At 38.6% G+C, this 134450-nt stretch overlaps 2 protein-coding genes and 1 non-coding gene across 4 annotated transcripts; 2 read left to right on the plus strand and 1 right to left on the minus strand.

Moving 5' to 3' along the window:
- The first annotated feature begins 28257 nt into the window (after positions 1 to 28257).
- LOC149842588 (agamous-like MADS-box protein MADS3) lies at positions 28258 to 72961 on the plus strand. Its single transcript, XM_090001499.1, has 8 exons — positions 28258 to 28439; positions 67914 to 67990; positions 68957 to 69020; positions 69102 to 69201; positions 71408 to 71449; positions 72033 to 72074; positions 72193 to 72332; positions 72836 to 72961. Exons 1-8 carry the CDS (start codon positions 28258 to 28260, stop codon positions 72924 to 72926), a joined length of 738 nt encoding a protein of 245 aa, XP_089857625.1. The 3' UTR covers positions 72927 to 72961.
- Positions 72962 to 96740: 23779 nt separating this feature from the next.
- Positions 96741 to 96834, minus strand: LOC149842589 (small nucleolar RNA Z43). The gene has a single exon (XR_016431225.1). It is a non-coding gene; the product is annotated as a small nucleolar RNA Z43 (small nucleolar RNA).
- Positions 96835 to 98523: 1689 nt separating this feature from the next.
- On the plus strand, positions 98524 to 126411 carry LOC149842590 (glycosylinositol phosphorylceramide mannosyl transferase 1-like). 2 transcript variants are annotated; one of them, XM_090001500.1, is made up of 5 exons: positions 98524 to 98840; positions 99871 to 100267; positions 124633 to 124796; positions 124883 to 124953; positions 125934 to 126411. In XM_090001500.1, exons 1-5 carry the CDS (start codon positions 98536 to 98538, stop codon positions 126092 to 126094), a joined length of 1098 nt encoding a protein of 365 aa, XP_089857626.1. In that variant the 5' UTR covers positions 98524 to 98535; the 3' UTR covers positions 126095 to 126411. The 2 variants fall into 2 exon arrangements, with proteins under 2 accessions (XP_089857626.1, XP_089857627.1); XM_090001501.1 differs by having other exon boundaries at positions 125910 to 126033.
- The last annotated feature ends 8039 nt before the right edge of the window (positions 126412 to 134450 follow it).

The raw sequence follows: 134450 nt of genomic DNA on the forward strand, positions 1-134450 counted from the left end.
AAGTTCTGACCGTACAGATGATCAGCTCTTGAGGTGTTCCATTCGGACACATGTAGGTGGGTTTTTATAAGGTTTGATAAATCATCGGTCCAAAATCTTTGTAAAATTTTGAGGCTCCAAACATCATTATTTTCATCAAAAACACATGATCCAGGTGTGGATTTTCGATAAATGAACATTGCCCAACACATTTATAGGGCCAGAATCACGTAAAAGCCTAAAAACCCATCAAACATGTTCATCAAGCACCTACCCATTACTCATATATATATAGAGTAGTGAGTAGGTGCTTGATGGGTTTTTCAGCCTATTTTTTATTTTATTTTTTTATTCTAACTGTAGAGATGTGATCTATTTACTTGATTTTACACCGATCAGCTCTTGATGTGTTCGATTCGGATACATGGGTGGGTTTTTATACGGTTCAAAAAATCAACGGTCTAAAATCTTTATAAATTTTTGAAGCTCCAAACATCATTTTTTTCATGGAAAACACATGATCCAGGTGTGGATTCTTAGTAAATCCACCATACCCAACACATTTATAGGGCTGAAACTAGGTAAAATGTACCAAAGAAGCCGAAAAATCCATCAAGCGCCGAAAAATCCATCAAGCACCTAACGTTCAACCACCTACTCATTACTCTCTCTCTCTCTCTCTCTCTCTCTCTCTCTCTCTCTATATATATATATATATATATATATATATATATATATATATATATATATATATATATGAGAAATGTGTTGGACCAGTCCCCATTTTTGGACAAACCAATCTCATAGTGACCCTCCATCTCTCTGATTGAACGGTCACATTTAATATATTTTCAAATCTCTAAAATTTAAAACTTAAAAGAGCTAACTTTGAATTTTTTATTTCAAACGCCCCCACCCTCTCTCTCACAGGATGACTATTTGATTGCCGCCCCGCTCTCTCTCTTATTTTTTTCTTTTTCCCTTTTCTTCCTCTTTCCCCTATCTTCATCCCTTCTTGCTGCCACCATCGACATCTTGCTCTCTCTGTGCATAATCATTTATTTAGACAACTCGCTTTATAGTTTTCCCATGCCTCCTTCAGCCAAATTCTATCTTCGCGTGGAGTTTAGACATGATAGTTCATGTCTGGAAACTCATATGTCGAATATACACCATTGCACATGCCAAGCATCTTACTTGAGACGTTTTAGTTTGTCAAGAGCTTACGGGTTTGTTTCTTCAGGTAGTTGTTCTTTGATTGCAACATATATAAACTTGATAATCCATCTCAATTGTTGTATTATCCATCTCAGTGGAGGATGGGTTCCACTTCAACACATATATATATCAAACTCCGTGCATGACATGTCGATGTTCCATCGAATAAAAAGATGGCTAAGGTCATCAGTCTTTATGGCTATCCGCTTAGAGTACTTCATTACACATTGTTTATGCATTTGTAAAAGCCAATTAGGTATTGTAGGAGTAGAGTTTAGGTTAAGTTTTAGCTTGGTCTGGGAATTATGAGATATCCTGGAAGTCTGTATTCAAAGTTTGGACAGGTTTGCATGAGTTTAAGGAGTTGCAAATGGGAACTGGTCAGGTCTATCAGATTCAGGTTTTCCTAGTCTTGAAATCAAGATATTTTATTTCAAAATTTGTATCTCGAAATACAATACACTAGAAATTATGAAATTTGGTGAGTAGCTGGCTAACATATATACGAGTTATAGACCAAAATGCAGTCTTAAACTCAAGGACTAGGGTATTATAATTTTTTGATAATGATCATTTCTCAGGGTGATGTGCATGCAGCTCTAGGAGGTAGTCCCCAACCCCATAGTGTTCCATCCGGAAACACCTGCACCCTCGATGGACAAAGGGACTTGTAGCAAGATGCTACAGAGAATCGATCATCCCTGGCCAACCTCCAACAGAGCTTGTCCTCCTTCTGCACAAACACTACCTTAGTCGACATGGACAATAGTTAAATCCACTCCTGCGCTACCTGCTCTTATGGATCCGTTATCAAAAACATTTTGCCATCCAGACATATTGGGCCCCATTTTTGCGAAATACAGATTAGTTCCTTTAGCTTAATGAAAGAGTGTTGAATACTCCTCCCTCAGCATCCTTTCTTGCAGCCAAATATCCCACCAAAATTTCGTTTAAACCCCGTTCCCCACCTTTACGGTGATATTTTGCCAAAAAATGATTGATGACCTTGATCCATTTCTTCCAGATTTTGGATCCTTTGAGCCATTTGGAGTTGTGGCACCACTACCATGGCCAACCTTTTAGCCTTGTATTTTTCCTTCATGACCTTCACCAAGAAGATCCCATCTTCTGTGCACACTATACACAACCACTGGATCAGTAGAGCAACGTTAAAAGTGTTGAAAATCCCTGACGCTTAATCCACCCATCTCCAATGGAAGCACTATAGAATCTCACTTAGCTAGGGTCTTAGAAGGTCATTTTCCGCACCCGCCCAGAGGAATTTCTACACCACCACCACCAATCTCCCACACACCACACCGTTTTCGGCATACAAAATATCAACATTAGATTTTGCACAACCGAAACCAATACATACCTTACTAGCACCAGCATGCTTGTGGCCGACAACAAGCGGGGTGCCCATGAATCTAGCTTCGTCTGAATACGATCCTTAATGGGGGCTCAATGAGGCAACTTGTAAACTCACATGTGCAGTGGGAGGCCCAAATATTTAAGTGGCAGCTTGCCTTGCTTGCAACCAAAGATGTTTATTGCAGATGGCTGCAGGTTCCATTCCCTATACCATTAAAGATTATCACTTGGCTCTTGTCCCCATTAATATGCAATCCTCAGATTGTCGAGAAGCACGACAGAATAAGCGCAAGGTCATTCATATTCTCCATTGATGCTTCCCCGAAGATTAATACATCATCCATGAAAAGCAGGTGGGTGAAATCTTGAAAGCCCAGTAGCGACACCCCTTTGAATACACCTTGAGTGGTTGCCCAATTGAGCATCACTAAGACTTTCTTTTCCTGCAATAAAAAGTAAGGGGAAGATCGGGTCCACCTGCCTGAGTCCTCGACCCAGTTTGAATGATGCACCTCTCTCGTTGTTGATACTCATGAAGAGGAATGAAGCAATGTCTTTGTCTAATAAATGCACTTATGACTTACTTGTTGGAGATAACAGATTTGGGTTCAACTCATTGGGTGACCCGGTTTGACACCATTAGTGGGCCACGTAATGGAGTAGTAGTGGGTGAGAGTTGACCACATTCACGTAACTGCTTTTTCTTCCCATTACATAAGGGGTAGGCTATCATGAAAATGATGAGAGATTCATAGCATATTAGCCTACCCTATATAGCACATAAAGTTTATGTGGTAGGGCTCATCGTGGGAGTCGACCGGCTGAGAAGAACGCCAAACACCTGCACTCACATGCCATGGCGATTACAGGTATGCTTTTTGTATTTGATTTTACAGGAAACACCAAGATTGGGTCATTCCAGCAGTCTATGGCAAATAGCTACAGATGATGGCGATACCAAATTCTCGGCAAACTGTCGTCGTGGGGCGACAAAAAAAAATATTCTGTTTGTCGGGATTGTAGTAGTGGCCATCGAGGGAAGGGATCGCCGCTGTGTTTGGCCAGAAAGAAGGCAGCCATTGGGTCGCCGCTTCACCGGCGAAGTCCCTTGACAGCATGGGTCATCGTCGGTGATTCGGGAGGGCGGATGTAGGTATAAAATGGCCCCGAATCGATCATCAAAGGGTCCAACCTTGGTTCAGTTCAGACCGGGTCAGACCTGGGTCCAGTTTGAACCGGGTCGAACCCATGCTTCAGCAGGGTTCGGATCATGATTGGACCAGATTGGATCGATTCAAGGTTCAAACACTACAAGAAAAATGTGAATTAGCGACGGAAAGCGTCAATCGCATAATCTTGGTCGCTAAAATGCGACAAAATTTATCTGTCGCCAATCCGTCTTTAATTTGAGACGAATCATGTCCGTCGTTAATTCGTAGCTAAATAAAAACTGATTTGGTTTTGCAAAGTAATATATTCCGTCGCTAAAATTTAATGACGAATATGTATCCATCATTAATGTCTCTCGTCAATTTAGCAAGGGATTAGCGATGGAGTAAATTCCATCGCAAAACATCAACTGATTAAATTGGCGATGAATATTAACGATGGATAATATCCGTCGCTAATCCATCGCAAATTTTTTAAAAAATATTTTTTTTTTGAAATATGAATATCGAGAAAAATTTCAGACGACCAAGTCTCTTATGCCAAACTTTAATACTTTTGACATTTACAAAATTACAAAATGACTTGGATGAAAGAGTCAAAAAATCCATAAAATAAAGATCGCCCCTCCTATGGCCTTGCCCAATCAGCTTCCCTGACTGGAGATCCTGCAAAGTGTAATCTTTAGCTGAGAAAGAGACTTAGCAACCATGATCGGTAATTTGATAGACCGAAAAAAAATTTAAGTTAACTTTTGGAATAACTCTTACTTAGGGGACAAAAAAGTTTTGAGAGGATTTCAAGTCAAGTGTTACTTTCAATTTTTAAAGATGTCTCATCGGTCGTTAAAACATACAAAGATATAGGGTTAGAAAAAACATTCGAAAGAAAAATTTTATGAGATGTCATATGAAAAGAAGCACCAGAGTCTAGTATCCACATGCCCGAAGGTGATGATGAATAGGTTATGGCAGCTCCAGAAGTTGATGTTGAAGAAGTCTTGAGAAGATGTTGAAGGACTTCAAAAATTTGGCAAAGAGTTTCTTTGATATCTCCTCCATTGATATTTTCTTCTTCCTTCATTGGACTGTTTTCTACAACCGTAGCTACATTTCCTTTAAGCTTTGGAAAAACCGACTTAATATGTCCTGATTCATTACAATCGTAGCCACCTTTTCTTTAACTTGCAATGCACATTACTCTTGCCGACCAAAGACAAAGACACAGGGAGAAGCAGAAGAAAACATGCGGAGCCCCCTGCCGGAAAGTACCAGCGGCAAGGGGGTGGGACCCTCTGCCGGCCGAGCAAACACAACGGCACGGGGGGCCAATCCCCCTGCCGTTATTGCTTAAACAAGGGTAGGGGGCGGAGCCCCCTGCCGAAAAGTACCAGTGGCAGGGGTGCGCCCCCCTTGCCGGCCAAGCAAACACAACGGCAGGAGGGGGAGGATCCTCTGTCGTTGTTGCTTAAACAAGGGAAGGAGGGCCCGCCCCTGCCGAAAAATACTAGCGGCAAGGGGGCTCCACCCCCTGCTGGTCGAGCAAACACAACGGCAGGTGGGGGCGGATCCCCTTGCCGCAGTTGCTTAAACAAGGGCAGGGAGGCTTCGCCCCCTTGCCAGAAAATACCAGTGGCAGGGGGGCTCCGCCCCATGTCGACCGATCAAACACAATGGCAAAGGGGGCGAATTCCCCCTACCGGAAAATACCAGCGGCATGGGGGGCGGTTCCCCTACCGACAAGTTGGAAAGAGGGACTGGGGGGAGGCACGAGGGTACGGGAGGCGAGCTCACTGGCGTGGTCACTGGTGGACTTCGATCGAGTTGCCAGAGCCGGAGGAACAGGTGGTGGGTCGTTGAGGGAAGAAGGCGAGATGGCGTTGGTCGGTGTGGCCGGAGAGGGATGGGCGTCGGTTGGTGTGGCCGGAGAGGGATGGGCATCGGTCAGTGTGGTCGAAGAGGGAGGCGATCGTCGGAAGGAGGAGAAGGGAAGAGAGGAGGTCGCCGAAGAGGGAGGCAGTCGCCGAAGAGGGAGGCGGTCGCCGAAAGGGGGAGAAGGGAAGGGAGGAGGTCGCTGGAAGGGGGAGAAGGGAGGGCGAGAGAAAGGAAAAGAAAGGGACTCACATTAGAGATTTACGAAAAATTTAGCAACGTATTCGCGACGACAAAATTCTATCTTAAACGCCATCGCAAATTTGCGACGAAGTAGTGACAAAATTTTTTTACCGTTGATCCGTCATGAAGTTGCGACGGCATTTGAGACCAAATTTTCCTATCGCGAATCTATCGCTAATTAGCGACAGAATTTTTTTCATCACTAATTCTGCAAATAATTTGAATGTTAGTGATAGATAGTTTTTTCTAGCTAATCTGTCACAAATTTACGACAGAAAAAATCTGTCGCAAATTGCTTTCGCTAATTAGAGTTTTTCTTGTAATGAAATACTATTTGAACCTAAACCGAATCAAGGACTGATATGGCCTTTTTTGAGACTGGTTCAGAGTCATTTTTGTTCGATTCCTTTCAATTTTTCATCTGTTCTGAGATGTTAAGACCCTGTTTTTCATAAATATATGAAGATACAGGGATTCTGGCATAAAGTTATAGGGTTTTATGAACTTTTGTTCATACTTGGCATCAGTTAATATGGTTCAGAATCGGTTTGGACCCTTTGATGACCGGTTCAGGGTGTTTTCAGACCAGTTCTAACTTGTAGACCCCGAGTTTTACCCATATGAGTTTGCTTTTGTTATTTTTTATGCTTTATAAAGTGTTTATTCTAAAGAATGCATGACTTATGCATGTTGATTGTGTTTCATATTGGTTAAGTTATGCATGATGGTTTTAGGCATGAATTATGACTAAATTAATGACAATTAGTTTATGCATATAAGTTGAAGCATGAACTTATATTTTTTCATGAATATACACGCATTAAAATGTGTGCATGGGCATGCTCCATAATACGAATATGTTTTCGGTAAAAGATCTTGATTGACCAATTCATGTAATCACCAAAGTAATCTGAGTTGTATTGATTAAGGATATTTTAGATCGTATTAAGATTCATTATTATGATTGTGTGTGAGTTTATGAAACATCGATTCTACCCAAAGGTAGCTCATTGTGTTTCAAATTCACACAAGGTGTAATAGTAGATGTGTACTCCAGCCCATGAAGCATGTTCGTACCCAAAGGTACAATGCTTAATTACCTCTGGTTACATGATCTGTTAGTTTCACCAACTAAAGTCAATTTCTTGAAAATTGAAGAGATGAAGCGACTATGAGTATTGTCGTTTCCACCAAAGTGAAACGATAATGACTCAACTATGCTTGTCTCAAAAAAGGTGAATAATAAGGGGTCTCATATTTACCTTTTCAATATAAATCTCGTATAGAGCGATTTATCTTTCACTCATACAGAGAATAGAACAGTTATTCTGTAGGCTGTCTATGAGAAGTTGGAGCACTTAAAATGATGTTCATGAGAAGTGAGAGTGTTCGAATATCTTAGCCTGTTGCTTTTGCAATCATGAGTGACTAAGAATATTTGAGGTGACATCTCTCATTGCAGGACAGTAAAGAAAATTTTGAAATCCATTGGGACAAAAATTATTGATTTTATACGAGATTTTATCTCAGGCCATTTGGATAAGAAACTTCATTATAGGTCTTGGTATTGTGGACTCTATTAAGAGACCACTAAAAATCTTTTGTGATAATGAAGCAGCCATGTCATTTTCAAATAACAACAAGAGCTCAACCTCGTGTCGACACATGGAGTTAAAATACTTTGTTGCTAAAGAAAGGATTGAGAATCATCTGGTATGTATTGATACAATCGGGATCAAAGAAATGACTGTGAATCCCCTTACTAAAGGGCTAGCATCGGGACTGTATTCCCAACATGTAAAGAGGATGGGTCTTTTTTATTCTTTTTGATGTATGACAATACATTATGTGATCACATTTATGTATATGAATTTGATTCTCTATGACTTTGTATATTATTGATTTTGCATAAAGAATCTCTCATTTAGGTTAGAGAGAATAGCAGAATAACAATATTAAAGAACTAATAGAATAAGTAAGAGACCAACCTATTCGTAAAGATAATTTCAACATGCTAAAGCACTGAAGGTGAATTATAGTATAGTACAAGAAAATATGACATTTCATAAAAGAGTGTTCATCTCCATGACTCATATGATTCATTCTTATGATAAAGGATAGCATATGAACCCACATAAAGAATTAAATCGAGATAACGATATAAACCTCGATTTAGTGCACTTTTGGTGTCAATGAGTCAAGTGAGAGAATGTTGGACATAACGGATTTGGGTCAAACCCATTGGGTGACCCGGTTTAACACCATTAGTGGGTCATATAATGGGGTGGTAGTGGGTGGGAGTTACGTGAACGTGGAGAGACCACATTCACGTAATTGCTTCTTCTCCCCATTATATAAGGGGGGTAGGCTGCTATGAAAATGATGAGAGATTCATAGCATATTAGCTTACCCCATATACCACATAAAGTTTATGTGATACAAGAGCTCATCATGGGCGTCGACCGACTGAGGAGAACATCGAACACCTGCACTCGCACACCATGGCGACTACAGGTATGCTTTTTGTGTTTGATTTTACAGGAAACACCAACACTAGTCCCATCACTTGAAGATATTGAATGATATAGGGCCACTGAATGAAATCAAATGCTCTCTCAAGATCTATCTTAAGCATGAAGGCCTTGTTCTTCACTGAATGGATTGAATATAATGCTTTGTATGCAAGCAACCCACAATCATATAACCTCCTACCCAGCAAAAAAAGTTGTTTGCATAGGCGAAATAATGTTTTTCATTCTCTTTTTTAACATGTTTGTGAGCGCCTTCAAAACTATCTTGTAGGATGTGTTCAACAAACAAATAGGCTTGAATTTGTTAATGTCTTCACAGGTTGTATCCTTATGAATAAGGATTAACAAAGACTCCCTCTATCTAGCAAGTATACATTTGTTTTGGTGGAACTCTCACAAGACTTTGAGGTCAGACTTGTAGTTGTCCCAATTTTCACGAAAAAATTCAGGTGTAAAACTGTCCATCCCCAGCGTCTTGCCACTGGACAAACTCCAAATCACCTCCCTTCTTGATCTCCTCAAGGGTGGACTGCACTGTCTGGAGTGTCTTGGTCACTTCATTCAGGGATGTAAAGCTTATCTGCCACATATCGAACTCTGAAGTCTTTGGTGCAACATAGACTGCAAATCGTTATTTAAAGAATTATGCCTTTATGACAACTTCATCACCTGCGTGTCCAATGCCATACATGAGCATTGATGGGAAGTGGTTTATCTACCTTATGGATGATGCATAGATATGGAAATACTTGGTATTTGCATCACCATCATGTAACCAATGCATTTGAGCCCTTTGTTTCCACCTAACTTGCTCCTAAATTTAACATTAGTTAATGTTATTAATTGAATCCTGTTGTTGCTGCAAGCATGATCCCAATGCTTCATCATCCAGGCCCTCAAGATCGAAATATTGCAAGTTAAGCAACTTGTCTCTTCAGGTATTAATAAGGGAGAACTTACCATGCCCATTAATCCTGGACCATTGGATGAATCCTTGACAGACTTGATCCATCTTCTTAGAAACATGCCATGCAGCCCACTTGGCTTGAGTGGGTGATAACCACCAGCTACTCATGTTTTTGGTAAGATCCTCGACCATTATCATGTCCCTCCTTATTTCCATGCATCCCCCCACTACAATTATAGTTTAGTATGAGATTGTCCTTGGACCAATAATAGCACACATGTCATGGTGTTTTTGAAGCAACTCTTTAGCAACAAAAAACCGGTCCAACTTTCTCAAAAATGGAGTTTCTCGCTTATTGGACCAAGTAAATTGTCTCCTGACCAAATGCATATCATCTAGCTCCCATCGTTTAATAAATTCCAGAACCTGTGCATGTTTCTGGTGAGAGTCTGAGGGGTACTAGAGTCTTCCAGATGCAGTATCATATTAAAATAACCACTAATGGACTATCCCATCAATTGCATGTCGCCCAGCTCATGCAACTCCCTCCAAAAAAGTTTCTTTAATACATTGGTTGTGGGTCGTAAAATGATGTTAAAGTGAAAGGCGAGGGAACATTGTCCCCGTCGAATATTATAGTGATGGAGAACCTAACCACAATCGTGTTAGAGGCAATAATACCCTCCTTTCATGCTACCAGCATTTCCCCAGCTCAAGCAATGGATGTAAACCATTCAAAACAACAACCTCCAAACCTTATTCATGATGGCTCTGTCGATGGTCATTAGCTTAGTCTCTGAAATCCCAATGATGTCTAGTTTTCTCTACCTCAAGCAGTTAGATAGAATACTCTTGTTTGGTTTGGCTTCCCAAGCCCCAAATATTTCATAGGACTAGTTTCATGGCAAGGGTTATACATATCCCATAAAGCAAAGCCAGCCACTTCTTGACACTTCCCTCAATCAACAAAACTCAAATTCAACTTGACCCATTGACACGAAAAGACACATAATTAAGGTTCTTTACTGTTATCTTGATTCAACTTCCATATGGATTCACATGCTATATTGTATCACAAGAATAAATCATAGAGATGAACACCTGTATATGAGATGTCATATTTACATGCACTACAATATTATTCATTTTTTGTAGGCATGTTAAGATTATCTTTATGAATAGGTTAGTCTCTAACCCATTATATTGGTCTTTTAATATTGTTATTCTGTTATTCTCTCTACCCAAATGAGATATTCTTTATAAAGAATCAACAATACACAAAACCATAGATAATCAATTTAGCTTCATAATGTTATCACATATAACCATAATGTATTGTCATACATCAAAAGGAATCAAACAGACCCATCCCCATTACATGTTGAAAATATAATTTCAATGTTAGTCCTTTGGTATAGTGATCCACAATTATTTCTTTTGTACCCATTGTATCAATACACACTAAATGATTCTTGGTCCAACAAAGTACTTTAACTCTATGTGTTGACATGAGGTGCAACTCTTATTGTTATTCGAGAAAAAACACAACAACTTCATTATCAGATAAGATCTTTAATGACCTTCCAATAGAGTCTACTATATCAAGACCCATAATGAAGCTTCTAATCCATATGGTCTAAGATGAAATCTTGTTTAAATCAATAATTTCTGCCTTAATGGCTTTCAAAAAAAATTTCACTGTCCTACAATGAGAGATAACACGTCGAATATTCTTAGTCATTCGTGATTGCAAAAGCAACATGTTAAGATTATTTGAGCACTCCCACTTCTCATAGACCTAAGCACTTCCACTTCTCATAGACAACTTTCTGTTCGACTGTGCTATTATCTATATGAGTGAGAGATTAACCGCTCTATACGATATTCATATAAAAAAGGTAAATATAAGACCCATTATTATTTACCTTTTTTAAGGCAAGCATAATAGAGCCATTATCGTTTCGCTTTGGTGAAAACATTAATACTCTAAGCTGCTTTTCCTCCTCAATTCTCAAGGAATTGACTTCAATTGATGAAACTAGTAGATCATGTAACTAGAAACAATTTGGCATTGTATCTTTGGGTACGAACATACTTCATGGGTGGGTGTACACATCTACTATTACACCCTGTGCAAATTTGAAATACAATGACCTACCTTTGGGTAGAATCATTGTTTCATAAAGTCACACACAATCTCAATATCGGATTTTAATCTTAACACGGTCCAAAAAACCCTCAATCAACAAAACTCGAATCACTTTGATAAACTAGAGTGAGTTGATCAAAATCTTCTACCATAAATTTATGTAAAGCATGTCATAACACAAATAAAGTGCATACATTCATAATCTCATGCTTAAATAATCATGGATAACTCAAACAACAATATGAAATACACCTTATATCATGTTAAAGTTACCAAAAAGTATAAGATCAATAACAAAGACATGCATTTACGAGCCATATTTAGGATCGAGATCTTAAAACAACTTAAATGGGTCCTTAAAGATCCTAAATCAATCACAAAAAGCCTTGAACCGATCACAAAAATCTTGAACGGATCCAGAAAACCACTGAATCAGTTAAGAAAACCCTTGAATCAGTCACAGGAGGCCCAAACTAGTCTTATAAACCACTGAACCGGTTAGGGAAACCCCTAAACCAGTCATAGGAGGCCCAAACCGGTCCCTAAGAAACCAGAACCGGTCTCAAAATGCATAAACCAATCTCATAAACCACTGAAACAATTTTCAGGATAACTGAATCAGTTTCAGAATGTTTGAATCAGTTTCAAAAACCCCATAACTAGTCATAGGAGATCCAAAATGGTCTCTAAAAAGACAGAACTTGTCTTAAAATGCATGAACCGGTCTCAGAAACCACTGAATTGATTTTCAGGATACCTGAATGATTCTAGAATGTTTGAACTGGTTCCGGAAACCCCAGAACCAGTCTTAGAAACCATTGAACTGTTCTTAGAAGGACCGTATTGGTTCCTGGACCTGTTCTGTCCTTAATGGGTTAAATGGCTTGGTTTTGGACCTGATCTGACCCAGTCCACCCATGAACAATAATGAGTCCTAGATCGGGTCTAAATTGGTCGGGATCAGACTCGATCTACTAAGAACCCCAATGAGTCCAGGTCCTAGACTGGGTTCGACAGGGTCAGACTTAGACCCGATCAACCCAGACCAGGTTTAACAGAGTCAGACTTAGACCCGGTCAACCCAAAACCCAACGGGTTCGGGTCCCGAGCCCGACCAAGTTCGTCAACGGGTTCGAGTCTCAGATTAGGTTCGACCAGGTCAAACTCAGACCTGATCCACCCAGAGACGACAACTGGTCCGGGTCCTGGATCAGATCCAACATGGTCAGACTCAGACCCAGTCCACCCGGAATCCACAATGGGTCTGGGTCGTGGATTGGGTCCGACCTGGTTGGTCATGGATCTGGTCCACCTGGAACCCATAATGAGTTTGGGTCATGGACTGGATCGGACCTGGTCGGTCATGGATCCGATCCACAGGGAACCCCTAATGGGTTCGGGTCCTGGACCAGATCCCACTGGATCGAGCAGAGACCTAATCCATTGGTCCCTCAAATGGGTATGGGTCTGGATCGGGTCCCACTGGGTTGGGTGCAGACCCAATCCACCCGGACCCATCAATGGGTCTCAAAATACTCTTTCTTAAATACAGTCTGTTGGGGATCTCAAATGCTGATGAGATCTGAATAGAAGTTGCTTGTAATTTAGTTACGAACAACTTTTGTTTTGATACCATTGTCGAATTCCAAGCCGGTTCACCAAAAAATACAAATCAAGGCATCAAACTGTGCATAGACACATTTTTGCCGAAATTCTGTAAAGCCACCGAAAAACATGCTGAAATCCCTCCACACAACTTCGATGATGCTCAAATCACTCGAACAAGATCCTCACACATCAATGAACTCGGATCCACTGGTGGATCGTCGATCCTTGGTCGGATATGATCATAATTTAAAGATGTCCAGTAAAGGTCGCCTCAACAGTCATTGAGGAACAACCAACCGAATGACTGGCTAAAACGACTATGGCAGGTGGTGGGTCGCTTGTCAATGCTTCATTCATCATCGTCTGACATCTCAAAACCAAACAGGAGTTCGGCGAGGAAGAACAACAAAAAAAAAAATCGGCAAGCATCACTTGGACGCCGACACACCCACACCCCGAATATGCGCAGCGAAAGCATCGTGAGCCCATAACCTAATCTTAGCATAAAATAAATCAAAGAAGAGCCACTTACCAGATGCGACCTTGGATGATTCAAACGATGCTTCGGTGGATGCGGTGGTCGGCATTCTCATTAGTCAATCGACATCGTCAATGAGCCTAAGACAGAATGTCGAGAGAGAGAAAGAGAGTACCTTGGTTGCACTCATCAAGCAACCATGTCCCTCTTTATGGTGGGAAGAGAGTGGGGGTTACATGTATGACCTTTATGTATGTGAACCATGTTGAACACATAACCCCCTCCCCACTAACGCTTCATTAAAAGTGCCTTGTGTCAAACTGGGTCACACATAGTAGGACCCGATAGGAAATATCCAACAATCTCAGGAAGTCTTCAATCTTTCAACAGAAAAGGGAGCCTTGCATTAAGAAATTCCTGAACATATCTGAAAGCTCAGTGAAGAAGAATGGAGTGAGTAGCGATCCCTTTCCTCTAACAAAATCCATTCCTCTTCTTGCTGGGAAGGCTTGCATGTATTTCAGATATACTATGTTGAAAAACTCCTTGAATTCCATACGTTAATTCCCCAAAACTTTTTATGCCTCGGCTTGAGCCACTCTGTTTCATCTACCTCGAACGTGTCGTGTTCCCTGAGAAGGATATACTGCCCTCTTTGAGATGAATGATTTCCATCACCTCTATGTGAATGAGCATTCTTCCATGATCTATGATTCTCCTTCTCCCTAACACAATATCCCCCACGTTTCCTCTCTAGCCATCTCATCCCAGCAATCCCTGCGATGCTGCTTCTCCCTAAAACAATATCCCCATGTAGATTGCTCGTCCTTGCTGTTGTTACTGCTTCTCCTTCTTCACACACACAGAGACCAGTGGCCAATGGCTCTGACAATTTTTGTGGGGCCCATTTTGATAGAATATGATGCAAAAGGGGGTTACGTGAATGGGTAACCATAAGTCATGGGTTAGTGGGTATGCGTTAGAGACGTTTTAGAATCCACGATTGTGTTGTGGTTCTTAAACTTAAGGAGTAAGTTATGTAATTCATAAGTTATAAATGGGTCATGAGTAGTGGCTATTAATGAGGAAGTGACAGTTATAGGTTTACCTTTTTAGCTATAAATAGAGGTCTTGGAGGTTGTATGAGATGTGTAATCTCTCTCCTTTTGTTTTTACTTTGTGTTAAAGATTTTCAATATTTTACTCCATTGTTAAGTTAATATTTTATAGTGTTGCTGCATATATCTTTACTTTATTCCAACAAGTTTGGTATCAAAGCCCCAGGTTCGATTAAGCTGGGTGTGTTTGAGCATTGCGAAGATCATTGTCGAAGCTGGATCTTCAAGTTGGTTGGTAATTACGTGGTGTAATTCACGATGTCTAACAGTACAAATCTGAACTCTATAAATCTCTCACATGCCTTGGTACCCATTTTTAATGGAGAAAATTATGAATTTTGGAGTATTAAGATGAAGACGTTTTTCATTTCTCAAGATCTTTGGGATCTAGTTGAAAATAGTTTTGTAGAGACACAAAGCTCAAAAGCAACAGAAAAGGCAGCAAGTGAAGTAAAGGAGTTGCGTAAGAGAGATGCCAAGGCTCTTCTCGTTTTGCAGCAAGCCGTGACTGAAAGTATTTTTCCTCGAATTGCGGCAGCCACCAAGTCGAATGAAGCATGGACTATTTTGAAGGAAGCCTATCATGGAGATAGTAAGGTAACTATTGTAAAACTCCAAACACTTCGTAGAGATTTTGAGACCCTGCTAATGAAAGAAAATGAGCCTGTGCAAGATTTCTTTTCTAGAATGTCTACTACTGTAAATCAAATGAGAACATTCGGAGAAATAATTGATGATAAAAAGGTAGTAGAAAAAATCCTACGAAGCATGCCACCAAAGTTTGATCATGTCGTCACAGCTATAGAGGAATCTAAGGACATGAATAATTATTCGATTAACGAATTAATGGGTTCTCTTTTGGCACATGAAGCTAGATTGAACAGGTCAACCGAAAAAAGCATTGTACATGCATTTCAGGCCAAGGTAGAAATTTCCAACAAGCAAACAAGTGGCGAAGGTACCTTAGAGAATAAATATCCAGGAAGAGGAAGAGGTAGAGGAGGATATCGTGACCGTGGTCGTGGTCGTGGAAGATTTGAAATGGGTCGGCACAATGGAAGCAATCAAAGGCCAAATTATAAAGACAAACAATGTCATTATTGCAAGAAGTATGGGCACGTGGAAGCAAGGTGTTGGGAGAAATCAAAAAAGCAGGTTAATGTTGCTGAAGAACAAGAACAAGGTAATCTTTTCCTTGCACAATTTGAAACCAAGGTTAATAATATGTGGTTTCTAGATAGTGGGTGTAGTAACCACATGACAGGTGAAAACAGACTTTTTCACAATATTGATGAGTCCATGAGAATGAATGTTCGTCTTGGAAACAACAAAGAGGTACAAAGTGAAGGCAAGGGAACTATTGAAGTTGATGTTAAATCAGGTAATAAAAGAATGATTCATGATGTTTATTATATACCTGGTTTATCATACAATTTATTGAGTGTTGGACAATTAATTGAGAATGGGTATGCACTTAACTTTTATGATAGAATATGTGAAATTAGAAAAAGGAGAATGGACATTGAACCTCTTATAAGAGTCAAGATGGCACCTAATAGAATGTTCCCTCTTGAATTTACACACGTGAATGATGTTGCCTTAATTGGTAAAGAGGATGAGCCATCACATCTTTGGCATTTACGATATGGCCATTTACATTATAATGGGCTAAAAATACTAAGAACCAAAAACATGGTTTTGGGATTGCCTAGTATAACGTGTAATGATGGAATTTGTGAAGGGTGCATATATGGGAAGCAACATCGTTTATCATTTCTCATCGGAAAGGCATGAAGAGCTAGAAAGCCTCTTGAGTTAGTTCATGCAGATCTTTGTGGTCCCATGAATACTCCATCCTTAAATAATAGTAGATATTTTTTATTGCTTACTGATGACTTTACTCGCATGAGTTGGGTGTTTTTTTCTCTCTAAAAAATCAGAAGCATTTAAAAAATTTCAAGAGTTCAAGGCTTTTGCAGAAAAGGATAGTGAGCATGTCATAAAGTGTCTACGCACAGATAGAGGGGGAGAATTTTTGTCTAATGATTTTGAAGAGTTTTGCAAAAGGAATGGAATTCGCAGGCAGCTAACAGTAAGAAAAACACCAGAACAAAACGATGTAGCTGAGCGGAAAAACCGTACAGTTGTAGAAATGGCAAGGAGCATGTTGACTGAAAAACAACTCCCGAATGAATTTTGGGTTGAAGCCGTGAACACAGCAGTATACTTACTCAATATATCTCCAACAAAAGTTGTGCGTAACATGACTCCATATGAGGCGTGGTGGCAGCGGAAGCCAAATGTAAGTAATTTAAGAATTTTTGGTTGTGTTGCTTATTCCTTGATCGATTATAGTGATCGTAGCAAGATGGATAAGAAAAGTGAAAAATGCACTTTTGTTGGTTATAGTGACACAACAAAGGGGTATCGATTATATAATCCAACATCTAAGAGTTTAATCATTCGTCGTGATGTTATTTTTGATGAATTAAGCTCTTGGACTTGGAATCAAGATGCAGATAAGTCAAAAATGGAGGTCATTCCCCTTGCATCTGATAAGACATTGGAAGCTTCAACAAGTATGTCTCAAAACAATGGTGATAATGAGGACATAGACTCACCACCTAAAAAGGTAAGATCCATAAAAGAGATTTATGAATCGTGTACTTTTGCCTTGTTGGTTGAAGAACCTATGTGCTACGAGGATGCTAGTGAGAAACAAGAATGAGTAAAATCCATGGAAGAAGAAATGGTAGCCATTCAGAAAAATGATACCTGGGAACTTGTAGATTTACCCACAGGTCAAAATGCTATTGGTGTGAAATGGGTTTACAAGGTTAAATATAATGCAGATAGGAGCGTGCAAAAATATAAAGCAAGGTTAGTCGTTAAGGGGTATGCTCAAGAATTTGGAGTAGATTTTTCAGAAACTTTTTCTCCTGTTGCACGTTTTGAAACTGTTAGAATTATTTTGGCATTAGCAGCTCATATGAAATGGTCAGTTTTTCAATTTGATGTAAAATCAGCATTTTTGAATGGGTTCTTGGAAGAAGAGGTATATGTTTGCCAGCCTCAAGGATTTATTGTTAAAGAGAAAGAAGAGAAGGTGTACATGTTGAAAAAGGCGCTTTATGGCCTTAAACAGGCACCACGAGCCTGGTATGGGAGATTGGACTCATATCTAATGCAAAGAGGATTTCACAGAAGTGAGAGTGAGCACACTTTATATGTAAAAGGATCAGGTACTGACTTTCTTATTGTCTGCGTTTATGTAGATGACATAATTTATACATGCTCGTCAAGTACACTTTTTGAAGAATTTAAAGAGGACATAATGCATGAATTTGAAATGTCAGATTTAGGGTTGTTACACTATTTTCTTGGACTTCAAGTTCAACAAAGTGTTGATGGTATTTTTATTTCTCAAGAAAAATATGCTTTAGACTTACTTGAGAAGTTTAACATGGTGTCATGCAAGCCGTGTTCCACTCCCATGAATACTAATGAGAAATTATCAGTACATGATGGTACTATGAAGGCTGATGAACGGTTGTATAGAAGTTTGGTTGGAAGGCTAATGTATCTTACACAGACTCATCCAGATATCGTATTTCCTGTTGGCCTAATTTCAAGGTTTATGCAGTGTCCAACGATACATCAACTTGGAGCAGCAAAACAGATCCTTCGTTATATTCGAGCTACCACTAATTATGGGATTTGGTACAAATCAAATCCTGAGTTTAAATTAACTGGCTTTACTGACAGTGATGGGGCTGGTTTTGTAGATGACGGGAAAAGCACAAGTGGATTCATCTTTAATCTTGGATCAGGAGTCGTGTCATGGATGTCAAAGAAGCAAGCAACAGTGGCACTTTCATCTTCAGAAGCAGAATATGTTGCTGCAAATGCAACTGTATGTCAAGCTATTTGGATAAGAAGAATTTTGGCGGACTTGCATCAAGAACAAGCGAATGCAACAGAACTCTATTGTGACAATCAAGCAACCATTGCCATGACAAAGAATCCTGTGTTTCATGGACGAACCAAGCATATTGAGTTACGTCATCATTTTATCAGAGAAGCTGTTGCAGATGGAGCTGTAACAATGAAATATTGCTCTACAAATGACCAAATTGCAGATGGATTTACAAAAGCACTTAGCTATTCAAAGTTTGTGAAATTCAGATCCACTTTAGGTGTATCGAGTTTTGCATCAAGGGGGAGTGATAGAATATGATGCAAAAGGGGGTTACGTGAATGGGTAACCATAAGTCATGGGTTAGTGGGTATGCGTTAGAGACGTTTTAGAATCCACAATTGTGTTGTGGTTCTTAAACTTAAGGAGTAAGTTATGTAATTTATAAGTTATAAATGGGTTATGAGTAGTGGCTATTAATGAGGAAGTGACAGTTATAGGTTTACCTTTTTAGCTATAAATAGAGGTCTTGGAGGTTGTACGAGATGTGTAATCTCTCTCCTTTTGTTTTTACTTTGTGTTAAAGATTTTCAATATTTTACTCTATTGTTAAGTTAATATTTTATAGTGTTGCTGCATATATCTTTACTTTATTCCAACATGTTTAAGACAGTAAAACTATCAGGTATCAACGTTCAATATGCTGTTTTATATATCACAGGATGACATGAAAGAGACACCATCATGGGTATCCCTGACCTGATTCTCAGTGCACTCCCCCACAATTTATGCTTCATGATACTTGCAAAGAAACCCATTAGTTTGTACCATAGTTGTCAGGAGCATGAACGTCAAATCAAAAACAATCTGAACAGCTTCATTCTAGAATCTCAAGGTTTTGAAGATGAACAAGCTAACAGCTAAATCGCAGGCCTTTACATGCTATTTTAACCCGTCTTAACCCCTCAGGGAAGATGGTGGTGGACATTGAGCTGGGAAAAAAAATCTTATGTTATTTTCTTTTAAGAAATAAAAAGAAGGGTTGTGTACATTTAGGCACCTAATTTATGATGAATTTAAGTATAGCTCCTCAGTTTTAGGATATTTAAGATAAATGCTTACTTTCTTATAAATTATTTAGATGACTACCTCGTTTACCCTTAACTGTAACTAAAAAAATGAGGAACTATAAAAGTGACATTAAATAATTTAAAGAAAGAAAATGGTTAAGTGTGTTATTTTAATGAGTTAACTACAATTACAATTTGATGATATACAAAGTAAGCCAACCTTTTTCTTTCTTTAAATTATTCAATGTCAGTTTTATAGTTTCTCATTTTTTGTAGTTACAGTTAAGGGTAAACAAACAATTTCAGAGGGTAAAAGCAACGAGGTAGTCATCTAAGTAATTTCTTAAAAAGCTAAACATTTATCTTAAATATCCGAAAACTGAGGAGCTATACCTAAATTCATCATTTAGGTATAAGGAACTATATAAGTGACATTGCATAATTTAAAGAAAGAGAAAGGTTAAGTGTGTCATTTTAAAGAGTTAACTACAGTTTGATGATATAATAAAAGTAACTCAAGCTGTCATTTGAGCACTTTCTTGAAAGGGTAGGTATTTTTCTTAAATATTTGAAAATTGATATGGCTAAAAATAGCATAGCCAGGTGCTTAAAACAACCGCATGTCTGTCCTTCCTGTGTTTGTGAAGATCTGGTCAAGTTAAGAATAATGAGGTTGTAGGGTTTAACATGCGATGCTGATGACAGACTGAGAACATTGGTGGCAGGTTTCACTGGCCATTTGTAGGAGGACAGGCCTTCCACTCGGAGTGGCTTCAAACTTTTTATCGGTGCAGCAGCATTCTCGTTTATACAAGCTAGTTCTGAACAACAGGATGTTATACATTGCTAGGGATGTCAATGGGTCGGGTTTGGTTCCATCCCAAGTAGGATCAAACCCATATTTGATTTGAGAAGCTGGTTTGGGTCTGGATCTGGGTTCAATCAGACTCATCATAAGGAAAACCATACCCCGGATCCTATGAAGATTACATGAACCAGACCCTGGATCATACCCGATAAAATAATATTTTTTCTTTTCTACATTGAAAAATTATGGATATTGGTTCGAACTCAGCTCGGGCCTGTGTCTGGTATGAAATTTCTCAAACCATTCTCGGCTCCATATATTAATCGGACCTCCTTGTTTATCACCTACCCTAACCCTATAGGGTTTGGTACAGATCGTGGCCAAATCTGACCCATTGATACCCCTTACATATTACTATACTACCTGCACCCATTGTTGTTTAAACCAATATATATATATATATATATATATATATATATATATATATATATATATATATATATATATATATATAACATTTGTCACCCATGTGTAGTAAAATCACAGCTGCTGCCAGTTAGGGATCCACACCGAACCGAACCGCTCAGGCTCACCCGCTTTGTAAATGAGCCGAGCTTGAACCGACTTATGAAGCTTGGATGAGCTACCGAGCCGAGCTTGAACGACCTGTCAAGACCGATAAGGTTCAGTTTGTTGTGAACCCAATGTATATATATATAATATGTTTGCAAATAAAACCAAGCATTAGACATTTCTTTAGAAGGTGTTGGTTTGAATCTCTTGTTTTGCTCCTGGACATTAATTTAGACAATCTTTAGTATGTATACATTTTGTTCAGTGACAATAGTCAAAAAACGTGCTCTGGCTTAGTGGCGGGTCACTTAGTTAACGTTTAAGAGGTTCGGGGATTGAATCCCACCTTTGCAGATTTTTTTTACAAGATTCTTTACAGAATACCATTGAAGCTCGGCTCGAGCTCAAAACCAGAGCTGAGCTTGGACAATGACATTTAAAACTCAGCTTCGAGCTGAGCTTGGACAATGACATTTTGAATAAGGCCGAGTTTGAACAGCCTAGGCTCGGCTCGTGTGCATCCCTACTGCTAGTTATCTAGACCTGCCACATGCAACAACGGTAATGATGGGATGAGCCTAGGCTATTCGAACTCGGCTCGGTTCAAAATGTCTTTGTCCAAGCTCAGCTCGAAGCCAAGTTTGTATGGCATTGTCGAGACTCAGCTTGAGCTGAGCTTCAATGGTATTACGTAAAGAATCTTGTAAATTTTTTTTTGCAGAGGTGGGATTCAATCCCCGAACATCTTTAACGTTAACCAAGTGACCCACCACTAAGCTAGAGCACGTTTTTTGACTATTGTCACTGAACAAAATGTATACATACTAAAGATTGTCTAAATTAATGTCCAGGAGCAAAAGAAGAGATTCAAACCAACACCTTCTAAAGAAATGTCTAATGCTTGGTTTTATTTGCAAACATATTATATATATTGGGTTCACAACAAACTGAGTCTTATCAGACTTGACAGGTCGTTCAAGCTCAGTTCGATAGCGCATCCGAGCTTCATACGCCAGTTCAAGCTCGACTCATTTACAAAGCGGGTGAGCCTGAGCGACTCGGTTCGGTGTGCATCCCTAACTGGTAGCAGTTGTGATTTTACTACACATGGGTGACAAATATGTTATATATATATATATATATATATATATATATATATATATATTCTATTCAAAAAGATTATAATTATTTATGATATTAAGTGTTCTTCTGCCTTTTTCTTTTCTTTCAAAAAAAATGTCCCTCTGCCAATCTTTTTCAGCTTCAGTTTTGTTGATTTATGGGGTGGGGCCATAGTGACATATATTGCAAGATTTATGAAAATCTCACGATAATATCGCAAGAAATTGCCTGAAAGTTTAAAACGGAAATTTCTCATGAGAATTTCAAAATATCGCGAGATTTATGAAAAACACAAGTACCGTGATTTAAACACGATATTTACCTTTTAAACGGCTATTTATTGTTCATGTATTTTTATTTTTAAATAATTTTTATTAATATTTTCTTATAAAAATTAATTTTTTTGTTTTTAAATTTTTTTATTGTGGAGATATTGCTGAAAAAAAAGTGATATTTATGAAAAAATTTCATTTTCTAGAGAGTTTTTTAAAAAATGAGATTTTGCCATTTTCAACGTTTGTCACTATGGGTGGGATCCGTCAATCTACCAACGATTTGCTTAAAAGAATTATGATCTTAATGCACACAAAACAAACTTTGCCTTGTCCTTTATAATATAGATTAATTTTGCATGCTTTCTTCCCCTAAACAACAAGGTTAGAATATAATAATACACGTAAAGCTAACAATAGCATTGGAGCCACCCATCGGCGGTCCATCTCAAAGTGTTATCGTAAACTTTCCCCTTCTCATGTTATGCTGTAGAAAGAAAAATACAGACACAAGTTTTGGGGTAGCATGCTACGTGTTCCAGACCACCACGTTTTTCACCTTTTTGCTCTAATGTATATACCTCTTTGGCACTTTAGAGTGCCCCCACAAGGCCTTACGGCTTAAGAACCCCATGTATTTGGACCCCCTCTTCCCCTCTTGATGTACTTTGCTTTCAAGTATCTATAAAGAAGCTTTTTGCATCATTGTCTCTTTGCTCTCTTTGTGTTTTTGCATGCGCATACTCTTGCTTTCACTTATGCGTGTGTGCTATGCATTGTTTGTGCGCTTAAAAGGCCTCCTTTCGGTGTTTGCAAATTCTCAAAGCTACGTCACGGGGGCATTCGCTTCTAAGCCCGTGACAAGTTGGTACCAGAGCCTTGTCGACATTGGGAGTGACAATGGCACCAAAGAGGAATGCCATGACCCCTTCAGGCAGTATGGTTCCTGCTGAAGAAGATTTCATAGCCGATGATCGAGTGTCAGCCATCTCGCGCGATGTTGCGGAGCTGACTGGGACAGTGACTAACATGGAGAAGTTGGTTAATGGAACTTGTGTCGCTTTTAATGATCTCAATGTAGAGATCAAGACAACAATAGAGGGAGTAAAAGACTCAGTGAAAAGTCTTGTCACTAAACTTAACTACTCGGTGGAGGACTTTTCCACCAGATTTAATGATATGTTGGGTTGGTTCAATATCATGGCTGCTGAATTGGATGTTGTCCGACGAAAGAATGAACAATTAGAGCGGCAGTTGAGGACTGCCCCGGCTGGCAGCGTTGCGACATACATGGATAGACCACGTTACAGGCTACATGAGCCCGCAAAGTATAAAGGCACACGGGACTCAAAGGATCTCAAGAATTTTATCTACGAGATGGACCAATTTTTAGAAGCTGCGAGGATAGAGGAGGGTGCAGATATGCTGCGGACCGCAATAATGTACTTTGCGGATGAAGTGACTCTTTGATGGAGACGTCGCTTGGGTGATGTTTGACAGTGATTGGTTGCTATAGTCTCATGGGAGGATCTCCAAAAGGAATTGCGAGACTACTTTCTACCTAAAAATCAAGAGAAAATGACCCGCAAAAGGTTGCTGGCGTTGAAACAGACAGGGTCAGTGCATGACTATGTAAAGGCATTCTCTTCGATAATGCTGAAAGTTGAGAGAATGGATGATCAGGATCGGTTGTTCTATTTTGGGAACAGGTTGCAAGGATGAGCAAACCAAGAACTCATTCGGCACGACCCTGCAACGCTAGCTGAGGCGCTGGTGGTTGCAGAAAAACTTATCGAGCTTGATAAGAATGACCCTACATTTCAAGGCAGACAACAGGGAAATGATCACAACAATCGAAGGGACAACCGAAGGAATGACCAAGGATAGAATGCTAGCCAGGGGAACCAGCAGAATCATGGTCGACAAGATGGCCAAAACAATAACTAAAATTGGAATAACTTTCAGGGTGACAATTATTGTCGTCGTAACTGCCGTATCTGCCACGGGGATCATTGGCAGGATACATGTCCCACAGAAATTGCGATCAAGGGAATGGAGATAACTGCGCACCCCAAGCTGCGAATGTTGTTCAGAGTGAGGAAGAAGATCAACCTGCAGAGACACCAACAGTTGACGCAATGCAGATGATGAATGCAGTAAAGGTCGCAACTGTTGCAGAACCGACAATATGCAAAGAGTTGATGTACTTAGAACTTTTGCTCAACGGAAGGCTTACCAAGGCATTGGTAGACATTAGCGCCACGCATAACTTCATCTCGCGTGAAAAAGCAAAACGGTTGGGATTACAGTAGAAACGAAAAGAGAGATGCATGAAAGCGGTTAATTTAGAGGCTGAGGCCATTTACGACGTTGCTCGTGATGCACCAGTGCAAATCCATAACTGGTCGGGAAGGATCACGTTATCAGTCACAGCTATGAATGATTTTAAAGTCATCCTCAGGATGAAATTCTTGAGAAGCAACACAACAGTGCCGATGCCCCACCTCAACGTTGTCAGCTTTGAGAGTGAGAATCAACCTTGCATGGTTACTGCAATAGCAGGGAAGCCCTGTGAGTGCTTGGTGTTTGTGCTTTAGTTGAAGAGAGGCATGAAAAGCGGTGACAAGACTTTTCTTGTCACAATCCGCGCTACGGATGAGGCAGAAGAAGTCGTGGATGTCCCAGAGGCTTTAGCGCTAGTATTGAAGGAGTTTGGCGATGTTATATCCGTTGAGATGTCGAAGAAGCTACCTCTATGGTGTGAGGTAGACCATCAGATTGAACTAGTACCAGGTGCACGACCACCCGCAATGGATCTTTATCGCATGGCAATTCCTGAGCTGCAGGAATTATGCAAACAATTAGATGATATGCTCGAAGTAGGAATCATCCAACCATCCAAAGCTCCCTTTGGAGCACCCGTGTTGTTTCAAGCAAAGCATGATGGGTCGAAGCGGTTGTGCGCCGACTATAGGGCACTGAACAAAATGACAGTGAAGAAAAAGTATTTGCTTCCTTTAATCGCATACTTGTTTGATCAACTTAGAAAGGCAAAGGTCTTCTCTAAGTTGGATTTGAAATCTGGCTACTGGCAAGATCAGACAGAGTTGGCGAAGGCATACCTAAACAAGGTGGCCAAGCGCATGAAGAAATAGGCAGATGAGAAGTGTCGTCCAGCAGAATTTCGTGTTGGAGACAAAGTGTTGGCCAAGCTCTTTCTCGACCACACAACTATATGTCGGGGCCACCACCGAGGCCTTATTCGCAAGTATGATGGTCTCTTCACCATTATCAAACGTGTGAAAAACTTGGCATACCGATGGGACTTGCCAACAAACTTTCAAGTGCATCCGGTATTCCACATAGCCGTTCCACGAAGATGAAGGAGATCTTCAACGATGCATGCCTCAACGTGCTCTGATCCCACAACGGGCTCCCTCAACAGTCAGTGTACCAGGCAGAGAGCTAGAGCTCATCCTCAACCATTCCAACAACTATCTAGCGGAAGTCAAAAAGTACTTAGTACAGTGGAAGGGATTGCCAGAATGTGAAGCCACCTGGGAGAAGGCCAGCAGCATGTTTCAGCATTGACAACTTGTAGAAGGCTACCATGAACAATTGGTGTCGAGGACGACGCCAACTTAGGCGGGAGAGCATGTTCCAGACCGCCACGTTTTTCACCTTTTTGCTTTGATGTATATACCTCTTTGGCACTCTAGAGTGCCCCCACAAGGCCTTACGGCTTAAGAACCCCGTATATTCGGACCCTCTCTTCCCCTCTTGATGTACTTTGCTTTCAAGTATCTATAAAAAAGCTTTTTGCATCCTTGTCTCTTTGCTCTCTTTGTGTTTGTGCATGCACGTATTCTTGCTTCCGCTCGTGCGCGTGTGCTATGCATTGCTTGTGCGCTTAAAAGGTCTGCTTTCGGTGTTTGCAAATTCTCGAAGCTATGTAGCGGGGGCCTTCGCTTCTAAGCTCGTGACACTAAGTTTCCATGGCACTGATCGAGCTTGTGTTATGTGTGACCATTAATAGTAGGCAACAATTCAATTTGTTCTTTCACTAAAACATATTTCTGGTTGTCACCCATTTACCCACATACCTTCTCTAACCTTTCATTAGTACCATATTAGTATAGCTCCAAAAGGATCAGAATCATGCAGCATAGATTTGATGAAACATGAAGAAAAAACTAATTTCTAATCCAAAATCACAGCCTCTTGTCACTTTCCTCTTCGAAAGACGTGCAGAATTTTTCCCAAAACTGGGCATGTGCTGAAGGACAGCATCTTTGAGATATCTCCTTGATGTATATGTTTCTCATTCATGTTGGTAAGCTAGCAGTCATCATCCTTTAGTTTGTCCATGGATCAATTTAATACAGCCACAAATATAGTATCCAAATTCAATCGTATATTAGATGGTTAAAGTTGATGGTTTCTGCAATGTCACGTCTTTTCCTATTCCTTGTGGCAAGTTGTCCATCCATCCTTAGGAATATAAAGAAAAGTGTGAAAGAGAAGGAAAAAGAAAGACCTCAGGTTACCCCATCATCCAGCAAGAGAATGTAAAAGGAATCCTACGAGAATATATGGGAAATCCTACTAATATCTCGATAAAAAACTTAGATTCTTCAAATTATAAATTATCCCAACTGCCTCTTTATTATAATCATTGGTATTATTATTTTTTACTGTCTGAGGTTTCCCTAGTGGTAATACAGGGTAACCTGTTCTGTCTATCTGTGGTCCATTGATAGCGACTCTTCTCTCTGCATGGTAACCATTTTCACAGTGGGAAACTGTAACAAGTCAGAAGCAGAGGGCATCATGTTCATCATGAAAACGTATATAAAAGCCATATAGGTATTATAGCCAACTACAGGGCAGTGCAAACCATTTCCTCCCCATGATAAATTTCCACAAGTACCCGTACTCCCCTTCTCAAGAGGCAATAGCACCCTCTATTGACACCGTTGGGGGATTCAGTAATAGCTTCTTTCTAAAATGGGGTTGTGATGTGTGTTACTCGAGTGTGTGGGTTCAATTGTTCTTGCAGTCTAAGGCTTAAACAGAGACACGTTCACGTGACCTTTTCCTGATATTTAATAAAAGGAATGCATTTTTTTTCTTAGTTTGTGTTGAGACCACAACTTTCCTTTTTCTTCTTTACTTCTTTCCCTAAAAAAGGAAACGAAAAAGGAAGCGGTTTGTCATTGCTGATCAAATAGGGGGGTGCAAGAGGAAAATTAGAGGTTACCTGACCGAGAAAAAGAAGGGGGAGGGAGTTGGTGTCTACGGATGGAATGGCAAAGAGGGGAAACGTGAAATGGACGGATGGATATATCATTAGGGAAGGGAAGGGTGTGTACGATGGTCGACACTTAGCCCTGGCTTATTTCTTTATGAACAGTACTTGAGGTAGAAAGGAGGGTAGGGGAGCCATCAAATCGACGAGGCTAGAAAAATGGGAAAAGAAGCAAAAAAGGTGAAACCCCAGCAATTATATTAAACAAGCATCTCATTTCACATTTGGCAAGGAGAAAGGAGGTGTCTGCAAGTAAGGAATAGATGGAAAAAATGAGCAAACAAAATGGCGATGGCCACAGAATAAACAATTTAGGACGTATTAGCCTTGTTCCTTTTTTAGTAGAGAGAATTATTAGATGCACCATCTAGTGAGTCCCTATTGTTCTCTAGGCTTCAGGGTTAAAAGGAAAAGGGTTCAGAGAATGTACTTCTAAATCTTCCCCACTATAGAGCTTTTCCTTTCCTTCTTTAAATCCGAGGATATCGAGGGAGTAGTAAGAAGAAGAGGAGGAGGAGGGAGGTTGGTTATTGGTTGTTTTTGAAATGGGGAGAGGAAGAGTGGAGTTGAAGATGATAGAGAACAAGATAAATAGGCAGGTGACGTTCTCGAAGAGAAGGAAAGGGTTGCTGAAGAAGGCGTACGAGCTGTCTGTGCTGTGTGATGCGGAGGTTGCACTCATCGTCTTCTCAAGCCGTGGGAAGCTCTATGAGTTCGGGAGTGCTGGGTGAGTTTTTCTTTTTGCTTTCTCCTGCTCTCCATCTCTTTTAATACACTTGATCTATGTGGTGGAGAGCCTCCATTGCTTTTCTCCTTCCTGGTGATGGTAGTAACTCTCATATGAGAGAGAGAGAGAGCTAAATTGATGATCATGGTGATGATGGTAACTCTCATATGACAGTTCTTTAAAAAAAACCTCTCATACGAGAGAGAGAGAGATGACCATGGGGGATTATGGTAAATTAGGCAAACAACAAGACTCTAACCAAAAGATCTTAAAAGACCTGAATATGTGGCTGCACCGTCGGTTTGTTGGGTTGAGTCTATGAAGTGACGCCTCTCGAGGTAGGACTGGTGACTCGTTTTCTTAAAGCAGTTAGGAGCCAATAGGAACTCGACGCGATAGCGTACCAGCTCGCTGAAGAACTCCTCGATTGTTGGTGTAAAACATATAAAAAATGACCCAAATCTATCTGTATATTTGGAATAGTGTTTGACGCTTATGACCCCTTAAAAGGAAACAAAGATTATAAAAGATACTTGGTCCAAGCTCACACCTTTTCGGTCTATTCTCTCCACATAGAAAGAGTAATATGCTTCATTATCATCTTATTTCTTCGGCTGTATACGGAAATAGTTTTTTTTTACGTATATGGGAAGATTAAATATAACCCTAGTTTGATGCATTTCATGAAGGACTATATATAACCCCTTTTTTAACGAAATTTAGTCTTCTATTTTTTTTGCCTCGGGGATGGCTGTATGGCTAAACTGGAAAACAAAAGTAGCATGTTTAACAATAATCCGAAAGAAAAAGGCTTAAAAAGAATAAAGTTAAAAGAAAGATTATTGTGAACGTAGTGCTTGTGTGTGTTTAGTCTTGCTTTTCCACTATAAATGAAGAGGACACCAATTTGTTTAGGTTGAGAGGGATGATAAGGTAAGGGTACTCGAAGATGAGTGTGTGGAATGAGTCGTTGAAAAAATGATATATCGTTTGTTTACTGCAATATTTGAGACTGGGTGAGGGTGAAAAATGAAGAGGGTCAGACCCATCTTGGGTGGCTATTAAATGGAATATGTCAAGGTAACTCAGGATTGTCTGTGTTTTTCCTATTCTTACTGTTTGAATGCATGGCAGGTTTGCTGTTCTTATTGCTTGTTTCTTTACTTTTTTTCATACCTATTTCATGCATTGTTCTGCTTTGATTTACTTCACTGATCCTCTGCTATTCAGAAAAACTTCTTGTGCTATCGTCTACTTTTGTAAACCACTATTATCTATTTGATGATGAACATGTGCATGTGATTAGGCCATTCTTATTCATTTCAGAAAGTGATGGTCTAAAATGAGGAGCAAGTTTTTGTTTTGATTCACGGCACATGCCATTTTCTGTTCTACTCGAGCTTTTATTTTATACCAAGTTGCATAGTGTTTTCTTTTTCTGTATTTATTTGTTTTTTTTTTCTTTTTGGATAATCAACCTCGTATATGCTAGAATAGATCATATTCACTATAGGAAGTATTTAAGATTTTCATTATCAGGTAACAAAATATTTCAGTTCCATGTTGCGCTATCTCCTTATTTCCGCATTTGGGATAAAAACACTCCATATGTTGATCTGCTATTCAAGTTTTTTCCTGGTTGTGGTGTCCTATTATACTGTATAGTGTGCTGCTTTTCAGGGTGACGAGACATCACCCGTTTCTCTCTTGTACTTCTATATTTGTTACTAATGATATTGCTTCCATTTCTTTCAAAAAAAGAGGACTCAAACTGCAACAATATCACTAAAACTTTTTTTTTTCTATGGGCAATATCACTAAGCCTATTGCTTAATTGTGGATGAATTATCGCAGCTGAAACCGTTAAACTATGGACTACACACCTAAGTATATATAAATTCTACATCTTTCTTGTCAGCTCATGTTCCAGACTCTCTGCTCAGCTTCTGATTTTCTTTTTTTGGCAGAAAAGAAAAAACTTGCAATTCCTCTTTCTTCTTTTTTGCTCTTTATGACAATTTCTGAGTTTCAGGACATCTATCTTATGTATGGGAGAAAACTGTAGTGCGTGCAGCACCATGTGACTTGCATAAGCCCCTCATATGGAACGTCTCCCACCAACATAATCAATCAATATTTCCGGTGAAGCCTGTGTTTAATAATAAAATATGGCCCACAGAGATCTAGTTATCATGAACCGCTTGATATTGAAGAATCGATGGCACATCCCTATCGAAGCAGGTTATATGTCCCCCCCCCCCCGAACAGGGCATCTCATGCTCGGGGGTCCCAAAAAGCACCACGTATTTAAGCATGTGCGTCTCGTATCCCCATGTTTGTCAACATTAATTAGCATTGGAATTTGATGTGATTGCAAAGACTTAAGTACCCTCTCCTCCATTGGTACCAAAAAAAATGACGATTCTAGAAAAGGAATGGTTATAAAGACTTAAGTGCCCCGAAGATGATTATTTAAGACCCAGTCTCTGCACTGCAGGATTATCCGAGAAAGAAATCTCCCCTGGAGGAGGCCATGAACATCAACCCTCTCACTCTCTCTCTCCCTTCTCTTTCTACTTCTGTGCACATCTAGCAGAAGATCCTACATTGCTCTATCAAACACCGATTGACCTGCACATTGACTGTTGTGGAGCCTGATTCAGAGTTTTTACCCTTACAGGAGGAGGGTTTGGGGGCTCCTCCCAACGTGGGTAGCATCATTCAAATGAGTTGTGGATCCTGATTCAGAGTTTTTACCCTTACAGGAGAGGGGTCTGGGGGCTCCTTCCAGCGTGGGTAGCATCATTCAACTTAAAGAGTTGTGGAGCCTGATTCAGAGTTTTTACCCTTACAGAAGGGGGGTCTGAGGGCTCCTCCCAGCATGGGTAGCATCATTCAACTTGATGAGTTGTAGAGCTTGATTCAGAGTTTTTGCCCTTACAGAATGAGGGTTTGGGGGCTCCTCCCAGCGTGGATAGCATCATTCAACTTGATGAGTTGTGGAGCCTGATTTAGAGTTTTTGCCCTTACAAGAGGGGGGTTTGGGGGCTCCTCCCAGCATGGGTAGCATCGTTCAACTTGATGAGTTGTGAAGCCTGATTCATAGTTTTTGCCCTTACAGGAGGAGGGCTCCCCCCGACGCGGGTCCCACTGTGCGGTCAGTGGGCGGGGGTCTAGGGGGGGCGCCCCTGGTGGGGGGCTTGGGGGGGCAGCGCCCCCCGGACCAATTTTTTTTTGGGGCCTTGTATAATTTTTTTATTTTATTTCCCTCTTTTAACTATTGAAAAAGAGCAATAAAGCGTTTTGTTTAATCGTGGGGCTCATGTTTCCTTCGGTTGTTTCTTGATCGAGGTTTTCGTAACACCCCTTCCCACGATTTTTCTATTTTTTTTCTGTTTCTTTCCCACGATTTTTTTCAATAACTCTCCTACAACGATTTTTAGTGTTGTCGGGTCTCCAACGAGCCTCATAGCGATTTATAGTGTTGTCCGGTCTTCCAACAACGATTTGTAGTATTGTCGAGCATTCGTATAGTGATTTGTAGTGTTTTTGGGTCTTCAACAAGCCCCACAACAATTTATAGTGTTATTCAGACTTCCAACAACGATTTGTAGTATTGTCGGACTTTTCTACAGCGATTTGTAGTGTTTTCGGGTCTCCAATGAGTCTCACAATGATTTATAGTGTTATCCGGCCTTTCAACAACAATTTGTAGTATTGTCGGGCCTTCCTACATCGATTTGTAGTATTTTCGGGTCTCCAACGAGCCCCACAATGATTTATAGTGTTATCTGGCCTTCCAACAACAATTTGTAGTATTGTCGGGCCTTCCTACAACGATTTGTAGTATTTTCGGGACCCGCACCAAGGGGGAGCCCCCGGACTCTCCTCCTGTAAGGGCAAAAACTCTAAATCAGGCTCCACAACTCATCAAGTTGAATGATGCTACCCACGTTGGGAGGAGCCCCCAAACCCCCTTCTGTAAGGGCAAAAACTATGAATAAGGCTCCACAACTCATCAAGTTGAACGATGCTACAATCAGTGTGCAGGTCAGTTGGTGTTTGATGGAGCAATGTAGGATCGTCTGCTAGATGCGCACAGAAGTAGAAAGAGAAGGGAAAGAGAGTGAGAGGGTTGATGTTCATGGCCTTCTCCAGGGAGAACTCTTTGCCTCCCTTGATTTCTTCTCTAGAGAGAGAGAGAGAGAGGGCTTTACAGTGTTTTACAGAGAAGGAAGAAGAAGAAGATGACGATAAAAAGTTCAAACAGACATTTTTGATGGCTCAGGTTCGTTTCGTAGGATGACCATTGAATCGTCGACTCACCATCGTTTCGTCGGATCACCAACGGATCGTCGACTAAGGTTCATTTCGCTGTGTAGACTTTGAAGAGTCAACATCATCCTCGACTTTCTGAATGAAGGACATGTTTGTCCTTTTTTTAACCGTTTGTTTTCCTTTTTTGAATGAAGGACATTTTTGTCATTTTCTCAAATTGTCGTTTTATGGCAAGAATAGCAAGAAAGGATACTTAAGTCTTTGCAACCGCACCAGACTTCTCTCTCTAGGGCTCAGTTCATCTTCTACATGGTATCAGAGCTTAGCCGATCGTGGGAGCGTGATCGACTGTGACGTGGGAGCGTGATCAAGTGTGATCAAAGCACAGTCGATCGTGGAGGCTTTCTTGATCGTGATCAAACTTCGATCCAATGAGTAATTTTTTCTAATCAGGTCAGCGATTTAAAATTTTTTTAAGATCTGATGACAGATCTGGGCATGCTGCTGGTCGTGGATGCTTGCTGTGCGTTTCGTAGCTCCTCGTTTTTTTATTCTCGTGACTACCCACTGCCTCGGTGGTAGTTTCTGCCATGATTCTCGTGACTACCTATGCTGGGAGTTTGATTGTTGTTGGGAGTTTGATTGCTGTTGGTGATTCTGCATATGGTTGGGGCCCTGTTTTTTTTTTTTGTGAGATCTTGATATCGTTGCTGTTGGGAGTTTGATTGCTGTTGGTGATTCTGCATATGGTTGGGGCCCTGTTTTTTTTTTGTGAGATCTTGATATCGTGGACATCGGTATAGTTTGCACTGAACCACGTTAGTTTCAGTGGGTTACTATCTTTGCTTTCTAATCTGCAGTGAATGTTTGAAAGAGATCAATGCTTCTATTTCAGCCGTGATACCCTGATTTTTGGGCCCTGAGTTGTTTTTATCGTGATTTTATGTCGTGACTTCCTATTTTTTTTTGGAAACAGCAATCCAACACGTAGTGGTGTTGCTCGTGAATGAAAAATGACTCATTGTCGAGCTGTATATGTCTGGGGAGCTGCCCCTGTTATGAAACAGGTTCTGCGTATGCAGAAGTTATGTTAGTCGTGATTCACTGACGTGCTGAATTTTTTTTTGTTTGTGGGAGGCTGCTCACTACTGTCGTGGGGTTTTTTTTCTGTTCGTGTGTGAACAGCTGCTGATTGTAATATCAGTTGGTGTGTGAGTGTAACACACGGTTTTCCCTGTTTTGATTGGAGGCTGTCCAGTTTTTTTTTAAATCAGAAGTATGGCTGAAACTTCGAAATGTGATTCAAAATTGGAAAATATTGGAGAATATAAGGCATTTGCCAATCCATTTTCGTACGGCTCGTCTGTAAGGTTGAATGAAACTAACTATGTCAGGTGGTCCAGAACATTTATGATGTCGGTATCTGGATATCGTAGAAAAATATCTTGTTGGAAGACGAACCCACTAAAAAGGTGGGAAAATATGTTACCTGGGATGAAGATAATGACATAGTTATGTCATGGATTATGAATAGTGTCGAACCCCATATTGCAGATGGTTTAATTTACTATAATACAGCCAAACAGATGTGGGACAATCTTCGAGATACATACTCACAAGAGACTAATGTGAGTCGTATCCTACAAGTCGAACAGGAAATATATAATTTACAGCAGGGAGATCAAACCTTGGCCTAGTACTATGCCTCCGTAAAAGCTGCGTTTGAAAGACTTAATGCTCACAGACCCCTCTGTTGTTCGAAACAAAAGAATCATCAAGAACAAACTATGGTTGCTAGGTTTCTTACCGGTTTATCTTCAGAATTTTCTGTTGCAAAAGTCCAAATGTTGACTGGTTTGGATGTACCTACTCTTGCTGAGGCATATAATTGTCTGAGCAGACTTGCGATATCTCTTCCACATTCTCAGCCTGTGACTCAGTCATCTGCCTTAGTTGTCTCATCTGGTTATGGACGTGGAAATCTTCAGAACATCAGAGGACGAGGTCGCGGACGAGGTGTGGGAGGCAGAGGAAAGCTTCAATGTACATTCTGTGGAAAATCTGGACATTTAGAAGATCGTTGCTGGGATAAGCATGGCCGACCAACCTCCTCTTCATCAAAGCCATATGCTCCCAAAGCAAATGTTACTACTCTCGAGGCAACAAAGGCACAGGAAAATATCTCTGCAAGTGACAGTAGTATCACCCTCAGTCGTGCTGAATATGATGAGCTGATAGCTCTTCGTCCTTTGAGTTCTACCTCTCCTGTAGCTGGTGTTGCCTATTCAACCGGAAATCTTCTTCATCCGACTGATAGTAAGTGGATTATTGATTCTGGTGCATCCAGACATTTGTGTGGAAATTCACTTGTTTTTTCAGATCTAAAGGATATTAAGGCTCAGCTTGGAGTCTCATTAGCCGATGGAAGCACCTCCCCGGTTGTTGGTCAGGGAAATATTTCTATATCCTCCTCATTACAGTTGAAAAATGCTCTTCATGCTCCAAAATTTTCTCAAAGTTTACTTTCTGTTAGTTGCCTTGTAAAAGAACAAAACTATAGAGTAATATTTGATCCAATGGGTTGTCATTTTCAGGATTTGCTGACGGTGAAGAAGATTGGTGGAGGCTATGAAGAAAATGGAATTTACTACCTACATCATCCAATGGGTACTGTTCATGCTGCAGTGGAACATTCATTCAGTCCTGCTTAGTGGCATCGTCGTCTTGGTCATCCTTCATTGTCAAAGCTCCGTTCGGTCTTTCCTCAGATTCCTTCCACCACATTATTTCAGTGTGAAGCATGTCAGCTGGGCAAGCATCATCGAAGTTCGTTTCCTTCGAGTCAAAGTCAGTCTAGTAATAAAGTCTTTGAACTTCTTCATGCAGATGTATGGGGTCCTAGTAAGATTTCTACTAGGACTCAGTGTCGATACTATTTAGTTATTGTTGATGATTTCTCTAAGTTGTCATGGGTGTTTTTAATAAAGGAACGATCTGACGTTCCAAGTATTATCAAATCTTTAATTCTTGAAATAAAAACTCAGTTTGAATCTAGTGTCAAGATTGTTCGCACTGATAATGCTCTCGAGTTTAAATCAAAAAGTCTGTTACAGTTTTACCAAGATAATGACATCCAACCCCAAACTTCTTGTGCCTATTCATCTCAACAAAATGGGGTGGCTGAGCGAAAACATCGTCACCTACTTGATGTTGCCAGGACCATTATGATTCAATCCAATGTTCTTGCGTTATACTGGGGAGATGCAATTACAACTGCTTGCTATCTGATCAACCGCATGCCTTCCTCTTCTGTGGGTGATCAAATTCCAATTCATATCCTAAAACCCAATACCCCCCTCTTCTCCCTCTCGCCCAAAGTATTTGGATGTGTTTGTTTTGTACACAAACTTGGCCCTGACCGTGATAAATTAGCTGCTCAAGCTACAAAATGCATATTTATAGGTTATCCCAAAAATCAAAAGGGATATCGATGTTATGATCCTACTTCTCGCCGAGAGTATGTCAGTGCGGATGTATCTTTCTTGGAATCCACTCCATATTACTCTAGTACCGGTTCCCTGCTGCAGGTTGATCCAGCTGAGTCTTGTCCATTACCTATACCTCCTTTTCCTTTGGAATCCGTGCCCTCATTCCCGAACCACACTTCATCCTCTTCCAGATTTCATAATCCTCCATTGGTATATGTGCGTAGAGATCCACCTCCGCAAGTGCCTTCATCTTCTTCTTCCTCTGAGGTAAGTTCTACTGACAATAGTGATCTTCATGATGATGATAACAGGCTGATTGCTCTACGAAAGGGGACACGAGAATGTACCTTATATCCCATATCTCATTTTGTCTCCGAAGCCAGAATTGGAAATCAGATGAAATCTTTTATTTCAGCTTTATCTGCTGAAACTATTCCTCTGAACTATCAGCAGGCAGAGCTTGATACTCGCTGGAAGCTGACTATGCAAGAAGAAATGGATGCCTTAATATCTCAGCATACATGGGATCTAGTTGATTTCCGAGCAGATGCTGACATTGTTGGATGTAAATGGGTATATACTATAAAGTACAAATCTGATGGTTCAATTGAAAGGTACAAGGCCAGATTAGTAGCCAAAGGGTATACTCAGACATATGGTATTGATTTCTTTGAAACTTTTTCTCCTGTTGCACGGATGGGTACCATTCGTCTTGTTCTCTCAGTAGTTGTTCAGCATGGTTGGAGCTTGTACCAATTAGATGTGAAAAATGCATTTCTATATGGGGACTTATCTGAGACTGTTTACATGCAACAACCTCCAGGATTCGAGGTTGAGGGGGAGTGTCAGAAGGTGTGTAGATTGAAAAAGGCGATTTATGGCTTGAAACAAAGTCCTCGTGCATGTTGCATGGTTTCAAAAGTTGTTTGAAGTGATGTGACGTTTTGGCTTTAATAGGTCAGCAGCAGATCATACACTATTTATAAAGAAAACTAGCTCTGGCATAGTTGTTATGGTGGTATATGTGGATGACATCATTCTTACAGGCTGATGTGAAAGCTATTGAAGCCACAAAGGCTCATCTTCAAAAACACTTTGTTACAAAAGACCTTGGTTCACTCAGGTATTTTCTGGGTATAGAAGTTGCCAGGAGCCGTGAAGGGATGGTTTTGTCTCAACGGAAGTATGTTCTTGACTTATTAAAGGAAACAAGAATGTTGGGAGCTAAACCAGCAAATATTCCCATGGACCATAAAGTTCAGTTGTTTGAAGAAGGGTCAAAACTGGTTGATAGCAAAAGCTATCGCTCCCTAATAGGGAAACTATTGTATATAACTGTGACCAGGCCGGATATTGCTTTAGCAGTAAGTAAAGTTAGTCAGTTTATGGACAAACCAACTAAGGTACACTGGAATGCAGCTATTATGATTCTCAGATATCTAAAATCTTCTCCTAGAAAGGGGTTATTGTTCAGGAAAGGTGGAACTCTGGAGATAGTGGCCTATTCTGATGCTGACTATGCAGGATCTATAGTGGATAGAAAATCTACCACAGGATTTTGTGTGTTCCTGGGAGACAACTTGATCTCTTGGAGAAGTAAGAAACAAAATGTGGTTTCTAGGTCGAGTGCAGAATCAGAATATCGGGCTATGGCCCAAACAACTGCTGAATTGATGTGGGTTCGTACTGTTCTGCTTGATCTTCAGGTGAAGGTTTCCTCTCCCATGACCATGATGTGCGATAACAAAGCTGCAACATATATAGCGAACAATCCTGTATTTCATGAGAGAACAAAGCACATTGAGGTTGATTGCCACTATGTAAGGGATATGGTTCAAGCTGGTCATATCACTACCAAATATCTAAAGTCGGAAGACCAAGTTGTAGATATGTTCACAAAACCTCTTGCCAGACCAAATTTCTCAAAATGTTGTGACAAGCTGAGCATGATTGATATCTATGCTCCAGCTTGAGGGGGAGTGTTGAGAATAGGTGGTTTTAAGTAAAGTCATTTTATATTAAGATGCTATTTGTATTTTTGCTTTTATAATGGGGCTTTATTGTAATTATGCTTTTAAGCCTCTCTCTATTTAACATAGAGAGAGGCCCTAATAACAGATCGAGTTCTCTCTCTCTCTCTTTCTCTCTCTCTCTCTCTTCTCTTCTCTCTCTAGGGCTCGGTTCAGCTTCTACAGAAAGCAACCAAGCACATATCGATTCCATGATCTTAACAACAATTGCATAAGCATATCACTATATATTCCCATCATGTGCACACGTACTTGTAAATACATATTTTTCATTGAAATAAACGTCAAATGCACATATTCTTTCAAATGTGTGTAACTATCAAGGCATTGGTTCGGTTTGGAAATGTCATATGCCCATCACCACAAATTTATATCAAGCTCCACCTGATTGTCAACTCAAATTTTTTTTATTAAGTGCATGCCTATCTTCTGTATAATTTGGTCAAGTACAGACAACATGCAATTATCGATTCTTAACACATATATTTATATATTTACGAATGTATTTAAAGTACAAAGGTCTCTCTTCATCAAGAGGTTCACATCCGGCCGACCCAGTCGACTGAGGTCCCAACCAGGCTCAGCCGACACCAGTCAGCTGGGTCGAGTCAATGTACACTACATCCATGGCCCATAAATCTTTTGACTTGCGAGAGGTTTGTATGGGTTCTTTCAATGAAAAAGAACAAATTTCATTGGAAGGGCCGTTCGTGGTGGATGAGATCAAGCAAGCGATTTGGGAACTTTCAAATAACAAGGTTACGGGGGTAGATGAATTCCCGATTGAACTCTTTAAAGCAGCATGACCAACATGCAGGGAAGAATTTCTAGCAGTTTTTAACAAATTTCATAACAATGCAAGGTTGCCGGGTAGGTGGGGGGAGTCTATGTCCTAGTTCCTAAAGAGCAAGGGGCAAGCGAAATAGAGAAGTTCAGATCTGTGTCTTTGTTGGGTACCCCACTTAAGGTGATTATGGGAGTGTTGTCATGCGTCTTAAACTAGTGATCCACCAAGTGGTGAGCCTATTTCAGTGCAATGTTGTGACCAAGAGAAGAATTCATGAGGGATGTCTTCTGGCACATGAGGTAGTTCATAATATGCACAATTTGCTTATTTTCTTCTTGAATCTCTCACTCTCTCTTTCAGTAGTGTTTATTCGGTTGTGCAACTTTCCAACAGACTCCATGCCTTTTCTGTGACTCCAAAGTTTGATTTCATCAAGATGTTGGTAACCACTAAAAATTCCAGAAAATTCTTGCACAATTAGTTGAGAGGTTCTTGCACAAGCTTAGTGCTCCTATTGCTTTGATGAAACCATAGGGATGGAGAGGGTGGTGTATGTTCACCCCCGATGATTCACTGAATCCCACGTCTATGTTCGGGGGTCCCAAAAAGCACCACGTATATAAGCACATGGGGCTGATGCATACAAGTGAAATTTTTTTGTATTTTTGTTCCCATGTTTCATCCAGTGAACTTTTGATCTTTGCTTATACCGAACTTCATCTCTCATTCTATATTCCGAGATGTTATCAATCAACATGTTATACCTCTCATTACCCTCCTCTCCCCCTAATATTCTCCCCATTAATAGCTATGTTGTTTTGTAGTGATTTTTAGTTCTTCTCAAACTTCTATTTGTTGGAACCTTGTTGCCTTATTATTGCCCAATTTTTTCATTAAGGCTTTGGTCGCGCAACCACCAAAGCTCAATTATAAATAAGTGGCTTTTCTTTCATTAGACACCCCCACTCAAGCATAATGGGTGCGTGATCCGAAATTTTATCTGGCCCGATGACTGCCCGGCCATCATGCCTTCTTTCCCACGACTAAAGTTATATACTATTCATTTTTTATTTAAAAAAAAAAATACTATTTGAGCAGTATATGACTAATTATTGTTCAAATGGTTTCCATCTTATACCTCAGTTAAACCAATTATCTGGAGCAACCTCTAAGAGGACGCATGTCTTACCTTCTTTCCATACGTGAATTCCTGATATACATATGCAAGGACATGAGAAAACATAATGAAATATTAGGAAAATATACAGTGTCGTTTTTTAATAACTTTTTAAAACAATCTAAGGCTTGTGGCAGTGTCATGATGATTTTGCAAAAAATATTGTAAAATTGAATTTTATATTCATCAAATTAGCTCTTTGATGTTTGCTAACTTCGTATTATGTAAGAAGAATTCTGAAGCATGATGTTTGTGTAGAGAGAGACAGGTCTGAAAGTCCAAAACTTCTAAAGCAAACGCAAAACAATTATTCATGAATTTGTTTAGCATGAAGATTTGAAAAGGAGGGAAACCCGAGCTCAAACTGTATCAAGAAAACTCAAATGCTACGATTAGGAAAGTCTTCACTGAAGAAAATTCTGGGATAAAGTGTTGTAAAATGGAAAAGTAGATGAATTGATTGCAAAAGAATTTCTATAATTAGCACCATTTTATTGAAAAGTGAAAAGCTGTAGTGTTTCATTAATAAAATAATTTGTGTTCAACGGATAAGTGCTATAGAAGATGTTTAGCTTGTATAGTGAGAAGGAAAACCCTTCTTCAGTGAACCGTATTACATACTAGAAGTCCAAACTCAATGAAAGTGCACCTGTGTAATAACTGTAGTTTCAGCCATGCATTAAGATAGATAAATTTGGCATTAACAAAAAGTTTTGTAAGGTTGCAGCCAAACTAATCAAAAAGAAAAAAAAGGTTGCAACCGAACTTGATATTATTAATAGATCAAGACTACTTCTCATGTATTTCACAAAAAGTTCAATTCAAAATATGTCAAAAATCATGTTTTCTCCTGGTATTAGTAATTTCGGAGATCACTATAAGAAATTATGCATGTAGATGTTTTAAGTACCTAATTCAAATTTTATATATTCCATGTGTATGTCATGCATATCAACACATATGGTAAATTTAGTACAAAATTTTAGCCATCATATATATTTTGATATATCTATAGGTGCCTATTGAAGTTTTATATATGAAATATCGAAAAAAATGAAATACATTTGTTTCTTTGATAAATTTATTTCATTTGGAATGGGGATATGTGTTAATATATATATATATTGTTTTATCCAAAATACCTGATAGGGGTATTTTGGTCTTTTCATAGTGTAATATAAGTTGTGTACAATTTATTTAGGTTTTTTTTTTTCTTAATTTTTAATTTCTTCTTTTTATTTTCCCCTTTATTGGGACCATTGGGGGGGGGGGGGGGACTTCTATAGACATTGGGGTCCCCAACGGTCATTAACATGACCGTTGGGGGTCCCCAACGTCTATCTATTGGGAGGCCCAATGGCCCCCTCTTACTCTCTCTTTCATTATGTATATAAAGGGGGTTTTCCCTGTCATTCATAGAGAGTTTTTCTTACACTCTTAATAAATTTTTTTTTTTTTTTGCCTTTTGGCATTACCCCTTTGTGGTTTTATATATTTGCACTTTATGTGCTTGTGATTTTCCCTTAGTGAGTTTATGTATTTGCACTTTATGTGCTTATGATTTCTTGTACACTATTGGATATTCAAGTGTTATCACTTGTTATTTGTATTTTCACCTATTTTTTTACAAGATGTTGAAAATGGCACCTAATTTTTTTCATAATATAAAAATACACCAAACATGGAAAATTTAAAAATAACACCAAAGTTAGGTTTATGTAGATAAAAAATGAACCTTTTAAAATTAAAAAGTAGTTACTAACCTATCTGTAGCTAGTATGAAGGTATTACTCTTTTGTCCTCCAACTATTATATGCCAAAGCTGGGTCTGCAAGGTTTAAGAATTAGTTGATTTTTTATTTGACATATTCCTACCTTAATTACATTTTTGTTTTATCATTTTTTGTCTTTAAGAGGTATCAATATTTAGATTGTGATTGTCTTCATGCCACAACAAGTTTATTCAACTTATAGAAAAGAGAGATCAAAGTTTGAAGGAGAAGAGATAAGAAGTGATTAATAAAAATTTAAAGGTCATATTTGAGATTTCACTAAATTTAATGCCAATACCATCCATAGATTTTGTTTCATTAACCATAAATGAGGTTCAGGTGTAATTGTGTTTTTTAATTATGTTGAAAACTTAAGCACCAATTTCTCCTTTGCTTAATGAACTTTTTAATTTTTTCTTATTTTCTTTCAAATAAAAAAAAAACTTAGGAGCCAATATGGAAATTACCCATTACATGGTTAGTTAAAAATTTCACCAGCAAAAAACTACAAAAAATTACAATCTTGCTCTAACTCATCTATAATTGCTCACTTATGATATTTAGCATCACTTTTTCATGTACAAGGCTACACTACTAACGTTGTAACACTCCGATCTGAGACCTCGTGAGTCCGAGTCTGGTTGGTATTACTTCCTAGGGGAAAAGCATACATAGTTCACACAGAGAAAACATGAATGACTTTTTTTTCATTCTTTTTCAATAACTCACTTTCTTTTACACAGTTCATTATTCGTAAAATAGAAATAACAAATACATAAAGGTTCAATGATAAGAAAATTAAAAATTATCAAGTGCTTTGTTGAAGTAGAAGTAGTTGATCACGTCCTGCCTGTAACAGTGGGCCTCGAACCTACAGTTGTAATTATACAAGGGGTGAGTCTACAACCCAGTAAGAAATAGTTATAAGCAAATAAAAACTTTAACTTATTACTGTAGTGGGCTTTAAGCCCCTACTCTGAGTTTAGTTTTCAATACACTACACAAGTTTGTATGTTTTAATTATCTCTTTTTAACTCTCTCAAATACTCTGTCACTCAAAATTAATATTAGGTCAGCTATACCAGTTATTGTCGTTTATAGGCATAGCAACCCGCGTAGAACATTCTAATTCTACATGTTAGCCAGACAATGAACCATACACTCTCAGTGATCCTCGAACTATCAGGCACTACAGTGAAACAAAAAGATGACTTCATCGATAGCTAGTCAAGAGGTCAAGCTCAATCTTATTCTCGGCATGGTTCATGCTACATCCTAACTATGATGGGTTTTAACCATCCATGGTCATCTAGAGTCTCAAACACTGTATGAGTATAACTCTAAGTCATAAATTAAGTTCATCATATTGAACCACATTCTCAAGCTCGTATTTCACTCATTCTTTCATGAGTGATATCGTGAAATGATCACGACGGATCTCACTCTTTAATCTCAAAATAACATTAGGCTTCACACTTATTTCATATAAAGCATGCAACAACATAGAGTTTCTACATCGTTAAATCATCAATGACCCACTCTCTATAGTGGCAGCACTCTGGTCGTAAACCAGGTAGCTATTTTCATAGGTTGCCACTTCTGGGAGTTAAAGGGTTATGCATGCTAATCTCAATATAACCATTCATATGACATGAATAGAATAAAGTGACTCAAGTCCAATCACAATCTCATCATCATGCAAGTTATTAATAATTTATTACAAAGATATGCTATCACAAAATAATCTCTTTTAAATATGCATGACATATCACAACTAACATGTGTATGTAATCTTCTCATAATTTTATGCATGATCATTTTATGCACATTATGTTTACACTCAAGCGCTATCTTTCTAATCATGCTAATTCACAATATTACAATAACATGCAACACAAAAATATTTATTCACAACTAAAATTACTTATAATATCTCTTACCTTGAATAAAACTAGTGGTCTCTGATCCAAATCAAGTTTAAAGATGCTCTAATAGTAGGATCTAATCATTACATAAGCATTTTTATATTAATACACATAACCTCTTATATTTTAATAAAATTATCGAAATACCCTTCCTAAATTGACTTGTCAAACCTTAATTTTTGTGCCCCTAATTTGACCAAAACCAGAGGACACAGAGATTTCCCTCTATGATATGAGTCCAATGTTCCAAACCTTGCTAAATTCTGAGTTCGGGGTACAAAGTTATGCCCATTTTACCAAAACGGATCTTGGGTACTTTGGTTATTTCGATAATTATCTCAAAATTCAAAAATTATTCACAACCTCGATCCAGATCCATTTTTTATCTAAATTCATATTCATTTATGCTATAGATCCAAAATCGTCTAACTAGATCCGGACCCATTTCTGATCTGGATCCAAAATCCAAACAACAGCTTTTCAACATAGCAACCTTTTCACCTTCATATTAAAAGTCAAATCCAAACAACAGCTTTTTGCAAAGCATTATATATAATATAAGGTATATGTAGCTTGTTTCGAACATATACTAACCACATTAGATTTCTTTGTACATAGTAGCCATAGCAGCCGTTATTATCATTCTATCGTTGGTCATGTTTTAAGTAGAACACCTTTACAACAGTAAAAATATCTAATCAACCAAGAAAATGTCTTCTTATTTTCTGGGTAACATTTGGTAATGGAACCATTACTCACAAATGCCTCTGGATCTCTATGGCACAAGTTGTTTGGATCCAATCCAACCTCATGGATGAATTCAGCATGTTCAAAATAGTAGGAACTGGCTTTTGCATCACGTTTTTTTATGAAAAAACATGATTTTATGACTCGAGAAAGTATCACACGTTGTAGGCCATTGATTTTTGAAGCCTTATAAAAACCTACTTACCTGACGTAATAGGACAATCTAAGAGCCAATTCTTACTAAGAAAAACATGTAGATCACATCTGTAAGTTTAGTTTTATGAAAAACAACCAAAAATAATGAAAAAAATGCATTTATACCTCATATTGTAATTACCTAATGTTACCTCCTTATTTTCAGCCTTTTTTTTCTTTCTTTGCTTTTATTTTCCTTCCATTTATGACCTTCCAAATATCTGCATTATGGCCAAGAACCCCATATCATGTTTATGCACTCTTTTTATTTTTTACCTACACATGGCTTTCTAGGAGGGCTTGATTTTATGATATGCAATTTGAACCCCATGTTTGTTTATTGTTACCATAGTTACAACTTACAATTCTCTTTCTTGGACGGTTTTTGGCAATGAAAAATCTCACATGATTTTGGATAATGCTTTTCAAAGAAATTACAAAATCACAATAAATGTAAATATAAATATGGAAAATGGATAATTAAAAATATATATCAAGTTAAAATTGTAATGGATATACAACATGTCAAAATGAGATATTAGTTGAATTTATAGCAAAATTTGAAAGTTGACGGCATGTTTGCAACACCCCGTGAAAGTGAGATTTTTTCAAGTTCTTATGATTATAAATCGCAATCACACAACTCACAGGGCAACACAAACATGTGAAAGTTGAATAACAGGCTAAAGATTGCCATTTGTGATTTTGCACACCTTTTAACCTATGAAAGTTGGTCACAATTGTACCTGTGACCAGGAATCACAGCTAAGAATTACAATCACAGTTGTGACCGAGACAAACGTACTCTTAAAGTTAAGATGCATTAAACATGGGTTTGCAAAATTGCATGCATGTATACTTTTTACGAAGGCATGAATTAAAAAGATGAGAACAAGTTGAAAAAGTGAACAAACAGTAAAAGGTCTCTTGACAATGGAAAAAGATTTTTAAAATTATGCAAAGATCAAATGCAGACCTAAAGATGTTAAGGATGAGAAGTATGTAGAGGATATTGAGGAAAAAAAATCATATGGGATCTTGATCCTTTATTGAGGATTTGCAATTGGGATTTTGATTTCATTGAGCGTAGATCAGAAATATGAGTTCAATCCCATAAGTTGACTATAAAATAATTCAAAGATGGATGAAGTCAACACAGTAGGGTGGTTATTTGCTACTGGGTTGATCAATGAAGAAGGCTAAGCCACTAATCCTGACTCCCTGGAAGCCAATGCCCTAATACCATAAAAAAGCAAAGAAGATAGTCATACAAAGCATTGCACATGATATTACATGGTTTGGATGTCCACGATCAAAGGTCTCTCACTTTCTCTCTTAAGAGACTGGCATCTCTATTATGAATATCAATTGAGGGAGTTGTGCAAATCTCAAAGAGAATGGCACTCTGTTGTAACAAATAAATGAACTAGAAGGAAACTCTATCTACAAGTCTTATTTTTGGACTGACGAGTTGTCTTTGAGTGCTTGACATATGAGGTCCAACTCCTTTGACTCTATGAATGGTATTACATTTTATATTACCTTTCTACATTCCTTTTTAAAATATGATTTGATTTATTTGTTTAAATAGAAGTATGATGTGTGGCATGTATTTTAAATATTCAAGACTTGTATCAAAGATATTACTAGGTAGAAAATTATGTATCTCCATCCAACTTGAGGTGGTGAATACCAACTAGTATCATGATTGAGTGTGGAATTGGGCATTGAATTTTGTGGGACACACGCATGAACTAAGTGGTATTATTGAATGCAATCACCAACATATCGCAGATATGAGTTTACCTCTAACAGCTAAAGCCTATGTTCTTTCGAAGTTTTGATCATCTGCCTTCAATGCCATGGTTTACTTGATCGATTGGGCACCGTCCAAGATGCTTAAAAATAAATTATCATTAGAGGTTTTGTTCAAGGTTCAATTAGATTATAAGTTTTCTATGGATGTGCCTGTTTTGCCTGCCTACATGCATATAGGCAGCATAAACTTGAATTCTAAAATGATCGATGTGCATTTTTGAGATATATACTCCTCAACCAGATGTTACTGCCTTAATCTAAAGGCAGAAAAATGTTCATCTCTTGCCTTTCTTCAGCAAAAAATACTTTCCTTGTAAAGATCAAGCTCAATCTTTTTCAGACTTGGTCTTCACCAAGCCACAAAATCCTATGGACATCGCTTCACCACATATAGTTTCTTAAACCACACAAGCAGTGTTGTTAAAAGTGCACCATGAGACTTACCTCGCCTTGAGGGGAGGCTCTCTGCGCCTCAAGGCACCAGGGTAAGGCGTGAAGAAAAAGAAGAAGACATGATTTTTTCAAAGATACATAGTTATATAATTAGTTTCTTAGTTTCTCAATTATATAATCAGTTTTTACTTACTTTTTAATAGTTTTTTTAATTCTCAATTATATAATTAGTTTTCTTAGTTTCTCAGTTGTATATAATTAGTTTCTTAGTTTCTCAATTATATAATCAAATTTTTAGTACTTTTTAATAGTTTTTTAATTCTCAATTATATAATTAGTTTTTTTAGTTTCTCAGTTATATAATCAGTTTTTTAGTTACTTTTTTATAGTTTTTTTAATTCTCAATTATTAATTAGTTTCTCAGTTATATAATCAGTTTTTTGTTTACTTTTTTATAGTTTTTTTAATCCTGTTATGTTGTGTAGTTTTTTCACAGCTACATAATTTGTTTTTAAGTTATATAATTACTTTTTCAATTATATAATGAGTTTCTCAGTTATATAATATGTTTCTCAACTACTTTTACATGTTACTCTCATATTTTTTAGTATTTATTTGAGATTTTCTATTTCTTATTGGTTGTTGCTTCATCAATAAAATATTTTTTTGTTTTTTTAGATATTTTTTATAAATTTTTTAAGTTTAAAAAAAAAATTGAGACTTATACTTTACGCTTCACCTTAGTTTTTGGTGGAACACCTCGCTACGCCTCAACGCTTTTCACAACATTGCACACAAGTAAGAAATATGTTGAACGAACAACCAGTCCTTGTTCCTATCCAAGAATATGCTTTTGGCTCAATCTATAATTAGATAAAGTAAGATCCCCCCATGGCTGTTTTCAATGGATTCCTTAAACTCACCTGCAACCTCAGATTTTTTCAACATTTATAAGGGCCTTGGACAAGGAGACCCCTTATCTCCATTGTTGTTCAGTATAGTCATGGAGGCTTTTGCCAAGATTCTGCCAGCTACTAGATCCGATTTCTTCAAAGGTATAAATATCCCCGGCATGTCTTCCTTCTCACATGTTTTCTTTGCATATGACATCCTCATCTTTAGTGAGGTTACTGAACATAATCTTTGGAATTTGTAGTTATTTGTGTGATGTTTTTCTAACTGCAGTAAGAGTCATATTATTGTCTTTAATGACGATCAAGGTCTAGATAACAAGGGGATCATAATATGATTGCCATGTAGGCTACTTACCTTTCACCTACCTTGGGTTGCCTATTCATTATGGAATCTCAAGGGATATATATTGGGGAGTCCTTGAAGACAAAATTAGAAAATAGGATTCATGCACTTTTAGCTACATCGATCGCTATCCTTTGTTTCTTGGGTAACTCTTGTGAAACACACCCTATCTTGCGTTGCAATGCATTTCATTCAGATTTTTCTCATTGTAATGAAAATTGAAACTGGCTAATGTCTTTATCAAGAAGTACGATCTACAAGGATGGCCTTGGTGCTGGATGAGGAATCACAAATGACATAGTGGCTCCGATATTTAGAAGGGCTGGACAAAAATATTACATCAGTTCCTGAATGCAGTTTGCATCAAAGTTGGGTAAAGGGAGGTCCACTCATGTTTGGAAGGACCCATGGCTAGGCAATTCAGTGCTATAAGGATGATCTATATGAGATATGCTATGTTGCTTATAACAAAGAATGCTTGGCAAGTTACGCATAGTCCCCCTCTACGGGTTGGGACATTCAACTTAGAAGAAATTCCAACATTGTAGTTTTTGATCAATGGATATATCTCATGCAGAAAATCCAGACTAGTTTAAGTGTGCATAACCATATATTGCTCTTGAAGCACGAAGTTCATGGGGAATTTTCTCTAGAACCATGTTACAGTATGCTTTGCCCACCCTTTGCTGATTGGTTGCCTGAAGGGACACTTTGGGACTCGAGATTCCCTATCCAAACTTCATTCACAGGATGGTTCATTCTGTTGGACAGGCTGCTCACTGAAGTCGTCCTTAAGAGAAGGGGTGTTCAGCTGACTAGCAGATGCATCTTATGCTTTAAGCACGAAGGATCTGTGCAACATATTTTTTGGAATTGTGAGTTTATGCAGGGCTTGGTCAATGGTTTATGGCATGCTTTTGGCTTTTGGCTTTTGGTGGGATGTCCAACTCAGTCTTAGGGACATTTTGATTTCCAAAGAAGTGAGTGAAAAAGGTCCCAAGTTTTTTTTTCATGGAGATGTTGGCTTTTTATTGCTTGGAGACTCATTTGGTTAGAGAGCAACAAAAGAAATTTTTTCTAAGAATTTGCTCTTCAATCTTCAATCAAATGCAAAGCATTCTGGGAACTGATGGCTAGAATCAAACACAAGTGGACTGATTAGACTCTTCCCTATTCTAGATTGTAATCAATTTGTATCTGCAATTTTAGGAGTCCTTTAGGGTTTGTTTGGTGCCCGTCCCTAGGGTGATTTGGAACTGTGCAGCAACAAATCACGGTGGGGCCACCAAACATTTGATGCAGAGGATCCACCGCATTTATGGGACAATGTTTCACTGTTTCATCTCCCTTGTTACGTGAGCTCTCTCTCTCTCTCTCTCTCTCTCTCTCTCTCTCTCTCTCTCTCTCTCTCTCTTATATATCTATATATATATATATATATATATATATATTGTACAACGGTAGTGAGCTTTCTCTCTCCTGCACAGCTGTCAGTGGTGAGCTCTCTCTCCCATTTCTCTCTCTCTCTCTCTCTCTCTCTCTTTTTCATTTTTCTTCTTCTTATTCTTTTTAAGGCTTTTTTTATTTTCTTTGAATAGGGCTTTGATCTTAGTTTTTTTTTAAATAATTAAGGTTTTTTCTTTAATTTTTATTGATTAGGGGGTTTTTCTTTAATTTTCATTGACTAGTTTTTTTCTTTGATTAGGGTTTTGATTTTTTTTATCTTTTTAGGATTTTTTTTTATTTTCATTGATTAGGTTTTTTTTTTATTGATTATGGTTTTTTTCTTTTATTGTCATTGATTAGGGTTTTCTTTCTTTGATTTGTTCTTTGATTTTCTTTGATTTTTATTAATTAGGGGTTTTTTCTTTTATTGTCACTGATTAGATTTTAGATCCAAAATAAACATTTTTAAACACCCAAATTTTTTGTTTTAAATATTTTTTAGTTTTAAGATCCAATTTGATATCAATATCCAAAGTTAAAATTCGTAATAAACATGTTAAAACACTTATATGGTTGCGCGGATCAAGTTGTACGATCCAAAACAAAGTTATCTGACCCATTATCCATATGTGTTCAAGTTGTTCGCACAACATAAAAACCAAACATTGGATACAATGAATACTTTTTGCCTAGTTGAAACTAACATTGGATATAGCACAATTGTTATAGTTATGTCTGTTATGTTTTGTTGTTCTGTCCAATCTTGGATGAGCCACCAAAGATATCCTTAGGTTCATGGATGATGTCCCTTCTTTGGGAGTGATATCTCATCACTTTCCTACTATTATGTAATAATTATTCTCATACATATGAATGAATGAATGAATTTTATTTTTCTCTAAAAAAAAGCATCATGAAACTAGGAGAAAATGTGCACTCAAAAGATCTAAGTTGCCCAATTTTCTCATGGGCATTAAAGCAAACTTTACAAAACAAAGAGTCATTCTTTCTTAGCAAAAATATAATTTAGAGTTGCTAATGCAAGCCTTTATAGATACGTCACTCCTATGGCCCTTAGCCCCAATTCTATCAATACATTCAGGATCAACCTTTGATGTCTCGATACTCTTTATAGTGTAGGTCATTGCAATATGCAACTATGACTAGGCCAGTTATAATTTTTAACGTAGACAAAGTATGTTAGTATATGTATGTACCAACTAATGTCCATGAAATTGCTATAAAATGGATTTTCCATTATCTTAAAATCATATTGCATTGTGGACTTCTTCTCAAAACCACTTGGTTGTCTAAGTGCAGTACCTTAAACTATAATAGAATTTGGAAAGACAAACCGAGTGGTTTCTACGTCCTAGTTGTTTGCAAGGCTTTAATAATGTATCTGATGGTCAATCAGGCATCTGCCTGACCTAGCTTGCTAATTAAAAATGAACAAAAAAATTTGTTGCTAATTAGAAAAATAAAAACATTGCAATTTTAAACATTAGCAATGAGATTATGCATGTATGTCCATGATTCATGTGTTATTTGCATGTCTAGACGGATATTTTATCTTGTTTAAATTTGGTAAGGGAGTCGAATCATGTATGACATTCTTATCAATAAGTTGTCCGATATTTCGGATAAGGTCCAATCCTATGTGTGACCCGGTTTAACACTAATGAAAAAATTAATAAAGGGTTTACATTCAATATAGCATACAAAGGATTCACATACATGAATGCTATATATATAACCCCTTACTTTCCTCCCACTATAAATTGAGGCATGGATGCTTGATGAGAGATATCGAGGTGTCCTCGTTTTTTATTGGGTTCAGGGTCATGCTTACCATCGAATTAAAGGCCTGGGCTCATCATGGGCATTGATAGGCTGAGGAGAATAACGAGCACCCACACATCATTTCATCCATGGCGTCTACTAGTACGTATTGTTGCTTTCACATTCCGGTTATGTTTTTTAAGAACGCCAACATTGGGTTAGGTACCCACACCTCACATTCCACTACGCGTGTAAGTTCTTTTTTTTCTCTATTTGGTTTCTAGGTCTTCTTCTTTTTCGCCATTGGATGGTGGTGGATGATGGATGTCACCGGTACCATCACCGACTCTCGTTGGCCGAGTAGCGACGACAGGCTGCTGGTGGTAACAGTAGCCCTTACGGCAGTTGTATATCAAAATAATAATAATAATATATATGTCAAACCCTTACCTACAGTGATCTAATTGCTATCGTCAGGGAGGAGAGGGGAGTTGATCGTCGTCGTGGCTGAGGCCTAGCCGGTCATCGTCGGTGGTGGCCTCGTAGGTGCCATCTTTTGTAAAGGGGGCGACAACTGTCGTTTGCGAAAATTGGGTGAGGGGCAAGGGCCATGGCTATCTGGCATCGTCGGGTGCCCTTCGGAGTAATCGGCATACACCGGGGAGCTGAGGGGACAACCGATCATCGTTTTGCCAATGGCCTCGCCGGTGTTGTCCTGAAACTGGAGGGTGGTGGTGTCACCTTCAACAAAGGGGGGAGGGTGAGGGGTTTTGACCTTTCTGTTTTTGAGAAACTGAAACTCTCATTTATTTAAATGTTGGCTTTGGTTCGGTGCGGGTCGGTCTAGACCCGAACACGACATCTAGACCCGATCCCAGAGACCAAACCGGACCTGAACCTTTGGATTTGACCAGACCTGAATCCATATGGGGTTCCAGGTCTCGGTCAGACCCAACCCTGGATCATACCATTTTTTATTCCAGGTTGGGACTGATTCAGACAAACTGAGTCAATGACCAGATCTGACCTGGATCTATCATGGATTGGGTTTGGGTCTCATCCAGACTAACCAGACTCAAATCCATTTATGGTTTCAGGTCTGACCCAAGTCCTATTTGGAATGGGTCCAGGTTTAGACTGGGTCGGCTTTCTGGATTCGATCTGGGTCTTATTATGGATTGGATCTATATTCATATCAGTTTTGGATCATGTGATCCAACGTGATACTCGATCATTATAGGGTTGATTCGAGATTGGATCTAGACTCAGGGATCCAACCCGGGATCCATTGGAACTAGATCTAGATCTAGATTGGATCAGATCAGATTCAAAAATGGGTCTATGCACTATTTATAACTGAAGCAGTTCTATGACCGATACAGTGCATTCTGGGACCAGTTCAGAGTCATTTTTTATTGGTTCCTATCAAATTTTCACTAGTTTCAGGATATAGAAACCCTATTTTCATGAATCAGTAAAAGAACATGGACTTTCTCATTCAGTTTTAGGGTTTTATGAGCTTTTATTCATGTTTAGGATGTGTTCATAAGTTTCAGGACCAGTTCAGACCCTTACATGATCGGTTCAAAGCCATTTTAGATTGGTTCAAAGCATTGGAAGACTGGTTCCAGCATAAAGACCCTTGGTTTTACCCTAAAGAACATGTTTTTGTTATTTTTTATTCTTTATAAGTGTTTATTATCATGAAAGCATGACTTTTTATATACATTTGATGTTATTTAAGTTATGCATGATATTTAAGCATGAATGACTAAATTTATGACATTTGTGATGTATTTCCATAAAAAAAAATTTGTGCATATAAGTTGAAGCATGAATTAGTATTTTTGATGATATAATACATGTTTCATCATGAATATACATGCATTATTGTGTGTGCATGAACATGCTCCATAATACGAATATGTTTGTGGTAAAAGATCTTGATTAACTAACTCATGCTATCAGAAAAGTAATCTAAGTTGTATTGATTGAGGATTCTTTGAATCGTGCTAAGATTCAGTATTATGATTGTGTGTAACTTTATGAAACAATGATTTTACTCAAAGGTAGGTTATTGCGTTTCAAATTCATATAGGGTGTAATAGTAGATGTATAAACTAACTCATGAAGCATGTTCATATCCAAAGATACAATATTAAATTGCTTCTAGTTACATAATCTGCTAGTTTTACTAATTGAAGTCAATTCTTTGTGAATTAAGGAGATGAAACAACTATGAGTATTATCGTTTTCACCAAAGTGAAACGATAATGACCCAATTATGCTTATCTTGAAAAAGATGAATAATAATGAGTCTCACATTTACCTTTTTAATGTAAATCTTGTATTGAGTGATTAATCTCCTACTCATATGGAGAATAGAATAACCGCTCTGAACGTTGTTTAAGAGAAGTGAGAGCACCTAAAAGAATGTCTATGAGAAGAATAATCTTAGCTTGTTTTTGTAATCGCGAGTGACTAAGAATATTTGAGGTGTTATCACTCTCTGCAAGATAGTGAAGGAATTTTTGAAAGCCATTAGGGTAAGAAATTATTGATTTTATATGAGATTTTATCTTAAACCATATAGATTAAAAGTTTCATTATGCATCTTAGTATAGTGGACTATATTGGTTGATTGCTGAAGATCTTATGTGATAATGAAGTTATTGTGTGCTTCTTGAATGATAAAAAGAGCTCAACCTTATGTCGACACATAGAGTTAAAGTACTTTGTTATTAAAGGAAGGACTAAGAATCATCTAATATGTATTGATATAATCTATACGAAGGAAATTATTGTGATTCTCCTTACTAGATGGCTAGCACCGGAATTAGATTCTCAACATGTAAAAGGGATGGGTCTATTTTATTCCTTCTAATATATGACAATGCATTATGATTATATGTGATCACATTTGTGAAACTGAATTGATTCTCTATGACTTTGTGTATTGTTGATTATGTATAAAGGATCTCCCATTTGGTTAGAGAGAATAATAGAATAACAATATTAAATGACCAATAAAATGGGTTAGAGACCAACCTATTCATAAAAGTAATCTTAACATGTTAACTCCGCCTGTGTATAATTGTTTAGTTATACATTTTCGGTCCCAAGCCCGAATAAAGGAGGAGGGTTGCAGTAGGCCAGTGACAGCCAACATAAAAACTTAGTCACACCCTATGAATATGAACCAATATGAGAATTTCGTTGGGGCATTCCCTACTGAGCGGCACACTGTACTCTATAGGCCCGAAGGCAGTGATAAATGGGCAAGGGTTGTTGGGTTGTCGCCCAGAAGCGACGTGTTACACTAGCGCTCGGGTGTGGTCTCAAATAGGCAAGGGTTCCCTCACTTTGTTGAACGGGTGGGGGTAAAGAAGATAGTTCAAGACCATAAAATTAGGTTAGCCACTTGGAACATAGGGTCTTTAACTGGTAAGTTGATAGAGTTAGTAGATGTTATGTGTAGGAGAAAGATGGATATTTTATGTCTACAAGAGACCAAATGGGTAGGTGAGAAAGAAAAAGTGATAGAACCTTAGGGATATAAGATTTGTTATACAAGAATAAATAGGAATAGGAATGGAGTAGGGATTGTTATTAGTCGTGAGTTTATAGATAATGTAGTTGAGGTCCGTAGGAAGGGTGATAGGATTTTACTTATTAAATTAGTATTAGGTATGGATATTATTAATATTATTAGTGTTTATGCACCTCAAGTAGGTTCAGATGATTCCATTAAGCGTCAATTTTGAAAAGATTTAGATGGAGTAGTACAAGGGATATCTTGTGGAAAAAAGCTTTTCATCGGCGATGACCTTAATGGACATGTAGGCATTAGTAGGGATGGATTTGAGAGTATCCATAGAGGCTATGGTATAAGAGAAAAAAACAAAAGTGGAGAAAGGATTTTAGATTTTGGTTTGTCCTATGATATGATCTTAGCAAACACTTGGTTTAGGAAGAGGGAGTCTCACCTAGTAACATTTAAAATTGAGGTTAATAAGAGTCAGATAGATTTTTTCCTACTTAGAAAGAGAGATAGGGGTTGTTGCATCAATTGTAAGGTTATACCGGGAGAAAGTGTAGCTACACAACATAGAGTCTTAATTTTAGATCTTAGAATTAGAAAATGCTGCAAAAGGGATAGTCATAAGATATATCCTAGAATTAAGTGGTGGGCACTGAAAGGAGCTAAACAAGGAATGTTTGTAGAGCAGGTAGTTAAGGAAGTTGATTGGTGTCTCGAAGAGGATTTAGAATCAATGTGGAATAAGATAGCAGGTGGCATCAGAAAGGTGGCTAAGGAGGTATTGGGTGAGTCTAAAAGTGGTGCACCACTAGGTAAGGATACATCATGGTGGAACAAGGATGTTAAATTAGCTGTTAAGGTTAAAAGAGAGTGGTATATAAATCTAAGTAAGAGTCATGATAATGAGAATTTTGAGAAGTATATGATAGCAAAGAAAGAAGCTAAAAAAGTAGTGTGAAACGTGAGGGATAAGGTATATAAGGAGGTTTATGACAAGTTGGATATCAAAGAGGGCGAGAAGGATATTTATAAGCTTGCAAAGATGAGAGATAGGAAATCTAGGGATCTGGGTATGGTTAAATGTATTAAAGATGAAACGCAAAGGGTTTTAGTCAAAGATGAGGAGATTAAGGAGAGATGACAAGATTATTTTGATAAGCTATTTAATGAAAGGTCATGCTCAGGATCTTGGAGACTTCTCCATTCCTTTTTATGAGATGAATTATGACTTCATGCGCAAGATTCAAAAAAAAATTGCAGAGGCTTTGAAGAAAATGAAATCAAGAAGGGCAGTTGGCCCAGATGGTATACCTATCGCGGCTTAGAAATGCTTGGGTGAGAAATGTTTAGAATGATTGACAAATCTTTTTAACAAGATTTAACGGACAAATAAGATGCTTAATGAGTGGAGGAAGAGTACTTTAGTGCCTCTATATAAGAATAAGGGTGATATACAAGATTGCACAAACTATCGTGGTATAAAACTTTGGGAGAGGGTGATTGAGTATAGGTTGAGGAAGGTTGTCATGATATCGGAGAATCAATTTGGTTTTATGCCTGAAAGATCAACTATGGAAGCTATACATCTTCTTAGACAACTTATTGAGAGATATATAGAGAGGAACAAAGATTTGCATATGGTTTTTATTGATTTGGAGAAGGCATACGATAGAGTACATAGGGATGTTCTCTGGTGGACAAAGATGAAGAAATGTGTTTCTCTCAAGTACATTAGTATAATTAAAGATATGTACGAAGGAGTAGGAACCAATGTCCGCACTTGTGAAGGGGTGACAACCAATTTTCCTATAACAGTTGGGCTACATCAAGGATCTGCATTTAGCCCTTTCCTATTTGCTATAGTGATGGATGAGCTTACGAGATCAATTCAAGAAAATGTGTCGTGGTGTATGTTGTTTGCTGATGATATTGTTTTGATTGATGAGTCTAGAGCCGGGGTTAATGCTAAGTTAGAATTATGGAGACAGACATTAGAAGCAAGAGGTTTTAAGTTGAGTAAGAGTACGACAAAATATATGGAATGTCGGTTTAGTAAGCAACAAAGTAGTGATGGGAGTGTAGTGAAGCTTGGTGAGCAAAAAATACCGGTGGATGACTGTTTTAAATATTTGGGATCTATCATTCAAAAGTATGGAGAAATTGATGGAGATGTAAATCATAGGATAAAGGTTGGGTGGATGAAATGAAAAAGTGCAACTAGAGTGTTGTGCGATCATAGAATGTCATTCTGGTTGAAGGGAAAGTTTTATAGGACGATAATTAGGCCCGCTTTACTATATGGTATGGAATATTGGGCTGCCAAGAGACATCATATTCAAAAAATGAGTGCAGCTAAGATGTGTATGCTTAGATGGATGCGTGAAAATACAATAAAAGATAAGATTCAAAACGGGGAGATAGGTAAGAAGGTAGGTGTTGCATCAATTGAAAATAAGATGAGAGAGACTCATTTACGGTGGTTTGGACATATTCGGCCAAGGCCTAATGATGCTCCAGTTAGAAGGATGGAGAAATGGGTAAATATATTAGTTAAAAGAGGTTGGGGTAGGCCTAAGAAGACTTGGATGGAGATGATAGGAAAGGATATGAATGCTTTGAACCTCACCGAGGACATGGCATTGGATAGAAATGATTGGAGGAGAAGGATTCATGTGGAAGACCCAGAATGATTTTGTTTTTTGGTTCATATCGCTGACCCCAATTGTTTTGGGATGAAGACGTAGTTGTTGTTGTTGTTGTATATGAAAATATAACATTTCATAAAGAGGTGTTCATCTCCATGACTCATATGATTCATTATTGTGATACCTGATAACATGTGAACTCACATGAAGAATTAAGTCGAGATAATGGTATGAACCTCAATTTTGTGCCTTTTAGTGTCAATGAGTTAAGTGAGAGAATGTTTGATATTTCGAATCGGGTCCAAGCCTATGTGTGACCTGATTTGATACTAATGCAGGTATTAGTGGAAATTAGTGGGGAAGGGGTTACGTGAATGTGAAAGGGTTCACATTCAATATGGCATGTGAAAGGTTTACATACATGAATGCCATATAGGTAACCCCTCACTTTCCTCTCACTATAAATTGAGGCATGACTGCTTGATGAGAGCAACCAAGGTGTCCTCATTTCTCATTGGGTTCAGGGCCCTGCACACCATCAACTTAAAGGCCTAGGCTTATCATGGGAGTCAATAGGTTGAGAAGAACACCGAGCACCCACACATCATTTCATCCAGGGCATCTACCATTATATATTGTTCCTTTCACGTTCTTGTCCTATTTTTTAAGAATGTCAACATAAGCTTGTAATTTGGAGGATCCAACCAACTGATCCGATTACTCATGTTGTCATCTTTGCTTATCCTACAATAGAGGACATTAACTCTCGGTGATTGTCGTTCGTCATGGGAGACGAAAACCAACAGCTCCCACCAAGATGGTGGTACAGGAACAAAACCCAACATTGAAGATAACCACAATGTTGTCTATCCTGATCTAAGGCAGCCACACTATTTCTGAGAAACAAGTCGAAGCTCGGTTTTTTCAATAGAAAGATCACACCTCCGAAGAAGAATGTTCCCTGATACAAAGAATGAGAATCCAGAAATCACTTTGTGATGTCATGGCTTCTGAAGTCCATGGAGTTGAATTATTCTTGGAGATGACCAAAGATATGTATGACACCCTGAAGGAGGTTTAATGAGTATCAGAATAACCTTGCAGGGGTCTATCAGCTGCAACAAGATATAGCAATTTCAAGACGGACGATGAGCCCTTTCACGTCTATCTCAGCACGTTACACGATATGTGGGACAAACTTGGCCAATATCATCCCATGACCACAGATCCTAACACCATCAAGACGAGAATCGAGGAAGAAAAGGTGTTCAAAGTACTCACTAGACTCGGTCAAGATTATGACACCCTAAGGACTTGGTGCTTGACGCTGCGGCCGCGTTGTTGCCATCAAACTAAGGACACAGAAGGCACTTGCGCCATGTCTCAGGAATGACTTTTCAATAAGAACAAGGATGAAGAGAATGCTCATTAAAAAAAAAAAACTGAGGGAGGGGGTCCCCCAACTCTCTCTTGCAACAGCTGGGCGGTGAGGCACCCTGGTTTCTCTCTCTCTCCTGTGCAGCGATCGGGAAGTGAGACCAAGGTATCATCGCCTCGCTGCCAACAATAGCACCTTGGTCCCTCTTTCTTTTGTTCTTGTTCTTCTCTTTGATTAGGCTTTAGGGCTCTGATTAGAGCTTTGATTACTGAATAAGAAATTTCTTTCATAGGACTTTGATTAGGGATTTTTTATTTGATTAGGATTTTCCTTGATTTTCTAGTTAATTTGACTAGGAATTTTCTTTGATTTTATTTGATTCAGGTTTTGAATCAAATTTCTTAAATTAGTGTTTTTTATAGTTAATTTGATTAGAGCTTTTTATTTGATTTTCTTTTATTAGGCTTTGAATCAATTTTTTTAAATTAGAGTTTTTTATAGTTAATTTAATTAAGGGTTTTTATTTGATTTTCTTTGATTAGGGATTTGAATCAAATTTCTTAAATTAGTGTTTTTTTATAGTTAATTTGGTTTTCTTTTATTAGGCTTTGAATCAAAAATTTTAAATTAGAGTTTTGTATAGTTCATCTAATTAAGGTTTTTTATTTGATTTTCTTTGATTAGGGCTTTGAATCAAATTTTTTAAATTGTGGATTTTTATAATTAATTTGATTAGGTTGTTTTCTTTGATTAGGGTTTTGAATCATTTTTTTATAATTAAGGCTTTTTATAGTTAATTTGATTAGGGCTTTTCTTGTATCTAATTAGGATTGTTTTTTTTATTTTCTTTTATTAGGGTTTAAATTAAATCTTTTTTATTTAATTTTATGATTTATTTTTCTTGTATTTTAGGGTTTTTTGGTTTATTTATGATTTATTTTCTTGCATTTTAAAGTTTTATTATGGTGTTTACATTTGTAAATAAAAAGTTATGAATTCTTTTTTTAAATTACCTAAAATTTAGACATTTTTTGGTACTTGGATCCAGTTTGAGATCCATATTTTAGGCTAAAATCTATAATTTTTTGATAAACTTTCATAGTTAGATCTAATATGATATTGATTAAAGCATTTATATATAAAAAGTATCAATTATTATTTTTTCTCAAATTTCTCAATTTTTAAAATAAAATTGATATTTAGATATAATCAGAGATCGATATCCAAAGCTAAAATCCTTAATAAATATGTTAAAACACTCATTGAGTAGATCAAGTTGTACAAACCAAAACAAAGTTATCCGACCCATTATCTATGTGTGTCCATGTTGTCCGCACAGCGGATCTAACAAACATTAGACTTTGGAACACAACTTTCATTTACAGTAGAAACAAATGTTATATGGAGTACAATTATTACAGAGTTCTATCTATTTTGTTCTTTTGTTTCATCTAATCTTGGACAAGTCATCAAACAAGCCCTAAGGGGCCATCTCCTAATGTCTCAACCCCTACCTACCTTCAACATTGACTGCTCGACCATCCAACGATAAGAGATGCAAAGGTAGGTCATGAATCCATAACCAAAACAAGCTGCAGAAAAGTGGCTTTCAATACCAATGCCAAGAAGGAATCTTGCAATATGGCTCTTCTTACATAATCCAAAGAGGGAATCGACTTTGACTAAAGTCAGGGTTGCGGCGGGCCTCAATGCTCTCACTGCAGGAAGTTGAGGCATCTCAAAGAAAAGTGCTGGGAGATATACAAGCATCCCAACAATGACAAAAATCAAGGAGCTCGCAAGGAGAACAAACCCATCACCATTGATTACTTGGCCAACCTTCTATAACAAAACAACCGATTTGAATTTAGATTTAATTTAAAAGTTAAGTTGGATTTGGATTGGATGCAGATTTATTTAAATAAATTTGGATCTAAATTGGATTTAAATCCAATATAGATATCAATTAGAATTTAATTAGGAATTCAATTAGCATAGAAATAAGAAATTAAATTTTATTTAATGAAGCAAGTAGGATCCCAAGAGGGGGACACATCCTACTTGGCAAAATTAAAGTATCCCCTGCATTCTTATTTTTTTTTTTTTAGAAACCTATACTTTGGATTAAAGTCACCGCCAATCATCAATTTGGATCCACACCAAGCATTACATCAACTAACGACCTTGCCATCACAACTAGTTCTATTGGAAAACAGTGGATTGTTGGGCCATCAATCACATGACAAGACACCACGAGTAGCTATCTAATGTTAAGCATGCCGATAAAAAAAACTCGTTCATATAGCTAATTAATCTCTTATCCCAGTGCAAGGAATTGGTGACATCACATTCTTGAACCAAGATAAAATGTTAGAAGTTCTTTACATTCCTCATTTTCCCACTTGCTTATTGTCTCTCAAGAGAATCACCAAGAGCCACAACTACATTGCTGTTTTTTTTCCTGACAATGTTGTGTTTTAGGACTTAAGCACGAAAAAAATGATTGGTAAAGGATACAAATCCAACAACTTCTACTTTTTAGATGCTGAGACTCAAGCTCACTTGGCTCGAGGAAACAATGATCTCAACTGACTCAGGCATCCCTCGAATCATAATTTAAGATCATTATTTCATGATATTATTGCATGTCTTGACACTAGTGATGCATGTCAATATGCTAAACAATCTAGGGCTCCCTTTAAAAACTTTAATGATAGATGTGAGAGCATTTCACTACAAGAAAAATGCTAATTAGCGACGGAAATTTGCGACTGATTTTTTTCGTCGCAAATTTGCGATGGATTAGCGAGCGAATACTATTTGTGGCTAACATTTGAAATATTTGCAAAATTAGCGACGGAAATATTTTCATCGCTAATTAGCGATGGATTAGCGACAATGTTTTTTCGTCGCCAAAACACTACAAAAAATGATAATTAGCGACAAAATTAGAGAGGGAATTTTTCCGTCCCTAATCCATTGCTAATTAGCGACGGATTAGGGACGAAAAAAATCCCTCGCTAATTCCCTCGCTAATTTTCGATTTAAAACTGTCTCGCCTGAGGCGCGAAATTTTCCCTCCCCCCCGTTCGAAATTTTTCTTCCCTCTATTTTTCCACCATAGAATATTAAACTGATTCAGAGAGATTTTCAATAAATGGGTGAAGTGCCACCAATTCAGGCCGACCAACGTCTTCTCGCCTTCTCTCCTAGAAGGCCATCTTGGTTTTAGATTATCAGAAAAAACGGCAAGAGGAAGAAAAAGAGAAGGGACTCACAGGAGAACCTATTCTGGTCGGGATCTGGTCAACGGCCTTCGTCCCTCGCAATGACGGTCTCTCCATCTCCGGCGTGAACTCCATCGTTCTTGGGAACGCGAGCCTCTCCGCGACCGTCCGATTTGAGCTTCTCCGGCAAGAAGACCGCTCCGAGATTGACAGTGCACCTCAGAGATTCCTTCAAAAACAGCCAGATCACGTGCATCGTTTCCATCTCCCTCTCCTCCCGGACAACCCTAGTTCTCATCCAAACATAAACTTGTCCCACTTGTTCTTCCTTCGAGTGCTTCCTCGACGGGAAATCGAGAACTCGTACGCCCTGCCCGCAGACTGGGAAACGTAAAGAAGAGCAGAGAACTCAGCCCCAGTTCGATTTAAACCATCCTCACCTTCTCCGGCCGTGAATGGCTCACTTCGGAAGAGCGTCTCGACGTCGGAATGCGCTGGTTCTGTGAAAAAAAATTGCTCCTTGCCGGAGAACACACCGGCAACGAGCAATTTTTTTTATTTTTTTTTTAAAATTTAACGATAGATATTATCCATCGCTAATTTAAAATAGAGAATGACTCACGATGGATAATATCCGTCACAAATTAGCGACGAAATTAGCGGCAGATAAGTTCTAGCACTACTTAGCGTCGAAAAATTTGCGATGAAAGTTATCCGACGCTAATCCGTCGCTAAACAGTTTAGCGACGGATTAGCGTCAGATTAGCGACGGAATTAGGTCGTCGCTAATCCACAAGTTTCTTGTAGTGTTTTTCAGTTGATTCACTCTGATGTTTGGGGCCTACCCTAGTTGAATTATATTTTGACTATAAATATTTTGTTATATTCATTAATGATTATTCACGAATCACTTGGATTTATTTTCTTGAACACAAATGCAAAAATTTTTAAACCTTTAAAGAGTTTCATGGCATGATCCAAAATCAGTTTAATGCCAAAATAAAGATCTTTCGATCCAATAATGGTGAGAAATAAATCAGCAATGCCTTTAAGAGAACGGGGTTGTTGAGCACAAAAAACATGTATCTGCTAAAGGTTGCCAAAGCTTTTATGTTCCAAATGAATGTTCCAAAAATTTGTTGGTCTGATGCAATGTCCATTGCAGGCTATGTTACAAATTGTTTGTCTAGTCAGTCCATTGAATACAAGAGTCCTATAGAGTTGCTCAGGGGATAAAACTGTCTATCACCCACCTATGAGTATTTGGATGTAAGTGCTTCATTTATGTTCAAGAGAGACATTATAATAAGCTCTAGAGGTGGGTTGTCAAATGCATGTTTCTTGGGTATTCCTCTATTAAGGAGTACAAGTGCTATGACCCTGAAAACAAGAGATTATATATGTCTCATGATGTAAAATGTTTTAAAAAGGAACCATACTTCATTGATTAAAACTCACACTTATTTGATCTAAATCAGGGTGAGTACCAGTTGCGGCACATCAATTATGAAGCTTGTATTAGGGAACATCAGAGGGCTAGGGAGTTGGGTGAAACAAGCTTTCCTAGCCAGTTGGATAAAATTAGAGGGTTTTGATATTGTTAAGCTATGTGAAACAAAGATGGAGGCTATTGAGGAAGTGTTTATACGTTCAATTTGTGGAGAGGCTAGATTCTCTCTCTCCTTCTAAAGGGTGTTCAGAGGGTCTACTTATTATGTGGAAGGACAATTTGATGGTGGAAAACATCTCCCTCAATGAATTCCCAATCACTTTGAATTTTAGACCACCAAAAGGTTTTTCTACTTTCAGGCTTACATTTATTCATGGTCCTGTCACTTGCAGTTTTAAAAATAAGTTCTGGGAAGAATTGGACAACCTAGCACTTCAATCCACCCTACCTTGTGTTGTTGGAGGTGATTTTAATGCTATTTTGTCAAGTGAGGACTCAAATCAGATGCATCTCTCATCTAGATTTTCAAGGAAATTTAATGAGTTTATTCTTGCCAATAATCTACATGCAATCAACATGAAAGGCGATCCATTCACATGGAAAAACAAGTTGTATCCCCCAATCATGAAAAACTTAGATCATTTTTTGCTCTCTAAAGACTTCCTCAACTACTCACATGATGTGCACTCTTGTATTGGTAACTTCACAATTTCAGATCATGCCCCCATCATATTGAAGTGGAATAATTGATGGTCAACCTCGAGAAACCGATTCAAATTTAAGCTTTGGTGGCTTCGTGAACCGAGATTTATTGACATAATTTCCTCTTGGTGGTAGGAGAACCATGAAGGAAAATGGGCTGCTCAGCGTATTCTTAAAAAATTTACCATGTGAGAAGGGGTATCATTGCTTTGATAAAAGAGCAGGCCAAGCCAAAGTCAAAGACATGCATTCTTGGGAAGAACAATTAGTTGCACTTCAAGTCTCCATGGCCAATACATAAAATCCATCTCAAGCTTCAATCCTTGCAACAGAGCATGTCTTCATTGCTTCCTTGTTGTAGGAGTGGTGCATAAGGCATGAAATTGGATGGAGGCAGCGTGCAAGGGTCTCTTGGCATCCAATAGAAGATACTTTCATCCATATGCATCGAATAGAAAAATGTTCAACCACATCTCCTATGTTACTCATGAAAAATTGCATCTTCAAGGTGACTCACTACTACTATACCTCTCTAGCATATTAATGTAAGATATAGTTGTGTATCAACAATCACAGTTAACTTTGATTAAATGGTGCTAAAGGCCATAAATGATGAACAACAAACCTTACTGGGTATGTTGTTTGCCTTGGAAGAGATTTGTCTTGTATTCTAGTCCATGCCTACAGGCAAAGTCACGAGTCTGGATGGATTTCCAATTGAGTTTTTTAAAGCATTGTGAGATGTATGCAAGAATGACCTATGCAGCCGTCTTCAAGAATTTCACTCATGCATCCTTACCAAAAGCATTGGGGAGATCTATGACAATGCTTATCCCAAAAGATGGATCTAGAAGCTCCTTTGACAATTTCATGCCCATAGCACTTAGTGGTAATGTATACAAGATTATCTCCAAGATTATGGCAGCAAGGTTGCAAAAGGTTTTGGATGAAATTATATCACCCAACCAGCATGCCTTGGTTAAAGAGAGAAGATTGCATGAGGGAAACAATTCATTCTATGCACCACATAAAAGGTAAATTCTTCTTGCTCAAGTTGGACCTCTCTAAAGCCTTTGATATGGTGCGATGGAAGTTTCTCCTTGTTTAGAGAATCTCAATTTCGCTAACAAGTGGTGTCAATGGATAAGAGAACTACTTCAAGTCTCGAATGTGGTCATTTGCATCAATGGTTCCCAAGGTATGTACTTTGATTTACATATAGGGCTGCGTCGAGGTGACCCCTTGTCTCTTCTATTATTTCTTGTGGTGATGGAGGTTCTATTCTCTATGCTATGTGTTGCTTCCTCTTGCGCTCTTTTTGTTGGTGTCAACTTATCGGGCTGTCCTAATCTCATTCATGTCCTTTTTGTGGATGATATCCTCATATTTGGGCTAGCATCCATTTACAACATTTTAAATTTTGGACTTCGATTTGCCTCTTTTCATAAATTTTTGGGCTATCCATTAACAGCCAAAAATCATGCTACATCCCACTAACCGAATCAAATAGGAAGTCAGTGTTTGCCTCTAAACTCTTTGGATGTTAAACCAGTGCTCTTCCTACTAAATAGCTTGGACTACCTTTACACCTTGGGGTCTCTAAAGATAAATATTGGAATGAAGTTGAAGCTAAAGTTGTAAAAAAAATTAGTTCTTGGGCTGACTTTAACCTAGCTCTAGTAGGGAGGGTAATCCTTATTAAGCATCTTTTATCCTACTTGCTTCATTTCATCCAATTTTTTTTCACCCCCTCCAAAACTAAGAAGAGAATCAATAGAGCACTTCAATTCTTTCTTCGGACAAGGAGAAAATGCACTTGGTTTGTTAGGATGTTATTTCTAGACCTAAAAAGAGGATGGTTTGGGTATTAAGGAAATTGGCCATTGGAACAAGGCTCTCCTTCTCAAATGGGTTTGGCTATTGTCAAATGTTAACAAGGCTTGGGTCAATCTAGTCTCTCAAAAATACAATTTGAAGGGTTGGCCTTGGGCATGGATGGGTGGCTCTAAGTGGGTTAATGGTTCCGATATTTGGAAGGGAAGGGCTAAGTTGATACCGTTATTTTTAGTCTTTTCATGTAAAATTGGGTAATGGGTCCAAAACTAGATTTTGGAAAGACAATTGGTGTATCTTGGGGTGTTTCAAGAACATGTTTCATAGCTTGTATTGGGCAGCCAAAGGGAATGATATGTCAATTTTGAAAAAATAAAATTGAGTGGGGTATTTAACTTAGAAGAAATCCTTCACCCACCCTAAACTGACTCATCTCTTTGGCCTCACTCTACCGATGGTGTTTTTTTGGTTGCTTCATGCTACCGCATGCTTGGTCTACCTTTGGTTCTTCCACTACCAGTTGAAGAGCTATGGGATCACGCATTCCCAATTTGTGGTTCCATTAATGCGTAGTTGCTTATACATGATAGGCTTCTCATGGATCAAGTTATGCAAAGGCGGGTGTTCAGCTTTCCAAGTCAATGTATTTTGTGCAAAAAAGTTGAAGAATCCGCATACCACATTTTTTGGGAGTGTGCTTTTGCTAGAAAATGTTTTCAAAGAGTATGGCATGCTTCTCATAATTTTTGGAGCAGCGTTGAGGTTCTTAAAAAAGTGTTGAACGAGAATTTTCTGTCAAAGAAAAACCTGAAAATTTTCTTCTCTTGGAGATGCTTTGTACTTATCTTATGGAGACTTCTATGGCTTCAAAGGAATGGGCGTCGTCATTCAGAGTTAATGCAACCAAGTTATTTGCTAGCATCTTCAGCCTTGCCTGAGTTGTATCTTCGAATTCAATTCAAATGGCCTCAACTGAAAGAGCCATTTCCTCTGTGTTTGAATATGATTGAACATGAAGTTTGACATCTACTTACTCTTTTTATTCTTGTAATACTTGTTTATCTAATCTATTCTATTGAATATTTTTCTTTAAAAAAGAAATAACATAATGGTCAACCTTTTTTTTCTTTTTGAGAGAACTGAAGATTCATTAATAAAATCAGAAAGTAGAGAGGGCAACAAAATGATGAGTATCATCCTGTTTAAAGAAGGAACTGCAAAACCGAACAAAAGGTAAAGGACAATGTGAGAATAAAATCAGTGAAATGGAGAGGAAGGGGTAACAATCTGGAATTGGCATTCTTGAGATGTTCTTTTATTCGGGTCATAAAAGACAAGTATCACACTGTTTGCTTTCCCTTAAAAAAGAAAGAACAAAAGAAGATAACCCGCAAGAGTAAGTGGATGATGAAGATTGGGCATGACTTTTTCTTTTTTTTTTTGGTACCTTCTATTTCTTATGAATGAAAATGGCTATTCTTGTAGGAAAAAATTAAAAGAACTCATTTTGCCCTAGAGAGTCGAGTTGTTTGTTTGTATTATGTTGTGGATAGAAAGGTGTAATGTTTCAACTTTCCTTCTTTTCTTTTTATTCTTTTCACAGTCTCGGCAAAACAATTGAGAGGTACCAGAGATGCAATTACAATCCACTAGATAATAGTATATCTGCTCGAGAAACACATGTATGTTCAAGAAAACCCCATTCTTCAGATATTTTATAAGTGCGTGTGTGTATATGTATTGAAAACCTTATCTAATTCATTCTAAAGATCTTTATTCAATTCATGCTTTGTCATCGAATGACTCAAATTAAATAGCATTTAATACTCTGCTTAAGTTGAAGCCAATCTTTGCACTATGTATTGGTGTCTTTGTGGGGCTTATTTTTGGTACTACCATAGTACCATAGTATTTAGGAAAAATATGGTTCAGGTTATTTACTGAAGCGAACTTTTATAGATCCATTTGTTGCTTACTAAGAAGACATGCTTTTGTCTAACTGTTTTCATGAAACAATTGCCTTCTTGGCTGTGAACTTTAATTTGGTGTATTGTGGGCCATCAGTTTTTAGATTCTTTAAAAACCTATCTAGCTAAATATCAAAATCACCTAATTTAATGCATGTTCTCCTTTAAGAAACTGGGAAGACTACGATTATAGAGTGAAATCTACTAAGTATATGCAATATTTGAAAATTAATGGGGCTAGTTGATAGTATTATCAATAGTTCCAAAGATATGTGTGCATGTTCCTCCTGCACATGCCTATTCATGCATATGGCTATAGTTACTAATTCATACGATTCCTTGAGATAGTGGCCCACTCCTAAAATCTATTTCTACAACTAACAAAAGGCTATAGCAAATGGTAGGTTAAAAACCTTTTTTTTTCAAGGAAAGAAATTCATTGAAGATAGGAAGAATTTTCTGTGCATGCATGTGTGTGCGTGTATATATATTTGTGTTATTCATGCATTGGTTGACCACAGCTCATGGGCAACAGTAGCTTATGAAATTTTATTCCTGTCCTCTTTCGTTTATTTTGAAGGTTTCATGGCATCAAAACACTTCTGAGAGTGTATAGTGAGCGTTTTTAATTTGATACTGTTTTTTTAGAGAATAATCTGATATTGTTAACTTTGAGGACAAAACTGGTACCAAGAAGTTGCAAAGCTTAAGGCAAGATATGAAGCTCTACAACGTTCTCAGAGGTAAAGGATAAGAGAAAAAAGTGATATTCCTCTTGTTGTGCATGCAAGCTTTGCGTAGTCAAATGCCATCTTTCCTTGTAGGCATCTACTGGGAAAGGATCTTGGGCCATTGAGTCTGAAGGAACTGCAACAACTGGAGAGGCAGCTTGAGACAGCACTCTCACAGGCCAGGCAAAGAAAGGTGGTATCATTTTCTTTTTTCTTTTTTTTTATGACCCGGAGCAACTGCACCGGGCACATGGTAATGGCTCAAGAATCCTGGCATCACATTTTTGTCTTAAATGGGATGCAAACTGTAAGTACTGTTTTGTAGTATACATGAATACGAGAGGGTGGTGTGTGTTCTCCTACGAAGATGCACTGAATGCCACAATGTGTGTTCGGGGGTCCGAATGAGCGCCACATATGTAAGCACATGTGGCTCGTATTCCCGTGTGTGTCAGCATCACTTAGCATCAGAGTCCGGTGCGATTGCAAAGACTTAAGTACCCTTTCTTGCTATTCTTGCCATGAAATGGCGGTTCGAGAAAATGACAAAAATGTTCATTCAAAAAAAGAGAAGCAACGGTTCAAAAAAAGGATAAAAATGTTCTCCATCCCGAAAGCCGAGGATGATGTTGACTCTTCAAAGTCTAAACAGCGAAATGAACCTGAAGTGCTCTCTCTTTATTTTCTGTTTGAACTTTTCATCATCATCTTCTTCTTCTTCCTTCTCCGTGAAACGCTGTAAAACCCTCTATGTCTCTAGAGAACAAATTAAGGGAGGAAAAGAGTCAGTGATCCGATAGTGATCATCATCCTCTTTCTGCTAGCAGTGGCCGGAATGTTGCACTCGTCCAGTGGGCAACCGACTGCGGCGGCCCCTCCTCCGCCTTCGAGGGACACCTACAACGGAATCTTCCTCCAGTACACCTACAACAGAGTCTTTCAAAGTACAATCCATCTACCCCCTACGTCGGCAATACTTTTGATCAGGGCTATGCCTTCTAGGCCACCCTGACGTTGCTCAACACGGGCGTCGGGAATGGCACATTCCTCTCCGGCTTCCCCATCACAGACCTCAAGACTGCCATCGGGACGACTGGCGACTACAGCCTGATCACGGCAAAGATCGTGCTTAAGGGGGTGGTGTTCGGCATTGCGATTTACAAAAATTGCGTAGTGCAAAAAAAATGGCAAATCGCAAAATCGAGTAGCAATTTATGAAAATCGCGTAGCGAAAAAAAAATAAATGGCAAATTGCTATGCGATTTTCGTAAATCGAGTAGCGATTTACGAAAATTGCGTAGCAAAAAAAATGGCAAATCGCTAAATCGAGTAGCAAAAAAAAAAAAAAATCGCAAGAAAGGGTGTTACAAAAACCTCGAGCAAGAAACAACCGAAGGAAACATATGAGCGCCACGATCAAACAAAACACTTTATTGATCTTTTTCGACAATTACAAGAGGAAAAGAAAATAAAGAATTTATACAAGGCCCAAAAAAATTTTGCTCTAGGGGGTGATGCCCCCCAAACCTTCCCCCCCCCCCCCCCCCCCGGCCAGGGGTGCCCCCCTGACCCCCGCCCGTTAATCGTGCAGCGGGACTCCCCTCCTGTAAGGGCAAAAACTCTGAATCAGGCTCCATAACTCATCAAGTTGAACCATGCTACAGTCAGTGCACAGGTCAGTCGGTGTTTGATGGAGCAGTGTAGGATCGTCTGCTGGATGTGCACAGAGGCAGAAAGAAAAGGGAGAGAAAAAGAAGGTTGATGTTCATGGCCTTCTTCAGGGGGGATTCCTTTCTCGGATAATCCTGCAGTACAGGGACTGGGTCTTAAATAACCATCTTCAGGGTACTTAAGTCTTTGCAACCGCTCCTTTTCTAGAATCGTCGTTTTTATGGCACTCATGAAGGAAAGGGTATTTAAGTCTTTGCAACCACACCGGACTTCGATGCTAACTTATGCTGACAAACATGGGGATACGAGCCACACGTGCTTACATACGTGGCGCTCATTGGGACCCCCGAACATGAGATGTAGCTAACGGCCATCTTCGGGGGGTGCACATATAACCTGCTTCGCATGAATACTACAAATTTCTTAACACAAATTACAACATGCCACCAAAACCAAGTGCAGAATGCATATCAAACATGAAAAGGAAATCAACAAGAATGCGCGGTTCACCCTATCTAATGAGTTCGATTATGCACACTGTCAATAGGCACAACATTTCATCAAAATTGTAATCCTTTAATTTTTCCTAATCAATATATTAGACCATTTATTTAAATAATGAGTTATTTTAACATAACCCATTGTCTAGAGAAAACCATTGTAACAAGATTTAGATAATAGTTTTGCTTGAAAAGTAGTCTCTAATCATTCCTTTGTTATCAATGCAGACACAGATAATGATGGAACAGATGGACGAGCTAAGGAAAAAGGTATGTGATTAAATTATGAAATGGAGTTACAAAGATGGATGGTCCCCAGTATTCCAAAAACTCTAGTTTTTTTTTTTAATGACAAGGAACTCACCAGGATCATGCCCTAATTTGCTTCACCTTATAGTGGTAAAACCTTGGGAGGGCGATCCCACCCCCACAGTGCTGCTCCATACCTATCGTGGGTGGATTGGGATCAGGTGCAATGACATTGCACAAATATTGCAATGTGCCGCTGGACTTGATCGCCCTCCGTCTGCTGTTGCACAGCCTGTACAACAGCAGATGGGGGTGATTAGATGCAAACTGTACCTAATCCGGCCTTGTCGCAGGTTTGAATTTCTATTCTGTAGTCACGATGTACTACAGATTATTGTTTCAAGTTTCAACTACGCATACGTCCTTTTATGTACAATTTGAACTGTCAATAGACTTCAAATGAATCAAGCAAATGATGGATTAAAAATCCAACAAGCATACCCCGTATACATTCTTCACTAATCAAGTTTTGTCCTGTATTTTTGGATTCTCTTGGATTCTGCATTTTAACTAACTTGGACGCCTTTTTCTTCAACTTGGCTAGGAACGTCATCTTGGGGACGTGAACAAGCAACTAAAAAAACAGGTTTTTACTGGATAATCTCATCGGTTTTGTGTTCTGTCAAGTTCTGAATAAACAGTTCTGTTGTATATTGATGGCCTCCCAAATGAGTCTGAGAAAATTGATGCTGCTTGTATTTCAGCTAGAATCACAAGGGCATGTGTTCGGGAGCATGCCGGGATCTTCTTCTTCATGGGAATCTGGTGTAGTTGGAAACAACTCATTCAACATGAATGCTGCTGAAGCCAACCACATTGACTGCGAACCAACCTTGCAAATAGGGTTTCATTCTTTGTCTTTATATTCTTCATTCTTACTATGTCATAACGTCTCTTAAATGAGTGAAATAACTGCAATTATGGTGAAAATGGTCCATCATCCCATTGGCCAACCAAGATGTTGGAACAATGCCCCAAAGCGGTTTGGCTTAGCGCGATGGAGCCTAGCCTGCTAGACGAGTGGTCTAGGTTCTAATCTTGCGAGCATCAGCCATTCACATTATAGCCAAAGCAAGGCGACTCCCTGGGGGAGAGGTGTGCGGCGTGCCCCACAGTTTTAGACTGTCGGAGAAGCGACCATAGTTGGCAAGCATAGTCCAGCACGGCCAGGGGGTGGTTTCTTCATTCCCCACTGAAAAAAAGATGTTGGAACATTTATTTCTAAAGCAGATGCTCCACTGAAGTTTCACAATGCAACCCTTCTGCAAATTTTGAATTATATCATAGCCTTTTGTGGATCAGCCTTGGTAGAATCTCTAACACCATGCATTAAATTTTTTCAAACAGGTACCAGCAATTTGCTCCTCCTGATGGCACAAGCAATATTGCTAGGAGTGTGGCTTCCGAGAGTAACTTCATTCAGGGTTGGGTTCTTTAATCCATATAAAGTGAAGTGGAAGAGGAAAAGGATAGAAAAAGGTAGTATGGGATGTGGTTTTTTTTTTTTTTAAGGAAAATCTGTATGTATGGGATGTGGTTTATTTGAGGCATATTGCTGCGGTCATAACAATAATGCAATGCTGGTCTAAGATTACTGGTTGACTCTATGTAATTTCTCCATGGTAAGCACTATAATAAGGAAAATAGCTTTTGTAAATTGATGGAGCTTATCAACTACTTGTGGATAAAGAAATACCTGAATATGCCACGCCTTGTAGTTTAGAGGGAAAAGAATGTAAGGAAAACTAGGGAGAAACAGGAAAATTCTTCGAGTTATTATGGTTTTTCATGCGCCTAGAATGTGTTCAGGGGAACGCACTTATCCAGAAAAGTGGTATGACTAATGCATGGGGATATGAAGCAGAATGCATTAATATCCCACTTATCTAACATTTTATGGTAAATGCTAGATCAGAACAACCCCTTACAGACACAAATCGGAGGTTGCCGGAGTTGTACCGGCTTAGGGAGGAGGTACTGACCCCTTCGTCCTAGGTTTGATTCCCACCAGGTGTGTGGGTGCCTTTCACTGGTGGTCTTCACAGTGCTTATAAAACAGGTTCAATGACCCCGCTGTTTTGCGCAAATTAAGAGAAATGAAATTCAATTCTAATAAACGAATACCTGTCCTAACAGGAATGTAAATAAGAAATGGTGTGTTTTCAATCTTGAACATGTCACAAAATTACTGTCACAAACAGATACCAAACAGAACTTTATTCTCAAAACAAATCAGATTGAATGAGAGGGTGGTGTATGTTCCCCCTGAAACACGGGGCCGCGTGTTCAGGTGTCCGAATGACTGCCATGTGGCACTCATTCGGCTGGTTATGTACGGAGGAAGATCTTGGGTTTTGCAATATTCCTTCCTCTGTACACCGTGTTCAGGGAGTAACATACAACCTGCTCGGAGATTGAACCTGTAAACATTCATGCATACACAGGTCTATAATGACAGCAATCAGTCCATTAACGGTCAATATATCCAAACATAAAAATCACGATAAAAGGGGAGGAGGGGTTCACTTAAATACGGCGAAGAGCTAGCTAGCCAAGGGTTTTTCTTTCGTTCCTCACCTCACAGCATGCAAACCAAGCGAGTAAAGGTTGTTGTCCAGCCGTAAATATCCCAGTGGCACAAACTTTCCATCAGGCATCAAGGAGGATGAGTGGAGGGCATTTTACTTGTCTCACACGATCAGTCAAGAGGGGTTTCTTTTTTTACAAAAACAGGCACATCTTCCTCACATTTTAAGGGTTTAAGAAGAAGAGAAGGAAGAAGCTAACATCTTTTGATTTGGGGACTAGGGCTGCCGCCCCTTGAATCCAATAAAAGAGATCTAATGTTCAACAACCATGTGAGGGCCTTATGAGTTCTTGAGGTTTTCAACAATTCTATTTGAGACCCAAATGAAACTCAAATACCAAAATACATATCTGAATCCAAAATAAAAATCTACCCAAAAACCCATCACATCCTTCAATAGCTTAAATGGATCCTAACAAGCTACTGGAATTAGATCTGGATTCGTAAGGTTAATCCAAAAAAACAAAAATGTTAGAATTTTTGTATACAAAATCCTCAAAAATTTTAAATAGTACTTATATTCTAAAAAAAATGATTTTCGAACAAAAATAATTTCTAGTTTCTAAAAAATAAAATCTGAAAGTTTTAAAAATACTAAAAAAAAAACATTTTGGCCTACAGGCTTGATTTAAGCTGGGGATCAGATTGGCAGCCGGAAATCGTGTCTCCAAGAGTTTGAGAGTGCAGTGGGTATGAAGGTAAACAACTCTAAATCCGTCATTGTCCCATTCAATGTTGATAATGAAGCTATGATTCAGATTTCTTTGATGGTGGATTGGTCTGTTTGTAAGTATTCCTCTATGCATGGGTAAATTAAATATGTCTATGTGTGAACCAATTATTGCTAAAGTGCAGCAATGTATTGAATCTTGGAAGGCCAAGTTCCTCTCTGGGAGGATTTTACTTATTCAAAATACATTATCTTTGATTCCAATTTTTTGGTTGCTTTCTTTTTAAGATACCGAGAAAAGTTATTACACAGTTGGAATCATTGTTTAGTAATTTTCTTTGACAGAATTATGAGTCTAGGAGAAGACCGCATCTAATAGTAGGAAGTGCTTTGTAAGCCCGAGGAGGGTGGTGTCGGCATCCGAAGGAGGAGATAAATGTTGCTTATATGGCTAAGCTTGCACTTTCTTATTCATGGTGGTCGTAGTTCATGAGAAAAAAATATTTGATAAATAGAAGCCTCTGGAGTGCTAATCCAAAGGTGAGCTCAGGGAGTGGAAGATAATTTGTTGGGGCTGAAGACACATAAAGATGTTCATATCCTGTAGTGTAAAGGACAATGAGTCTACTCAGTTTTGGACGAACCCTTGGATTGGGGTGAAAGATGGACTGCATATCTTTTGGACACTCGATTTGTGCACCCTGTTTGAGTTTAGAAGTGATTTGGATGTTGGAATAAAGCAAAGATACACAGCAACAATATAAAATATTAACTTAACAATAGAGTAAAATGTTGAAAATCTTTAACACAAGGTAAAAGCAAAAGGTGAGAGATTATACCTCTCGTACAACCTCCAAAACCCTATATTTATAGCTAAAAAGGTACACTTATAATTGTCATTTCCTCGTTAATAGCCACAACTCATGACCCATTATTAACCCATGAATTACATAACTTACTCCTTAAGTTTAGGAACCACAACACAATCGTGGATTCCAAACCATCTCTAACGCATACCCACTAACCCATAACTTATGATTACCCATTCACGTAACCCTTTTTTGCATCATATTCTATCACTCCCCCTTGATGCAAAACTCGATACACCTAAAGTGGATTTGAATCTCACAAACTTAGAATAGCTAAGTATTTTTGTAAATCCATCTGCAATTTGGTCATTTGTAGAGCAATATTTCATTGCTACAACTCCATCGACAACAACTTGTCTGATAAAATGATGATGCAACTCAATATGCTTGGTTCATTCATGAAACACAGGATTTTTTGTCATGGCAATGGTTACTTGATTGTCACAATAGAGTTCTGTTGCATTCGTCTGTTCTTGATGCAAGTCCGCCAAAATTCTTCTTATTCAAATAGCTTCACATACAGTTGCATTCGCAACAACATGCTCTGCTTTTGAGGATGAAAATGCCACTGTTGCTTGCTTCTTTGACATCCATGACACAACTCCTGATCCAAGATTAAAGATAAATCTACTTGTGCTTTTCCTGTCATCTACAAAACCAGCCCAATCATTGTCAGTAAAGCCAGTTAATTTAAACTCAGGAATTGATTGGTACCAAATCCCATAATTAGTGGTTGCTTGAATATAACGAAGGATTCATTTTGCTGCTCCAAGATGATATATCGTTGGACACTACATAAACCTTGAAATTAGGCCAACATGAAACACGATATCTGGATGAGTCTGTGTAAGATACATTAGCTTTCCAACTAAACTTCTATACAATTGTTCATCAGCCTTCATAGTACCATCATGTACTGATAAATTCTCATTAGTATTCATGAGAGTGGAACCCATTTTAAATTTCTCAAGTAAGTCTAAAGCATATTTTTCTTGAGAAATAAAAATATCATCAATACCTTGTTGAACTTGAAGTCCAAGAAAATAGTGTAACAACCCTAGATCTGACATTTCAAATTCATGCATCATGTCTTTTTAAAAAAAATCAAAAAGTATACTCGACGAGCCTATATAAATTATGTCATCTACATAAATACAGACAATAAGAAAGTCAATACCTGATCCTTTTACATACAAAGTGTGCTCACTTTCACTTTTGTGAAATCCTCTTTGCATTAGGTATGAGTCCAATCTCCCATACCAGGCTCGTGGTGTCGGTTTAAGGCCATAAAACACCTTTTTCAACATATACACCTTCTCTTTTTTCCCTTTAACAACAAATCTCTGAGACTGGCAAACATAGACCTATTTTTCCAAGAACCCAATCAAAAATGCAGATTTTTACATCAAATTGAAAAATTGACCATTTCATATGAGCTGCTAATGCCAAAATAATTTTAATAGTTTCAAAACGTGCAACAGGAGAAAAAGTTTTTTGAAAAATCTACTCCAAATTCTTGAGCATACCCCTTAACGATTAACCTTGCTTTATATTTTTGCACGCCCCTATCTGCATTATATTTAACCTTGTAAACCCATTTCACACCAATAGCATTTTGACCTGTGGGTAAATCTACAAGTTTCTAGGTATCATTTTTCTAAATGGCTATCATTTCTTCTTCCATGGATCTTACCCATTCTTGTTTCTCACTAGCATCCTCGTAGCACATAGGTTCTTCAACCAACAAGGCAAAAGTACATGATTCATAAATCTCTTTTATGGATCTTACCTTTTTAGGTGGTGAGTTTGCGCCTTTAGTATCACCATTGTTTTGAGACATACTTGTTGAGGCTTCCAACGTCTTATCAAATGCAAAGGGAACGACCTCCATCTTTAACTTATTTGCATCTTGATTCTAAGTCCAAGCACTTAATTCATCAAAAATAACATCACGACAAATGATTAAACTCTTAGATATTGGATTATATAATCGATACCCCTTTGTTGTATCACTATAACCAACAAAAATGCATTTTTCACTTTTCTTATCCATCTTGTTACGATCACTAAAATCAATCAAGGAATAAGCAACACAACAAAAAAATCTCAAATTACTTACATTTGGCTTTCACTGCCACCATGCCTCATATGGAGTCATGTTGCGCACAACTTTTGTTGGAGATATATTGTGTAAGTATATTGTTGTATTCACGACTTCAGCCCAAAATTCATTCGGGAGTCATTTTTCAGTCAACATGCTCATTGTCATCTCCACGATTGTATGGTTTTTTCGTTCAGCTACACCGTTTTGCTCTAGTGTTTTTCTTATTGTTAGTTGCCTGCCAATTTTATTCTTTTTGCAAAACTCTTCAAAATCATTAGACAAAAATTCTCCCCCTTTATCTGTACGTAAATACTTTATGACATGCTCACTATCCCTTTCTGCAAAAGCCTTGAACTCTTGAAATTTTTTAAATGTTTTTAATTTTTTAGAGAGAAAAAACACCCAACGCATGCGAGTAAAGTCATCAGTAAGCAATAAAAAATATCTACTATTATTTAAGGATGGAGTGTTTATGGGACCACAAAGATCTGCATGAACTAACTCAAGAGGTTTGTTGGCTCTCCACGCCTTTCCGATAAGAAATGATAAACGATGTTGCTTCTCATATACGCATCCTTTACAAATTTCATCACTACACGTTATACTAGGCAACCCCAAAACCATGTTTTTGGTTCTTAGTATTTTCAGCCCATTATAATGTAAATGGTCATACCATAAATGCCAAAGATGTGACGGCCCATCCTCTTTGCCAATTAAAGCAACATCATTCATGTGTGTAAATTCAAGAGGGAACATTTTATTAGGTGTCATCTTGACTCTTATAAAAGGTTCACTATCCATTTTTCTTTTTCTAATTTCACATATTCCATCATAAAAGTTAAGTGCATACCCATTCTCAATTAATTGTCCAACACTCAATAAATTGTATGATAAATCCGGTATATAATAAACATCATAAATCATTCTTTTATTACCTGATTTAACATCAACTTCAATAGTTTTTTTGCCTTCACTTTGCACCTTTTTGTTGTTTTCAAGCCAAACATTCATTTTCATGGACTCATCAATATTATGAAAAAGTCTTTTTTCACCTGTCATGTGGTTACTACAGCCACTATCTAGAAATCACATATTATTAACCTTGGTTTCAAATTGTGCAAGGAAAAGATTACCTTGTTCTTGCTCTTTAGCGATATTGACCTTTTTTTTATTTCTCCCAACACCTTGCTTCCATGTGCCTGTACTTCTTGCAATAATAGCATTGTTTGTCTTTATAACTCGACTTTTGATTGCTTCCATTATGCTGACTCATTTTAAATCTCCCACGACCACGACCACGACCACAGCCACGATATCTTCCTCTACCTCTACCTCTACCTCTTCCTCTTCCTCTTCCTCTTCCTCTTTCTCTTCCTGGATATTTATTCTCTAAGGTACCTTTGCCACTCATTTGCTTATTGGAAATTTCTACCTTGGCTTGAAATGCATGTTCAATGCTTTTTTCGGTTGACCTGTTCAATCTAGCCTCATGTGCCAAAAGAGACCCCATTAATTCGTTAATCGAATAATTACTCATGTCCTTAGATTCCTCTATAGCTGTGACGACATGATCAAACTTTGGTGGCATGCTTCATAGGATTTTTCTACTGCCTTTTTATTATCAATTATTTTTTTGAATGTTCTCATTTGATTTACAATAGTAGACATTCTAGAAAAGAAATCTTGCACGGGCACATTTTTTTTCATTAGAAGGGTCTCAAAATCTCTACAAAGTGTTTGGAGTTTTACAGTAGTTACCTTACTATCTCCATGATAAGCTTTCTTCAAAATAGTTCATGCTTCATTTGACTTGGTCGTTGTCTCAATTCGAGTGAAAATGCTTTCAGTCATGGCTTGCTGCAAAACGAGAAGGGCTTTGGCATCCCTCTTACACAACTCTTTTACTTCACTTGCTGCCTTTTTTGTAACTTTTGAGCTTTGTGTCTCTACAAAACCATTTTCAACTAGATCCCAAAGATCTTGAGAGATGAAAAATGTTTTATCTTAATACTCCAAAATTCATAATTTTCTCCATTAAAAATGGGTACCAAGGCATATGAGAGATTTATAGAGTTCAGATTTGTATTGTTAGACATCATGAATTACATCACGTAATTACCAACCAACTTGAAGATCCAGCTTCGACAACGATCTTCGCAATGCTCAAACACGCCCAGCTTAATCGAACCTGGTGCTCTGATACCAAACTTGTTGGAATAAAGCAAAGATACACGCAACAACAATATAAATATTAACTTAACAATGGAGTAAAATGTTGAAAATCTTTAACACAATGTAAAAGCAAAAGGTGAGATATTACACCTCTCGTACAACCTCCAAGACCCTCTATTTTATAGCTAAAAAGGTACACCTATAACTGTCACTTCCTCATTAATAGCCAGTACTCTTGACCCATTATTAACCCATGAATTACATAACTTACTCCTTAAGTTTAGGAACCACAACACAATCGTGGATTCCAAAATGTCTCTAACGCATACCCACTAACCCATAACTTATGGTTACTCATTCACGTAACCCCCTTTTGCATCATATTCTATCATTGGATTGGTGTTGCGTCTACTCATCTTGGGAATGGTTGTGATTTGTTGTAGTGAAAAGATTTTTATTGGAGAAATATGGGACTCTATTTGCCAAGAGGCCAGCTCTCAGCCTTGATATAATCTGGTTTGAGATAAAAAATACCTTCCAGAGCATCTTGGGTGGTGTATTTAACTTTGATTGGCAGGCTGCTAATGTAGGATAGGTTGTAAAGGTTTGAGGTCTTTCTTCCTAACAATTGCCCTATGTGTCTTAAACAAGAAAAAAATCATTGTCCCCTTATGTTTCATTCTGTTATTTCCAACAATATTTAGAAGTCTATATGCCCGATATTCAGAAAAAAGGAGAGTTTCACATTTAAATTTCGTACAGGAATTGAAGTGGTTGTGGTCAATTACCTTCAAGGTTTCTTGGCTAAAGGTTTGTTGGGACATTATATTTCATATAGTATGCTGGCATGTTTGGTTGATTTGTAATGTTGCTTATCATGAAGGTATTATTCTGAGTGGTCATCTGACCTCAGATCTTCTTTGGGCAGTGTGCTGAATATTTTTGTGTGCTTGATTGATCGGTTGATATCAAGAACCAGGTTTATTTAGTTGATAAGACTGGGTTAATTGTTGATTATCTATGGTTGGAGGAGGACATTGAGGGTGCAGTTCATTTTGCTTCTAATTAATATAAAGATTATGACCTTATTTCATATGCAGCATATGATAGACTATAGAAGGCTTCAAGAGACCTAGGGGGATGTCGCTTATTGATGTTGATTTGATGTGGCTTCTTCTCTAATCTTCATTACAGTAGTGTGATGATTTCTAACAATAGATGCTGGTGTAAGGTATTCTCTACTGCTCTAGGACGTTTTTGCTCTCTACCAACCATCCAATTATCACTCCAATTCGTCTTCAAGGTGTCCTATAGAGGGCCTGTTATGGCATTGTGCCATGTTTTGTTTTTGTTGCACTCTTGTAATAACTTATCATGGAAGGATAAACCACCGAATTGGCTCTCATCATTGAGAGATCACTTGTAATTGCTTATTTTTTAATAGATATTTGGGGTATCCCCCAGCATTATTTATTAAAAAAATAACTATATTTGAGCTAAATTTGACCAAATATTTATGTTCCCACCACCATTAGTTTCACTTTTTTTCTTTTTTCTCTAGACACCTTATGTCACGGGCCTATTTCCTTCAATGGGCCAGCGCGACGCGACGGTCCCTCCTCACTGCCGCAAGCCTATTTGTCAGCTCGCTTGTCGGTCGTGAAAGCTTGTAATCAGAGTGCAAGAGAGCAAGAGAGAATTGAGGGAGAGAAATTGCAATCACAAGAAGCAATCACAATAAGGGTGAACAAAAGAAAGCTCAATGAATTTATTTCATCCACAATTTTCCCTGCAGGCTATTACAGTTCAAGTATACGGGCTGTCCCTTCGGGGTCTCCATCATCTAGATGGAACTGCTTGAGGTTGCACACGTGGAACACTGAGTGCACCTTGAAGTCTGGGGGCAACTTCAACTTGTACGCCAACTTGCCCGCCTTCTTTGTGATGGTGAAGGGTCCTTCGTACTTTTTTAGCAGTCTGCGGTGTCACCCACAGAAGATGCTTGTACGACCAGGATATAGCTTCACCAACACTTGGTTCCCAACTTGGAACCCCGCGGGCCGACGATGCTTGTCCGCCCACTTATTCATTCTCTTTGCCACCTTGTGTAAGAATGCCTTCGCCAACTCATTCTGCTGGTGTCAGTCGTGAACAAACTGATAGGCGAAGGATGACCTTCTCTTTTCTTGTGCGGCAAGAGTGTGCGGGGTCAGTGGCTGCTGCCCCGTGGCTATCTCAAACAGGTTGTGGCCTGAAGACTCGCTCTTCTGCAGATTGCAACAAAAATGTGCCACATCAAGGAGCTTCACCCAATTTTTCTGATTGGCACTAACAAAGTGCCTAAGGTACTGCTCAAGTATCCCGTTGATGCGCTATGTCTGCCCATCTGTCTGCGGATGAAAACTTGTTGAAAATAGCAAATCAGAGCCAAGTAGCCAAAATACTTCACGCTAGAACTTGCCCGTGAAGTGAGCATCGCGATCACTCACAATGCTCTTTGGTATGCCCCAGTGCTTCACCACATGCTTTACGAACAACTCTACAGTCTTCTCTAAAGGGCACTCTTTAGAAGCTGGGATGAAGGTGGCATACTTTGAGAAACGATCCACCACAACCAAAATAGAACTGAGGCCCTCTACCTTTGGCAGACTAACAATAAAGTCCATGGAGATGCTATCCCAAGGATGTTCTGGAATTGGTAGAGGCTCAAGGAGACCGACAGCCTTCTGGTTTGTCCCCTTATCTTGCTGGCAGATGAGGCATGTCCGCACATACCCCTCAACGTCGTCTCTCATTTGTGACCAATAGTAGCCGCGCTCAAGGAGTGCTAAGGTCCGCTCCTGACCAGGATGGTCGGCCCATAGTGTATCATGGCACTCCTTAAGTAGTTCTTGGTGAAGGCTTCTCCACCATGGCACGAAGATGCATCCCCCTTTTGTTACGAGGAGGCCATCCTGTAGCCAAAATCGTCGAGTCTTCCCTGCTTGCGCCAGAGAAACAAGGTGTTGTGCAATCGGATCCTACTGTGTACCTTCACGGATGCGGCTCAGCAATGCGCCTTCCAAGTGCACTTAAGAAGGCTCTGCTTGTGCAGCTGTTAGTTCAGCCCTACGGCTCAGAGCATCTGCCACAACATTGGTCTTTCCAACCTTGTACTCCAAGGCAAAGTCGAACTCAGCCAAAAACATCTGTCATCGAGCTTGTTTAGGCGTTAACTTCTTCTACGTCTAAAAATAGCTCGTGGCCACATTGTCTGTCTTGATGACGAACTCAGCACCCAAGAGGTAGTGCCGCCAGGTCCTGAGGCAATACACAATGGCAATCATCTCACGTTCATGCACTGTATAACGCCTTTCTGCATCTTTCAGCTTGCGACTCTCATATGTGATCGAATGGCTATCTTGCATAATAACTCCACCAATGGCAAAGTCTGAGGCATCTGTGTGGACTTCAAAGGGTCTCGAATGATCAGGCAGTCGTAGCACTGACTCCCTCACTAAGGCTTTCTTCAAGCCATCGAAGGCATCTTGGCACGCTTCTGTCCAGAGCCATACCTGATTATTTTTTAACAAATCTGTGAGGGGCGCAACAATGAGAGAATAACCTTCGATGAAACGCCGATAATAGTTTGCCAAACTGAGGAATGACCGCAATTCTGGCACTTTGTTTGACGGAACCCATTCCTGAATGACCCTTATCTTCTGCTCATCCATACGCAGCACACCACGCCCCACAACGTGGCCAAGGAAGTTGATCTCCTCCTGCCCAAAGAGACACTTCTCTCATTTAACACAAAGGTCATTTTCCTTCAGCACCTGAAACATTGTTCGCAAGTGCTCGACATGTTCCTCCATGTTACTGCTGTAAATCATGATATCATCCAAGTAGACTACCACGAACTTGTCTAAGTAAGGGTAGAAGATATGGTTCATTAAAGTCGTGAACGTGGATGGAACATTTGTCAGCCCAAATGGCATTACTAGGAATTCGTAAGCACCATAGCGGGTGATGCAAGTTGTCTTCGGCTCATCACCTTCAGCAATTCTCACCTGCCAGTAACTCAATCGCAGATCTAGCTTAGAAAAGATACGGGCACTGCCTAGCTGATCGAACAAGTCCGATATCAGTGACAATGGGTATTTTTTTTCACTGTGACCTTGTTCAAGGCACGGTAATCCGCACATAACCGTTTGGAACCTTCATGTTTCATTTGGAAAAGGACTGGGGCACCAAATGGGGCTTTTGATGGACGATCAATGCTTGTGTCCAACATCTCGTCTAGCTGCCTGCGCAGCTCCTTCAGCTCAGCTGGCCCCATACGGTATGAAACTATTGCGGGAGGCTTCGCTCCTGGGGTCAACTCAATCTTGTGGTCGACCTCACGTCTTGGCGGAAGACGCTTTGGCAATTCCGGAGGCATCACTCCGCGAAACTCCTCCAATAGTGGGGCTAGGGTCAGCGGCATCGCTGCTTCTACCTTCCCTTCTTCTGCGCGCACTGTCACTAAGAATATCTGCTCTCCATGCTTGACACCCTTCTTCAGTTGCATTGTTGATAACATTGAAGACTTGCCTTTCTGCGTAAGGCACTGCACTGTGTGGGACAGGTCTGACCCCATGATTGTCAACGTGTTAAATTTTGGCAGCATCATAACATTCTGGCTTCGCAGAAACTCCATATCCAAAATCATCTTGAAATTGTCCAGGGGCACCACAGAGAAGTTGGCTTTGTCGACCCAACTCCCCACTTGAATAGCCACGTTTCTTGCTTCGCCAAGGATGAGCTTTGCCTCAGAGTTTATTGTCTTAATGGTCCTCTGCTTTGGCCCAGGCTTCAAGCCCAACCGTTCTGCCTCTTTTCACGAGACAAAGTTGTGTGTAGCCCTAGAGTCTATCATTGCTGAAGTAGACTTTCCATTCATAATGACTTTCAAGTACATAAGTTTCTTATTGACCTGCATGTTCTTAGTTATGCAACTTCGAGCCGTGTTAATCGATCGCATGGCCCCCATCTTTGGTTGCATCACTTCAGTGTCACTGCATTCAGTATCGCTGCATTCTTCCTGTGCAGCATTGGCTTGCCTGTCGTCCTTTACAAGGCGCTTTGGGCACTGCCTGACGATATGTCTATCACCACAGAACCAACATGTCACAACCACACCCTTGTTATTGTTGTTATGCCTTGTGAAGTTTTGTTTTTTTTTCGGATTGATGGCATGTCGATGCCTCACCTTTATCATTACGCTGCTCATCCTTCTTGCTTCCGTGGTCAGGCTTCTTCCTGACTTTGGTTGATGGGGTGAAAGGCTTGTGCTGAGTGTCAACTAAGTGCTCGGCCGCCACATATGCATCTTCCAAAATACGGGGGTTGCACCTTTCCACTTTAAACTGTGCCCACTGCTGAAGTCTCACAATGAACCAGTTGAGCATGTTATCTTCTGGCATGTTAGATATCTCCAACATCAGCTTCTGAAACGTTCTGACATAGTCTTGCAATGAACCAGAGTGTTTGAGCTCATGAACCATTCGGTACGTCTGTCTCTGCACATTTCTTGACATGAAGTAGTTGCGCAACTCCATTTTGAAGTCATCAAAGGTGTCTATCACACATTGACCCCTCTCCATATCATTGCGCTTCCGCCTCCACCAAGCGATAGCATCTCTATCAAGTAAGGTTGTTGCAACCTTAATCCTTATATCTTCAAGGGTCACATTCTGGATATCTAAGTAGTCTTCTACTTGGAACAAAAAATTCTCAATGGCCTTGTTGTCACGAGAACCATTGAATTTCATGGGTCTTAGCACATCAATCCTTGATGGCCTCTCACCATTTTCGCCATTTAGGGTCACCGTCCGCTGCAACGTACGGTTCTTCAACTGAAGCTCCCCTACTTCAGTTTGCAAGTCGGTCACTATAATCGTCAACGAAGTGACCTGTCCCATTAGTAAGTTTACTTGATCTTGCAGGTTTGCCACCACATCATTCAGTCCACTAAATGATTCACATGCGCGTGAAATCGCTTCCTCATGCAAAGTCACATCTCCCACCAGCTTGTTAACAGTTGCAGTCAACTCTTCTTGGCCCTGAGGTGAACCCATCTCCTTAGCTTCGACAACTGTCGTGCTTTTGGTGTTGCGCAAGTTTTGATAAGGCGCCATGATGTCTTGCTCACAAATCGCAGTCTGTCGACACCGACTCCGGAGTCTCTTCTTCAGCATAAGAACGGGCTCTGCTACCACTTGTCACAGGCCTATTTTCTTCAATGGTCCAGCGCGGCGCGATGGTCCCTCCTCACCGCCGCAAGTCTACTTGTCAACTTGCTTGCCGGTCGCGAAAGCTTGTAATCAGAGTGCAAGAGAGCAAGAGAGAATTGAGGGAGAGAAATTGCAATCACAAGAAGCAATCACAACGAGGGTGAACAAAAGAAAGCTCAATGCATTTACTTCATCCACAATTTTGCCCGCAGGCTATTACATTTCAAGTATACGGGCTGCCCCTTCTGGGTATTGATTCACCTGAACCGGGCAGCTTATATCAGACTCAACAAAAGCAAAACCGACTCTAAGCGCAACTATACAATGTAAGTTGCAAGGGAACACCTTATAAACTTCAGTTAAATTCCATATGCACGATTATATAGCCCAAGGAATACGTTGCACCTAAAGCGTTCCAAGAGCTGCTAATGTGACTACTAAGTTGTTTATATATTAAAGGAAGAATAACAATGGATTCCTGCATCTTCCTTTGTTTTCCAAGAAAGCCCTACGTACATTGCTTTGTGCCCAACTAATGTAGGTCCAGTTTGGCCCGAACCCAACCCGTACCAAACCCTACAGGGTCAGGATTTGATGATGAAGAATAAGGTCCTATTAGAATCTGGGCCAGACCCAAAAGGTCAGACTAGTATATGGAGCTGGGTATAGTTTGTGAAACTTCATACCAGACTTGGGTCCGACCCAAGTTCCCATTAGGATCCATGGTTTTTTCAATGTAAAAAAAAATATAAAAAATATTATTCTATCAGGTATGATTCATGTAATCCTTATAGGACCCAGTTATGGTTTTGCTTATGATGGACTCGAGTGAACTTGGCTCCAGACATGGTATCAGCACCTCAAAGTCAGATCTGGGTTTAGTCCCACTTGCTTTCGAACCAGATCCATCCGGTTGATTAAGTGGTGGGGTTGGATACTTGGACGTGCTCTTAGAAGACAGTGATCATCATGTTCTTAGGAGTTAGACAATTTATCATGACCATGGTGTAGGCAAAATTGCACTAGTGAACTATGATAACGAAAGTGGTAGGGGCCAAGGGTGCAAATATAGATCAGATATGAGCCGGTTTTTTGTTGATTCATATAATGTTTTCTTTTACAAAAAAGTTGAATTCGGATGCAAATCCAGATTGAATCCAATAAAGTAGAGTTGAGTCTGTTTCCAAATTATAATAGGCATGCTCCTCAAAAAGATTAGATTTGATCCAAAATTGAACGCGAATCAGATTGCAAAAATTGATCTGAGTTTGAGTTTGAATGCACATTTTGAGCACAGTCTGAATATGTATGTGGATCTTATTTTAAGATTCACATCCAAAGCTGATGTTTTGAATTTGGATCAGAAAGCAAACTTACCAGAGTCATTTGCACCATTAAAGAATGTCGAGTATAGGGCTGCTAAATGAGTCGACCTAACCGAACCAAGGGTGTTCAAGCTTGGCTGATTTTTTGTGTCGAGCCGAACTGAGTTTGAGCTCATGAAGAGCTTGAGTTAAACAAGCCAAGCACGGGCTAGCTCATTTACTAGGGATGTAATTGGATCAGGTATGCCCAAATTGACCTAATGTCTTGCACTGATTATACCCAATTTGACCCAATTTTAGTAGATTTATAGCTTTGGATTGACTCCCAAGTGTAGACCAGTAACGAAGACGGGTTGGGTCTTGAGTATTCTAAATGAAGACTCAAACTCATTTGGACCCAATACACATTATATACCTGACCCAAATTGTTCCACATATAAAACTGAACCAACCCAAACTCGACTCGATAATGTACCTGAACATATTTTATTCTTAAATGGGCCCGAACCTGAACCTGTTTCCTACAAAAACTGATTCGAACTCAAACCAATTATGTACGTGAACCCATTTTATGTGTGAACTAACCCAAACTGAACCATTTGAAATTTAACCCACTATTAAAACCCGAATCCATTTTTAAAAGTTATGGATTTTAGAAATTTACTATGGAGAAGGAAATGTTTGTCAATTGATATTCCCCCCAAGCTTATAGAGTTATAGTCTCATTTTCTTTCTAAAAAATGATTTGTTTTGTATTTTGTGTCGCGACCTAAGTTTAAACCTGAACCGATCAAACCTGAGCCCATTAACCCGTATGGATTTACATTTTTTAGTCATACCCAGCCTGAACCCTGACCCAAATTAAAATGGGTCAGGTCTGAGTCTAAGAAAAAAGGATCTATTGAAGGCCCAACCTGCGAACCCATTATTCTGTATGCGTCCACAATTTCTAGTCGTACCCACATGCGAATTATAGATTGGATCAGTTTTGGGCTTAACTTTTAGACCCATCCAAAATCAGATATAATAAGACCCGACCAAAACCTGATCTAGTTACACCCCCTGTCATCTACCAAAATATATATATTTTTAGAGTTGAAAATAATAAAATTTGAACTCTAAATCTATTGAGCCAAGTTCGGCATACCAACTGGCAACTGGGGCTCCCCTTGTTTGGTGGGAGACACGTCCCATTGTGTTGGAACGTTGCAAGCTCGATTACGAGTTGTATAACTGGTAGGGGTCTGCCTAACCCCAGCTTTCTTCTTAAAAAGAAAAAGTTCCAAACTGGCTCATTTTCAAAATAAATAATTGTTTCAAACTTTTAAGCATTTACATTCAATGATATAAATTATAAATTTATTATTAATTAACAAAACATTCACTACAAGGATGACAGTCAATAGCAGCTCGAAAAAGTCACCGCTATTGTCCTATTTATCACCGCTATAGGTTTATAAAGGCAACAAAAAAAAGGCCGCAAATTGTTTGCCTTAATTGAATAATAACGACAACATTTATAAGTTGGAGTTAATGTGTGACCAATACCGGCAAAGAATTTTCTCATAACTGGGAACCAATAATGGCGACCCACCCTATAACGACAACATTTTTGTGTCGTCGTTATAGCATAGTCGATGACGGTGAGAAGTAAGTCGTCGTGAGAGGCTATAGAGGCGACAATTAAGTCTCCATTATAGGCTATAAGAATGACAATTAAGTCGTCATTATAGGTTATAACGGCGATGTAGGGTTAAGGCCAATAACGACAACACATGAATGTCGCTGTTATAGGCCTTAAACTTGCAAAAATAAATTTTTATATTAATTTTAAATATACTTTTTTACATTATATTAAACAAAACGGCATTCATTCAAATATAAACATTCAAATATATACTTGAAACATCCCCAAACATACATTCATTCAAATATAAACATTCACTTCAAACATCAATTCAAATATAAACATACACTTCTCCAACCTCCTCAAACATACATTCATTCAAATATAAACATGCACTTCAAACATCAATTCAAATATAAACATATACTAGTGTTTATATATCTTGAAATATAAACATACACTACAAAAAACAAATACACTTTAAAAAACAAGCATACATCATCTCCAACCACCTCCCTTATATCCTCTCTCCAAACCTGCAACAAACACACTTCAAAAAACAAACATATATCATCTCCAACCCCCCTCCCCTACATCCTCTCAAAACCTATAATAAACATACTTCAAGAATGAGTAAAATCTGATAATAAAAAAAATTATAAAAAAATTAATTATTACAATATTAATAATGATAGCAGCATGAGAATTCAGTTTGATAACTTATAGATTTTTTAATCACATTACGATTGAATGATTGATAATGCTTTCGCCTTTTCCTGCACTTTTATGAGAATCTGGAAAAACATAAAGATAATATTGACAAAGCATCTTTTCACATTCAAGAAGATATCAACTTCAATTCAATAAAAATGTATATAGATATATATATTTTAGTTTATATATATTTAAAATAAGTTTATATATATATATATATATAGATAAATAAAATCAGTATGGTAAAAATGAATATAGGCAAAAAAGAAAAAGAAGATATAAACAAACATGTTTTCTTAGAACATAACATGACATAAAAAACTACGACATGTACATCCAACAAATAAGAGATATCTAGGATGGGGGGTTCTGTATGAAAGAATCTATGAAGGTCTGCATCTACTCTCTAAGCTTCTGAGTTTCTTCTCTCTCTAGCTCTAGTTGTTGAAGAAGTCACTTTCGTCCTCTCTTGCTCTTGTTCTTCTCGGTCTATCCTTTATTCTTCTCTTAATTGTTGGGGCTGATATGATAGCTCTGAAACACAAGCTTTGCCTTTGGATGGAATGGCAAATGCACGTATCTCTCTCACATATCCAAACCGCTCTCTGAGAACTTTGGCAAAGACGTCTTGCTGCAACATCGATGAGCCTCCTTGTGAAAAACATGTTTTATCACTTTCAATCTTCACAAAGTGCAACTTATTTTGCACGACGTTAATATTTGGTATTAGTAATTAATGATAATGTATAAAATTGAATGAATGAATGTGGCTTGTGCTTCGCTGTTACAAATTGCGAGATACTTACAAAGGTGTCTTCTGCTTCACTACAGATGAAGACACTTTGTTCAAATTCTAATTCACGATGCCTTTGGTCTGCATAACTTTTCTGTCGAATTTGCACTACGAAAAGACGCTCTCGAATAAATCTTACCTGATCTGTCATCCGTTGCACCAAATCAGGCCCTAACAATCTTCTTTCTCTGACCTTATCCCAACACAAGGGTGTTCAGCACCATCGATCGTACAGTGCCTCAAACAGAGTCATCTTATACTTGCTTGAAAACTATTATTGTAGGCAAACTCCATCAGAGGTAGGATGTCATTCCACGAGTCAGTATACTCTAAAGTACGCGCTCATAACATGTCTTCAAGGGTCTGAATGGTTCACTCCGACTGTTCGTCTGACTGAAGGTAAAATGTCATGGTCATTTTTAATTGCCCCATAGCTTCTTGAAAACTCTGCCAAAATCGTGACTTGAACTTCAAGTCTCTATCTGAAACAATCAAATCAGATACTCCATGAAGTCTGACAATCTATTTAATGAACAATTGGGACAACTGGTTAAAAGATTGAGTTTTCTTACATGTCAAAAAGTGAGCTGACTTAGTTAGCTTGTCAACAATCACCCATATTGAATTCATCCCATTCTTGGTCCTTGGGAGTCCTGAGACAAAACCCATAGTGACATCTGTCCATTTTCATTCAAGTATGGAAAGTGGTTACAATAATCTACTAAGTTGTTGGTGCTCAATCTTCACTTGTTGACACACCAGACACCAATGTCTCTCTTTATTCTGCTCTACCAAAACGTATCTTTCAAATCTTGATACATTTTGGTGCTACCAGGGTGAATGGCATATCTAGAGTGGTGTGCCTTGCCCAATAACTAATGCCTAAGTTGATTATCCTTAAGAATGCACACTCTATTACGAAATTTGAGAAGTCCTTGATCATCAACTTTGAAGTCTAACGCCTCACTTTCCGAAATCTTCTGTCTCACTTGTGTCAACTCTGGATCTAAGGGTTGCTTTTCCTTAATTTTCTCCCACAATTCTGACCTCAATATGGTTTGCACAAATAATAGTTGACCTGGTAAGCATCAAGCTTATGTTTTCTGATGCGTGATCGAGGAAAATAAATCTCAATCTGTGAGTCTAGCCAATGCTCCTGACTTTTTGCTAAGAGTGTCAGCGACTATATTCACTTTTCTCATGTGATATTTCAGCTCAAAGTCATAGTCTTTTAAAAATTTCAGTCATCTCCTCTGCCTCAAGTTCAAGTCTCTTTGCGAAAACAGGTTTGGTGGTCGGTAAAAACTTCAAACTGCTCACTATATAAGTAGTGTTTCCATATCTTGAGGGCGAATACGACCACTGCAAGCTCCAAGTCATGCGTCTGATAGTTAACTTTATGTGTTTTGAATTGGCAAGATGCATAAGCTATCATCTTATCATGCTGCATCAAAATGCAACACAATCTCATATGAGAGGCATCACTGTAAATAGTGAAACCTTCGGATCCAAAAGGTAAGACCAACACTAAAATAATGGTCAAACACTTTTTTATCTCCTGAAAATTCTGCTCACACTTGTCATTCCACTCAAAAATTACGTCTTTCTTAGTGAGCTTTGTCATTGGAGCTGCCAACATAGAAAACCCTTCCATAAATCGCTAGTAGTACCCAGCTAATCCCAAGAAACTATAAATCTTGGTAGAATTCTTTGGTCTAGCCTAATTAGTGATTATTTCAATCTTCGCAGGGTCTACCATAATTCTATCTTTAGAAACAATATGACCAAAGAAGGATGCTTGTTCTAACCAAAAGGCACAGTTAGAGAATTTAGCATAGAATTGATGTTCTTTGAGTGTCTGCAGGACTATCTTCAGGTGTTCTTCATGTTGCTCCCTCATGGTAAAATAAATGAGGATGCCATCCACAAATATCACCACAAACTTATCTAAATATGGTCTGAAAACCATATTCATCATATCCATGAAGATTGTTGGCGCATTAGTCAGACCAAAAGACATGACCAAAAAATCATAATGGTCGTACCTTGACCTGAATATCGTCTTAGCCACATCTTATTTCTTAATCTTCACCCCAATACATTTTCTTATACAGTCATGCCGTTTGGTCTCAAAAATACTGGGGCTACCTATTAGAGAGCAATGGCCATTATTTTTCATGACCAGATGCACAAAAACATAGATGCCTATGTGGACGACATTCTGGTCAAGTCCAAAGAAGAAGAGAATCATTTCAATGCTCTCGGCCAAGTCTTTGAAAGACTTATTCTATACAAGCTGAGACTCAACCCACAGAAATGGGTCTTCAGAGTAAAGTCGCAATGATCACACCATGCTGCTTCTGCTACCTGAATTACTGCCCTCCTAGTTTCTTCAGAAAGAAACTCCCCAACTGGATGTGAAACTCCTCAAATGGCTACACTCATGACAGCTGCATAGGAGGCTCAGAACATATGTCGTCATCGTGCACTGGTTATACAAGACCCTCCCTGAGACATAAAGTCTGTACTAGGGAACGCTCTTCTTGCGACTCCTCAAACTGTCATCAAATCTCTTGTCATTTTCTCACGTATTGATCGGACTCTCTAACAGTGGGATTGGTGAGTCCCTCACCCGTAGGGCTATGGCTGTTGCCCGTAAAACTGTGACGGTTGCCCTTGAGTAGTGTCGAGGTAGTCTTGTCGGTACAACTCTCTCTCACCAGCTACGATATAAATTTGTGGGGGTTATGGTGTCAACTCTCTAACTATCTGGGCCATGCTCGTCATGACTCTATTAGCCATCGCTAATGCAGTGACAAACTTTTTTCTTCGTACAACAAAAGGCTCAGAAAGGTCTTGTGTCGTTAGGTCTTCGTGATTTTTTTGCTCGTTATTCATTCCTAATTACAAAACAATCTAATCATTGACATATTTTTATCAAGCAGAGACTTATATCATATTCTATATCATTGAACTTGTTATGAATGATGAACATTTTTTTGTGAACCTGACTCTGATACCATTTTGTAACACTCCGATCTAGGACCTCATGAGTCTCAGTTCGGTTGGTATTACTTCCTAGAAGGAAAGCATACAGAGTTCACATAGAGAAAATATTGATAAAAAAATATATTTTTTAATAACTCACTTTCTTCACAATATTCATCATTCATAACAAAAAGAAAATAACAATTACATACATGTTCAATGACAAGAAAACAAAAACTATCAAGTGCTCTACCGAAGAAGTAGATGATCAAGTTCTACTTGTGCTAGTGTGCCTGAAACCTACAGATGTAATTAGAGAGGGGGGCGAATCTACAATCTAGTAAGAAATAATCATAAGTAAATAAACACTTAAACTTATAACTGTAGTCAGCTCTAAGCCCTTAGTCTGAGTTTAGTTTTCGATATATCACACAAGTTTGTATGTTTTAATTACTTTCCCAAAACCCTATCACACCACACTAATTCTAGGTCAGCTATACCGGTGATATCCATCTATGGGCATAGCAACCCGCGTAAAATACCCAAATTCTACATGTTTGCTAGACAATGAACCATACACTCCCAGTGATCCCCAGACCATCAGGCATTACAGTGAAATAAAAAGGAGACCCCACCAATAGCTAGCTAGGAGGTCAGGCTCAATCTCAATCTCGATATGGTTCATGCTACATCCAAACCATGATGATTCTCAACCATCCATAGTCGTCTAGAGTCCTAAAACACTGTGTGAGTGTAACCCTAAGTCATATGCTAAGTTTAACACATAGACTCACATTCTTAAACTCGTATTTCACTTATTCTCTCATGAGTGATATCATAAAATGATCACGACAGATCTCATTTTTTAATCTCAAAATGACATTAGGACTCACACTTATCTCATAATAAGTACACAATAATATAGGGTCTCTACATCGTTAAATCATCGGTGGCTCACTCTCCATGGTGGTTGCACTCTGGCCACGAACCAGGTAGCCCTTATCACAGGTTGTCACTTCTAAGATTTAAGGGGTTATGCATGTTAATATCAAAATATTCATTCATACAACATGAATAGAATAAAATTAAACTCAAATCTAAACACAATCTCATTGGAATGCATGTTGTTATAGATATGCTATCACAAAATAATATTTCTAACAAGAATGACATACAACAACTAACATGTGTACACAATCATCTCATAATATCATGCATGGTCAATTTATATTTATCATTTTCACACTTAAAAGTTATCATGCTAATCATGTTAATTCACAATAATAACATGCAACATAAAGAAGTTTATTCATATCTAAAATTACTTATAATATCTCTTACATCAAGTACAAATATTGTGCTCTAGTTGCAATCGAGTCTCAATGTGCTCTAATAGTAGGATCTGGTCATTACATAAGCATATTTGTATTAATGCATAAAACTTCTTATATTTTAATAAAATTACCAAAATACTCCTCCCAAATTAACTAGTGAAACCTCAATTTTTGTGTCCCTGATTTGACCAAAACTAGTAGACAAGTAAATTGTTTTTTGCAATACGAGTCCAACACACCAAACCTCACTCAATTCTGAGTTTAGAGTGCGAAGTTATGTTTATTTTACCAAAAATGGATTTTGGATACTCACAAAGGCATTTGATCATTTTTAAATTATTTTCATAATTCAAAAATAACTCACAACCAGATCCAGATCCATTTTTAATCTGGATCCAAAGCTGTCTAACTGGATCCAAACCCCTTACTGATCTGGATCCAGACCCCTTACTAATCTGGATCTAGAATTGTCTAACATGATTTATACCCAGTTTTGATCTAAATCTAGAATTGTTTGACGGGACCCAAACCCAATTTTGATCTGGATTCAGAATTGGTCCAATCAGATCCAGTTCTGATCTGAATCTAGAATAGTCAAGCTGGATCCATACCCATATTTCTCTAGATCTAGTTCTATTTAAATATGTTCAAATTGACTAGATCGGATTGGATCCAGATTCGGTCTGGTTCAGATCAAACCAATATGGATCTGAAACTCAGTCAGATGAAACCAGTTCGGTTTGATCCAAACTGGTTCGATTCAAACTGGTTCGATTTGAACCGACTCTACTTGAACCGGTTTGGTTTGAACTGGTTCAGTCTGAACCGACCCAACCTTAACCGGTTCGACCAAAAACTTTTTTTTTTAAAGATCATAGTTCGGTTCGGTCTGGGTGCGACCCAGATCAAACCGATCTCTCTTTTTTTTTTTTAAATCTGGCTCGGTCTGGGCACACTCAAACCGACCTGGACTGACGGTTTGGTCCGGGTCGCACCCAGACCGACCCAGTCCCCTCTTACTAAAACCCTAAGAGGGCACGCGGAAGGGGCATCACTCCTTCCGTCTTCCCCTTCTTCTCAAACAGAAAGGGGGACGACTGTTGGAGCCGACCCTCTCTGTCTTTCTTTATGGCAGAGGGGCCGGCCACCGGCACCGGCCGACCCTCTCTCTCTCTCCCCCATATTCCTTTTTTTTTTCTTTCTACGACTTTGCCAGCAGCCATGGCGGCCGACCCCCTTTGCTAAAAAAAAAATGAGGAATGAAGAAGAAACAGAGGAAGAAGAAGAAGAAGAAAAAGAAAATTGAGAAACCCTTACATTGTCACCGTTGCCCAGATTCCGTTGAGTTCTATATTTTTTTTCTTATCACTCTCCTTATGTCGCTCTCTCTCGCTCTTGATGCGGGGTGGGGGGAGGAGGGCCTTCATGAGGGTTTTTATAGCCCTTACGCAGGGTGAGGGGGATGAGGATAAACCTTACATCCTCCCATAGATTATGGGGGTGAGGTTTATCCTCACCCCCCTTCGGTTTATCGAAGGCTATTCTTCCAAATGAAGAACAGTTTTCATTTTTTTCTGAGGTTATCCCCTATGACATTTTTGTCGAAGGGGGTTTACAATAAAGTACTTGAGACCGATCATTAGATCTGCTTTGCATCAAAAGGCTGAGTTAGTATATGGGAACAGTTGATCCTTTTTATGTTGAAGACTACAAGAGAAACTTTTACCACTCTTGAGAAGGTAACAACTTTTTTTTGGTTAAGCCAAGGGAACCGCTGTTACCGATTGCACATTGACATAGATCATGAATCACATAGGACTCGGAATATGGGTGGTGATATACCAAAATGGTCATCAAGGCATAATTGTCATAATGATAAACTAGACCTTTCACAATTTCTTCGGTGTCCAATCACAAACAAAAAGAGAGATAGTATATTAAAAACGCATTCATGGTCGCATACATAGGCATTACTCCAACAGACACCAACCAAAATCAACAAATCAATCAGAGAGAGAGAGATACCTAGTTCTTAGAGAGAGAGAGAGAAACCATGGAGGAGCTCTGACGGCGGCAGGCAGTGTTCCAGCAAGCTTGATCAGGCAGGAGCTCCTGCAGCGGCATATTGCAAAGAAAGAGAGAGAGAGAGAGCAGGCAGGCAGTGGTTCGGCCAGCCCGAGCAGGGCAGAGCTTCGACGATGGTAGGCGGTGGTCCGGCAAGCGCGAGTAGGGAGGATCTCGATGATGGCAGGGGGTGGTCTGGCGAGCCCGAGCAAAGAGCAACTTCGGTAACAGCAAGCGAGAGCAGGTTGTATGTTCCCCCTGGAACACGGGGCCGCGTGTTCGCGGGTCCGAATGAGTGCCAACATTCGTCAGTTTGGGTGTGTATGAAGGAATATTGTGGATCTCAAGATATTCTTTCGTACATAACTCCTGAATGAGTGCCAACGTGGCACTCGTTCGGACCCGAACATGCGGCCCCGCATTCGCCGGAGAACATACTACCTGCTCCCACAGCAAGCTATGGGTCTGACAAGAAAGAAAAAGAGAAGAAAAAAGAAAAAGAAAAAAAGGTTTGTCATAATCCATGGGCGTGATGGTGATGATGTGTGATCGTCGATGGTTACGGGCCACCAGCTTCACAGCACGTTAAAAAGTGATTCTTAATTTTTTGGGGAAAGTGTTTGATGAGAGAGAGATTGCCATCTCGTCACTAGAAATTTTCATAACAGTTTCACTAGAAATTTTCAAAATATGTGATTGTTTTCCCTTTAAAGTGTGTTGACAGTGTTGGTAAGGCCTTAGTGCGCGCAGCTGCGCCAATCAGGAGATTCAATGGATAAGGCCTACAGAATCATAACGTATAAAGTTAAGTATACCTCATTCCTGCAGCTCATGTTACAAACAAAAATAATAAAAAGAAGCGTTCGTTCCAAGCTAAACTGTCATAAAGACCCAGGGGCTTCTACTTTACATGCCAGAATACAAAAGTCAAAAACTGCTCGCCTTCCACAGTGCAAAATCGTGAAAGGTTTGTGTCCAAACAAAAATACCTGACTGCATCAATATGGGACAATATACACCCTCCATTTGTCAAACAAATAACAACTAGTGGGATTAAACATTATTGTCAAACGAATAGCAAATAATGGGATTAAACACCAAATAAGGGTGATTAGTGATTACCATTATTAGAAAAGATGCCCATATATTGATAATCACCCAACCAGAATTCTCAAGAAAATGAAACAAGACAACAGAGGACAATGACAAACCCGGTTTGTGGGGCCCACTAAGATATGGCACTTTTCCATACGTATTTACTATTCATAAGCACAATGGTTGGCACAAATGGGAGGAAGAGGAAACCAACACCGCTTCCTCTGCACCCCTCCCCCCCCCCCTTCTCTCCTCCACCCTCCTCTTTCTCTTCTCCACCAGTTTCCTCCTCAAATTCAGACACCCAAGGAAAGGGAAGAAGATAAAAAAAAGACCCACCGTTTGTGTTCTCTAGAGAGAGAACAACCCTCATTGTGTTTGAGAGAGAGAGAGAGAGATTTTGCGTATGTCTCTTGTTGGTGTTTGTGGGTGTTGTTGATGGAGATGAGCCATGGCCTCCATGATGGGATTGAACGCCGGGAATAACAACGCCTGCAATGGTGGTGGCGGCGTCGGAATCGGGGTTGGGGGTGGTCTGTACTCCCCGGCCAAGGAAAAGGCAGCCAACCGGGGTGCCTACAGCTACAATGGACGTTGGTGTCAGCCTCTCCGCCGGATCCGGCAGCTCCTGGGCTCTGCGTCCTCCGTGAGGGTCAAGCTGCTCCTCTCTATCTGCACGTTTTTGGCCATTGTCGTCTTCGCCAGCAGGACTGCCTCTCTGATGGGGTGGCGCTCTCATGCCGTCCCTCCGCCACAGTACGCCTTCTCGCCGTGTTCCCCATCTCACATTGTTCTTTCTTTTCTCCGTTTGATCTCCCTCTTCAATGTGGTGATTGTGGGTGTGCATCCAGATTGTTCTATCTACCGTGTGGCAAGTGGAATTTCTTCCAATTTCTTTTTCTTAAATTGTTATGCTTGTTGGTTTAATTTTCAAAATTATCACTTGTATGAATCAATGGGTCTTCATTATTTTTGTCTTCATATTGCTCAATTTTGGTTAGTTAAATAAGGGGATATGATCTATTAATTGGAGGTGAAGCCATGAATTTTGAAGGATTAGAAAATCACAGGGAGCCATGATGTCAATGAGAAATCACCTTACAAAAGGCAGGGGATCTTGACTGGTGGGATCGTGTCACTCGGAATTGAGCTAGATGTGAAACTGAGGCAGGAATCGCCTGACAACCAATTTTCATATGTGATAGAGAACCATTGAAACAGATGCATTTGTTTATCTCTTGTATGTATTTAGCTTCTAGGGTTATGAAATTGTTGATTGATGTTTTTTTATAATAGCCATTTGTTATAAGCTCCTTGATTATTAAAAAATTCATTGACAGACATGAATTATAATGGAAAGTAGGTGTTTGATGTATATGCACTCTATATCAAACTCAAAATTCTGTATCGTAGATAAATAACCTAGAATTTCTAACATTAGTGGTCAAGGCTTTTATCTAATTTGTTGCTCCGGTGTCCCTCCCAGTTGTGAAAATGGAGTTCAAATTAAGCTATATTTAGTCCTATATTCCTACTAATTATATGTTCATATGAAATACACAAAACATGATTAATTCCTCCCCATTGATATGGAATTTATTTAATAACAGGGTGATCAGATGAAACACCAAGTTTCTTACAGAGACTATCTTTTTCCTGCCTGTTGTTGCCAATTTCTTGTCAACATGTTGATCATCACTGATTATAGTTTTTCTTTTATCTCAGTAATCTCATATCATTATAACATATACCGCAAAAAATTGATTGCCTGTTAGTCTTGCTGCAGGGTCGGATACACAGTACTCATTAACACTTGGAAACGCAACTCACTTCTCAAGAGATCTGTTTCACATTATGCATCCTGCAGTGGCACGGATGCAGTACATGTTGTATGGAGTGAGAGTGATCCTCCATCTGAAAGTCTTAAAACGTATCTTAGAGATGTTGTGCAGTCAAAATCTCGGACTGCTGACAAACCAAACTTCAGATTTGACCTCAATGAAGAAGATAATCTGAATAACAGATTTAAGCCTAATAAGGACCTCAGAAGTGAAGCAATTTTCTCAGTTGATGATGATGTGATTGTTCCTTGTCGGACTCTGGATTTTGCATTCACAGTATGGCAAAGTGCGTCAAATACAATGGTGGGATTTGTTCCCCGCATGCATTGGCTGAATCAAGAGGTGCATTATCCTTCTTCTATGTTCAATTTTTTTCATTTATTAATTTCCCCTCTTTGCCATTTATTTATGTGCACCACACATTCATGCCAAAAAAATATTTCGCACAAAAATTTTAAATTCTTTGAAGAGTGTCAAATGTAGCTTCCACTTGCTTCTTCAGTCTTAAGTCTTAACCATGTCACTGTGTGCATAAATTATTATCACTCATGAATTATGGCCAATTTTAAGATAATTGATAAAAGTATTGGGATGTGTGTCGACCTACTTTGGTTTTTTCACTTTCTCCCATACTTTTTTCAAATATATAAAATGTCTTTTTATAGACTTAAAAATTCTACAAATTTAAATGAGCATGAGTTTTTTATTATGATCTGTCACCTCCATCCCATGTTGAGCAACTTAAAATTCTTTTTATTTTATTTTTGTTTAGTGTGTCTTCCTTCATGATCATGTTTCTCTAGTTTCAGATGCAAGCTAGTTTGCCATAGAGCTAAATGAGAGCATCTTGTTGCTTGTTCATGGATATTGTCTTGGTGCAGCTGTTTTAAAATTGTGGCTTGCAAGATTCAAAGCAGTAGTAATAACTGGAATGTAACAAAATTAAATGAGGATTTTTCTGGAGCCTAGTGGAAACAAGAGATGAACAAACTTTCTGGCATCTCAAAATTTTTGTGGGAAATATGTCCACAATGGCAGTGCATTAGAACTACATAAAGTCTTCCTTGAATCCACCTAGAAAGCCTCAATCTTTTACAAACATTATGTTTGAATTTCTCATGATATTATGATATTTTCATGATAACATAAAAGATTTTCGTGAAACTGTGCCAAATTTTCAAACAGACAAAAGTAATGCATATATAAACACATTACATATGTGTTCAGATTTCTTGTGATATTAGAATGATATTTTCATGATTACATAAAAATTTATCGAGATATTGTACCAAATTTTGAAAAGGATAAATTCAGTACATGTGCATGCATAAGTGAGCAAAAAGGGATTGTCTTATTTCATGTGCTTATAACCTGCTAATGTTCAAATTATTGTCACAACTTTGGGTTAACATTCTTCCTCAACTCTAATTTTTGATTAGCAGTATTTTTATCTTTTATGATTTTGTTGCATCCATATTGTTTTAAAAACTCTGCCCTTCCCAATGATATATGTGCTCCTAAGAAAGTCTTAATCATTATACTCTTCAACATTTCCTTTATTTCCTTTTACCCTTTTCTGTTTGGGTTATGATAACATTATGTAGGATTCTCCTGCCATTTCATGTGCAATGTACTCATCAATAACCTTGGATGCTTCTTGGAAGGTTTGTGTAATGAAGTGCCAAATGAGTGAAGCAAAATCTCCAAGAGCAAAACACGCACATACACAAGAAGCCACTAATGGGCAAAAATACAACAAACCACAAAAGTGGTAAAAACACACAAAATAAAGTGAAAAAATATATTCCACTCAAGAGGGCTTCAAAGAAGCTTACATACAATGGGGGAGAACCCCTTTATTTATAGGCACAAGAAGAGGACCCTTGGAAGGGCTCCTAAGGGACGTTGGAGGCTCCAACGTCCTTCAAGGAGGGCTTTTCCAAGGTAAAAGGAAAAAGGAAAAAGAAAAGAAAAAAAGAAAAGGGAAAAAAGAAAGAAGAAAAATATACATGTCGTGAAATGGTAAAAAGACTATTTTACCCTTAGTGGGTATTACAAAGGATATATATATATACACAATCATATTTTAACACCCCCCCTCAAACACACAGGGAGATCACCGAGAGTTTGCTGAGAAGAAAGTAAAAGCGAGATGACGGCAAAGCTTTAGTGAAGAAGTTCGTCAACTGGTATTCGGTAGGAACATATGGCAAGTGAATAGTGCCTCGGAGGAACTCATCACAAACATAATGGCAGTCCATCTCAATGTGCTTGGTTCGTTCATTGAAGGTGTGATTGCAGGCAATGTAGATAGAACTCTTGTTGTCGCAACACATCTTCAAAGGAGTTGAGAATGAAACACCCATATCTTTAAGCAGACTTCTTAACCATACAATCTCAGTGGTGGTAGTGGCCATCGCATGATATTCGGCCTCTGTAGAAGAGATGGATACTTTCTGTTGCTTCTTATACCTCCATGAAATAAGTGACTCTCCAAGAAACACACAATAACCTGTGGTGGAAATACGATCATCGGGGTTGCCACCCCAATCAGAGTCAGTATAAGCAAGTAAAGTAAGAGGTGAAGAAGAGGGTAAGAATAATCCTTTAGTTATGGTGTTCTTCAAGTATCTGATAATTCTCATGACTGCAGCCATGTGAATGGTAGAAGGAGCAGTCTGAAATTGGCTTGCACTATGAACCGCATGAGAAATGTTCGGCCTGGTGATAGATAAATATGTTAGTGACCCAATCAACTAATGATAAGGCGTGGGATCTTCTAAAAGGGTGTCAACACTGACTCTTATCTTGGCGTTGATCATTTCTGGAGTCTCCACTTTTTTGTCATCCGTGACCCAGACCGGGCAATAATATCGGAGGCAAGCCTCATTTGGGAGAGGACATACCCTTTAAGGGAATATGCAACTTCAATACCTAAAAAATACCTTAGAAAACCAAGGTCAGACATATCAAAATTTTCTTTCAAAATATTCTTAATAAGATCAATACCTTTTTTGTCATTACCTGTGATAATCATGTCATCAACATAAAGCAAAAAGATTGTTATCTTTTCATTAAAAGTTTTAACAAACAAAGCAATATCGGTATAACAAGAAGAAAAACCATTATCAAGAACTACTTTGCTAAAAAGATCATACCAAACTTTTGGTGCTTGTTTGAGACCATAAAGAGCTTTGTTTAACTTTTAAATATTTCTTTTACCAATTTCAAGACCTGACGGAGGATCCATAAGGACTTCTTCACATAAAGTTTCATTTAAAAAGGCATTTTTAACATCAAGTTGATAAATTGGCCATTGTTTAATAGAGGCTAAGGCGATTAATGTTCGTACACTAGTCATTTTAGCAACTGGAGCAAAGGTTTCTTCATAATCTATCCCATATTCTTGGGCGTAACCTTTTGCAACCAAACGAGCTTTGTATCTTTCAAGGGATCCGTCACATTTGGTTTTGACTTTATATACCCTTCTATACCCAATAGCCTTTTTTCCTAATGGTTGACGAATAATGCTCCAAGTTTGGGCTTTGTTAAGAGCCTCAAATTCAATTCTCATTGCTTCAATCCAATGAAGATGATCCTTAGCTTCTTTATAAGAGGTAGGCTCATGATACAAATGTATCATCATAAGGCAAGTTCTATAATTGGGTGAAAAAGATTCATAAGATACAAATTTTTGTGGTGGTCTACTATTACGAGAAGACCTTCTAGGTTGGTTGTCATCAATAGATTCTTCTAAGTTTTGAGAATATCTTTCAAGCGCCGGTTGATGTTCATTTCCTAACCGCCGGGTATATACATTTAAATCATTAAGGTTTTCATTTTGAAAAACCTCATCATGTTGGGGTATGTCATCATGATGTAAAATCCCATCACAAGTATTATCACAAATAGTTGTATCTAGGGACTCAATTGTAGGAGCTAAATCAAATATAAAGGAATAATCAATGTCTTCTTTAGATGTGTGAATATCGAAACCATTTTGATCCTCAAGAAAATTTACATTTTGTGACACATAGAGTTTATTGTTTTGAAGATCATAGCATCTATAACCTTTTTTATTTTCACCATAGCCAATGAATACACATTCAAGGGCCTTTGGTGATAATTTGTCGTGTCCTTGAACAAGCACAAAGCATTTACATCCAAAGATCTTTAGTCTATTAAAATCGAGAGTAATTTTGAACAATTTTTCAAAAAGTGATACATTCTTTAATGAAGATGAGGGCATACGATTGATAAGATATGTTGCGGTAAGAAGAGCTTCGGCCCAAAAATTTTTAGGAACATTTTTAGAGACAAGAAGTGTTCTTGTGGTTTCAATTAAGTGTCTATGTTTCCTTTTCGCAAGACCATTTTGTTGCGGAGTTTTAGGACAAGAACATTGATGTAAAATTCTATTTGATTTAAAATAATTTTGAAAATCTCTAGACATGTACTCCCCTCCATTATCGAATATAAATATAGCTATATTGTGTTGAAATTGATTTTGAATAAGAACATGAAATTCTTTAAAAATATTGAAGACATCGGATTTGTTTTTAATAATGTATACCCATGTATATCTAGAAAAGTCATCAATAAAGGTAACATAGTAGGAATATCCTCTTTTGGACATAACGGGTGCCGGCTCCCGTACATCGGAATGCACAAGTTCAGAAGATCTTTTTGACATAAAATTACTATGCGAATACGGAAGCGAATGAATCTTTCCAAGAATACAATCATTGCATGTAAATGTATTTGTATTACAATTTTTTTCCAAAAAAAGGAAAGAGATACAACTTGGACATACTAGGATGTCCTAGCCTCTTATGCCAAGTCTCAATATCTTTAGATTGAACGTGATTACAAAATGATTTAGATGGCAAAGACAAAAAATTCATATAGTAAAGATCCCCTCTTCTATGGCCTTGCCTAATCCGCTTCCCGGTCCGAAGATCCTGCACATAGCAATGAGTTGGTGAAAAAGAGACATTACATTCAAAATCGGTAATTTGAGAAATGGAAAAAAGATTTAAATTAAGTTTTGGAATAATTCGGATTTTGGGAACAAAAAATTCTTTGTTTTGGTCATAAGTTTTCTCAAAGTTTCCAATGCCTTCAACATCCAAGGATGTTTCATCGGCGGTTGAAACATATGATTTAAATTTGTTTAAACTTGGTTTTGATAAAAGCGATGCATTTGGGGTCATATGAAAGGAGGCACCCGAGTCAAGGATCCAAGAAGTCATACCCGGAAAAGAGGAAATGACGACACCAGAAGTGGAAGGCAAAGAAGATGATGTAGAGGAGTTCATCTTTATGAATTGTTGAAGAGTTTCGGTAAGATGCGCAATGGACTCCTTTATGTCTCCATCCTTCTTTGAATCTTCATTTGTATTTAGAGGAATTTCACTAACGAAAGCAACCTTCCTTTTGAATTTAGGGCAATTCGGGCAAATATGACCCAGTTCATTACAATTATGAAAAATAATCTTTCTTCCTCCACCACCATTATTCTTCCAAAAATGGGGTGGTCTATATGATCTAACATTATTGCCAGGTCTAGATACGGCATGAACTTCATCAACATCTCTTTTAAAGGCCCAACGAGTTTCTTTTTGACATAAGTCGGCCAAAATATCACTTAGAGAAGTAGAAGCCCTATGAAGTAGGGATCCTCTAAGTTGCTCAAATTCGGGACGAAGCCCATGAATAAATTGAAAGAATCTTTCTTTCTCTATTTGCTCTTGCCTCATGGCAATAGCACTACCTTTCCATTGAGGTTCAAGAAGAACAAGTTCATCCCACAAAGAAGATAGGGCACTATAATAGTCTTTAATACTCATGTCACCTTGCTTGGTTTCTCTTACCTTTTCTTGTAAAAAGAAATGCCTAGCAAGGTCTCTTTGCGTATACATTCCTTTTATAAAAAACCAAGCTTCGTTGACCTTCTTAAACTTAGCAAGATTTGCGCAAATCTTTAAATCCACATTATTCATGAACCATGCTAGAATTTTAGCATGTTCACTTTCCCAATCCTCCATTTTTGAAGAGAAGTCAAGAACAACCTTCTCTTTTTCTTCTTTATTCAAAGCTTTTTCCTCTTTACCTTCAAACTTAGTTAATTTTAATTGAGGTTCCGGAATGGTCCCACACACATACCCCCAAAGTTTTTTACCTTTGAGGTTATTCTCCATAGCGGCCGCCCACATTCGGTAATTGGTCCCATTCAATTTGAATGAGAGATCGATTTTTGCATCCTTGTCGGCCATTTATAAAAAAGTTTAAAGGCAAGAGAGAGGATAGATATTACTTGTCAAGTGAGATTCCGATGAAGCTTTCTTAACCTTGCTCTGATACCATGTAATGAAGTGCCAAATGAGTGAAGCGAAATCTCCAAGAGCAAAACACGCACATACACAAGTAGTCACTAATGGGCAAAAATACAACAAACCACAAAAGTGGTAAAACACACACAAAATAAAGTGAAAAAACATATTCCACTCAAGAGGGCTTCAAAGAAGCTTACATACAATGGGGGAGAACCCCTTTATTTATAGGCACAAGAAGAGGACCCTTGGAAGGGCTCCTAAGGGACGTTGGAGCCCTTCCAACGGTCACAAATGTGACCGTTGGAGGCTCCAACGTCCCTCAAGGGGGGCTTTTCCAAGGTAAAAGGAAAAAGGAAAAAGGAAAAAGGAAAAAGGAAAAAGAAAAGAAAAAAAAAGGAAAAAAAGAAAGGAGAAAAATATACATGGCATGAAATGGTAAAAAGACTATTTTACCCTTAGTGGGTATTACAAAGGAAATATATAAATATATATATTTATACATGTAGATAGACACATAGACATATATATATATATATGTAATATATATATATATATATATATATACAATCATATTTTAACAGTTTGACCTATTAGGTTATGCTCTTCCCAGGTTGGTGCCAGCTAAGGGAGAAATTTGCTATTTTCATTAATAAATCTTGCTATGTGCAACAATTCATATTTTAAAATGTTTGTTGTGAAAATGACGTAGTATTCCATTCAACTTTCTGTGAACATACAATATCCCACTTGATGTAGCCTCTTTATTGCTTCTCTTTGATCTCCTTTTGACCGACACACTTTAGCTGCTCAAAATTAGTGCTATCCAATCTATTAATGTGTTTCCTTCGTAACATTTCTTGCTATCATAAAGTTTAAGAACTTATTTTTGCGGTGGCCATTGCTGTCTGTTTCATGTTAACTTCAATGACTTAAGTCCAGCAAATGTTAATGTTTTGGTTCTTTGTCATCAATTAAGAAACATCTGTCTGGCTTATTTTCCTATTTACGGGACTGGGTGATTAATAATGATCTTCACCCCTTTAACTACTAAGGGGGTCTAAGAGGCCATTTCAGTCAATAGTTTCATGGTTCTTCTTCCTTCATTTTTCATCCTACGTATTCCCCAGATAAAAATCCTAAGGGGGCCTGTTCATTTTATGGTTTTCCTGCAGGATGTGAAACAAACATGAAGAAAGTGGTAGGGCCACATGGCAATGCCATGCTTCCCACCTTTTCCCACGAGACCCACCCTTTTCATGTGAGAAGCCTTGTCCATTGTTGGGGGGGGGGGGGGGGGGGGGGGGTAGGGGAGGCCCTTGTATCATATCAGCAGGGACATTTTGCTCATTTTCTTGATAGAGGCTCCTCATGATTGTGCATCGGCTGCCCTCATTTTATAATTCCCTTCATTCAGATATTGTTTGTAATATGTTTCAGTGTTTTACATTTCTTTTATGCTCATCTGTAATATGCATTAAAGTGTCTTTTTTGTAAATCTTATAGTTATGTTGACTTTCATGTATTGCCCTTTTAGGATCTCTCTTTTCTAATAAAAAAAGAGGTGAGCAGCCTCCTCACCAAGAGAAAAGAATTGGGATTTGAGTCATCATCATCCAATGCAAGCATACCAAATTGTTTTTGTATCAGAGCTGATAATTCAGTCCATCTCCATCATCTAAAGGTGAGTTTTACTCTTTGTCCTCCTATTCTCTTCTTTCTTTCCTTTGTTTCTTCTCTTTTCTCCTTGCTCAAGAATCCTACCTCTTTTCTTGTTCCTCAGTCTCATTCTTCTTCCGCTCTCCCTCATCCCTTGGGATTTATACCTGAGGGTTATCTTGCATCTCTGAGCCTTCATTGATGCCAGCTTACTCTGCTTCTTATGTCAGACATCAGCTGAGTCTCGTCATCTACTTGACGCCTCTTTTGCCTACCAAAAATCATCATTGGTTTTCTGGTAATTCTCTCCTCATCTCAGCTCATTGCTATTCTAAACCCTATTACTTTTTTCTCTCTAATTTCTTGTCCTCATTTCCTCTTCATGATGGATGGTGAAATGCCCCGTGTTCCTATCATGAATGCTATTAGCTCGACTTCAATCAATGCCACAACCAACCTTAATCCGAGAAATCCCTCCAACCCTAACCTCATAGTGACACCAATCCCTGCTTATCTCAACTTGCCTCAAAATTCCCTTTTCCAAGATTCTGATTAAGTTGAATAATTCCAACTATTTCATTTGGGAGTCATTGTTCCACATATCAAGTTTCTTAGGCTATTGGGGCACATTAATGGGAGTGCCAATGTCCTCCCACCAACACATGAAGATGTCAAGAAAGATGGTTCTAAGGAAGCTTTTATAGTCCTTAATCTGGCTTATGAAGAGTGGGCTGTGTGTGACCAAAGATTAGTTAGATGGATATTTTCTACCCTTTTCGAAGGTATTCTAGCCCAAGTAGTTGGACTTCCCATGGCTCAAGATATGTGGAATGCTCTTTATGAGGTGTATGCCCAAGTATCACTTGTCAAGATGATGCACTTGAGGCAATCCTTGATAGAATGCAAGGAGAATAAATCCATTTTCGATTACCTAGCCTATATGAAGCAAATTTATGATCAATTGGTTGCAGTGGGACAGGCCATCAATGAGTATGACCGTTTAAATCATGACTATTATTATCAGTGTGGAGCTCATTAGCATACTATTGGACAATGAGAAAGTAGCAAGGGTATGTAGGAAGATAGCGATGTACAAGCAGCTGCACTCTCTTTTAACCCCATGGCTATTAGTTCTCCTCACGATTTTGCATGGGTTGTGTTTTCTTCCTTTGTCCAGAAAAGACACTATAGTTCATGGAGATGGCTTTTCTCATTCGATCATGCAAGTAGGAACAATGGTTCTTAATATTGGTTGTGAACACGTTTTGCTCATAATGTTTTCTTTATTTCTAATTTCCATAAAAACCTCATTTCAGTTTCTCAAATGTCTAGAGAAAATCATACCTTCTTTATCTTTACTCCTAACTTTTTTTTTCTTGAAGGATTTTCATATGGGGATCATGTTTGCTAAGGGAGTTATTGTTGGGTTCAATACATTTTAGGTCATGATATGTTTGATAATTGGCCACCCCAAACTTTGTCCTTTGCAGTTCAAAAGGATATGTAGACACCCATTTTTTTTTTTGGTTTCCCTAACTAACAAAAATGCATTGGCCTTGGCACAGTCATGCCATGACTCGTCGGATGCCAAGATTTGCTTGTTCACACTCACCGGGATTCGTGGGGTGAATTTTGAAATATTTCGTTACTTGAAGAGAGTATGGAACATTCCTAATGAGGAGGATATTTTTTGGAGGCGTACCAAGTTACTCGAACATAATCAGACACTACCAAGCAAATTCCAGCATTTTCAAGAAGAGTGTTTTTCTAAAAATTTTAATTCTAAGGAGCTTCTTGAAATATTAATTCAAAATGGTGTATTTCTGAAATATTCCATGATTTGGGGTGCAGTCATTTTATTTCGTTCGTTTTTTCAAAAACCAAGTGAGTGCTTTTGCATAAAACAAGTTTTAAAGGGGTGTTTTTGAAGTTTCCTATAAATTTTCACAAAATTCCAATCTACGACCCCCTTAAATTTCAGACTATGGCCTGCCAAGGCCCCTTTTCAGCCAATGCCATGTGGGTTAACTAGTCAACATGGTTGACCGTAGTCAACCACACCCCCACACCCTATGTCACAGGGATTCGGCTAGGAGGGTGCCGCACCCGCGTCGACGCGACTCGACGCGGGTGCGGGTGCCGCACCGGGTGCGGTCAACTCGATCCTGGGTGCGTTGACCGCACCCAGGATCATTAATGTCCATTTTTAAAAAAAAAATTGCCCAAATGGGCTTCGAATTTTTTTTTAAAAAACTTTATGCTAGTCTGTCAGCTGCTGACAGACTAGCATAAAGTAAGTTTTTCACGCACAGCTGCTGACAGCAGCTGTCAGCACAGCTGCTGACAGCAGCTGTCAGCTGTGCTGTCAGCTGTGCTGTCAGCACAGCTGCTGACAGCAGCTGACAGCTGCAGCAGCTGACAGCTGCAGCAGCTGTCTGTCAGCTGCTGACAGCTGCAGCAGCTGTCTGTCAGCTGCCTGTCAGCTGCTGACAGCAGCTGACAGCTGCAAAGTTTAAAAAAAAACCCTGCCTATTCCCCAACCCATATATATATATATATATATATATATATATATATATATATATATATATTACTTATTACATTTTTGCCCCTGCCGCACCCCCGCACCCGGGTTTTTTGGAAGTGCCGAATCCCCGCACCCGCACCCGCACCCGCACCCGCACCCGCGCCCGCACCCGCACCCATGTGACATAGCCCACACCCTATCGTCAATGCTATAGCATTGCCGATAGGCTACGTCACATGGGTGCGGGGGCGGGGGTGCGGCACTTTCAAAAAACTTGGGTGCGGGGGTGCGGCAAAAATATAAAAAAATATATATAAAAAAAGTTCAAAAGTTGGACATAAATGACCCTGGCTGCGGTCAACGCACCCAGGGTCAGGTTGACCGCACCGGGTGCCGCACCCGCACGCGCACCCACATCGCGTCGCGTTGACGCGGGTGCGGCACCCAGTTGGGCGAGTCCCTGTGACATAACCGATAGGGTATACCCCCACATCCTATCAGCAATGGTATGCATTGGCAACAGGGTGTAGTGGTCAAATGACCACCTTGCCCTTATACCCTGTCGGCAGTGGCAAGCATTTCCTATAGGGTCTACGATGGAGTCAGATGGGTATTGACTAATTGACCTACCCCATCGGCAATTCATGTAATTGCCGATGGAATAGGATAAGGGGGTCTGTCAGCAATCCCACTGATTACCGACAGACTTAGCATTTCTTTGAACTAAAAACATAGTCCTATATTGATGGATGTGGGGTAGTCGGGGGAGGGTTGAGCCTATAGTTTTTCTACTAGTTATGCCCTTTCCCACATAGAATATCTGGTCAGAGTGGCGAAACTCTGCTGGATTTTTGACTCGCGATTGAGTGAGGCGACTCTGCCTGTTCGATGAGCAAGGGCTAGGGATTTTTCCTTTCCTACTTATTTTTCACTAATTTGCACTCTTGTCTTGTTTGAGCCTATAGTATATATTTGCAGCAACATGTCCTCTTCTACCGCACATTTGGCACGTGGTAGATGGTCCTCTAGATGTGTAAGTGAGGGCAACCAATGGCTGAGGCAGAAACTGTAGGCATAGATCCCGTAACCTGTACCTTATCCCTTTATGCCTTGGTCACCATCTCGTCCACCCTTATTTGATGCAGCAGCAGTCAAAACTGAAAATTTTTCCTGGATTTCTCCTTTTTCCTTTTAAACCTTCTGCTATGCCAAACTGATCTGTCATATCTTTACTTGTGGGGGCTATCAAGGGCTGCCAGATGATCTGTCATATCTTAATGTGCGTGAGATATTTCATAATAAGGAGAACCCTCTTTTGATATTTCCAAACTTGCTCTTCAGCTGGCATATATTTGGAGTTGAAATTTGCTTGAACCACTTGTGAAGAAATCAACCATGTGAATGGGAAAAGAGAAAAGAAAGATCTTATGCTGCAGCCAAAGCAATAAAGTTCATTCTCCAGCAGATTTAGATGCCTTCTCTCATTGAAATTAAATGAGGATCTTCCAAACACGAACTTAGATCCGCACGAGAAGGTGTCTAAAAAGACACTAAAGCATAACCCTTAAAAAGGGTATAATGGAAAACAAAAGAAGAAATAAAATATTCTTTATTGATATGAAAACAACAAATGCTTAAAATACAAGAGGGGATGCACCCCTTTATATGCAAGTGGGAGAGGAGAGCTCTTAAGGAGCTCTCCTTTGTAGCCATTGGACTAGTGTAACTGTTGGACTTAACTAATAATGTAAGTCTAGTTCTATTAGAACTAGACTTTCAAAAATTAAAAGGAAAATAGCAAAAAATATAGAAAAATAAAAATAAAATAAAATTACATTAATATATAATAATAATATTAATATTATTATATATATATATATATTTTACATTTTAACACTCCCCCTCAAACTTACGGTACAATGAGCGAAAGTTTGTCTAAGAGGAAGTGAAATCTGGGAGCAGCGAGAGGCTTTGTAAAGAAGTCTGCTAACTGATATTCTGAGGTAACATATGGGAGATCAATTGTCCCATGTAGATATTCCTCTCTGACATAGTGACAATCTATTTCAATGTGCTTGGTGCGTTCATGAAATGTTCTGTTGCTTGCAATGTAGATTGAACTTTTGTTGTCGCTGCACATACGTGAAGCTTGTGTTGCTTCTTCTCCCATATCAGCAAGCAAGCGTCTGAGCCAAACTACTTCCATGGTCGTGGTTGTCATGGCACGATATTCGGCTTTCGTGGACGAGAGGGAGACCTTCTGCTGCTTTTTGCATCTCCACGATATCAAAGATTCACCTAAAAATACACAAAAACTAGTGGTTGAGTGTCGGTTGTTAGGATCGCCTCCCCAATCAGCATCAATGTATGCAATTAAATCAAGTGAGGAAGTAGAAGACAAAAAGAGCCCTTTCGAAAGAGAGGTCTTGAGGTATCTGATGATACGCAAAACTGCTCTCATATGAACAAATGTAGGAGCATGCTGAAACTGGCTTGCTGTGTGCACAACATGTGCTATGTCTGGTCTGGTAATGGATAGATAGGAAAGAGCTCCGACTAGCTGTCTGTAAGGAGTAGGATCTTCAAGGAGTTCTCCATCATCAATCTTCATTTTTACATTGACAACTTCTGGAGTATCTACTTTCTTATCATCGGTATTGCCAGACCTGAAAACAATATCAGAAGCAAATTTAGTTTGAGATAGTATGTAACCCTTAGGAGAGTAAGCAACTTCAATACCTAAGAAATATCTTAATAAACCTAAATCAGTCATTTTAAAATGAGATTTAAGAAGGTTTTTGATGTTTTCAACTCCCTGTTTATCGCTTTCAGTGATGATCATATCATCCACGTATAGAAGAAGCATAATGATCCTTGCATCAGAACTCTTAATAAACAAAGCAGTGTCAGTCAAGTAGAAGTGAAAACCAATATCAATCATAACATGACTAAACCTGTCATACCATGCTTTGGGTGCTTGCTTAAGGCCATAAAGAACTTTTTCCAGGCAAAGGACTTTACCCTTAGGAATATTGAGACCGAGAGGGGCTTCCATGTACACTTCTTCAACTAGATTTTCATTTAGAAATGCATTTTTGACGTCCATCTGAAATATGAACCATTTCTTGATGGAAGCTAAGGCAATTAAGGTTCTGACTGTTGTCATACGAGCAACAGGGGCAAAGGTTTTTTCGTAGTCAATGCCATATTCTTGGGTATAACCTTTGGCCACAAGACGGGCTTTATATCTTTCAAGAGTACCATCACTCCTAGTTTTAACTTTGTAAACCCATCGACATCCTATAGGTTTCTTCCCAAGTGGACGGTCTTGAATAGACCATGTAGAAGCCTTTTCAAGTGCATCTAACTCAATTTTCATGGCTTCTACCCATTTGACATCATTCTTAGCTTGACAGTATGAAGATGGTTCTTCATATGAGTGAATTAATGCAATAACTGCCCTATATGTGGGAGAGAAAGATTCGTATGACCCAAATTTTCCTGGAGGCCTTGAGACTTGGGATGACCTTCTGGTTGGAATTTCAGAATATCTTTCGAGTGCACATGGAAGATTAAGCTCTCGTCGTCTTGAATATTGTATACTAATATCTTTATGAACTTCTTCATTGTCAACATTATAATCAAGGTCAATAATACCTTGATCATCATCAAAGTTATAGTCATGATCATATTCATCAGATTTTGATGTTAGATCTAACAAAAAGGAGTACTTTGTAACTTTGGTTTTTCAAAATCAAAGAAGCTCTCTTTTTCTAGAAAAGAAGCATTTCTTGATACATATAACTTATTATTTTTTAAGTCAAAACACCTATATCATTTTTTATTTTCAGCATATCCTAAAAAGGCACAAGGAATTGCACAGGGAGAAAGTTTATCATTTTTGTCCGTAAATATGAAATATTTGCATCCAAATACTCTTAGTCTAGAGTAATTTGGAGAAAAGTTCACAAGTTTTTCGATTGGTGTTATATTTTGCAAAGAAGAAGAAGGCATTCGATTAATTAGATAGGTGGCAGTCAGGGTAGCTTCTGCCCAAAAATCTTTTGGGACTTTATTTGCTATTAATAGAGTCTTAGTGGTTTCCATAATATGGCGATGTTTTCTTTCTGCCAGCCCATTTTGTTGGGGTGTATATGGACATGACCTTTGATGTGTGATGCCATGCAAGTCAAGGTAATTTTTAAAATCTGTGGGCAAGAATTCTCCTCCTGAATCTGTGCGAAAGATGAAAATTTCATTTTGAAACTTGTTTTTAACCATATTATAAAATGTTTGAAAGTATTAAAATACTTCAGACTTATATTTTAGAAAGTAAATCCATGTATGTCTAGAATAATCATCGACAAAGATAACATAATAAGCAAATCCTCTAGAAATTATTGGTGCAAGACCCCAAACATCCGAGTGAACTAATTCAAGTGGTCTTGAAGAGACAAAAGTTCTATTCTGAAATAGTAATCTTTTCATTTTGCCAAGAATACAATCTTTATAAGTAAACGTTTTAGAATTACAAAATTTTCCTAGATTTGGAAAATGTTGGATTTTGGCTATATGAGGATGACCGAGTCTTTTGTGTCACAACTCCAACTCATTTTTCTGAATGTTATAACAAAAAGCTTTCTTTGGCATTTTCAAAAAATCCATGTAATAGAGTCCTCCTTCTCTATGGCCTTCCCCAATCAGCTTTTCTGACTGGCGATCCTGTACCCAGCAACCATGAGAAGAGAATGAAACATTACAACCATGGTCAGATATTTGAGAAACGGATAATAGATTTAAATTTAGTTTAGGAATAAATCTTACTTATGGAACAAAAAAATTTCTCAGTTTTATGGATTTTTTCAAAAAAAAAAATTCCTTCTATTTCAAGAGAAGTTCCATCAGCTGTAAAAACTTTTAACACACTTGTTTTATTTTTAACACATTCGGATAAACTTTTATCATTGGGGGTCATATGGAATGAAGCACCAGAGTCAAGAAGCCAATGAAAGTTACTTGGATCGAAAAAAGATGAAGCAGCTGCCCCAGTCGAAGCTTCTGATGAGGGGGAAGCTTCTTTGATGAGAGGTTGAAGAATCTCCATTAGCTGGGCCATAGAGACTGGTGCATCTTGATCTTTGGGCTCCGATCCAGCAATCACAACTCTCTTTTCTCTGAGCTCCTTAAGCTTAGGACACTGAGGCCTGTAGTGTCCCAGTTCACGACAATGATGGCAGACAACCTTTTTCTTGTCATAATCAACTCCTTGGCAGTTAAAATGGGGTGGTCTATATGATCGTACATGATTCTCTGGTCTGTATACAACAAGAACAGAATCATCTTCAACCTTTGGAGTATATTTCTTGATTTTGTTTTCTTTTATAGTTAATTCCTCTATAGTGTCGACAATAGAGGGGACTTTTTCTCGATGAAGAAGAGTCGATTTTGTTGACTCGAATTCCGGTCTTAAACCGTTTACAAATTGATAAAAATGCTCCATATCAAGTTGTTTTTGTCAGAGCTCAATATCTTCTGGACAATATCATTTTGGCTCTAGAATAGTCAATTCACCCCAAAGTTCGGATAATTCATTATAGTATTCTCGTATAGTTTTATCACCTTGGGTCATAGATCTAACCAGAGTTACCAGTCGAGGAAGTGAGAGCGGGAAGCGATACGGGAAGCAGGAGCGGGAAGTGAGGTGTAATGAAATATGCGGAAAAGAAATGTATGTCCTACAATGGACATTCACACATAGAAATCAAAGAACAAGTCCAAAAGAGGACATACACAAAAGCCAATAATGGCTAGAAAGCATAAAATCTTATAAATGCATAAAAGGGCTTGAAGAAGCCACACATTACAAAGGGGGAGACCCCACTTATTTATAGGCAAGAGAGGAGGAGGGAGAGTTAGAGAAAAGCAAGAGAGAGGGACCATTGGGAGTCCCAACAAGGAGTCGTTGGGCTCCCAACGGTCACAATTGTGACCGTTGGGGGCCCAACGACTCTTTGTTGGGGCCCCCAATGGCTGTGCATTAAATGCACAAAAAGAAATAAAAAAAGGAAAAAAAGAAAAAGGAAAAAAATAGAAAAAGAAAAAGGAAAAAAGAAGAAAAGGAAAAGGTCTAAAATGCCCCTATTGGACGAGATTACAAAACTACCCCTTATCGGGTAGTGAATGAGAACTATATTATATATATATATATAAATATAGGTATTACATATATTTTAACACCCTCCCTCAAGCTTTACGGGGATACAACAGAAAGCTTGTTGAGAAGAAACATGAAACGAGGAGCCACAAGAGCTTTGGTGAAAAAGTCCGCCAACTGGTACTCGGATGTGACATAGGGCAGTGCTATGGTTCCTTTTAGGTATTCATCTCGAACATAGTGGCAATCCATCTCAATGTGTTTAGTACGCTCGTGGAAGGTGTGGTTGCTTGCAATATAGATAGCACTTTTGTTATCGCAACACATCTTCGAAGGAATTGAGATGACGATGCCCATATCACAGAGGAGACTTCTAAGCCACACAAGCTCCATGGTTGTAGTGGCCATTGCACGATATTCCGCTTCAGTTGAGGACAATGATACTTTATGCTGCTTCTTGCATCTCCAAGAAATTATAGTCACCTAGGAAAACACAAAAACCAGTGGTTGAGACTCTATCATTAGGATTTCCTCCCCAATCAGCATCTGTATAAGCAATTAAATCAAGGGATGATGAAGAGGAAAGAAAAACTCCCTTAGTTATGGTGTTTTTAATATATCTGACAATTCTTAAGACTGCACTCATGTGCACAGTTGTAGGTGCATGTTGAAACTGACTGACGGAGTGAACTGCATGAGCTATGTCTGGCCGAGTGATGGATAAGTATGTCAGAGACCCAACGAGTTAACGGTAGGGAGTAGGATTCTCAAGAAGTGTCCCATCTTCCAGTCTCAGCTTTGCATTGATAATCTCAGGGGTTTTTGTCTTCTTATCATCCGAAATTCCAGACTTGGCACAGATGTCCGCAACAAGTTTCATTTGAGAGAGGATGTATCCTCGAGGTGAATATGCAACTTCAATACCTAGAAAATATCTTAAGAAACCAAGGTCAGACATGTCAAAATTTTCTTTTAAAATTTTCTTAATATCATGGATTCCTTGCTCATCACTTCCAGTGATGATCATATCATCAACATATAGTAGTAGAATAACTACTGAGGACCCTGCACTTTTCACAAATAACGCAGTGTCAGTATAACATGAACGAAAATTTAAGCTAGTCATTACAGTACTAAATCTGTCATGCCAAGCTTTCGGAGCTTGTTTTAACCCATATAGTGCCTTTTTTAGTTTAAGAATTTTGTTTTCACCAATAGATACTCCAGGTGGAGGATCCATATAGACCTCTTTACTTAGTTCGCCATTAAGAAATGCGTTCTTAACATCCAATTGATAGATAGGTCATTTTTTAACGGATGCAACCGCAATAAGAGTCCTAACACTAGTCATTCTAGCTACAGGAGCAAAGGTTTCTTCATAGTCTATTCCGTACTCTTGAGCATATCCTTTGGCTACCAACCTAGCTTTATAACGTTCTAATGACCCATCACTTTTAGTTTTAATTTTGAAGACCCATCTACATCCAATAGACTTCTTTCCAGTGGGTAAGGAGGTTATTTCCCAAGTTTTAATCTTTTCAAGGGCACTAAGTTCAAGTTTCATGGCTTCAACCCATTGAAGAATGTTTTTGGCTTCATTATAGTGTGACGGTTCATGATAAGAGTGTAATGCAATTAGGCATGCCCTATATTTAGGTGTTAGGGACTCATAGGAAACAAACCTATTAGGAGGATTGGAGATCCGGCTAGATCTCCTTAAAGAGGTTTCTTCTATGTTGGAATTTTGAGAATATTTTTCTAAAGCGCTAATGGGAGTTTCTTGACCACGCCTAGCATAGGTTTGAATGAACCTATTTTCAACATCATTACTTGCATTTTCAACATTACTAAGAGGAGTATCCTCTAAATCATTAGGAACATCCTCTTCGTGAGGAGTCACATCTTCTTGAGAGAGAAGATCAAATAAGAAAGCATATTCGCTTTCATCAATATCTTTATTTTTCTCAAAACCGTTCTCATTTTCTAAAAATGTAACATCTTTGGATACATATAGTTTGTTGCTTTTGGGATCGAAGCACCTAAAACCCTTTTGATTTTCTCCGTATCCTAAGAACACACATTTGATAGCCTTGGGAGATAACTTATCTCTTTTATGTGTAAGGACAAAGCAATTACACCCAAAAATTCTTAATCTATTAAAATCGGGTGTTCTTTCAAAAAGTTTTTCATATGAAGATATATTTTGTAGGGATGAGGATATCATTCTATTTATCAAGTAAGTGGAGGTTAAGGCGGCTTCGGCCCAATAGCATTTTGGAATTTCTTTAGAAATAAGAAGAGTCCTAGTGGTTTCCAAGATGTGTCTATGCTTTCTTTCGGCTAGACCGTTTTGTTGGGGAGTCCTAGGACATGACCTTTGATGACAAATTCCATTGGTTTTCAAATATTCTTGAAATTCATTTGATAGATATTCTCCATCGGAGTCGGATCGAAGAATGGAGATATTAGTTGAAAATTGATTTTTGACAATCATATGAAATTTTTTAAAGAAGTTAAAAACTTCGGATTTTAGATTGAGAAAATAGATCCACACATATCGAGTGAAATCATCAATGAAAGTAACATAATATGAGTATCCTCCTTTTGATATGACCGGAGAAGGATCCCAAACATCCGAATGAACTAATTCAAAGGGTCTTTTTGACACAAATGTTCTCTTTGGAAATGGGGTGGATTTCATTTTTCCAAAAATACAACTCTTGCAAACAAAATGTTTCTCATTACAAAATTTCTTTCCAAAGGGAAAGAAGTACATTTTTGAGAAGCTTGGATGTCCAAGTCTTTGATGCCAAGTTTCTATATTTTTATCTTGGACATGATTACAAAATGAGTTAGTAGGAAGTTTCAAGTGGGTCATGTAGTAGAGATCTCCCCTCCTATGGCCTTGCCCAATCCGCTTCCTAGACTGGAGATCCTGTATAGAACAATCCTTGGTTGAGAAGGAGATTTCACATCCATGATCACATATTTGGGAGTCCGATAAAAGATTTAAATTAAGTTGAGGTACTACTCTTACATTTGGCACAAAAAAATCTTTTGAAAAATCTAAGGTTCCAAAACTTTTAACTTGTAAAGAGGTACCATCGGCGGTGGAAACAAAGGAATTTTTGGAGTTGCTACATACATTGGATAGTCCATTTTCAATAGGGGTCATATGAAAAGATGCTCCAGAGTCAAGGATCCAAGAAGGCGTACCTGGAGGAGAAGAAGAGGCAATGGCGGCTCCCGAAGTTGATGGCGACTTTAGTAGAATTTGTAGTGCTTCGGATAGTTGAGCAAGGGAGAATGACTCTTTCCCTTTCATTGTCTCCTCCTTCTTTTGTGGGATTTCTTCAATAATAGCAACTTTACCTTTTGGAGGTTCATTTATCTTTGGACAATTAGGTCTTATATGACCCGGTTCTTGACAATGATGGCAAATGGCTTTTCTATAATTGCCATTATAGTTATTTTGCCTCCCAAAGTGTGGAGGCTTATATGCTTTCATATGATTGCCGGGTTTAGACACGGCAAGAACTTCATCTCCTCCTTTAATCATGCCAAGACATGTTTCTTCTTGGCATATTTCGGCTATGGCATCTTCCAATGGAAGTGGTTTGGATCTATGAAGGAGGGAGGACCTAACTTGTTCATATTCGGGCCTAAGCCCATGTAAAAATTGGAAAAAGTGTTCTTTCTCCATTTGTTCTCTCCTTATTTCAACATCTTCACTTGATACCCATTTGGGTTCAAGAAGGGATAGCTCATCTCACAAAGGGCCAAGAGTGCTATAGTAATCTTTTACACTCATTTCACCTTGCTTAATGGTACGAATTTTTTCTTGGATGAAGAATTGACGAGCAAGGTCTTTTTGGGTATACATACCTTTCATAAAGAACTATGCTTCATTTGCTAGGCGGAATTTAGCAATGTTGGCGCAAATCTTTAACTCCACGTTGTTCATGAACCATGCAAGAATTTTTGCATGCTTACTTTCCCAATCTTCAACCTTGGATTGGTGATCTTCAATAGCTTTCAAGCGAGCATTTCCTTCTAGAGCTTTTTCTTGATCACCATCAATTTTCGTAAGTTGAAGTTGAGGTTCCCTAATGGTGCCCATAACGTATCCCCAAAGCTTTTTACCTTTGAGGTTGTTCTCCATGGCGGCGGCCCACATCATGTAGTTAGTACCATTGAGCTTGAAGGAGAGATCAATCTTTTGTTCTCCTTCCATTATATAATCAAGAATGGAGGACAAACAAAGAGAGATAAAACAAGACAACTAGCAATATGAATCAAGAGCACAACCAAGGCTCTGATACCATGTAATGAAATATGCGGAAAAGAAATGTATGTCCTACAATGGACATTCACACATAGAAATCAAAGAACAAGTCCAAAAGAGGACATACACAAAAGCCAATAATGGCTAGAAAGCATAAAATCTTATAAATGCATAAAAGGGCTTGAAGAAGCCACACATTACAAAGGGGGAGACCCCACTTATTTATAGGCAAGAGAGGAGGAGGGAGAGTTAGAGAAAAGCAAGAGAGAGGGACCATTGGGAGTCCCAACAAGGAGTCGTTGGGCTCCCAACGGTCACAATTGTGACCGTTGGGGGCCCAACGACTCTTTGTTGGGGCCCCCAATGGCTGTGCATTAAATGCACAAAAAGAAATAAAAAAGGCAAAAAAGAAAAAGGAAAAAAATAGAAAAAGAAAAAGGAAAAAAGAAGAAAAGGAAAAGGTCTAAAATGCCCCTATTGGGCGAGATTACAAAACTACCCCTTATCGGGTAGTGAATGAGAACTATATATATATATATAAATATAGGTATTACATATATTTTAACAGTGAGGCACTTTCAAAAATTTAGGAAGCGGGGAAGCGTGAGACCACTTAGAAGAAAATTGCGAACCATCTCGAAAGAGACCTAGGAAGCGAATCGGAAGCAACCTAGGAAGCGAGGGGGAAGCGAAAAAATGAAAAAAATGAGGAAGCGAGGGGGAAGAGCGCTTCCCAAAAAAGGGGGACGCTTCCCCATGCGTTTCGGAAGCGCGATGTTTCGCGCTTTTAAAACGCGTATTGGGAAAGCACACTTCCCCATACGCCTAAGCGCTTCCGGTAACTTTGGATCTAACCCTTTCTTGAAGATTGCACACATGTGCAATATCTTTTAGGGAATACATATTTTTGAGATATTCCCACTCCTTATCGGCATGCTCAAACTTGGCAAGACTAGAACATTTCTTTATGTCAACGCTATTGATTAGCCATGACATAATTTTAGCATGCCCTATTCTCCATTCTTTCTAACTCTTTTCATAGTTGGCTAAGGCTTTGCTTTTTTCTCCTTCGGTCAAAGAAACTTCTTTATCACCTTCTATTTTGGTGAGAACAAGTTTAGGTTTCGAATCAGAACCATCTACTATGCTCCACAACCCTTTTCCCCATATGTGGTGCTTCATTATTGAAGCCCACATTATATAATTTGTGTCGTTTAGCTTCATGGGTATGATGGTGATTTTATCTTGATCATCCATCTTTTACAAAGGTGATAAAACAAGGAGAAAAAAGAAATAAAGAAAGAAAAAGAGAGAGTAAGAGAAAGCAAACATGATATTTTGATGCAACAAGCCTTTCTTTTCTCTCCTTCCTTTAAAAGAGGCTTTAAAACCCCCAACCAAGGTGATAAAACCATGGTTGCCAGTTGAGGAAGCGGGAGCGGGAAGCGATACGGGAAGCGGGAGCGGGAAGCGAGGCACTTTCAAAATTTTAGGAAGCGGGGAAGCGTGGGACCACTTAGGAGCGATTCGGGAAGTGTCTCGGAAGCGACCTAGGAAGCGTCTCGGAAGCGACCTAGGAAGCGTCTCGGAAGCGAGGGGGAAGCGAAAAAAATAAAAATAAAAAATAAAAAATACAAAAAAATTGAAAAAAACAGGGGAAGCGAGGGGGAAGCGTGGGGGAAGCGAGGGGGAAGCGTGGGGGAAGCGTGATGGGAAGCGCGCTTCCCATTAAGGGGAAGCGCGTCCCCCATTAAAGGGAAACGCGTCCCCCATTAAAGGGAAACGCGCTTCCCAAAAAAGGGGGACGCTTCCCCCCACGCTTCGGAAGCGCGACGTTTCGCGCTTCCGAAGCGCGCTTCGGGGAAGCGCGCTTCCCCTTTTAGCTAGGCGCTTCCGGTAACTCTGGATAAAACACCTTTGCAAGCTTAGCACAAAAAACGACGCAAGAAATATTCACGATGTAGGATGAACCTCGCTTTGATACCATGAAATGAAATGAGGATCTTCCAAACACGAACTTAGATCCGCACGAGAAGGTGTCTAAAAGGACACTAAAGCATAACCCTTAAAAAGGGTATAATGGGAAACAAAAGAAGAAATAAAATATTCTTTATTGATATGAAAACACCAAATGCTTAAGAAGCATTGGAATTGAAAATACAAGAGGGGATGCACCCCTTTATATACAAGTGGGAGAGGAGAGCTTTTAAGGAGCTCTCCTTTGTAGCCGTTGGAAGTTATAAATGTAACCGTTGGACTAGTCCAACAGTTACATTATTAGTTAAGTTCCAAGTGAAACTTAACTAATAATGTAAGTCTAGTTCTATTAGAACTGGACTTTCAAAAATTAAAAGGAAAATAGCAAAAAATACAGAAAAATAAAAATAAAATTACATTAATATATATATATATATAATAATATGAATATTATTATTATATATATTTTACATTTTAACACTCATCAAAATCATAATTATATTAGGGACCTTGGTACAATTATAACGATGCTGCTACAGTAATACATCATGTATATACGTATTTCAGCAAAAACAAAATATTAATATAATTCTAAAATAAATATGGTGTTAGAAAACCTCATAGAACTGCATGATGCCTGTCCTGGGTGTAAAATTACAGAATAGCTAATCGACCTGAATATTGCAAAAATGCCAGTAGATATTTCTGAACCTTTTTTGCCACTGCTGCATCATCTAATAGAAGGTTCTTTGTCAAATTAGGAGTGGCTTGGACTACTCTCTCTCTCTCTCTCTCTCTCTCTATATATATATATATATATATATATATATATATATATATATAATAGAAAACCTGGCCTAATGGATCTTAGCTTGCAACAACCTTTAGTTTATTAAACTATGGAACAATAAGGCTCCTCCTACACCTGCCACTGCAATTATTGAAGATCTTACAATCAATGTCAAATAAATCAGTTGCCATTCATAAATAATAAGGTCATTGCATCTGCCTTGGGAGAATGAAGAGTAGACCAGATGCTTGGACCAACCACTGTCACACATTCATGACCTGCCAAGGCTTTCATTCATGTCAAAAAATATTTAAAACCAATTCTGAATTTTAAATATGAAATCCAAATGATCTTTATGGATGATTGAAACTACTTGAAGCCCAGTCGCCTAGGCATGTTTAATAATTAACTGGACCAAGCAACTGTTCCTCTCTTGAAGAATAATCACCAGATAAAATTTGTAAATATAAAAATACATTTGTGAGAACAGAAAAGTTGAAACTTCAAAAAGATACACTTTGGCTCACCTTCTGTGGCATGATTGATTGCAGCAGTACCAAGAGATGAAACTTGAATCTAATGAATGTGAAGGTTTTCAACTTGAAGCTTGGAGTAACCATATGCACAAAAATCTAATCCTATGTAGTCTTCTGGATGTTTAATATTTTCATTTCATATATCCAACTACCTTCCCTGTATCATTTAAGAAAAAGATCTATGATAATTGGATCATGCAATAGAGAAACAAACATAGACAATCTTTGCTGGGTATTCATGAACATGGCAAAAAGTGCCTCAGTTACCGCTGGTACAAAGGCATTGAATAACTAAAATTTACACTTGAAACCACAAGAACTGCTAAAATAGGTGGTCTAATTTCTCTTTGAAGTGAAGAAGTCAATTCTTGGTAATATTACGCTTCCTCTAGCTTTAAGATTTGCGGTCAAGTATCTTTTGCAGATAAACCTTGTCATATTTTGCAGAAGGGTACCACAGCTTATTACAGATATGGAGGTTGGTGGTCAGTTTGGTGGACGGGCACTTATAGCATGGTTCTCTCCAAAGCTGCTTTTTTCCATAGAAAATACTTGGACTTGTACACGTATAGTATGCCATCATCCATTCATGATTACGTAACTCGAGAAAGGTGTGTCTTGTCTCTGTTTTTTCTGTTATGCTTCAGTTTGTTAACTTCATATATTGTTGACCATTAGAATGTGTTCCCACTTGCAGAAACTGTGAAGATATTGCAATGTCTCTCCTCATTGCTAATGCCACTGGAGCTCCTCCAATCTGGGTCAAAGGTAATGGGTAACTTTTTTATTTTATTTTGAAACATTATTTTCGATTGTGATCTGTTTTTATCTGATAAGATTATAAGATTACATCTAAAACGTGCACTCCTTGTAAATTTCTCACAAAATGTGTGAGCAGCCTAATTAAGGATATGAGAGGACATACCTGTTACATATAGGTGTTGGAAAAATAAAAGTCTTGACATATTGCACTAGCTAGAATTTGTATATTGAACTGATTCACATATTCTTCATCGACTCCAAGCAAATGCTAATCCCATTAATTGGCATTTTTCTTCCAAAAAAATCAATCAATACCATGATGTTCAAAGCATGGTTGCCAGTTGAGGAAGCGGGAGCGGGAAGCGATACGGGAAGCGGGAGCGGGAAGCGAGGCACTTTCAAAATTTTAGGAAGCGGGGAAGCGTGGGACCACTTAGGAGCGATTCGGGAAGTGTCTCGGAAGCGACCTAGGAAGCGTCTCGGAAGCGACCTAGGAAGCGTCTCGGAAGCGAGGGGGAAGCGAAAAAAATAAAAATAAAAAATAAAAAATACAAAAAAATTGAAAAAAACAGGGGAAGCGAGGGGGAAGCGTGGGGGAAGCGTGGGGGAAGCGTGGGGGAAGCGTGATGGGAAGCGCGCTTCCCATTAAGGGGAAGCGCGTCCCCCATTAAAGGGAAACGCGTCCCCCATTAAAGGGAAACGCGCTTCCCAAAAAAGGGGGACGCTTCCCCCCACGCTTCGGAAGCGCGACGTTTCGCGCTTCCGAAGCGCGCTTCGGGGAAGCGCGCTTCCCCTTTTAGCTAGGCGCTTCCGGTAACTCTGGTTCAAAGAAATTGTAGTCTTAGCTGTGAAGGAAATGTAATCTTAGTTATGACATGTTTGTGAATGCTCATTGATAGTAATATACCTCTTTTTTATCATTGGATATTTAAAGGTAGTCAATTTTCATTGACATGCAACAGAATGATCTGTATGGTTTCTTGCAGGAAAGCTTTATGAGATTGGTTCATCTGGGATCAGCGGCTTGAAAGGGCACTCCAAGACGAGGACTAAGTGCCTTAATGACTTCATTGCACTCTATGGTACCGTGCCTCTTGTACCTACCAATGCTAAGATTGTTCAGGCACAAGATGAATGGATTTGGTGAATGGGACAAGTTACACAGTTTAATTATTTCTCCGTTATGGGAGGAGCTCACAGCATCATGATGATCTTTCATCTGTATTAAAGCGGTCTGAATTGACCAACTGAAAGCTGTGCTATTCTTCGAGCTTGTAATGGAATTTGCTAGATCTTTCGGTTGGGCCATTGACCACAAACCAAATGGTTCCAGAGTCATTTTATGAGCTCGGTTGGTTGTCTGTAACAAGTTGCAAGATGTAAGTGATGTAATTTTCCTATTAATCAACTATTATTGTTAAGCATTTGCTATGATGAAGTCCACTAGTAGATACAATTAATATCGAGACTGCGTTGATATGGTATTGGATTCACACCTTTTGAATTCTTTACAACAAGAAAACATATTTGAAAACATTTTATTTTTTATTTTCCTATATTTGCTTTATCTTTTTACAATTTGTTGAGCACCTTGTGTACTAACCGCCTAATGGGATTTAAATAGGAAGCTTTAAAATCATAAATTTCAATTTTATGTGCTTAAGTTTGTTGAAGAACTGAAATTTTTTCAGGGAAAGACCAGAAAAAAAAAACGCACATTAATATTGTTGGCATTGCAATTAGTTTTAAAAAATGTCAAAACTTTGGTTCTGTAATTTAGCGTGAAAATGGAACCTGACATTGTTTTTGCATCTTTTTGTGTTGAATTTGATATAATTTGTTGTTAAATATTTAATAAAAATGTTAGGTTGTCATTGTCAGGACAACTGATTGCCCATAAATCCATGTATATATAAAGGTACATACTAGGTAAGTGAAGCTTTGCTGCTTAACCCAACAATGCTTGGAATATATGGAATTGCTTTTCTGTTCTTTAGGGGATTATTTATTCTATAGTTGGCACGGTATTTCAAGTTCCTGGAAATGGAGGTGATGGTGAGAAGGGTACATATTGGTGGTGGTTATGGCTGTAAGTGGTGGACTAGACTAGTAAACAATCACAATAGGGGTAACTGAGTGTTGGTGGTTAATGAGATAGGTGGCAATGGGGGTTGCTTTGGCATGATGAAGGGCTACAAAGGTGGTAATGGTTGACCTTATGGTAAACGAAGTTAATGTGATAGCCACGGTAGTTCATTTTTGTTACTGGCAGCCTAGTCGTGTTAGGCATGAGTATGCTGGTGAGAGGTTGGTATCGGCAGGGAACATGGTGCTTGTGGTTATGGCAATTAGTGCTAATTGATTCTATTACAGGTTGTCTTAATGTTAAAAAAACCATATCCATGACTTTTATGGGTCGTAATAGATCCATTACGTTATGAATATTCTGCATCATTTTATCTTGTCGTGATCTTTAGTAGCTCAAGTGTATTTAGCATGAATTATGCATTTTTTAGTAAAAAATACGGCGTCTGGAAATTCGAGAACTTAACATGAAGTGATATTGTAGTTAAACAACTAGTGCTATCACTATTGAACAAAGTGCTTATTGAATATATTGACGCCTTCTCTTTTGGGTGTATTTCTTTCTATTTTTTTCCTGTGCTTTATGTTGTTCCTGCCACCTTTGTTTGCAACAAGGGATAAGTGAGCGGTATTCTTTATTTGTAAGTAGTGACAGAGTTGTCATCATCAGTATCAGCATCATTATGAAGCCTTATCCCAACTACATGGTTTGGGCTTAAAATTATAAAAGCTAAAAAGGAGTCCATGTACACATCGCAGCTAACAAGATGGGTAACAAACTCACATTCATTTCTCTTTAAATTTTATGTCCCGGTGTAATTCATTTTTCCAGCAGTAAAATAAATCTTCTTGTTTCATGGAAACAAACAGAAATATTCTTGATTCAGAAAATTTCAAACCTTTCTTGATTAATCATTTAAAAAAACTTCACAAAAAAGATGGAAATTGTAACAACTCACCAAACAATAATCTATGGGACCAGAACAATCTAGAAGTAGCTCATTAGTGGCCGGTGCTTTATGTCCCATGTACCCTGATCATGCATAAGCCGCTATGAACCTCCTGTAGGGATGCTGTCTAAAGTGCACATCGAATATAAAGAAATTGTAGCCCACAAGGGCTCCACCTTCCTATCTAAGTGCGACATGGTTCGTCATTTGACATGGGGTGGTCACGGTTCAGAGCCCACATAAGTGTTCCTTGCCACAAGACTGAAGCTGGATGTACTCTCTGGTGGGCAAGGGGGACCTCAAAGGTTTGACCAACTAGATGCCAGTTGCTGATTGGGGAGTGGGGATTGGTCTAGCCAAAAAAAGACAGAAATTATAGAAAATGCCTGTGAAACCTTTAATAATCTCATTAGTAGCCACTTACCAACAGAAAGATACAATGAGTTACATACTAGATACCCACCAATAGCAACAGAAATCGATATCTGTTTCAAAACAGACTTGAGTTTGTTTAACATGTTTCTTTAAGATACGTCATTTTACGTTATGGAAGCATGAGACTACTGTTGCTTAACTGCATTTTTGGATACTTGAGCTATACCAGACTGTCTTGGAGAAAAAGAAATGATGCTAGCTGGACACACAAGGTCACCTAAGGGGGTGGAATCTGCAGTATCCCACTCTATTCTTTTCTCAGAATGATCAGGGGACAACCCATTTATCAATTACATCCTTACTATTATTTTCACGATGTTCGATAAAAGTCTTCATGGATGCAAATGGACCGGATACCAGTATGCCACTTTTATGATTTTTGGATGTTGGACCCAATCTGGATTCGGCTTTTCTATATATTTAGCTTATCTGGATCTGATCTGTTTGCATCACTAGGCTCCGCTCATTTGGCTAAGGGGCGACTCGTGACATCATAAGTGTCTCACGGGTTCAAAACCTAGGGTGCACTTTCCCTGCTACAAGACCAAAGGTGGGTATGATACCTGGTGAGCAAGGGATACTTTGGGTCTTACGCTGATAGATGCTGTGAACAGACATAGGTCAAGCGATTGTACCTTTCATTTAACAAAAAAATCAGCAGTTTTCTCCCCAACTATCCAAAAAACAAAAGAGGTTATATTACTTTCGCGCATAAATGCATGCCATAAAGACTTGGTTTAGTTTGGGACATTTTTGCAAACCATTTTTTATATCTGATTGTGATTCAGTCCCTGTGCTAGCCTACATGATTAGACCAATTTGGTAAATCTGAGCCACTGAACTGAGACAACTAACAGCTTGAATTATCACAGGTAACTAACTACAAATAAGGGGAAAAAATAAAAAAGACATGAAAGCACTCATTTCAAACACAAAAAACACTAGCGTTTCTTCACAAGATGCATGCCAATGGAGACTAACAAGTTTACAACCCAAAGTCATTTTTTACAAAGTAAACGACCACTGAAACCATCTAGCCACCCTGTTCATGGCCTGGAGTTTGTGTAAATATAGTCCTCAGCATCAAACACGCTCTCATCAACCCCACCACCATTACCTTCATCACATCCCTTCATCTCCTTCCCCTTCACATTGTCACAGTCCATTCCCTAATGCATCACAACAGAAAGGCAATGGGATATTATTTAATCACAAAGGAATAAAAAGATCTACAGGATTGACATAAAGATAACAAAACAGAAAATAATGTAGGAAGAACTCACCCCATGATGTTCATGATGATGACTACCCCAAGCACCCTTTTTGTGCACAGTTAATTTATTGCTGTCTGAGTTTGTAAGATTAGAAACACAAAAAACATATAACTCAAAGGTGTGCTCAATCTCATGAAGAAGAAAAAAATGGGGATAAGGAAAAACAAATGGCAACTTACCTAACAAGAGCATTCTTGAACCAAAGCATCCATTTACAAGGAGCAGGAGCAGGAGCAAGAGCAGCTGCTTGGAAGCCCTCATCTCTCTCATATTGCAGTTACTCCTAACTATTGCTTCTATATATAGAGTCAAGGCTTGCTAGTATAGAGTGTCTCATATGCAAATGAAGAAAAGCCCAAACAAGTACCCGTGAAGAAAAGAAACTGCAAACGCACTAACTCATTCACGTGTTGACAGAGAGCTCATCTTTCCTCCCAGGTTGCACCACAGCAGGTCAAACTGATTCTTCTGTCTTGCCCCGTATATATTTTTGTCTTTAATCTGTACAACCATGCTGTACTTTAAGCTCTGTGCTTGCAGATGCTATTTTAGGTGAGCTCTGCTTTTTTTATCCTCTACCCACTTCCTCTTGCTTTTTGCTTGCCTCAATTTTTATTGGGCCAAGTTGCAGAAGCACGAACCTGCCTTTTTCTAGATCTGGAATCTCCCTAGTTTGAGTTTCGTATCGTGTTAAGCATGTTCATGTGAGAGAAGCACCCTGGTAAGCAGCCTCTTCTAATGTCTTGTCATCTAAGTTCCAGTCACACTAACCAACCATTTGCTTTTACCTGACTTGGATCATCACTATTCACTAGGTTGAGATGAGCACAAAAGATGGCCAATTGGGGACCAGAGTAGGAAAAGTTTTAGCATCACATATTAAAAATGTTTGATTGTCGTGTAAATATCTCTCTCTCTCTCTCTATATATATATATATATATATATATATATATAGAGAGAGAGAGAGAGAGAGAGAGAGAGAGAGAGAGAGTAAATACTTGCTAGTATTGAAGCTACCAGACTGTTGAGCTAGAATCATAGGTGCAATTTTCATCTCATTTTGGCTACATAGATGCATTCAGCACGGTTTGTTTGTTAGTAGATCATGTTTTTCCAACATAAAAAATGTGATTTTTTGGGTCATGAAATTTTAATACATTGTGAATTGTTTACTTTTGAAGTTCTTGAAATCTACTTATATATAGGTGTGGCAATCGGGTCGAGTTGGAGGGTCGTGTCGGCGGGTTGGTGGGTCAGCATACCTCAACACGAACCCGACCCGTTTATTAAACGGGTCGGCTGTGGCAAACACGAACCTGACCCATTTATTAAACGGGTAACCCGACACAACATGGTTAACCTGTTTAATAAACGGGTCAGGTCGAGTAAACGGGTTGGTGGGTTAGCGGGCGGGTTGGAGGGTCGGGTTCGGGTAAATGGGTTGACCCGACCTGACTAACCCATTTATTAAAAGGGTTGGCGGGTTGGCATACCCCTAACACGAACCCGACCCGTTTAATAAACGGGTTAGGCGGGTCGACCCGTTTACGACACGAACTCGTTTAAGCCAAACCCGGCTAAGAAGCGGGTTGGCGGGTCGTGTCAGAAATTGCCACCCCTACTTATATATTGCAAACAGATGATCCAAACTCTGTTTTTCTGCTAAACAAATCATGTAGATCACATCTACAGGGTTTGATTTGGGGTGAGTATTATGAGGAAGTCAGTCATTTACAAAAAAGATAAAAATCTTCAAAAAAATAGTAATTTTTACTCAATGGCCTCTTGCTTTTATATATATATATATATATATATATATATATATATATATATATATATATATATATATAAAGAGAGAGAGAGAGATGTGTACTTTCCAGACTATCTCTAGGACCCCTTTAAAAAATATAGTTGATGCGTGTTTTTTGCATAATTCAAACCTGTAGATATGATTTTTATGCTTTGTTTAGTTGAAAAGATATATTTGTTTAAATATTTTTCATTCTTAGATGTGTTTTTAGTTTAAAAAAAATCTACAGTTCATATGGTACCAAAAACTTGATTAACTAAAAATCAAGAATTTTTGTTAAATAGATTCTATCCAAAGCATAGTTTGTAGTGATAAATAATTTCAAGTTTTGATTAAGTAAAAAACACATGCAATATTTTTTGAAAAGGTCTGAGACAGTTTGAGAGATAAATGGTTTGGAAGCTACACATCTCTCTCTCTCTCTCTCTCTCTCTCTCTATATATATATATATATATATATATATATAAGGAATAAGGGTGAAAGAGGGAGTGGGTTTGGTACGATAGTTAAACTATTTGGTGGGTTGTCTATTCAAAATTTTGAAAGCTTGGTGGAAACTATTGAAGTCAGCCTCTGACCAAAGGCATTGACCTGTCTGCCAATTGTACTGCAATATACACGCGGTTTGAGAATATTTGTTGGCTTTCCTGGTTCACCCCTCTTAATTTTTTGTTACTTTTGAACAGTTAACAACTCCAAAGTCCTGATCAAGGGAAAACCCATGAGAACTCAAAGTTCAATTATTCTACCCACTTCTACAGACCCTGGGTTATGTTTAGATTTAGGAAAAAATGCAAAGGAGATCATTGGGAAGTAATTAAAATATTTACAGTAGGTCAGCAAATGACCTCAAGATTTATTTTCCAAGCTCACCTTGGGGATCTAGGTTGTCACTGCTCTCCTATGATCAGTGACACTGTCGCACTTAGCCTTCAATCATTCAACCATGCTTGTGACCCCTAAACTCTAGTTTCTTTTCTTTAACCCCCATCCCCCCCTTATCTTTCTCTCTCAAGAAAAAAGAGGAAAAAAGAAAGCAAGCCTAGCACACAACGTAATTGTATAACCTGCCTGAGGAGTCTGCTGTTGGAGCAACGTGTGTAGTTCTTTAATTTATAAAACAAACTTTTCTAGTGCTTCCAGGGGTAAAGGTGACATTGTTTTATTTTTATTTTATGGGAGAAGCTTTATATCTGCTTAGAGTTAGGTAGGGATAAAAATAAACTCAACTTTTCTTAGAAGTGTTGTCTTCTCATAAGCACATTGAGATGTTGCTTGTTCCAATAGAACTTTGATTAGCCACTTAATCATGATGCCCACGTAATACTTTCTTCTAATGGACCTATAGCTTTCATATACTCACGAGGTTAACCATCTAATTAAGGTTCTTGTCCAAAAGCATGATTAGGCTTAAAATGTAAAGAAACAACAGAGACGTCTGAAGAACTAATTCACAATGGTTTTCCATGGAATCCATTCACGTAATCAAGATTAAAAAACAGAAGGAAGTGTGCATTAACTGGTTAACCATCCCAAATGGAAAGGTTAGTTAAAATGATGTTGGACCATCCTTTGGAAAACACATGCTATCATGGAAACAGCTCTGCCCTTGTTTGTTAGATTGTTTTCACATCATGATTACAAAACGCCCTAAAAATACTGCTTATGATGTCTACTTTCTTAAATATTAAAACTTCTAGTTCAGCTTGCATTAAGATTGTTCATGTCCATCAAATGGGCAAGGCGGCTGCCATAAGCAGCTCATTTTGCTTAAATAAATCAAATATGAAGAGGGGGCTCATGTGGCTGCAATATATAGAGTTTTAAGTGTAATATAGGTTCATATGATACAATAGGTTAGAGTATTTGCTTCCAAAATAAGAGGTTCCCGAGCTCGAGCTTGGTCTAGTGGCAAACAAGCTGTGTTCGGTTCGTTGTGTTCGTACACCATCATCTCTAGTCCTGGCGTTTTGGTCCCCCCATACCTTTAGTCCAATCACAGCCAATGGATGCATTTCATTGCTAGCTGTATCCATAATTATTTAGTCATGAGCTTCGGTTTTCAAGAAAACCTTATAATAACTTTCAACTAGAGTCAACGAACTTGCCTTTTTGGACTCATTCAACATATTTGGGAGTGCTCATTAGGACAAGATTGTTGATCTGGGTCTCTTAGTCCTAACCAAGGGAATAAATCGGTGGTTTGAAACAAGGAACAAGTTGGGAATGCACTTCTTTCGTATCTACTACCTTGACGAGACTCAACTTTGACTTTTAATCAATAAAAATTTGCGTGGTGAATAGAGAACAGAGCTTCTCGATTTCATCACGATGCTTTTCCCACCAAGTTTCTCCTAGAAATAGATGATTGTATGAGCATCTTGCTGGTCAACTTCGTTGTGGCCCGTATAGAGCAATTGCCAAGGTAGATGCGCACCATAGGTTGTTATTGGCAGTTGAGATTGAGGGTTTATCCAACATATCTAAGCACATGGCCATGTGATCACCTTGCATGTTCATTCTATATCACGTTCTACACACATATTATGTTTTCTAAAGGTGTGCAACACTGGACGAATGTTCATAAGATGTTTGTGCCAAGGTTAGAAAGTCGGTACAAATTACATGTGAATCTCTTTTGTTAGATTTTTAGTCTATTAGAGGTTCACAAGATATTTGTGCGAAGGTTAGGAGGTCTGTGCAAATATCACGTGAATCTCTTTAGTTGGATTTTAGTCTTTTGTATGTTTTTAAGATATTTGTGTGAAGGTCAAAAGGTCAATACAAATATCATGAGAATCTTCTTAGTTGGATTTTAGTATTTCAGAAGTTCGCAAGTTACTTGTGCAAAGGTTAGGAAGTTCAGACAAATATCATGTGAATCTGCCTAGTTGGATTTTAGTCTTTAAAAGGTTTGCAAGTGTTACGGATCACCATGGTTCGTCCA

The sequence above is a fragment of the Nuphar pumila genome, chromosome 3 (genome assembly GCF_984573655.1).
Source record: "Nuphar pumila chromosome 3, dmNupPumi1.hap1.1, whole genome shotgun sequence".
Taxonomy (NCBI): domain Eukaryota; kingdom Viridiplantae; phylum Streptophyta; class Magnoliopsida; order Nymphaeales; family Nymphaeaceae; genus Nuphar; species Nuphar pumila.

What these genes read in the sequence shown, in the direction of transcription:
- LOC149842588 (XM_090001499.1), top strand. Translation starts at nt 28,258, where the DNA reads ATGGGGAGAGGAAGAGTGGAGTTGAAGATGATAGAGAACAAGATAAAT. An exon ending in GCTCTACAACGTTCTCAGAG is followed by an intron (nt 69,021 to 69,101) that starts GTAAAGGATAAG and finishes CTTTCCTTGTAG; the next exon opens with GCATCTACTGGGAAAGGATC. An exon ending in ACAAGCAACTAAAAAAACAG is followed by an intron (nt 72,075 to 72,192) that starts GTTTTTACTGGA and finishes CTTGTATTTCAG; the next exon opens with CTAGAATCACAAGGGCATGT.
- LOC149842590 (XM_090001500.1), top strand. Translation starts at nt 98,536, where the DNA reads ATGGCCTCCATGATGGGATTGAACGCCGGGAATAACAACGCCTGCAAT. An exon ending in CATGCCGTCCCTCCGCCACA is followed by an intron (nt 98,841 to 99,870) that starts GTACGCCTTCTC and finishes GTCTTGCTGCAG; the next exon opens with GGTCGGATACACAGTACTCA. An exon ending in TGCATTGGCTGAATCAAGAG is followed by an intron (nt 100,268 to 124,632) that starts GTGCATTATCCT and finishes CATATTTTGCAG; the next exon opens with AAGGGTACCACAGCTTATTA.